The following is a 109502-nucleotide window of genomic DNA, read 5'->3' on the forward strand; positions in this document are numbered from 1 at the left end:
AGGTGCTGGAGGCCGTCTTCCGCGCTCGAATCCTTGTTCAGTCGGACGATTACCGACCACTTGCCAGTCCAGAAGCCGAGTCCGTTCAGGATGTGGGTGGGTTCCCTCACCACTGTGCAGAACCGCTTCAGGAGCGTGGTGATGTCTTTGCCGGGGGTGTGTGGGTTCCGCATTGAGACCGTCACCCGCCTTTCCTCTCTTTGGACAGGGCAGTTGCCCACAAAGCGAGAGAAAGGGGATTCAGGCCTCGCCGCTTTCACCATCTCCCAGTACCTTCTGCAGATGTTGATCGAAGCGAAGGTCACGAAGAACATCCCGGTCATGAAGGCCTGGATGCTGATGGTCTCCGGCTTAGCGAAGCCCTGGTCCAGGAGCATCTTCTGGCAGAACACTTCTTCCGTCATGTCCGGCACTCTCCCGTCCACCTCCTTCAGCTTCAGGGCCACCGTCTGCTTCATCCAGGGCTCCAGGGTTGGAGCAGCCTGGTTCGGCTTCCTGGTGGCCTGTTGGCTTGAGGAGGCTTCAGGAGGAGATGTCCTGGCCTGGGTCGGCTCACCTGGTCCATCAGCCTTCTTCTTCTGGGTGGCAGGGTTGCTGGTTGAGGCCATGGCTTCTTCCAGCTGTTCCTGTCGCTTGGGGAGGATCTTCGATAGCTCTTTCCCGAAGGGGGCGGAGCTATGCAAATCTTCTCCTTGCTGGCCGAGGTTCTTCCACGAAATTTCTTCCGCAGCGGTTCCTCGTCGAGCTTCTTCTTCTGCGGCCGAGCTTCTTCGAAGATCCCCTTCAGCAGCGGCTCTTCTCCGAAGTTCTCCTTCTTCTTCCCGGCAGCGATCTCCCGGAGCTTCTTCCCCGATGGCGGCTTCTCCCTTCTGGATCGTCGTCTTCGCTGGTTCTTCTCCGCAGTTCGTCGCCGGCTTCGTCTGGAACGCTCTTGGATCGCTAAGCTAGTGTTTATAGCCCCCAGTGGTTCTCCGAGCTATCTATCCTTACAAGGACTGATAAGAACAGATACTACACTTGATCTTAGCCAAAAGGCCGAGAAGCGATAACCCGAATGGGCCGGCCGTTGACCGAGCCTGTCCCATACTGCTGTTCACCCCTTGCAGCGATTGATTCAGCCTACTCCTAGGCAATTCCATGGGGCCCTGCAGGCTCACACACATTTACAGCTACTAAGCGGGAGGGAGGTGAATAAAGGCCGGAGAGGAAGCCAGACAGGATTTGCTTCTTTTGCTTGCACCACAATGCAGTGCTGAAAGAGGAGGAATCTACATAAAAACGCCTTCCTGGCAACGCCCAAATGCCCTGCTGCCATGCAGATAAACACTGGCAGCGGCAGCAAGTGCATGCCCACAGCCACCCCTTGTTCCTTCACACCTTGTATCAGCTTTAATCCAGTCCAGTCCGGTGCTGCCTGCTGAGCAGCACTGACCAACACTGCCTGGGCCCAGGCTTTTATCTATCTCTGAGGCAGGCCCCATTATGATGTCAGAAAGCTGGCTCTGGAATCCTGAGGGCTCCACTATGACACGTGCAAAGTTCCGTCTGAACTTTATATAAGACGGTGCGGCTCAGTCAGTCACTCAGTGTTGCCTGAGAGGGCAACACTGCAACAGCCGGCCGCCAGGCTGTCTTTTTTTTGCACAGCTAGTTGCCTCCAGGAGGCCACAAGAGGGAGACAAGGGACTGCAAAATGGAAAATAGGCATCCACCAACTTTACAGACAACTTGTTCTCCTTGCTCCTACAACCTCCATCCTTGCACAGTTTGTTATTTTATTCTTCTAGGTAACATAGTAACAAATCCAAATTGCTGCTCTCTTTGTAGGCAAGCAAGGGTTTGTTGCAACTGCAATTCTTACTTCTTCTTGGAAATGTTGGGACGGCAGTACATTCCATCACATCCATCTAGTGTACACAGGTAGGTCCATTGTGGCGGGTAGGCGGCTGGCTGCTTTAATGGCTGTTTGCTGTTCCCCTACTCCACTCCACTAGTTGACTGTGTTGCTGCATCAATCAGTGGCTGGCTCAGGTGCAGCTCTTTAACTTACCTAGGAGGGAGGGCGGAGAGAAGACAAGGAAGGTGAATGAGCTGTTCCAATGTGAAATGCCGGAAACACAGACACAGACACAGACACACACACACACACACACACACACACACACACACACACACACACACACACACACACACACACACACACACACACACACACACACACACACACACACACACACACACACACACACACACACACACACACACACACACACACACACACACACACACACACACACACACACACACACACACACACACACACACAACAAGAGGTGGCAATGTATTAATTAATTGCATTTAATAAATGAGCTCATTATCACACATGACTGTACAAATGCATTGTCCAACAGGTGTTGAAATAATGGGATTAAAAGGGGAGATCCCATCAGAAAGACAAAAACAATAGCAAACACAAATAGCACTTTTGGAATCTGATTTTAGTCAACACATAAGGGAAGGGTGCACCGGTCCTGGAAATACTGCAATACCAGGTCAATGCGTGGAGTGGACAGAGCAAGCTCTATTTCCATCTCCCTGTTCTAAAAATCCATTTAATATATGGTCCCCAGATAGGGGACGTATCAGATATTAAACTGATAAGAACAGATTTTTTTTTTCAGTTGGCTACCCCCTCGCGGGGGTGTCAATGATTTATTACTTAAAATTCAAAAACATTTACAATAAATTACAGCTTTTTTACAATGAATTACAGTAATAAAATCAATTTACATAAAACCACATAAAAGGGGACATGGTGGCAAATTCTTATATATTGGAGTTCCATTCTTTTACAAACCATTTATTTGAAAGGGTGGCATTTCTTTTTTTATCTAATAAATAATAAATGTACATCTCGCTAAAACAAAGACCTAAAACATCGTCAACAGATAAAACATCGTGCTTAAAAATCAGGATGTTCCTGGCCTTCCACAGAGCTTCTTTTACGCAGTTCATCGTCTTCCATGCAATAGTCTTTTGGTTCGCGGTTGGGCATCCAAAGAGTCCATATAAAATCATTTCGTAACTCAAGTCCTTTAGGTCTGCCATCTTCTTCATTAGAGGGAATATCTTTATCCAAATATGTTTAGTAAAATCGCAACTCCAAAAAATATGACGCACGGTCTCCTCAGCCTGGCAGCCTTCCCTCGGACAGATAGCAGACCTCGTGAATCCTCTCCTGAATTGGAATGCCCGGCATGGAAGACATTGATGAACGCAGCTCCAGGCCAGGTCCATCTGTGTATTAAAAAGATAAAACACATTAACCATTTTGAAGATAAAAGCACAGCGTTCATTATTAAAATTTTCAATATTAGTGACGACTTCATTTCCTCTTATGTCTTTTATAAGTTTCTTACTGTTTATCATGTCATTAAAATTTTTCCCTTTAAAATTAAACAAGGCCACTATTTTCTCTAAAATCACGTAATTTGCTGGTAGATTAAAAGCATAAGGTGAGGTTAAAACAATTTCAAACCACCCCATCCTTCGCATAAAAAACCCAGTATTAAAACGTAGAAAATAAGACCAATGATGTTGTTTAAAAAGAGAATTAAGACAGAAACAAAAGTACTTGATTAAAAGAAACCTATTAAAATCTGGAAAGTCTTTGCCACCCTTTGGTTTGATTTTCATTACCGTCTCACGTTTAAGTTTCTCCATTCTGGAACTCCAAAAGAAGGTAAAACAAGCTTTAGTAATTTTTCTTAATAAAACCGTGGGAGGAGGGAAAACCATGCTTAAGTATAAAAGCAAAGGTAAAATTATCATTTTAATTATTAAAATTTTTCCCTCCATGGTAAGCTTCCTCATGTTCCACATGCATATTTTTTGATTTACCTTCTGCGCCACCATGTCCCAACTGATAAAACCATTGTCGTACTCACTGAAGGAGACACCTAAAATTTTAATATTATCAGACACAGGAACCGGTATATCTCTAAGAGCCATGCTTCCTATGTTTAAAATATTACTCTTGCTGAAGTTTACCTTAAAACCGGAAGCACAGCAATAAAACTCGATTTGCCTAAGGGTTCTCTGAAGCGACAGGGCGTCCCTACATAAAACCGCCACATCATCCATGTACCCCACTGCTTTGGCCTCTACGCCGCCTCCCCCGGGCAGGGGGACTCCACGGATACACTTATCGCGGCGAATTGCGCATAACAGAGGCTCCAATGCACATATAAAAAGCAGTGGGGACAAGGGACACCCCTGCTTCACCCCAGAGTTTAAAATTATGTCCTGTGTCTTAAAACCATTCACTAAAATTTTGCTGGTGCATTCTCTGTAAAAGGCTTTAATAGATAATAAAAAACCTTCAGGTATACCCATACGTTCTAAAACCTTAAAAAGATAAAAATGAGAGACACGGTCGAACGCCTTCTCAAAGTCTATAGATAAAATGGCTAGTTTACCTTTTCTAGACCTCGTGTCCTCAATCACGTCTTTTATTAGGTTTAAATTATCCCAGATGCTGCGGCCTGGCACCCCACACACCTGGTCAGAGTGTATAATGTGGGGTATTATGGCTTTTAATCTATTTGCACATATTTTAGCCATAATTTTATAGTCGCTATTTAGAAGGGTTATTGGTCTCCAATTCTTTAAAACTGCGATGTCACCCGTCTTATACAGCAGGGAGACCTCACCCTTCCGCCAGGACTTAGGCAGCATCTTGGAATTAAAAACATCAGAAAAAAGGTTAAAAAGATCCTCTTTTAAAATGTCATAAAATTTTACATAAAACTCACTGGGTATACCGTCCGGTCCGGGAACTTTCCCTGTTTTAAAACTTTTGACAGTTTCTAAAACCTCCTGCTCCGTCAGCTCCTGTAATAAAAAATTCTGGGAGACAGGGTCTAAAACAGTAGTAATCTCCTTCAGTGAGTCACGCATAAAATTATGATCCACAGTCTTAACATTAAAAAGGTCAGTGTAAAACTCATGAACTTTACTTAAAAGACCCTGTACATCTGACACCCCTTCTATATTTTTGATAATTGCCTTTTTGTTATTTATTTTCTTAAAAAAGTACCTGGAGCAGGTCTCGTTCTCCTCCACATGTTGTATTTTTGAACGGAATATAATCTCTTTACCTTTCTGCTCCAGGCACTGGGCTATCTCCTTTTTCAAATTGGTGATGTCATCTTTAACGTCTATGTCATGATCTTGCATTTTGTACAGGGTCTGCAGACGGGTATTGAGAATTTTAAAAAAAGCGTATTTCTCTTTGGCTTTCGCCACGCTTTTCTTAATAAAAAAATCTTTAATTTTCTTTTTCATTTTCTCCCACCATGCACTGATGGGAGTACGTGTATCTCTTACCCGCCTGCTTTCTTGGTAAAATTCAATAAAATCTGCTAAAACCTGTGGATCGTCTAAAAGGGAAACATTCATCTTCCAGGACTTTTTACATACAATATTATTAAGATCATGCTTTACTTTAAAAGATAAAAGCCTGTGATCTGAAAACACATTGGTTAAAACTTCACAATTAAAAGGCAGTAAATTTTCAGAACAAAAGATAAAATCAATCCTGGAGCTACAGGTGGCGTTGCTCCAGGTAACGCCGGCTTCCTCTGGACTGCTCCTGTTACATTCTTTGTATATGTCTTTTAATTTAAAATCAGTCACGATATCCTTGAGCAGTCCAGAGGTCTTGTCATAGTTCCTACTTGTACTGTTGGTAAGCCGGCGTTCTCCTCTCAGGATACAATTAAAATCACCTGCGAGGATAAAAGGCTCAGATGTGTTGATAAAAAGCGGTAAAATCTCCAGCATCCTCGCTCTTTCGTTCTTTTCTGGTGATCCGTAAAAATTTAAAAACTGCCACTTTACACCATCAATAAAAGCTTTAACCATTAAAATACGTCCTGGTAAGATTTCTTGAATAAAATCAATTAAAACGTTTCCCTTAAAAAGAATGGCGACCCCTGCTGATCTGGACTCGTTGGATCCAGACCAGACGGATGGACCATACTTCCAATCCTTTTTGTAATTTTCATATCTCATTGTATGGGGAATGCCGCACTCCTGCAGGAAAAATACAGAGGCTGCCAGGCAAGATAAAAAATTGAAGAGAGCAACCCTTCTCACTTTTGACTTGGCGCCCCTCACGTTGAGGGAGATTCCCATGAGCTCAGACATCGTGGAGAGTAAAAGCAAAATTCTGATTTTAAAATAATAAATAATAGGCGTACTTAAAATCAGATTGCTCCTCCACCAGCAATACCCGAAACCTCACTTGAACTCATGGCCCCGCCCTCATCCGACTCAACTGAAAAGAGGGACGAGGCAGGAGAAGAACTACTGTCGCTGAGAGCTGAGCCAGCAACACTCACCTCGTACACGGGGAGCCCAGACTCGCACAGCCTCACCTGGGTCTCTCTCGGTTGACCGACTGGGTCCATGTCTGGTGGGTCCCCCAAGGGCCCCGCCTCTCCCCCCTGGGCCCGTGAAGGCCGGTCTAGAGGGGGAGGTTGTGCGCATGGCGGGGTGTCCGATAATACGGAGGGAGCAGTGCCCGTCCTCCTCACCAGTGCAGGCGAGGAGGGGGTCCCAGGAGGAGCCACATCTTTCCGCACGGACGTATCCATCTGCTCCTCCCCTGTCTCCCTCCTACTGGCACGTTCTTGCTTCCCCTTTTTACGGGGACCCACCTGTACCCAGTCTTCTCCTTCCGAGTCGGTCTCTAGAGACCCAGGATTAGGAGCAGGCCCGGCACCGCCTGAGCAACCAGCCGTCTGGGATGCCACAGGTTCATCGATGGCCTGCTCCTTTTCTGCCTTCCTCTTGGCCTGCCGTTTTTCCTTCGCGCTGGGCTCATTTTTATCCCCTGAGGTCGCTGGCTGAGAGGCACCTGTTTTGGCTTCGGCTGGCCGTACCCTTGAAGCCCAGGTACCTCTCTGCTCTTTCGCCGCAACAGCTTGCTCTCCTCCTTGAGGACGGGACTGCTCTGCTGGTGGAGCACGTGGGGGCACCTCGGGTTGCTCATCTTCTTCGCCTCGGTACCTATGTGGACAAGCATAATAAAGATGACCAGTTTTTTGACAAAAGTTGCATTTTTTCTCTTCTGTACATTCCCTCATTGTGTGTTGTTTACTTCCACAGTTCCTGCAGGTGACATCGCAGTTAAAACTGGTATGTCCATAGGTACCGCAGGCCCTGCAGAAGTTTGGCATTCCTGAGAAATAGAGGTCGCCATTCACATTCCCAAGTTTAAAACGAGCAGGTGGTAGCTTCGTTTCTTGGGTGGAGGGGTCCTTTATTAGCGTAACAATAAATTTCCATTTGACGGTCCACACACCGCACTCGTTCATAACTCTCCCCAGCAGCTTAACGTTCTTAAAGTATGCAGCAAGAAACGCCGCCACTTCCTGATCTTTCACGTATGGGGAATACATTTTAATCACTACGAGTTTGGTTACTTCAAAAGCGTGTTCAATTACCTGGACTCCCAAGGCCATGAGTTCACCTTGTTGCCTCTCAGCTTTTCCCATGGCATCACGGAGGATTCCTTCTCCCATAAAGGTCACGTCGTACACTCCACGCCTTGGGTAGTCCTGGATCGCCAAAATCTCGTTCTTGTGGACCGCCAACCGCTTTTCCAAAATATCGTGGACAAGGAACTTGAGACCACGAGGACCGCCTCCACCCTCTGCCAAGATAAATCTTGCAGTATTCCTCAACCGGGCGTATACCGGCACCGCATCAGGTCCGCCTGCCATTTGCGTGGCCAGGTCGGTACCGCACAGCTTGCGCTGCGCCCTTTGGCTTTAAGGAGACACACCAAAGGGCTGGGGGGGGGGGTCGCAACTCGTTGCTCAGGACTAAGCCTCTCTCCCAAATAGCAGCACGGGGGTGAAGTCCAGGCGAACCTGGACGATCCCCCGAGGCCGAGAGAGAGGGTACCTGAGCACCTTCTGACTAAAAACCTCCTGTATAAATACACTTGGTCTTAGCCAAAAGGCCGAGAAGCGATAACCCGAATGGGCCGGCCGTTGACCGAGCCTGTCCCATACTGCTGTTCACCCCTTGCAGCGATTGATTCAGCCTACTCCTAGGCAATTCCATGGGGCCCTGCAGGCTCACACACATTTACAGCTACTAAGCGGGAGGGAGGTGAATAAAGGCCGGAGAGGAAGCCAGACAGGATTTGCTTCTTTTGCTTGCACCACAATGCAGTGCTGAAAGAGGAGGAATCTACATAAAAACGCCTTCCTGGCAACGCCCAAATGCCCTGCTGCCATGCAGATAAACACTGGCAGCGGCAGCAAGTGCATGCCCACAGCCACCCCTTGTTCCTTCACACCTTGTATCAGCTTTAATCCAGTCCAGTCCGGTGCTGCCTGCTGAGCAGCACTGACCAACACTGCCTGGGCCCAGGCTTTTATCTATCTCTGAGGCAGGCCCCATTATGATGTCAGAAAGCTGGCTCTGGAATCCTGAGGGCTCCACTATGACACGTGCAAAGTTCCGTCTGAACTTTATATAAGACGGTGCGGCTCAGTCAGTCACTCAGTGTTGCCTGAGAGGGCAACACTGCAACAGCCGGCCGCCAGGCTGTCTTTTTTTTGCACAGCTAGTTGCCTCCAGGAGGCCACAAGAGGGAGACAAGGGACTGCAAAATGGAAAATAGGCATCCACCAACTTTACAGACAACTTGTTCTCCTTGCTCCTACAACCTCCATCCTTGCACAGTTTGTTATTTTATTCTTCTAGGTAACATAGTAACAAATCCAAATTGCTGCTCTCTTTGTAGGCAAGCAAGGGTTTGTTGCAACTGCAATTCTTACTTCTTCTTGGAAATGTTGGGACGGCAGTACATTCCATCACATCCATCTAGTGTACACAGGTAGGTCCATTGTGGCGGGTAGGCGGCTGGCTGCTTTAATGGCTGTTTGCTGTTCCCCTACTCCACTCCACTCCACTAGTTGACTGTGTTGCTGCATCAATCAGTGGCTGGCTCAGGTGCAGCTCTTTAACTTACCTAGGAGGGAGGGCGGAGAGAAGACAAGGAAGGTGAATGAGCTGTTCCAATGTGAAATGCCGGAAACACAGAAGACACACACACACACACACACACACACACACACACACACACACACACACACACACACACACACACACACACACACACACACACACACACACACACACACACACACACACACACACACACACACACACACACACACACACACACACACACACACACACACACACACACACACACACACACACACACACACACACACACACACACACACACACAACAAGAGGTGGCAATGTATTAATTAATTGCATTTAATAAATGAGCTCATTATCACACATGACTGTACAAATGCATTGTCCAACAGGTGTTGAAATAATGGGATTAAAAGGGGAGATCCCATCAGAAAGACAAAAACAATAGCAAACACAAATAGCACTTTTGGAATCTGATTTTAGTCAACACATAAGGGAAGGGTGCACCGGTCCTGGAAATACTGCAATACCAGGTCAATGCGTGGAGTGGACAGAGCAAGCTCTATTTCCATCTCCCTGTTCTAAAAATCCATTTAATATATGGTCCCCAGATAGGGGACGTATCAGATATTAAACTGATAAGAACAGATTTTTTTTTTTTTTTTTTTTTTTTTTTTTTTTTTTTTATTAAACCATTCAGGTTTTTTTGAATAAAACCGAGAACTGTAGTTGTTCAAACCACCTCTCTATTTTTCAAAAAATCTCATCACTCTGGTTCATTATTTTATTTTTCCATCAAATACAAGATAAATCAAACAAATTCCTCAAACTAAATACCTCCATTTCAACATTCGCCATATCCCTTCCGCATCCATACCTCTTTCTAGATCCCATTTATAATAAAAATACAATTTAGCCAATACCATACTAACCACATCCTCCATCTCAAATACTTCTCTTTTATACACATTCAAATTCCTCGTATTCCACAATACTTCTTTCACACAAGTCAGAAAAATCCACAACACTCTATCCTTTTCACTACCCAAACTACACAAACCAAACAAGACAATTTCATACGTCAAAACCTTCAAACCAGTCAATTCTTCACACAACCCACTCAACTTTTTCCAAACATCCTTTGCATGCTTACACGACCAAAACACATGACTCACATCCTCATCATCCCCACAACCTTCTCTCGGACACCTTTCAGATGCAACCAAACCTCTTCTTTTCTGAACACTCCTTACAGGCAACACTCCATGTACCGACATCCATAACAAATCTTTCTGCTTATTTGACACATCATACGTAACAATCTTCTTCCACACAGACTTAGACTCCTTCGAATTCAAACCATTTACAGAACACATCACATTATTCATACACATACTTCTCACAACATTCTTTTCACTCAGAAATCTCTCCATTCTTACATCCTCTAGCTGGAATTTTTTGATAAATTTTTCTACATACAAATACCACCCTGTGCACTGAAAAGCAATTGGTTTACATAAATTCCGTTTTTCCCACCTTAAACGCTGAATCACCGTTCCAGCTAAATACTTCGACATTCTAGAAGCCTTGGATTCTTTAAATAAAAGCTCAACAAAAAAACGTACACAATTAATTCCAATGAAAATCTCCAAATTTGGGAAATCCAAGCCTCCATTACGTCTGCTTTTCATTAGAATTTCTCTCCTTGCCTTCTCAATCCCGCTCCCCCATAAAAAAAGGAACAAAACTCTATTCACTTTTTTTAACATAGCAACAGCAGGAGGAAAAACCAAAGCAACATATAAAATCATAGGTAGAATAATGCTTTTGACAATTAAAACCTTCCCCGAAAAAGAAAGATCCCTCATTCTCCACATTTCCAACTTTCTCACAATCCTACCACCTAACTCATCCCAACTTTCTCTCCCTTTCAACTCATCATCAAACACAATACCCAAAATTTTCACACCATTCACCTGTTCCATATCAGGATCACTCACCCGTTCATTACTGAAGAAAAATTTAAATTTGCTCTTACCCCAATTTATTTTAAAAGCAGACGCAATACAAAACATATTTACAATCAACTTCACTCTGGACATATCATACACTGAATCACACAATACACAAATATCATCCATATATCCCAAAGCTTTCACACGCTTTCCATCACACCCGGGCACCACCAAACCTTTCACAACCTTATCATTTCTAATCATTTGCAACAATGGTTCAATCGCACAAATAAAAAGGATGGGAGACAACGGACAACCCTGTCGCACACCAGACATAATACTAAATGATTCTGAAAAAAACCCATTCACCTGCACACAACTCTTTGCATTCGCGTATAATTTCTTCAACAAACTCACAAACTGAACCGGAAAACCCATTCTCTCTAACACTTTGAACAAAAACACATGCGCCACACGATCAAACGCTTTCTCAAAATCTAACGCACACACAATCACCTTCTTATTCCGACCCTTACAATCCTCAAGCATGTCCCGCACCAACGCCACATTCTCATGCAATTTCCTTTTCGGTACCGCACATACCTGATCCTCATCAATCACACACCCAATAACATTCCTCATACGATTCGCAATCAGCTTGGCAAAAATTTTATAATCCGTATTAAGCAAAGTAATTGGTCGCCAGTTTTCTAACCGTCTCTTATCTCCTTTTTTATGCAACAAAACTACCATACCCTTCTTCATCACATCACACATATTCATCCCAGAAAACAACACTCTCATAACATCTATAACATCCTTCCCAATTATATCCCAATATTTCCCATAGAACTCAGCTGGTATTCCATCGATCCCTGGAGACTTATTTTTAGCCATACTTCCCACCACATCCTTTACTTCACCATCCATAATCTCACCAAGCAAAGACTCATATTCACTTTCAGGAACAAAATTACCCACAATATCCAAAAACTCCTCATCATCACCCAGATCACACTTCTTCAAATCATACAGTTGTTTATAAAAATCAGACACCACATCAATCACATCCTTACCAAACACCTCTTTATCATCCTTATCCAATAACACATTCATTCCACTTTTCCCACCACACATTTTTTTAAAGAAAAATCTAGTGCACTTCTCGTGATTATCTCTAACCTCCACCTTAGATCTAAATATTATTTCTTTCCCTTTCTCTCGGAACCACTCCTTAATATCTTTTTTTGTTTTTTCCAAATCGTGTCTTACATCCATACCCAAATTTTTACATTGTTGAAGGAACGTCATCCGCATATTAAAGCGTGAATATTCTAATCTTTTCCTTCTCGCTCTTCTATACCCTATCTGTCTAAAGAAACCACCAATCTTTTTTTTCACCCATACCCACCATTCACACACATTAGAGAAAGAACTTTTCTTCCTAACCCAAAACCCATATTTTTTCCCAAACCTAGTTTTCACCCTTTCATCACTCAGAAAACTAACATTCATCTTCCATAACCCTCTACCATAAAAGAAATTATTTATAACAAAAACCCCCAACAAACACTCGTGATCTGAAAACCACACTCTCTCCTGCGCATAATCTACACATTTCATTGCTGAAATAGAAAAAAAGAAAAAGTCCAGACGAGAATCTGTTCTTCCGTCATCGGCATGGTAAGTAAATGGACCTGGTTTCCTGGTGACAGCGTCCTGCAAAGCAAAGTCCTGCAAAATTTTATTCCACAAAACTCCAGTGACATCCACATTAGACTCTGTGGACCCAGCTCGGGCCTGCTTCTCCAGGATACAGTTAATGTCACCAACAATAATTACAGGAACTTTACCATGAAGAAAAAATTTTAAAGAATCAAAAAGTGCCAACCTATCAGTTTTCACAGCATGGCCATAGATATTAATTAGCCTAAACTGCCACCCCTTATAGGATAGTAACACACAGACACATCTTCCTTCCTGTATAATTTGAGTCTGTTTGATGACAAACTCATTATTTTTAAAAAGAATACCAATTCCATCATTCCTATTTGTGGAAGAAAAAGACCAAATTGCTTCCCCAAACTTCCATTCTTCTTTCCTAGGCATTTTTGACAAACCACATTCTTGTACGCAAACAATGTCACTGCCCTTAGAGGCCAAAAAGTCCAGGACTGCAGCACGCTTGTGAGCAGAGGAGAACACCCGTACATTTTGTGAGACAATTTTTAATCTCAAAGACATGCGGGCATAGTATTGTTAGTGCAATGGAAAACCATGGAAAAAACCAGAACATATCACGTCCCAGGGAAATACATCGCTCTTTCCAAATTTGCCACATTGACTTCACTGAGGAAACCTTCCCCAGGAGAGCTGGGTACTTCTGAGGCCACCTCAGATGACTTAGGGCTAGAACTGGAGTCACTATCCAGCAAAGAAAAAGGATTTGCATGAGCAGAATCTTCCAATAAGCCTATCTTAAGTCTCTTCACCGCCTTTCCAGACTTCCCCCTTTTTGAGACAACTTTATGGAAGATTTCCGCACTAGTGGCACTAGGCATCCTGGCCTCCTTCTCGTCCTCCTCCGATATTGACCACTCCACTTTTGCTGAATCGTCCATTTTTGACTCTGGGCTAGAAAAGGACAAAATTTGCATACTTGCACCGTTATCAGGGTATGCACACCCACTAGGTGGCGCTGTGTCTTTACCTTCCATAGGTATAACCCCAGGTGTCTCATCAACAGTTGGCTCTGCAGGAGGGACCACACCCAACTCCATGCTGTCAGTATGTGAGGTTAGAACCTCTCCTAATCCAGCTTTCCCAGGGTCCTGAGAAGCAGCCACAGAAACATTGCCAGCTGGCTCTGAAATTACCTCAGAAGAGGCAGCAAGGGAACTTGTTGTTCTCACCTGTCTGCCCCATGTTCTTCTCTCTTGTCCTAAGAAAGGAAACACCTTTGGACATTTCCTACAGGTATGACCAGGCAAACCACAAATATCACACCTGGATGGGGAAATACATGCACTAGCCTCATGTCCTGTTTCCTTGCAATTTCTGCAAACTTTGCCTTTGCATGCATCTTTGGTATGCCCGTAGGAAAAACATGATCTACAAAAGCATGGCATATCTTGGTAGTACAGATATCCCTTATTCCCACCAATGGAAAAATTAGCAGGAGGATTCATCACTCCTCCAATACAGCTGGAGTCAGGTTTCAGCCTGACCCAGTACTTGATATCACCATTAAAGACTCCCCATAGGTTCTTCTGCTCCACACCACCTCTAACATGGGTACAGTAATGAGCTAAAAAAGCCCTGACCAGCCTTCTATCCAAAAATGGGTTATACATATGAATTGTTATACATTTCTCCACTGTAGAAAAAAGAGGTTGCACTTCAATGGATGTTAATGCCTCATGCATGTGTTTTTCCTTTAGCAACTGAAAAACGTTTAAACAGTAGGCGGCCTCAAAAAAGGATACATCATATGTAGCAATATTGCTGAAAGCTTGGATACAGAATACCTCTACCAACTTAACTCCAGCCAGGTCCAGAAGGATGTTCTCAATGATATGTCCAGTATCAACTTCGTCTCTCCTCTGCTCATTCACCACGAAACGGATAGTGTTACGCACAGCTGCCATCTTGAAATGGAATGCCCAACGGCACGATGATCGCTCCCAAAAACGTCGGATAGGACTCCACGAAAGACCGAACCCCCGGCCCAGACCAGGCAATAAACCTGATCTGAGCCAAAAGGCCGAGAAGCGATAACCCGAATGGGCCGGCCGTTGACCGAGCCTGCCTAATACTGCTGTTCACCCCTTGCAGCGATTGATTCAGCCTACTCCTAGGCAATTCCATGGGGCCCTGCAGGCTCACACACATTTACAGCTACTAAGCGGGAGGGAGGTGAATAAAGGCCGGAGAGGAAGCTACACAGGATTTGCTTCTTTTGCTTGCACCACAATGCAGTGCTGAAAGAGGAGGAATCTACATAAAAACGCCTTCCTGGCAACGCCCAAATGCCCTCCTGCCATGCAGATAAACACTGGCAGCGGCAGCAAGTGCATGCCCACAGCCACCCCTTGTTCCTTCACACCTTGTATCAGCTGTAATCCAGTCCAGTCCGGTGCTGCCTGCTGAGCAGCACTGACCAACACTGCCTGGGCCCAGGCTTTTATCTATCTCTGAGGCAGGCCCCATTATGATGTCAGAAAGCTGGCTCTGGAATCCTGAGGGCTCCACTATGACACGTGCAAAGTTCCGTCTGAACTTTATATAAGACGGTGAGGCTCAGTCAGTCACTCAGTGTTGCCTGAGAGGGCAACACTGCAACAGCCGGCCGCCAGGCTGTCTTTTTTTTGCACATTTATTTGCCTCCAGGAGGCCACAAGAGGGAGACAAGGGACTGCAAAATGGAAAATAAGCATCCACCAACTTTACAGACAACTTCTCTTTGCTCCTACAACCTCCATCCTTGCACAGTTTGTTATTCTTCTAGGTAACATAGTAACAAATCCAAATTGCTGCTCTCTTTGTAGGCAAGCAAGGCTTTGTTGCAACTGCAATTCTTACTTCTTCTTGAAATGTAGGGACGACAGTACATTCCATCACATCCATGTAGTGTACACAGGTAGGTCCATTGTGGCGGGCAGGCAGGCAGGCAGGCGGGCGGGCGGGCGGCTTTAATGGCTGTTTGCTGTTCCCCTACTCCACTCCGCTATTTGACTGTGGTGCTGCATCAATCAGTGGCTGGCTCAGGTGCAGCTCTTTAACCTACCTAGGAGGGAGGGCGGAGAGAAGACAAGGAAGGTGAATGAGCTGTTCCAATGTGAAATGCCGGAAACACAGAAACACAGAAGACACACACACAACAAGAGGTGGCAATGTATTAATTAATTGCATTTAATAAATGAGCTCATTATCACACATGACTGTACAAATGCATTGTCCAACAGGTGTTGAAATAATGGGATTAAAAGGGGAGATCCCATCAGAAAGACAAAAACAATAGCAAACACAAATAGCACTTTTGGAATCTGATTTTAGTCAACACATAAGGGAAGGGTGCACCGGTCCTGGAAATACTGCAATACCAGGTCAATGCGTGGAGTGGACAGAGCAAGCTCTATTTCCATCTCCCTGTTCTAAAAATCCATTTAATATATGGTCCCCAGATAGGGGACGTATCAGATATTAAACTGATAAGAACAGATTTTTTGATTGAAAAATGCTTTATTGACAATCAATCGTCATCATACAAACATTACTGCGACGCAGCGCAAGCCATGAAGCAGCAAATAATAAATAATAACAGTCGTCAAACATAACATGACAGTATAATACACAGTACAGGCTAGCCTATGCTATACATTACACCACATGCTACACTAACATTCTTGCATTCACTAAAGCCAAACAACAAAGCATTACAGACAAGTGATGGGATAGGGGAGTGGGTAGGAGGGGATAGGGAAGGGGGAAATCACAGGCCCGAAGCTTTATTGAAAGACAACACACAAGAAGGGAGAGTGGGGGGAAGGGGAGTATCAGTCCTCTTCCTCATCGACGTCCGGGCTGTCCCAGGTGGAATAGTCTCTGAGCAGGCTGTGGATCAGCCTGCGGCAGTCCTGGACGGACACACTCTCTCTCCGCAAAATCAGACGGTTCCTGGCAAACCATATAGCGTCCTTAAAGCAGTTCATAAGGCGCCAGGCTTCCTGGATTGCTCCATCCGTGGTATTCCCAGGAAATAGTCCATAAAGTACCGAGCGGTACGACAGTCTGTTCCTGGGTACTGAGTCCTTGAGTTCATGTTCCAAGGCTTTCAACAGACCCTGTGCAAAGGGGCACTGCCAGAAAATGTGCAAAGATGTTTCCTCCGTGAAGGGGCACCTGGGGCAGTACCGGGTCTTGCACAGGTTGCGGGCATGCATGAATGACCTGAGAGGCAGTCCTCCCTGGATGGCCATCCATGAAATGTCCTTGTGCCCGTTGGTCAACCTGCCAGATGACACGTTAGTCCAAACAGTCTCCAACGTGTCGGCATGAAGCCCTGGAACAGACTCCAGTGAGTCCTTTGCTCTGATGTGCTTGTGGATCGTCTTAGGTTTCCACAAGTCGGGCTTAAGACCCTCCAGTTGATGCTCCCTCACGAACCGGACGACATCTCCGTAGAACCAGGGAGCGTGCCAGTTGTAAGGGAAGGAGCTGTCCCACTTGTCCCAGCCAAAACCTCGCCAGAGGGGAAGGAGGAAGTAGCGGGACATGGCCTTGCCCGCAGAGCCGTTTGCTGTCCTCAGAGTCCTACGAACACAGTCACATACAAAAGCGATCCGCAGCAGAGTGGGAATGTCGGGTATACCCTTCCCACCTTTGCGGGGCTCCTTGTACATAACAGTCCGCTTTACTCTGTCCATTTTCGAGCCCCAGATGAAGCGAAACACAGTCCTGGTAATGGCCCTCGAGACGGTGGCAAGAGGGGGCCATGCCTGTGCAGTGTATTGTAGCACAGGCAAGACTTCGTTACGCAGGACCATTGCTTTGCCCTCAATAGTGAGTTGTCTGAGGCTCCACAGTCCGATCCTTTGGTTGACTTTGGCCAAGCGTTCTTCCCACGACTTTAGGGCTGCACCTTCCTTACCGAACCAGACTCCCAGAATTTTGATGAAGTCCGGCTTGATAGTAAACGGGAGGGAGGCAGGAGAAGGCAGGTACCACTTTCCGAAGAGCATGGCTTCCGACTTCCCGCAGTTGACTTTTGCCCCTGAAGCGCGTCCGAACTCCTCACAGGTCTGGACGAGTGCAGTCACCGAACTCTGGTCAGCGCAGAAGACGGTCACGTCGTCCATGTACAGCGAGCATTTGACCTCGAAGTGTCCTGGACCTGGTGCGGTGATCCCTCTGATCTCTCCATTCTGCCGGATAGCCTCTGCGAAGAGCTCTATAACACAAACAAAAAGGAGAGGTGAAAGAGGACAGCCTTGTCTAACCCCCGACGATACAGGAAAGGGGTCAGTCTTCCAGCCGTTCACCAGCACCGAGCTGTAAATGTCGCAATACATCAGGTTAACATACAAACAGAACAACCTGCCAAGCCGCAGCCTACGCAGAGCCTTACCCATGAATTCGTGAGAGACCCGGTCAAAAGCCTTCTCCTGATCCAGACTGACCAGGGCCGCGTGTGTACGGCGGCTTTGCATGTAATGCACCGTGTCCCTCACCAGGGCAAGACTGTCGGCCACCCTACGGCCAGGAATGCCGCAGGTTTGGTCCGATCCGATGATCTGTCCGATGACAACCTTCAGTCTGTTGGCCAATACTTTGGCGAGGATCTTGTAGTCCACGTTCAGGAGAGAGATGGGACGCCAGTTTTTCAGGTCACATCTCTCCCCCTTCCGCTTATACAAGATCGTGATCATGCCTTCTCTCAAGGACGGTGGCATTCTACCCTCCACCACCATCTCCTCATAGAGCTCCAGCAGGTCCGGACTGATCAAGTCCCCCAGCGCTACATAGAGCTCTGCTGGGAGACCATCACTGCCCGGGGTCCTGCCGGGTCTGAAGGATTTAGCGGCAGAGAGCAGTTCCTCCACCGTCAGGGGTACATCCATAGCCTCCGTACCTGCAGGATCAAGATGATTAGTGATACCTGACAGGAATTTATCGGCGGCTTCGGGGTCAGTGGTTTTCCGGGAGTAGAGGCTTCGGTAGTAGTCTGTGACGACTCCCATCACCTCCTTCTTCCCAGAATGCATGTTTCCGGTCTCATCTCGAAGTTCCTTCAGGGGCGTGTGGCCGGCATGGAGTTTCCTGAAAAAGAACGAGTTACATTTCTCACCCTTCTCCAGGTTCTCCACCTTGGAACGAAAGACAATTCGCTTGGATTCCTCCTCAAAGTGCCTTTTCAGGCCCTTTTTGGCTTCCTCCAGCTCCTTCCTGACGTCCCAGCCGCATTGAAGGAGGTCTTGCAGGGATCGCAGCTGACGCTGCATCTCTCTGAAGTCTCTCTTCCTCTCACACGCCTGTTGACGACTTTTTGCCTGAAAGAAACAACGAAATTCAACTTTAACATATTCCCACCAGTCACAGGTTTTGTCAAAGAAAACTTTATCATTCCTCCAAACAATATAGGCGTCTCTAAGTTCCGCCAGTACCTCCTCTCTTTCCAGCAGGGCACAATTCAGCTTCCAGGAGCCAGGGCCGGGAGGAAAACCGTGGCCGATGGCACCCTGGAAGAGAATGGCCCTGTGGTCAGAGAAGAAGCAGGGGACCATGGAGTGCCCATGCTGCTTGACTGCCCGGGAGGTGAACACAAAGTCAATCCGAGAACGAAGTGAGCCATCGGGTCGGCTCCATGAATAGTTCACAGAGCCAATCCCCATGGAGCCCACAACGTCCTGCAAGGATGCTTCGGTTACCATCTCGATAAGCAGTTTGGAACTGACATCCAGTTTGATTGAAGTGCCGGAACTTCGTCCATCCTCTTCGATGGGGCAGTTGAAGTCCCCGGCCATCACCACTGCCCTAGTGGTGGCGAGCTGGGTCCGCAGGGTCTGGAATAGTTCCAGGCGCTCAGCCTTCATAGGGGGAGCGTACACGTTGATGAGCCTAATCGGCTCTCCTGCCCAGGAACCGTCTACGACCAACAAGCGGCCGCAGGCGAGCTCCTGGACAGAGTCAACAGTAAATACGCTTCCCCTAATCAGGATGGCAACCCCTGCAGACTTACAGTCGCCCCCACCAGACCAGTAGGACGGGCCATGGGTCCACTGCCTGGCCAGATGATGGTATGACCTGGAAGAGGGGAGAGTACATTCCTGCAGCATAAATACATCACTCGACTGCTTGGAAAGAAAAGTTAGCACCATCTGACATCTAGTCCTATCTCTAACACTCCTCACATTGAGGCTAAAGATGTTAAGTTTAGCAGCCATGGGGGAGAATAAAGAAGGTTAGTGCAAACGATACACCTTAGTTACCAGTCCGGTCGGGCGGATCCTCCTCTCCTGGCGGGTCCGAAAGATCCAGCAGGCCCTCTGACAAAAACTGTTCCAGGATTGTAGCCACCTGGATGTCTGTTGTGAAGTCGATGACCTCAGGTTCAGACACGAGTTCCTCCACCATCTGCTCCATTTCCTCCTGCTGCGCAAGGGAATCTTCGCAGATTTCCACGACTTGTCGCTTTGAGGACTCAGCAGCTGGGCTGTCCCTCACCTTTCTCTTCCTCTGGATGGCACCTGAGGAGACAAGAGGGGGAAAATCCTCCAGGGAGAGGACTCCAGCAGCTGGAGGGGAAGATGTTAGTGCTGCTGGAGCTGGGGAGAAGGGAGGCTGGGTTGGGAGGGGTGCAGGTGACAGGACCACTGAGATGGGTGGGTAGGAGAAGGTGAGAGCCTCAGTGGGGGTGACAGGGGTTGGGGACGGGGGGGTGGGGAGGGCCGGGCGAGGGAGGGTGGGAAGGGTAGGGCGAGGGGGGGCCGGGAGACGGGGGGGAGGGACTGTCGTCTTCTTACCATCCTTCTTATTCCCGGTCTTCTGCGCCGCTGGAGCTCTGGCTGGGGCGGGGTTCCCTCTGGCCGGAGCTTTCGCCGCTACAGTTGCCCAGGATCGATCCCTCTTCGGGCAGTCCTTGTAGGAGTGGGCTGCTTGTCCGCAGAGGTTGCACATTGTCCGTTTCGGGCAGTCTTTGGTCTCGTGTCCTGTTACCCGGCAGTTCTTGCAGGCGTCCTCCTTGCAGTCCTTCACCGAATGACCCTTCTTGCTGCATCTCCTGCAGATCTGCGGCATGTCCGGGTAGTAGATGAGGCCGTAGGAGTTGCCCAGCGAGAATGACTGGGGCAGGTGTTGGAGGCCGTCTTCCGCGCTGGAATCCTTGTTCAGTCGGACGATTACCGACCACTTGCCAGTCCAGAAGCCGAGTCCGTTCAGGATGTGGGTGGGTTCCCTCACCACTGTGCAGAACCGCTTCAGGAGCGTGGTGATGTCTTTGCCGGGGGTGTGTGGGTTCCGCATTGAGACCGTCACCCGCCTTTCCTCTCTTTGGACAGGGCAGTTGCCCACAAAGCGAGAGAAAGGGGATTCAGGCCTCGCCGCTTTCACCATCTCCCAGTACCTTCTGCAGATGTTGATCGAAGCGAAGGTCACGAAGAACATCCCGGTCATGAAGGCCTGGATGCTGATGGTCTCCGGCTTAGCGAAGCCCTGGTCCAGGAGCATCTTCTGGCAGAACACTTCTTCCGTCATGTCCGGCACTCTCCCGTCCACCTCCTTCAGCTTCAGGGCCACCGTCTGCTTCATCCAGGGCTCCAGGGTTGGAGCAGCCTGGTTCGGCTTCCTGGTGGCCTGTTCGCTTGAGGAGGCTTCAGGAGGAGATGTCCTGGCCTGGACCGGCTCACCTGGTCCATCAGCCTTCTTCTTCTGGGTGGCAGGGTTGCTGGTTGAGGCCATGGCTTCTTCCAGCTGTTCCTGTCGCTTGGGGAGGGTCTTCGATAGCTCTTTCCCGAAGGGGGGCGGAGCTATGCAAATCTTCTCCTTGCTGGCCGAGGTTCTTCCACGAAATTTCTTCCGCAGCGGTTCCTCGTCGAGCTTCTTCTGCGGCCGAGCTTCTTCAAAGATCCCCTTCAGCAGCGGCTCTTCTCCGAAGGTCTCTGTCGCAGTTCTCCTTCTTCCCGGCAGCGATCTCCCGGAGCTTCTTCCCCGATGGCGGCTTCTCCCTTCTGGATCGTCGTCTTCGCTGGTTCTTCTCCGCAGTTCGTCGCCGGCTTCGTCTGGAACGCTCTTGGATCGCTAAGCTAGTGTTTATAGCCCCCAGTGGTTCTCCGAGCTATCTATCCTTACAAGGACTGATAAGAACAGATTTTTTTGATTGAAAATTGCTTTATTGACAATCAATCGTCATCATACAAACATTACTGCGACGCAGCGCAAGCCATGAAGCAGCAAATAATAAATAATAACAGTCGTCAAACATAACATGACAGTATAATACACAGTACAGGCTAGCCTATGCTATACATTACACCACATGCTACACTAACATTCTTGCATTCACTAAAGCCAAACAACAAAGCATTACAGACAAGTGATGGGATAGGGGAGTGGGTAGGAGGGGATAGGGAAGGGGGAAATCACAGGCCCGAAGCTTTATTGAAAGACAACACACAAGAAGGGAGAGTGGGGGGAAGGGGGGTATCAGTCCTCTTCCTCATCGACGTCCGGGCTGTCCCAGGTGGAATAGTCTCTGAGCAGGCTGTGGATCAGCCTGCGGCAGTCCTGGACGGACACACTCTCTCTCCGCAAAATCAGACGGTTCCTGGCAAACCATATAGCGTCCTTAAAGCAGTTCATAAGGCGCCAGGCTTCCTGGATTGCTCCATCCGTGGTATTCCCAGGAAATAGTCCATAAAGTACCGAGCGGTACGACAGTCTGTTCCTGGGTACTGAGTCCTTGAGTTCATGTTCCAAGGCTTTCAACAGACCCTGTGCAAAGGGGCACTGCCAGAAAATGTGCAAAGATGTTTCCTCCGTGAAGGGGCACCTGGGGCAGTACCGGGTCTTGCACAGGTTGCGGGCATGCATGAATGACCTAAGAGGCAGTCCTCCCTGGATGGCCATCCATGAAATGTCCTTGTGCCCGTTGGTCAACCTGCCAGATGACACGTTAGTCCAAACAGTCTCCAACGTGTCGGCATGAAGCCCTGGAACAGACTCCAGTGAGTCCTTTGCTCTGATGTGCTTGTGGATCGTCTTAGGTTTCCACAAGTCGGGCTTAAGACCCTCCAGTTGATGCTCCCTCACAAACCGGACGACATCTCCGTAGAACCAGGGAGCGTGCCAGTTGTAAGGGAAGGAGCTGTCCCACTTGTCCCAGCCAAAACCTCGCCAGAGGGGAAGGAGGAAGTAGCGGGACATGGCCTTGCCCGCAGAGCCGTTTGCTGTCCTCAGAGTCCTACGAACACAGTCACATGCAAAAGCGATCCGCAGCAGAGTGGGAATGTCGGGTATACCCTTCCCACCTTTGCGGGGCTCCTTGTACATAACAGTCCGCTTTACTCTGTCCATTTTCGAGCCCCAGATGAAGCGAAACACAGTCCTGGTAATGGCCCTCGAGACGGTGGCAAGAGGGGGCCATGCCTGTGCAGTGTATTGTAGCACAGGCAAGACTTCGTTACGCAGGACCATTGCTTTGCCCTCAATAGTGAGTTGTCTGAGGCTCCACAGTCCGATCCTTTGGTTGACTTTGGCCAAGCGTTCTTCCCACGACTTTAGGGCTGCACCTTCCTTACCGAACCAGACTCCCAGAATTTTGATGAAGTCCGGCTTGATAGTAAACGGGAAGGAGGCAGGAGAAGGCAGGTACCACTTTCCGAAGAGCATGGCTTCCGACTTCCCGCAGTTGACTTTTGCCCCTGAAGCGCGTCCGAACTCCTCGCAGGTCTGGACGAGTGCAGTCACCGAACTCTGGTCAGCGCAGAAGACGGTCACGTCGTCCATGTACAGCGAGCATTTGACCTCGAAGTGTCCTGGACCTGGTGCGGTGATCCCTCTGATCTCTCCATTCTGCCGGATAGCCTCTGCGAAGAGCTCTATAACACAAACAAAAAGGAGAGGTGAAAGAGGACAGCCTTGTCTAACCCCCGACGATACAGGAAAGGGGTCAGTCTTCCAGCCGTTCACCAGCACCGAGCTGTAAATGTCGCAATACATCAGGTTAACATACAAACAGAACAACCTGCCAAGCCGCAGCCTACGCAGAGCCTTACCCATGAATTCGTGAGAGACCCGGTCAAAAGCCTTCTCCTGATCCAGACTGACCAGGGCCGCGTGTGTACGGCGGCTTTGCATGTAATGCACCGTGTCCCTCACCAGGGCAAGACTGTCGGCCACCCTACGGCCAGGAATGCCGCAGGTTTGGTCCGATCCGATGATCTGTCCGATGACAACCTTCAGTCTGTTGGCCAATACTTTGGCGAGGATCTTGTAGTCCACGTTCAGGAGAGAGATGGGACGCCAGTTTTTCAGGTCACATCTCTCCCCCTTCCGCTTATACAAGATCGTGATCATGCCTTCTCTCAAGGACGGTGGCATTCTACCCTCCACCACCATCTCCTCATAGAGCTCCAGCAGGTCCGGACAGATCAAGTCCCCCAGCGCTACATAGAGCTCTGCTGGGAGACCATCACTGCCCGGGGTCCTGCCGGGTCTGAAGGATTTAGCGGCAGAGAGCAGTTCCTCCACCGTCAGGGGTACATCCATAGCCTCCGTACCTGCAGGATCAAAGTGATTAGTGATACCTGACAGGAATTTATCGGCGGCTTCGGGGTCAGTGGTTTTCCGGGAGTAGAGGCTTCGGTAGTAGTCTGTGACGACTCCCATCACCTCCTTCTTCCCAGAATGCATGTTTCCGGTCTCATCTCGGAGTTCCTTCAGGGGCGTGTGGCCGGCATGGAGTTTCCTGAAAAAGAACGAGTTACATTTCTCACCCTTCTCCAGGTTCTCCACCTTGGAACGAAAGACAATTCGCTTGGATTCCTCCTCAAAGTGCCTTTTCAGGCCCTTTTTGGCTTCCTCCAGCTCCTTCCTGACGTCCCAGCCGCATTGAAGGAGGTCTTGCAGGGATCGCAGCTGACGCTGCATCTCTCTGAAGTCTCTCTTCCTCTCACACGCCTGTTGACGACTTTTTGCCTGAAAGAAACAACGAAATTCAACTTTAACATATTCCCACCAGTTACAGGTTTTGTCAAAGAAAACTTTATCATTCCTCCAAACAATATAGGCGTCTCTAAGTTCCGCCAGTACCTCCTCTCTTTCCAGCAGGGCACAATTCAGCTTCCAGGAGCCAGGGCCGGGAGGAAAACCGTGGCCGATGGCACCCTGGAAGAGAATGGCCCTGTGGTCAGAGAAGAAGCAGGGGACCATGGAGTGCCCATGCTGCTTGACTGCCCGGGAGGTGAACACAAAGTCAATCCGAGAACGAAGTGAGCCATCGGGTCGGCTCCATGAATAGTTCACAGAGCCGATCCCCATGGAGCCCACAACGTCCTGCAAGGATGCTTCGGTTACCATCTCGATAAGCAGTTTGGAACTGACATCCAGCTTGATTGAAGTGCCGGAACTTCGTCCATCCTCTTCGATGGGGCAGTTGAAGTCCCCGGCCATCACCACTGCCCTAGTGGTGGCGAGCTGGGTCCGCAGGGTCTGGAATAGTTCCAGGCGCTCAGCCTTCATAGGGGGAGCGTACACGTTGATGAGCCTAATCGGCTCTCCCGCCCAGGAACCGTCTACGACCAACAAGCGGCCGCAGACGAGCTCCTGGACAGAGTCAACAGTAAATACGCTTCCCCTAATCAGGATGGCAACCCCTGCAGACTTACAGTCGCCCCCACCAGACCAGTAGGACGGGCCATGGGTCCACTGCCTGGCCAGATGATGGTATGACCTGGAAGAGGGGAGAGTACATTCCTGCAGCATAAATACATCACTCGACTGCTTGGAAAGAAAAGTTAGCACCATCTGACATCTAGTCCTATCTCTAACACTCCTCACATTGAGGCTAAAGATGTTAAGTTTAGCAGCCATGGGGGAGAATAAAGAAGGTTAGTGCAAACGATACACCTTAGTTACCAGTCCGGTCGGGCGGATCCTCCTCTCTGGAGCCTGGCGGGTCCGGAAGATCCAGCAGGCCCTCTGACAAAAATTGTTCCAGGATTGTAGCCACCTGGATGTCTGTTGTGAAGTCGATGACCTCAGGTTCAGACACGAGTTCCTCCACCATCTGCTCCATTTCCTCCTGCTGCGCAAGGGAATCTTCGCAGATTTCCACGACTTGTCGCTTTGAGGACTCAGCAGCTGGGCTGTCCCTCACCTTTCTCTTCCTCTGGATGGCACCTGAGGAGACAAGAGGGGGAAAATCCTCCAGGGAGAGGACTCCAGCAGCTGGAGGGGAAGATGTTAGTGCTGCTGGAGCTGGGGAGAAGGGAGGCTGGGTTGGGAGAGGTGCAGGTGACAGGACCACTGAGATGGGTGGGTAGGAGAAGGTGAGAGCCTCAGTGGGGGTGACAGGGGTTGGGGACGGGGGGGTGGGGAGGGCCGGGCGAGGGAGGGTGGGAAGGGTAGGGCGAGGGAGGGCCGGGAGAGGGGGGGGAGGGACTGTCGTCTTCTTACCATCCTTCTTTTTCCCGGTCTTCTGTGCCGCTGGAGCTCTGGCTGGGGCGGGGTTCCCTCTGGCTGGAGCTTTTGCTGCTACAGTTGCCCAGGATCGATCCCTCTTCGGGCAGTCCTTGTAAGAGTGGGCTGCTTGTCCGCAGAGGTTGCACATTGTCCGTTTCGGGCAGTCTTTGGTCTCGTGTCCTGTTACCCGGCAGTTCTTGCAGGCGTCCTCCTTGCAGTCCTTCACCGAATGACCCTTCTTGCTGCATCTCCTGCAGATCTGCGGCATGTCCGGGTAATAGATGAGGCCGTAGGAGTTGCCCAGCGAGAATGACTGGGGCAGGTGCTGGAGGCCGTCTTCCGCGCTCGAATCCTTGTTCAGTCGGACGATTACCGACCACTTGCCAGTCCAGAAGCCGAGTCCGTTCAGGATGTGGGTGGGTTCCCTCACCACTGTGCAGAACCGCTTCAGGAGCGTGGTGATGTCTTTGCCGGGGGTGTGTGGGTTCCGCATTGAGACCGTCACCCGCCTTTCCTCTCTTTGGACAGGGCAGTTGCCCACAAAGCGAGAGAAAGGGGATTCAGGCCTCGCCGCTTTCACCATCTCCCAGTACCTTCTGCAGATGTTGATCGAAGCGAAGGTCACGAAGAACATCCCGGTCATGAAGGCCTGGATGCTGATGGTCTCCGGCTTAGCGAAGCCCTGGTCCAGGAGCATCTTCTGGCAGAACACTTCTTCCGTCATGTCCGGCACTCTCCCGTCCACCTCCTTCAGCTTCAGGGCCACCGTCTGCTTCATCCAGGGCTCCAGGGTTGGAGCAGCCTGGTTCGGCTTCCTGGTGGCCTGTTCGCCTGAGGAGGCTTCAGGAGGAGATGTCCTGGCCTGGGCCGGCTCACCTGGTCCATCAGCCTTCTTCTTCTGGGTGGCAGGGTTGCTGGTTGAGGCCATGGCTTCTTCCAGCTGTTCCTGTCGCTTGGGGAGGATCTTCGATAGCTCTTTCCCGAAGGGGGCGGAGCTATGCAAATCTTCTCCTTGCTGGCCGAGGTTCTTCCACAAAATTTCTTCCGCAGCGGTTCCTCGTCGAGCTTCTTCTTCTGCGGCCGAGCTTCTTCGAAGATCCCCTTCAGCAGCGGCTCTTCTCCGAAGTTCTCCTTCTTCTTCCCGGCAGCGATCTCCCGGAGCTTCTTCCCCGATGGCGGCTTCTCCCTTCTGGATCGTCGTCTTCGCTGGTTCTTCTCCGCAGTTCGTCGCCGGCTTCGTCTGGAACGCTCTTGGATCGCTAAGCTAGTGTTTATAGCCCCCAGTGGTTCTCCGAGCTATCTATCCTTACAAGGACTGATAAGAACAGATTTTTTGATTGAAAATTGCTTTATTGACAATCAATCGTCATCATACAAACATTACTGCGACGCAGCGCAAGCCATGAAGCAGCAAATAATAAATAATAACAGTCGTCAAACATAACATGACAGTATAATACACAGTACAGGCTAGCCTATGCTATACATTACACCACATGATACACTAACATTCTTGCATTCACTAAAGCCAAACAACAAAGCATTACAGACAAGTGATGGGATAGGGGAGTGGGTAGGAGGGGATAGGGAAGGGGGAAATCACAGGCCCGAAGCTTTATTGAAAGACAACACACAAGAAGGGAGAGTGGGGGGAAGGGGGGTATCAGTCCTCTTCCTCATCGACGTCCGGGCTGTCCCAGGTGGAATAGTCTCTGAGCAGGCTGTGGATCAGCCTGCGGCAGTCCTGGACGGACACACTCTCTCTCCGCAAAATCAGACGGTTCCTGGCAAACCATATAGCGTCCTTAAAGCAGTTCATAAGGCGCCAGGCTTCCTGGATTGCTCCATCCGTGGTATTCCCAGGAAATAGTCCATAAAGTACCGAGCGGTACGACAGTCTGTTCCTGGGTACTGAGTCCTTGAGTTCATGTTCCAAGGCTTTCAACAGACCCTGTGCAAAGGGGCACTGCCAGAAAATGTGCAAAGATGTTTCCTCCGTGAAGGGGCACCTGGGGCAGTACCGGGTCTTGCACAGGTTGCGGGCATGCATGAATGACCTAAGAGGCAGTCCTCCCTGGATGGCCATCCATGAAATGTCCTTGTGCCCGTTGGTCAACCTGCCAGATGACACGTTAGTCCAAACAGTCTCCAACGTGTCGGCATGAAGCCCTGGAACAGACTCCAGTGAGTCCTTTGCTCTGATGTGCTTGTGGATCGTCTTAGGTTTCCACAAGTCGGGCTTAAGACCCTCCAGTTGATGCTCCCTCACAAACCGGACGACATCTCCGTAGAACCAGGGAGCGTGCCAGTTGTAAGGGAAGGAGCTGTCCCACTTGTCCCAGCCAAAACCTCGCCAGAGGGGAAGGAGGAAGTAGCGGGACATGGCCTTGCCCGCAGAGCCGTTTGCTGTCCTCAGAGTCCTACGAACACAGTCACATGCAAAAGCGATCCGCAGCAGAGTGGGAATGTCGGGTATACCCTTCCCACCTTTGCGGGGCTCCTTGTACATAACAGTCCGCTTTACTCTGTCCATTTTCGAGCCCCAGATGAAGCGAAACACAGTCCTGGTAATGGCCCTCGAGACGGTGGCAAGAGGGGGCCATGCCTGTGCAGTGTATTGTAGCACAGGCAAGACTTCGTTACGCAGGACCATTGCTTTGCCCTCAATAGTGAGTTGTCTGAGGCTCCACAGTCCGATCCTTTGGTTGACTTTGGCCAAGCGTTCTTCCCACGACTTTAGGGCTGCACCTTCCTTACCGAACCAGACTCCCAGAATTTTGATGAAGTCCGGCTTGATAGTAAACGGGAAGGAGGCAGGAGAAGGCAGGTACCACTTTCCGAAGAGCATGGCTTCCGACTTCCCGCAGTTGACTTTTGCCCCTGAAGCGCGTCCGAACTCCTCGCAGGTCTGGACGAGTGCAGTCACCGAACTCTGGTCAGCGCAGAAGACGGTCACGTCGTCCATGTACAGCGAGCATTTGACCTCGAAGTGTCCTGGACCTGGTGCGGTGATCCCTCTGATCTCTCCATTCTGCCGGATAGCCTCTGCGAAGAGCTCTATAACACAAACAAAAAGGAGAGGTGAAAGAGGACAGCCTTGTCTAACCCCCGACGATACAGGAAAGGGGTCAGTCTTCCAGCCGTTCACCAGCACCGAGCTGTAAATGTCGCAATACATCAGGTTAACATACAAACAGAACAACCTGCCAAGCCGCAGCCTACGCAGAGCCTTACCCATGAATTCGTGAGAGACCCGGTCAAAAGCCTTCTCCTGATCCAGACTGACCAGGGCCGCGTGTGTACGGCGGCTTTGCATGTAATGCACCGTGTCCCTCACCAGGGCAAGACTGTCGGCCACCCTACGGCCAGGAATGCCGCAGGTTTGGTCCGATCCGATGATCTGTCCGATGACAACCTTCAGTCTGTTGGCCAATACTTTGGCGAGGATCTTGTAGTCCACGTTCAGGAGAGAGATGGGACGCCAGTTTTTCAGGTCACATCTCTCCCCCTTCCGCTTATACAAGATCGTGATCATGCCTTCTCTCAAGGACGGTGGCATTCTACCCTCCACCACCATCTCCTCATAGAGCTCCAGCAGGTCCGGACAGATCAAGTCCCCCAGCGCTACATAGAGCTCTGCTGGGAGACCATCACTGCCCGGGGTCCTGCCGGGTCTGAAGGATTTAGCGGCAGAGAGCAGTTCCTCCACCGTCAGGGGTACATCCATAGCCTCCGTACCTGCAGGATCAAAGTGATTAGTGATACCTGACAGGAATTTATCGGCGGCTTCGGGGTCAGTGGTTTTCCGGGAGTAGAGGCTTCGGTAGTAGTCTGTGACGACTCCCATCACCTCCTTCTTCCCAGAATGCATGTTTCCGGTCTCATCTCGGAGTTCCTTCAGGGGCGTGTGGCCGGCATGGAGTTTCCTGAAAAAGAACGAGTTACATTTCTCACCCTTCTCCAGGTTCTCCACCTTGGAACGAAAGACAATTCGCTTGGATTCCTCCTCAAAGTGCCTTTTCAGGCCCTTTTTGGCTTCCTCCAGCTCCTTCCTGACGTCCCAGCCGCATTGAAGGAGGTCTTGCAGGGATCGCAGCTGACGCTGCATCTCTCTGAAGTCTCTCTTCCTCTCACACGCCTGTTGACGACTTTTTGCCTGAAAGAAACAACGAAATTCAACTTTAACATATTCCCACCAGTTACAGGTTTTGTCAAAGAAAACTTTATCATTCCTCCAAACAATATAGGCGTCTCTAAGTTCCGCCAGTACCTCCTCTCTTTCCAGCAGGGCACAATTCAGCTTCCAGGAGCCAGGGCCGGGAGGAAAACCGTGGCCGATGGCACCCTGGAAGAGAATGGCCCTGTGGTCAGAGAAGAAGCAGGGGACCATGGAGTGCCCATGCTGCTTGACTGCCCGGGAGGTGAACACAAAGTCAATCCGAGAACGAAGTGAGCCATCGGGTCGGCTCCATGAATAGTTCACAGAGCCGATCCCCATGGAGCCCACAACGTCCTGCAAGGATGCTTCGGTTACCATCTCGATAAGCAGTTTGGAACTGACATCCAGCTTGATTGAAGTGCCGGAACTTCGTCCATCCTCTTCGATGGGGCAGTTGAAGTCCCCGGCCATCACCACTGCCCTAGTGGTGGCGAGCTGGGTCCGCAGGGTCTGGAATAGTTCCAGGCGCTCAGCCTTCATAGGGGGAGCGTACACGTTGATGAGCCTAATCGGCTCTCCCGCCCAGGAACCGTCTACGACCAACAAGCGGCCGCAGACGAGCTCCTGGACAGAGTCAACAGTAAATACGCTTCCCCTAATCAGGATGGCAACCCCTGCAGACTTACAGTCGCCCCCACCAGACCAGTAGGACGGGCCATGGGTCCACTGCCTGGCCAGATGATGGTATGACCTGGAAGAGGGGAGAGTACATTCCTGCAGCATAAATACATCACTCGACTGCTTGGAAAGAAAAGTTAGCACCATCTGACATCTAGTCCTATCTCTAACACTCCTCACATTGAGGCTAAAGATGTTAAGTTTAGCAGCCATGGGGGAGAATAAAGAAGGTTAGTGCAAACGATACACCTTAGTTACCAGTCCGGTCGGGCGGATCCTCCTCTCTGGAGCCTGGCGGGTCCGGAAGATCCAGCAGGCCCTCTGACAAAAATTGTTCCAGGATTGTAGCCACCTGGATGTCTGTTGTGAAGTCGATGACCTCAGGTTCAGACACGAGTTCCTCCACCATCTGCTCCATTTCCTCCTGCTGCGCAAGGGAATCTTCGCAGATTTCCACGACTTGTCGCTTTGAGGACTCAGCAGCTGGGCTGTCCCTCACCTTTCTCTTCCTCTGGATGGCACCTGAGGAGACAAGAGGGGGAAAATCCTCCAGGGAGAGGACTCCAGCAGCTGGAGGGGAAGATGTTAGTGCTGCTGGAGCTGGGGAGAAGGGAGGCTGGGTTGGGAGAGGTGCAGGTGACAGGACCACTGAGATGGGTGGGTAGGAGAAGGTGAGAGCCTCAGTGGGGGTGACAGGGGTTGGGGACGGGGGGGTGGGGAGGGCCGGGCGAGGGAGGGTGGGAAGGGTAGGGCGAGGGAGGGCCGGGAGAGGGGGGGGAGGGACTGTCGTCTTCTTACCATCCTTCTTTTTCCCGGTCTTCTGTGCCGCTGGAGCTCTGGCTGGGGCGGGGTTCCCTCTGGCTGGAGCTTTTGCTGCTACAGTTGCCCAGGATCGATCCCTCTTCGGGCAGTCCTTGTAAGAGTGGGCTGCTTGTCCGCAGAGGTTGCACATTGTCCGTTTCGGGCAGTCTTTGGTCTCGTGTCCTGTTACCCGGCAGTTCTTGCAGGCGTCCTCCTTGCAGTCCTTCACCGAATGACCCTTCTTGCTGCATCTCCTGCAGATCTGCGGCATGTCCGGGTAATAGATGAGGCCGTAGGAGTTGCCCAGCGAGAATGACTGGGGCAGGTGCTGGAGGCCGTCTTCCGCGCTCGAATCCTTGTTCAGTCGGACGATTACCGACCACTTGCCAGTCCAGAAGCCGAGTCCGTTCAGGATGTGGGTGGGTTCCCTCACCACTGTGCAGAACCGCTTCAGGAGCGTGGTGATGTCTTTGCCGGGGGTGTGTGGGTTCCGCATTGAGACCGTCACCCGCCTTTCCTCTCTTTGGACAGGGCAGTTGCCCACAAAGCGAGAGAAAGGGGATTCAGGCCTCGCCGCTTTCACCATCTCCCAGTACCTTCTGCAGATGTTGATCGAAGCGAAGGTCACGAAGAACATCCCGGTCATGAAGGCCTGGATGCTGATGGTCTCCGGCTTAGCGAAGCCCTGGTCCAGGAGCATCTTCTGGCAGAACACTTCTTCCGTCATGTCCGGCACTCTCCCGTCCACCTCCTTCAGCTTCAGGGCCACCGTCTGCTTCATCCAGGGCTCCAGGGTTGGAGCAGCCTGGTTCGGCTTCCTGGTGGCCTGTTCGCCTGAGGAGGCTTCAGGAGGAGATGTCCTGGCCTGGGCCGGCTCACCTGGTCCATCAGCCTTCTTCTTCTGGGTGGCAGGGTTGCTGGTTGAGGCCATGGCTTCTTCCAGCTGTTCCTGTCGCTTGGGGAGGATCTTCGATAGCTCTTTCCCGAAGGGGGCGGAGCTATGCAAATCTTCTCCTTGCTGGCCGAGGTTCTTCCACAAAATTTCTTCCGCAGCGGTTCCTCGTCGAGCTTCTTCTTCTGCGGCCGAGCTTCTTCGAAGATCCCCTTCAGCAGCGGCTCTTCTCCGAAGTTCTCCTTCTTCTTCCCGGCAGCGATCTCCCGGAGCTTCTTCCCCGATGGCGGCTTCTCCCTTCTGGATCGTCGTCTTCGCTGGTTCTTCTCCGCAGTTCGTCGCCGGCTTCGTCTGGAACGCTCTTGGATCGCTAAGCTAGTGTTTATAGCCCCCAGTGGTTCTCCGAGCTATCTATCCTTACAAGGACTGATAAGAACAGATACTACACTTGATCTTAGCCAAAAGGCCGAGAAGCGATAACCCGAATGGGCCGGCCGTTGACCGAGCCTGCCTAATACTGCTGTTCACCCCTTGCAGCGATTGATTCAGCCTACTCCTAGGCAATTCCATGGGGCCCTGCAGGCTCACACACATTTACAGCTACTAAGCGGGAGGGAGGTGAATAAAGGCCGGAGAGGAAGCTACACAGGATTTGCTTCTTTTGCTTGCACCACAATGCAGTGCTGAAAGAGGAGGAATCTACATAAAAACGCCTTCCTGGCAACGCCCAAATGCCCTCCTGCCATGCAGATAAACACTGGCAGCGGCAGCAAGTGCATGCCCACAGCCACCCCTTGTTCCTTCACACCTTGTATCAGCTGTAATCCAGTCCAGTCCGGTGCTGCCTGCTGAGCAGCACTGACCAACACTGCCTGGGCCCAGGCTTTTATCTATCTCTGAGGCAGGCCCCATTATGATGTCAGAAAGCTGGCTCTGGAATCCTGAGGGCTCCACTATGACACGTGCAAAGTTCCGTCTGAACTTTATATAAGACGGTGAGGCTCAGTCAGTCACTCAGTGTTGCCTGAGAGGGCAACACTGCAACAGCCGGCCGCCAGGCTGTCTTTTTTTTGCACATTTATTTGCCTCCAGGAGGCCACAAGAGGGAGACAAGGGACTGCAAAATGGAAAATAAGCATCCACCAACTTTACAGACAACTTCTCTTTGCTCCTACAACCTCCATCCTTGCACAGTTTGTTATTCTTCTAGGTAACATAGTAACAAATCCAAATTGCTGCTCTCTTTGTAGGCAAGCAAGGCTTTGTTGCAACTGCAATTCTTACTTCTTCTTGAAATGTAGGGACGACAGTACATTCCATCACATCCATGTAGTGTACACAGGTAGGTCCATTGTGGCGGGCAGGCAGGCAGGCGGGCGGGCGGGCGGCTTTAATGGCTGTTTGCTGTTCCCCTACTCCACTCCGCTATTTGACTGTGGTGCTGCATCAATCAGTGGCTGGCTCAGGTGCAGCTCTTTAACCTACCTAGGAGGGAGGGCGGAGAGAAGACAAGGAAGGTGAATGAGCTGTTCCAATGTGAAATGCCGGAAACACAGAAACACAGAAGACACACACACAACAAGAGGTGGCAATGTATTAATTAATTGCATTTAATAAATGAGCTCATTATCACACATGACTGTACAAATGCATTGTCCAACAGGTGTTGAAATAATGGGATTAAAAGGGGAGATCCCATCAGAAAGACAAAAACAATAGCAAACACAAATAGCACTTTTGGAATCTGATTTTAGTCAACACATAAGGGAAGGGTGCACCGGTCCTGGAAATACTGCAATACCAGGTCAATGCGTGGAGTGGACAGAGCAAGCTCTATTTCCATCTCCCTGTTCTAAAAATCCATTTAATATATGGTCCCCAGATAGGGGACGTATCAGATATTAAACTGATAAGAACAGATTTTTTTTTTTTTTTTTTTTTTTTTTTTTTTTTTTTTATACCATTCAGTTCAACTTAAAGCAACAGTACAACGCAAGAACCATTTTGCATCTTTAAGGCATAAGTTGCCTTAGTCATACATCATCATGGTAATACTTTATTCCGATCAAAAAGAAACATAATAAAACAAGGGACAACATTTGAAACAGAGATAGAAAACAACAATTAACTGTATTTCACTAACCTTCTCCATTTCTTAAATTTCCAAACTCCCTCTGCGTCTATGCCACCACCACACTGACTATCCCAGCGATAAACCACATATAATCTAGACAATATCATCCTCACACAATCATTAATTGGTACCCACTTATGCTTGAAAATACCTAAATTGCGCACATCCCACAAGCTCTCCATTATACACACCATAATCAACCATAATATCCTATCACTTGCCCTATTACATGCACCTATAGCGAACATTGCGACCTTCCAATCCATAAAACTTACCCCAGCCAATTCCTTACACAAACCACCCATTCTTCTCCAAACCTCATAAGCATAATCACAGTCCCAAAAGAGATGTCTTACAGTCTCACACGAACCACACCCAACTCTTGGACAAACCTCAAATCTAACTAACATCCTCCTCCTCTGCACATCTCTAACAGGCAAAATATCATGCATCGCCATCCACACTATGTCTTTTTGCCTATTTGACATACCTGTCACACTTAACTTCTTCCAAACATTCACAACATCCTGTCCTCTCAAACCCACAATATTACAGACAACCTCATTCACACACAACCTTTTTGACACAGCCTTCTTATTCTTAAACTCACCCATTGGAACTGCAATCAAATCATGCTTCCTAATAAATTTTTCAATCAGAATATACCATACAGGACATACATACGCAACAGGCACAGTAGCATCTCTCTTAACCCAATCTAACCCATAAAGCATCCAACCCGCCATATACCTAACCATATACGCGCTCTTACTTCCTTTTCCCAAAAGAACCACCACCATTTTAATATAATTAAGCCCAAGAAAAACCTCAACATGTGGAAAACCCAAACCCCCATTCTCACAAGACTTATACACAAATTCACGCTTCAGTTTCTCCATTCGGCTTCCCCAAAAAAAAGTAAAAACCATTTTCTCTAACTTCTTAATCTTCCTACTGGCGGTTGGAAAAACACAAGCCACAAAGACCAGAATTGGCAGAATAACCGATTTTATTATTAATACCTTCCCCGATAGGGTCAGGTCCCTAAGCCTCCAAAAATTTAACTTCCTCTCAATTCTCAAGCCGCATTCATCCCAACTCTCATTCCCTCTTAAATCATCATTAAACTGAATCCCCAACACTTTCACTGCACCCACTTCATTTCGCACCCCTCCCATTCTTACTCCCCTGTCCCCAAAACACTTGAATACACACTTACCCCAATTCACTTTAAAAGCAGATGCACCACAGAAGAAATCCAACCATAATTTAACTCTATTCAGCCCAGCCATACAATCACTCACAACCACCACATCATCCATATAACCCAAAATTTTAACACATTTACCCCCACTCCCTGGGATCAGAAAACCTCTCATTACCTTATCTCTTCTTACTAAACACATCAGAACTTCAATTACACAAATAAACAAAACAGGGGACATAGGGCACCCCTGTCTAACCCCAGATTCTACACATACTTTTGAACTTAAATTACCATTCACCAAAACTTCACTTGACACATCCCTGTACAAACACTTCACACCTTCCAAAAACCTAGTGGAGAAACCCATCCTAGCAAGTACCGCAAACATAAACCCGTGCGACACCCTATCGAAAGCCTTTTCAAAATCCAATGCAAGCATCATACACTTCTGTTTCCTACTCATACAGTCACCAATCAAATCTCTCAACAAAACCAAATTATCAGTCATACTTCTACCTGGCACAGCACACACTTGCTCCTCCCCTACAATTTTACCTACCACCTCACGCATACGATTAGCCAAGATTTTACTAAAACATTTATAATCTGCATTCAATAATGAAATTGGCCTCCAATTACCCAAACACTTCTTGTCTCCTTTCTTGTAGATCAAAACAATCACACCTTCTTTCATAGACTCACACAAAACCCCTTTATCCCATATATTCTTACACACTTCCAGCAAGTCTACCCCTATTACCTCCCACATCTTTACGTAGAATTCCACCGGAATACCATCTTTACCAGGAGTTTTATTTTTCCCCGCACTCATTATCACATTCTTCACTTCTTCAAGAGTTATCTCTTCATTCAACCCCACGCAGTCATCCTCACCAAGGACACTTTCCAAACCACCCAAAACCTCATTCATCAAACCATTATCAATCCATTTTTTCCCATACAACTCTGAATAGTATGATTCCACCACTTTTACCACATCTACACCCTCCATACACTCACCTTTCTCATTAACAACTTCATTCATATCTTCTTTCTTACCACACATTTTTTTGAAAAAAAATCTTGTACATTTTTCATTTTTATCTAGATATTCCACTTTTGATCTAAAAATGATTTCTTTACCTTTTCTTTCCAAAACCTGCTTTAACTCCTTTCTGGCCTCTTCCAACAAATCACTCATATCAATCCCATTTTCACCCATCTTACGTAACCATTCTATCCTAACATTCAGATCTTTATACTGATTACGTAGTCTAGTAGCTTGTTTATGTCCCCATCTTACAAAAAAATTTTTAATCTGCACTTTCACCCAATCCCACCACTTAAGCACATCTTTAAAACTATTTTTCTCCCTTTTCCACACAGCATACTTACACTTAAACTCATCCATCACTTCCACATCCTCTAATAATCTACTATTCAACTTCCATACACCCCTCCCAAAACTAAATTTACAATTACCTTCCATCCATACTTGCAAACATACATGATCCGAAAATGGTACCTCACTTTGAACAAAAGTCTTACAAACTAGATTCTTGGATACACATATACGGTCAATCCTAGACTCAACCCCTCCTCTGTCTGATTTATACGTTGGTGGTGGTGGCTTACCCAAATGCATTTCTGCCGTATCTAGAAAAGAAAAGTCAGACATTAATTGATTTAACTTTTTCCCGGTCACATCCAGGCCCTCTCCATCAAAGGAGCAATTGAAATCTCCTACAAAAATTGTAGGTATCCTCCCAGGTAGGAAAATGCTCAGCTTTTCTAACAAAGCCAGCCTACTCGCCCTGTCTGTAGGGCAATACGTATTTATCACCCTGACCCTAAATCCCCTACAACACACTACTGCAATCAGACATCGACCTATTTCAACCACTGTGTAACTCTCCAAGTTTATACCCTTATTCCCCAGTAGTATCCCTACACCATCATTTTTATTAAACGAAGACCCTGACCAAACACATTGCCCATAGGGCCAATCCCCCTCCCCCGGTGGTTCAGATATGCCACATTCCTGCAGGCAAGAAATTTCTGCTCCAAGATTCCTGACATGATCCAAAACTAAAGCACGTCTAGACTTAGATGCTATTTGTCTGACATTTATGGATATGACATTAAATGTAGTTTTGGAGCCCATATCTTGATCTTTTTACGAACGTAACCACCGATACCCCACTGTCTGATCAGCCTACGCCTCCTGGAGGCTGGCAACCGGACACGAAGACAGCTTTTTCTGCGTCCTCCCCTAAAAAAGGAAAATCCTCAGAGAAATGAGAGATAGGGTAAATTCCCCTGTCTGGGCTGGCTCCATCCTCACTCAAGGGTGACAGCATAGTACGTAGTCTTTTGGAAGACGACCCTTCTCCCTCCTCCTCAGCAGATCTCACAAGAGAAGATGGAAAGTCTCCTTGGCCACCTCCGCCATCTTGTTCTATGTAAATTCCTTCCCAGGACAAGACCGGAGTCCTGGAGAGAGAAGCATCTATCTCACCATCCCCCCTCAAACCAGTCAAGTCATCAGAGGGGTGAGGCAGGTCTCCTTCCAACAAAGCCACTTCCATTTCTTCAGCCACCGTTTTGCTAGCATGAGTTAGCTCAGTGAGAGATTCAGCAGGCTCCCCAGGAGGTGATGGCCCAGCAGGCCCTCTGGGAGGCGTCGGCTCAGCAGGCTCCTTAGGCGTCGGCTCCTGAATTCCCTGGACAACAGAGCTTAGAACCACATTAGATGTACTGCCACTGGCTTCACCTGCTACTACCTCCGCCATAGTCCTCACCCTCTTATTTTTTGCACGCATTGGGCAGTTTTTAAATGCATGTCCCACTGTACTACACATGTTGCACACAATAGGATTCTTACAGTCTTTAGCCAGATGACCATCCTGGTTGCATTTGTTGCATGTAACCCCTTCCTGTGTGCAGTCTTCATAAGTATGCCCATACGTTTTACACTTCCTGCAAAACACAGGAGGCTGGGGGAAAAATAAATAACCTTTATCACGGCCAATTGCAAAATTTCTGGGAGGGTATTTAACCCCCAATGGTCCTGCAGGGTCCTCTTCAAAGCGCACAAAAAACTTATGTTTTCCAGTCCATATAGACTCAGTGTTTAGAACCTGGTGGGAATAACTTGCATAGGAGCAGTACTTCCTTAGAAAAGAAAGAATGTCCTCCACCAACACATGAGGATTGTACATAAGCACAACCAATGGCACATCATTGTTACACAGCACAGTGAAGACAAGTCCATCCAGCTCAGTATTTTGCAGGTTTGCCTTGATTGTCGCATACAAATTGTAACAAGCATTGAGACTGTTGAGAACAAGAGTAAAACGGTTACCTCTAGGGTCCTGAAGGCATAGAATGTCGCTCCTGCTGACATTGAGGGTCTTGAAGAGGATGTCTTGCACCAGATGCTTCAATGAAAACAGATCTCTTTTATCCAAGGGTACGTCGATACCGAAAGCGTTCTTGATCCGGGTTTCCCCGATCCCAGCGTAGCGGAGCCTAGCTCCCATGATCGCTCTACTAATGATCACTCAGCCTACCCCCTAATAGCAGCAGATGGCTTAAGCCACCGAGGTGGCGATGCCAAAAGGCCAAGGGCATGACATGCTGATCACCTAATGACACGAGATCGTGCCAAAAGGCCGAGAAGCGATAACCCGAATGGGCCGGCCGTTGACCGAGCCTGCCTAATACTGCTGTTCACCCCTTGCAGCGATTGATTCAGCCTACTCCTAGGCAATTCCATGGGGCCCTGCAGGCTCACACACATTTACAGCTACTAAGCGGGAGGGAGGTGAATAAAGGCCGGAGAGGAAGCTACACAGGATTTGCTTCTTTTGCTTGCACCACAATGCAGTGCTGAAAGAGGAGGAATCTACATAAAAACGCCTTCCTGGCAACGCCCAAATGCCCTCCTGCCATGCAGATAAACACTGGCAGCGGCAGCAAGTGCATGCCCACAGCCACCCCTTGTTCCTTCACACCTTGTATCAGCTGTAATCCAGTCCAGTCCGGTGCTGCCTGCTGAGCAGCACTGACCAACACTGCCTGGGCCCAGGCTTTTATCTATCTCTGAGGCAGGCCCCATTATGATGTCAGAAAGCTGGCTCTGGAATCCTGAGGGCTCCACTATGACACGTGCAAAGTTCCGTCTGAACTTTATATAAGACGGTGAGGCTCAGTCAGTCACTCAGTGTTGCCTGAGAGGGCAACACTGCAACAGCCGGCCGCCAGGCTGTCTTTTTTTTGCACATTTATTTGCCTCCAGGAGGCCACAAGAGGGAGACAAGGGACTGCAAAATGGAAAATAAGCATCCACCAACTTTACAGACAACTTCTCTTTGCTCCTACAACCTCCATCCTTGCACAGTTTGTTATTCTTCTAGGTAACATAGTAACAAATCCAAATTGCTGCTCTCTTTGTAGGCAAGCAAGGCTTTGTTGCAACTGCAATTCTTACTTCTTCTTGAAATGTAGGGACGACAGTACATTCCATCACATCCATGTAGTGTACACAGGTAGGTCCATTGTGGCGGGCAGGCAGGCAGGCAGGCGGGCGGGCGGGCGGCTTTAATGGCTGTTTGCTGTTCCCCTACTCCACTCCGCTATTTGACTGTGGTGCTGCATCAATCAGTGGCTGGCTCAGGTGCAGCTCTTTAACCTACCTAGGAGGGAGGGCGGAGAGAAGACAAGGAAGGTGAATGAGCTGTTCCAATGTGAAATGCCGGAAACACAGAAACACAGAAGACACACACACAACAAGAGGTGGCAATGTATTAATTAATTGCATTTAATAAATGAGCTCATTATCACACATGACTGTACAAATGCATTGTCCAACAGGTGTTGAAATAATGGGATTAAAAGGGGAGATCCCATCAGAAAGACAAAAACAATAGCAAACACAAATAGCACTTTTGGAATCTGATTTTAGTCAACACATAAGGGAAGGGTGCACCGGTCCTGGAAATACTGCAATACCAGGTCAATGCGTGGAGTGGACAGAGCAAGCTCTATTTCCATCTCCCTGTTCTAAAAATCCATTTAATATATGGTCCCCAGATAGGGGACGTATCAGATATTAAACTGATAAGAACAGATAAGGTTTCAACAAAGTTTTTTATTGGCAAAAATAATATATTTTACAGACTTTTTTTTAAAATTGAAACCACAAGATAAAATCAACAGCATAATACATGAATATTCATACATTTAAATGAATACAAAAGTAATAATAATAAGACCATTAATACAGATGTTATAATAAAAGTACAGAACAATAGCAGGATAAAATTTATACAGGGCATAAAAGACATAAAAGAATAAAACCATTTTTATTTACAATGTTATGGTATTCCACATTTGCAAACACCACATGGATGTTGCTTCTTTTACCCCTAGCTGCTTTTTGTCCCTAAGATAATAAATATACATTTCACTTAGGGCATATTTCACACAATTTTTAACGTCAATAAAATCATGTTTAAAAAGCAGAATGTTCCTAACCTTCCAAATGGCATTCTTAAAACAGTTTAAAATGATCCAACAGACCATTTGCTGTTTAAAACTTGGGCAGTTAAAAAGACCATAAAACACGTATTCAAATTTAAGATCTTTAAGACCGCAGGCCCATTTCAGCAATGGGCCTACCTTCCTCCAAACCTCCTGTGCATATGGGCAGTTCCAAAACAGGTGCATTATCGTCTCGTCGTCACCACACCTGTCTCTCGGGCACTTGGCTCTCGCCACCAGTCCTCGCCTATGCTGGAATTCACGAGTAGGGAGGCACTGGTGAACGATTGCCCAGGCAAGGTCCTTGTGCACATTTGCCATAAATTTCCCGAAAACGTTCCGCCACACCACCTTGGACCTTGCCTGTGAGAAATTTGAAACTGCCAGTGTATCCTCCTGCCGCCTACAGGAGAGTGACACTTTTTTCTGGTCCCCCAATATGTCAGGCTCCAATTCTTGGAGACCTAGGAGCCTGACAGTTTTTTCGAGCACCGCATATTGTTTTGGGGGACACAGAAGCACAGGAGAATTCAAAGGGACACGAAACCATCGTTTAAAAATCATGCCCGTAGCGTACTTTAAAAAGTAGCTAAAAATACCATCAGAATTATACATTTTAAAACAGAAGCAAAAGTATTTAATGTAAAAGAAGTTAAAAAGGTTAGGAACATCTCTCCCGCCATTGTCCTTACATCTGTACATAAAATCACGTTTTAGTTTTTCCATTTTGGAACCCCATAAAAACATAAAACAGATCCTGGTCACTTTTTAATATATAAAATTGTTGGAGGGAAAACCATAGCTACATAAAGCATTATGGGTAATAAAACAGATTTAATTATTAAAACTTTTCCCTCCATGGTGAGATTTCTCAAATTCCACATTAAAACCTTTTTTTCCATTTTGGCAATTACTGAATCCCAATTGGGTCTCCCATCGTTTTCTTGATTAAAAACAATTCCTAAAATTTTTATCTGATCCTGCTGCATGTTAACTCCTGGTGTCACAGAGGAATCCCATACACCAGTATAAAAACAGTCACACTTATCAACGTTTAATTTAAAACCAGAGGCTTCACAAAAAAAACCGGTGTTCCTCAATGCCCGTCTCATAGAAGCGGCGTCTGGGCATAGGACGGTGGCGTCATCCATATAGCCTAGGATTTTTACCTGGTTCCCCCTTCCTCCAGGTATGGGCACGCCTCTGATGACTTTATCATCTCTTATTAGGGTGAACAGAGGTTCTATGGCACAAATAAAAAGGAGCGGAGACAACGGGCACCCCTGTTTCACCCCTGATAAAAGAGGAACACCTTTAGTTAAAAATCCGTTGATAGAAATTTGGCTAAAACAGGATCGATATAAAAGCTTAATACGTGTTAAAATAATTTCAGGAACAGCCATCTTTTTAAGAACCATAAAAAGATATTCATGGGAGACCCGGTCAAAAGCCTTCTCGAAATCTAAGGATAAAATAGCAAGGCTTTGACCCCTTTCTTTAAAATACCAAATGATGTCACGTAAAATATTCAGGGACTCAGTAATTGACCTCCCAGGTACCCCACATACCTGGTTTGGATGGATTAATTTATGAATAAAAGGTTTAAAACGGATTGTTATTAGTTTAGCTAAAATTTTACAATCAACGTTTAAAAGAGTAATAGGGCGCCAGTTTTTTAACTGGTCCCTCTCACCTTTTTTAAAAATTAAGGACACAATCCCCCTCCTCCAGGAAGGGGGCAGCTCTTCAGTAATAAAAACTTCCTTATACAATAAAAACATGTCATTCTTTAAAATTTCCCAAAAAGCATGATAAAATTCGATGGGCAGACCATCTTCCCCAGGAGCTTTCCCATTAGAAAAACTTTTAAAAGCAAATAAAAGTTCCTCCAAGGTAATATTACGGGATAAAACTTCCTGGTCTAAAATATCTAGCTTGGCATCAAGGGAATTAAGAACATGTTCTAAAAAGGAAGGATCAATATTTTTCTTGTTAAAAAGAGATTGGTAGAAATTAAAAGCAGAATTTAAAATGCCGACCATAGTGGTTTCTCCTTCAAGGTTTAAAATGACATCTCGTTTATCCATTACCTTTTTGAAGAAGAACCGGGAACACTTCTCGCCATCCTCGAGGTGCTTTAAATGTGAATTAAAAATTATTTGTTTCCCTTTCTCTTCTATGGCATATTTTATTTCAGCTTTAAGATTTAAGATATCATCATCAACATCCATACCAATCTCCTTCAATTTAAAAAGTACATGTAAACGTTTATTAAGAACATAAAACCATTGTTTTTTCTCTTTTGCTTTCTTCTTACCTGCTCGAATAAAAAAAGCTCTGATTTTGGGTTTAATGCCCTCCCACCAGTGTAGCATAGGCTGACTGGGCGCTCTATGGGACTGCCAACACTGGTAGGTCCGCACAAACTCCTCTTTAATGATGGGGTCCTCCAGGAGTGTGGTGTTTAGTCTCCAGGGACCCCTACAAGCTTTTTGCTCTCCCTCTAGCTCCAGGTGCACTGAAAGGAGCTTGTGATCAGATAAAATATTTGTTAAAAGCAAACATTTTTTGGGAATAAAACTATTAGAAGTGAAAATAAAATCAATTCTGGAGCTCACTCTTCCATTGGACCAGGTGGGGCCTGGGTCCGCAGGCAAGAGTTCCCTCCAGCAATCTTTCAATTTAAAATCACCAATAAAATTCTTGAGCAGGTAAGAAGTACGGTCAATTTTTCGATTAAAATCCCCACCCTGGCGGTGTTCTCCATCTCGCACACAGTTAAAATCACCACCCACCAGCAGGGGGGTAGACCCAACACAAAACAATGGTAAAATCTCTAATAGTTCTGCCCTCTCCTGTTTGGTAGGAGGGGCATAAACGTTTAAAACACGAATTAAAGTTCCATTAAAAAGCAAATGTATTAAAATAGCTCTGCCGGGCATGATTTCAGTCACTGTTTGGATGGAGATAAAACGACCTCGGCAGAGCAATCCAACCCCCGCAGAGCGACAGTCATTTCCACCAGACCAGACTGAGGGGCCTAGTTTCCAGTCCATCTTTAAATCTTGATATTCCAAGTCATTAGGGATTCCACATTCTTGAAGCAGGCAAAGGTCAAAGTCCACAGTCTCTAAAAATGAAAATAAAGCAGTCCTGCGGACAGGGCTCTTTAGGGACCTCACATTTAGTGAGGCGACTTTGATAGGAACCAACATAGTCTTAGTTGAGGTCAGGGTCCGAACCAGAAGAGTCGTACTCGGAGATCAGCTGCGAGTCTGGACCCCCTTTTTGAGGGGTCAATAAATCTTGGATGTTGGTAGGGTCAGAGCCAGATACGTGGGCGGCTCCAACCCCCACACTGCTCTCATCCGAACTCCGATAGGCAGCTTTCCTCCGAACTCCGGACTCCTCTTCCTCTCGCTGTCTCTTTGCAGAATGGCTCCTATCCATCTCCTCGAAGTCGCTCTCACCCATCTCTGGCCCCTGGCTGAAGATATCGCTGATGTCCTTCCTGGGCAGCTGCACAGGGGCCTGTGAGGTCCCATCGCTCTTGGCAACCTTTGCCTGCTTACGGGGAGCCTTCATCGCAAGCCCCTCCACAACCGCAGTGGAGGAACTTTGCTCCGACCCCCCCGTTGACCGGAAATGGTCAAAACGAGGCTCCAATCCAGCATATTTTAGGGTTTTCTTAATGGAGCCCTCGTCTGACACAGAGTGTCTCCGCTCCATGCCCACACTCTTGGGACAGGCGTCAGGTCCTACTGCAGAACCTACGGAGCCACGACGCCTGTCGCTAACCACTGCCTCAACAGGGTCCACTGCAGGCGGAGCAGAGGACCTGTTTGCAGAGGTGCCGGTCAACTTATGTCCAGCAGAGTCAGAATTCCTCCTGCTCTGCCTGGACCCGGTGGAATCCCTATGGCCGTCCCTCGAGGCTGACATCGGTGGGCCCCCCGATGGAGCTGTGAAGGACTTTGGCCTGGACCCCTCAGTCGTCAATGCTCGTTTTGGGGCATTACCAGCGGCGTCTGCACATGTTGCAAACTGCCGCTCTGGCCCTGGTCTGGGTGGCCCAGATTTCGCTCTGCGGGGGCAATCTTTAAAAGCATGCCCAGTCATGCCGCACAGATTGCACAACACCTCGGAACTGCATTTTGCCGCTACGTGTCCAACCTGGCCACACCTGTTACACTGCACCACATGGGGCCGGTCACAATGTTCTCTGGTGTGGCCATATCTCAAGCAGTTCCGGCAGGCTATTGGCATCTGGGGGTAAAATAGGAATCCTCGATTCTTCCCAATGGCAAAGTTCTGGGGTGGGTGATGTAAGCCTCCAATGCCATTGGGATCCTGGCGGAACTTCACCCAATATTTTCTTTTGCCATTCCAGAAGCTCTGGGTGTTCAAGATTTTATGTGAGAAGCGGACCTCCCTGCAGTAACGACTGAGGAAGGTTTCAATGTCACACTCTGAGACAAATGGACTGAACATGCACATCACGAGCGGGACTTCTTCCTCCCCGTAGAGGAATAAAAAGTTCAGTCCATTTAGCCGCTCCTCACTCTGGTCCGCATCAGACAATCTTTTGTGCATGTTGTCGCAACATGCCGCGGCCGTAAAGGATACGGTGTACCGACCGCGGCTTTCCTGGTCGTTGAGACACAGGATGTCCGCCCGCTTGAGCCCCAGGAAGTCCAGCAGAATCACCTCCACAATGAAGCGAAGGTTCTTCCGCTGGCGATGGCCTTCTTCCACCTCGATGCGGACGGACTGGCGCAACCGGGTGTCCCCGGATGCAAATCCAAATGTATATGGCATTTTCAGTGCCTGGGGGCTAAGCCTGTCCCTTATAGCAGCAAGGGCTCAGATTCCACAATTAAGTGGAACCCTCCCCCAAGGCCAAGGATTAGGGTACCCCAGACACCTACGAAGCCCGATAAACGCCCTCGGAACGCTCTTAGAAAAACGCCTCAAGGCCGGTTGACCTCTTGGGTAAGGCGCGATCGCAACTCGTTGTCCGGGGGCTAAGCCCACTCCCCAAATAGCAGCAAGGGGGTGAAGTCTCTCTGTGAAAAGAGACGATCCCCCAAGGCCAAGGAGCAGGGTACCCCGGACACCTCCCAACAAAACCAGATGCAGAAATACTACACCTGATCTTGCCAAAAGGCCGAGAAGCGATAACCCGAATGGGCCGGCCGTTGACCGAGCCTGCCTAATACTGCTGTTCACCCCTTGCAGCGATTGATTCAGCCTACTCCTAGGCAATTCCATGGGGCCCTGCAGGCTCACACACATTTACAGCTACTAAGCGGGAGGGAGGTGAATAAAGGCCGGAGAGGAAGCTACACAGGATTTGCTTCTTTTGCTTGCACCACAATGCAGTGCTGAAAGAGGAGGAATCTACATAAAAACGCCTTCCTGGCAACGCCCAAATGCCCTCCTGCCATGCAGATAAACACTGGCAGCGGCAGCAAGTGCATGCCCACAGCCACCCCTTGTTCCTTCACACCTTGTATCAGCTGTAATCCAGTCCAGTCCGGTGCTGCCTGCTGAGCAGCACTGACCAACACTGCCTGGGCCCAGGCTTTTATCTATCTCTGAGGCAGGCCCCATTATGATGTCAGAAAGCTGGCTCTGGAATCCTGAGGGCTCCACTATGACACGTGCAAAGTTCCGTCTGAACTTTATATAAGACGGTGAGGCTCAGTCAGTCACTCAGTGTTGCCTGAGAGGGCAACACTGCAACAGCCGGCCGCCAGGCTGTCTTTTTTTTGCACATTTATTTGCCTCCAGGAGGCCACAAGAGGGAGACAAGGGACTGCAAAATGGAAAATAAGCATCCACCAACTTTACAGACAACTTCTCTTTGCTCCTACAACCTCCATCCTTGCACAGTTTGTTATTCTTCTAGGTAACATAGTAACAAATCCAAATTGCTGCTCTCTTTGTAGGCAAGCAAGGCTTTGTTGCAACTGCAATTCTTACTTCTTCTTGAAATGTAGGGACGACAGTACATTCCATCACATCCATGTAGTGTACACAGGTAGGTCCATTGTGGCGGGCAGGCAGGCAGGCGGGCGGGCGGGCGGCTTTAATGGCTGTTTGCTGTTCCCCTACTCCACTCCGCTATTTGACTGTGGTGCTGCATCAATCAGTGGCTGGCTCAGGTGCAGCTCTTTAACCTACCTAGGAGGGAGGGCGGAGAGAAGACAAGGAAGGTGAATGAGCTGTTCCAATGTGAAATGCCGGAAACACAGAAACACAGAAGACACACACACAACAAGAGGTGGCAATGTATTAATTAATTGCATTTAATAAATGAGCTCATTATCACACATGACTGTACAAATGCATTGTCCAACAGGTGTTGAAATAATGGGATTAAAAGGGGAGATCCCATCAGAAAGACAAAAACAATAGCAAACACAAATAGCACTTTTGGAATCTGATTTTAGTCAACACATAAGGGAAGGGTGCACCGGTCCTGGAAATACTGCAATACCAGGTCAATGCGTGGAGTGGACAGAGCAAGCTCTATTTCCATCTCCCTGTTCTAAAAATCCATTTAATATATGGTCCCCAGATAGGGGACGTATCAGATATTAAACTGATAAGAACAGATTTTTTTTTTTTTTTTTTTTTGAAAGCCCGAGTCGTGCTTTCTATCACCCAAGTGCATAAAAAGTGCAGAGGTGCCACACAAAAAGTGCACAAGGATGCGGTCTATCGCAGCCCTTCTCTTAAAAGAGAGAGGCCCCGCATAACCATTCCCTGACCCTCCAAACCATAGGCCTAGAGGATCAAGGATCGATGGTCCCCCCTCGCCGAAGCTTAGGGAGACCCAAACACACTCCTAGGCTTCTACCTGGGCTGCCACCCCAGTGTCCACCTAGGAGCCTGCATCCTAGTTGCACCTCCCCTCCGAAGAAGGGAGGCCGGGTTGCAGGGGAAAAAGGAACCAGAAGGCCACACATTTTCCCCCTAGACCTCAGGAGGGTCCCAAAAGGGCACCGCATCCCAAAATCCTTGTGACAAACGTGACAAACACACAGTGAAAAACAAAATTAAATAAGTGGATGTGCGCTGTGATACAGCCTGGACATCCGCCAGGTATAAAAAAATTCCTCATCTCCCAGCCAGAAGGCCGGGAGAATAAAGGTGTGTGCTCATATAGCGTGAAAGAGAGTGCGTGCAAGTGTGCCTTCACTCAGTGGGATCCCACCCCCAGTGAGTTAGGGCACCCCAGGGTCACCAGCCCTGGGGCACATAGCAACTCGGGCTTCCAAACTACCCGGCCTAATGACCTCGATCCGGCGGTCGCCTGGTCACCTACAAATGGTACCTTTAAACCAAATGCGTACACCAGAGCGATGACCGTTGTGGTTCCCTGCCCTCACCTCGGCGTTCTGTCATCCCCCTACGATGGCCCACGTACCACCGGCAGGGATGATTACTAACCTCAGCTTGAGCAGATACTACACTTGATCTTAGCCAAAAGGCCGAGAAGCGATAACCCGAATGGGCCGGCCGTTGACCGAGCCTGCCTAATACTGCTGTTCACCCCTTGCAGCGATTGATTCAGCCTACTCCTAGGCAATTCCATGGGGCCCTGCAGGCTCACACACATTTACAGCTACTAAGCGGGAGGGAGGTGAATAAAGGCCGGAGAGGAAGCTACACAGGATTTGCTTCTTTTGCTTGCACCACAATGCAGTGCTGAAAGAGGAGGAATCTACATAAAAACGCCTTCCTGGCAACGCCCAAATGCCCTCCTGCCATGCAGATAAACACTGGCAGCGGCAGCAAGTGCATGCCCACAGCCACCCCTTGTTCCTTCACACCTTGTATCAGCTGTAATCCAGTCCAGTCCGGTGCTGCCTGCTGAGCAGCACTGACCAACACTGCCTGGGCCCAGGCTTTTATCTATCTCTGAGGCAGGCCCCATTATGATGTCAGAAAGCTGGCTCTGGAATCCTGAGGGCTCCACTATGACACGTGCAAAGTTCCGTCTGAACTTTATATAAGACGGTGAGGCTCAGTCAGTCACTCAGTGTTGCCTGAGAGGGCAACACTGCAACAGCCGGCCGCCAGGCTGTCTTTTTTTTGCACATTTATTTGCCTCCAGGAGGCCACAAGAGGGAGACAAGGGACTGCAAAATGGAAAATAAGCATCCACCAACTTTACAGACAACTTCTCTTTGCTCCTACAACCTCCATCCTTGCACAGTTTGTTATTCTTCTAGGTAACATAGTAACAAATCCAAATTGCTGCTCTCTTTGTAGGCAAGCAAGGCTTTGTTGCAACTGCAATTCTTACTTCTTCTTGAAATGTAGGGACGACAGTACATTCCATCACATCCATGTAGTGTACACAGGTAGGTCCATTGTGGCGGGCAGGCAGGCAGGCAGGCGGGCGGGCGGGCGGCTTTAATGGCTGTTTGCTGTTCCCCTACTCCACTCCGCTATTTGACTGTGGTGCTGCATCAATCAGTGGCTGGCTCAGGTGCAGCTCTTTAACCTACCTAGGAGGGAGGGCGGAGAGAAGACAAGGAAGGTGAATGAGCTGTTCCAATGTGAAATGCCGGAAACACAGAAACACAGAAGACACACACACAACAAGAGGTGGCAATGTATTAATTAATTGCATTTAATAAATGAGCTCATTATCACACATGACTGTACAAATGCATTGTCCAACAGGTGTTGAAATAATGGGATTAAAAGGGGAGATCCCATCAGAAAGACAAAAACAATAGCAAACACAAATAGCACTTTTGGAATCTGATTTTAGTCAACACATAAGGGAAGGGTGCACCGGTCCTGGAAATACTGCAATACCAGGTCAATGCGTGGAGTGGACAGAGCAAGCTCTATTTCCATCTCCCTGTTCTAAAAATCCATTTAATATATGGTCCCCAGATAGGGGACGTATCAGATATTAAACTGATAAGAACAGATTTTTTTGATTGAAAAATGCTTTATTGACAATCAATCGTCATCATACAAACATTACTGCGACGCAGCGCAAGCCATGAAGCAGCAAATAATAAATAATAACAGTCGTCAAACATAACATGACAGTATAATACACAGTACAGGCTAGCCTATGCTATACATTACACCACATGCTACACTAACATTCTTGCATTCACTAAAGCCAAACAACAAAGCATTACAGACAAGTGATGGGATAGGGGAGTGGGTAGGAGGGGATAGGGAAGGGGGAAATCACAGGCCCGAAGCTTTATTGAAAGACAACACACAAGAAGGGAGAGTGGGGGGAAGGGGAGTATCAGTCCTCTTCCTCATCGACGTCCGGGCTGTCCCAGGTGGAATAGTCTCTGAGCAGGCTGTGGATCAGCCTGCGGCAGTCCTGGACGGACACACTCTCTCTCCGCAAAATCAGACGGTTCCTGGCGAACCATATAGCGTCCTTAAAGCAGTTCATAAGGCGCCAGGCTTCCTGGATTGCTCCATCCGTGGTATTCCCAGGAAATAGTCCATAAAGTACCGAGCGGTACGACAGTCTGTTCCTGGGTACTGAGTCCTTGAGTTCATGTTCCAAGGCTTTCAACAGACCCTGTGCAAAGGGGCACTGCCAGAAAATGTGCAAAGATGTTTCCTCCGTGAAGGGGCACCTGGGGCAGTACCGGGTCTTGCACAGGTTGCGGGCATGCATGAATGACCTAAGAGGCAGTCCTCCCTGGATGGCCATCCATGAAATGTCCTTGTGCCCGTTGGTCAACCTGCCAGATGACACGTTAGTCCAAACAGTCTCCAACGTGTCGGCATGAAGCCCTGGAACAGACTCCAGTGAGTCCTTTGCTCTGATGTGCTTGTGGATCGTCTTAGGTTTCCACAAGTCGGGCTTAAGACCCTCCAGTTGATGCTCCCTCACAAACCGGACGACATCTCCGTAGAACCAGGGAGCGTGCCAGTTGTAAGGGAAGGAGCTGTCCCACTTGTCCCAGCCAAAACCTCGCCAGAGGGGAAGGAGGAAGTAGCGGGACATGGCCTTGCCCGCAGAGCCGTTTGCTGTCCTCAGAGTCCTACGAACACAGTCACATACAAAAGCGATCCGCAGCAGAGTGGGAATGTCGGGTATACCCTTCCCACCTTTGCGGGGCTCCTTGTACATAACAGTCCGCTTTACTCTGTCCATTTTCGAGCCCCAGATGAAGCGAAACACAGTCCTGGTAATGGCCCTCGAGACGGTGGCAAGAGGGGGCCATGCCTGTGCAGTGTATTGTAGCACAGGCAAGACTTCGTTACGCAGGACCATTGCTTTGCCCTCAATAGTGAGTTGTCTGAGGCTCCACAGTCCGATCCTTTGGTTGACTTTGGCCAAGCGTTCTTCCCACGACTTTAGGGCTGCACCTTCCTTACCGAACCAGACTCCCAGAATTTTGATGAAGTCCGGCTTGATAGTAAACGGGAAGGAGGCAGGAGAAGGCAGGTACCACTTTCCGAAGAGCATGGCTTCCGACTTCCCGCAGTTGACTTTTGCCCCTGAAGCGCGTCCGAACTCCTCACAGGTCTGGACGAGTGCAGTCACCGAACTCTGGTCAGCGCAGAAGACGGTCACGTCGTCCATGTACAGCGAGCATTTGACCTCGAAGTGTCCTGGACCTGGTGCGGTGATCCCTCTGATCTCTCCATTCTGCCGGATAGCCTCTGCGAAGAGCTCTATAACACAAACAAAAAGGAGAGGTGAAAGAGGACAGCCTTGTCTAACCCCCGACGATACAGGAAAGGGGTCAGTCTTCCAGCCGTTCACCAGCACCGAGCTGTAAATGTCGCAATACATCAGGTTAACATACAAACAGAACAACCTGCCAAGCCGCAGCCTACGCAGAGCCTTACCCATGAATTCGTGAGAGACCCGGTCAAAAGCCTTCTCCTGATCCAGACTGACCAGGGCCGCGTGTGTACGGCGGCTTTGCATGTAATGCACCGTGTCCCTCACCAGGGCAAGACTGTCGGCCACCCTACGGCCAGGAATGCCGCAGGTTTGGTCCGATCCGATGATCTGTCCGATGACAACCTTCAGTCTGTTGGCCAATACTTTGGCGAGGATCTTGTAGTCCACGTTCAGGAGAGAGATGGGACGCCAGTTTTTCAGGTCACATCTCTCCCCCTTCCGCTTATACAAGATCGTGATCATGCCTTCTCTCAAGGACGGTGGCATTCTACCCTCCACCACCATCTCCTCATAGAGCTCCAGCAGGTCCGGACTGATCAAGTCCCCCAGCGCTACATAGAGCTCTGCTGGGAGACCATCACTGCCCGGGGTCCTGCCGGGTCTGAAGGATTTAGCGGCAGAGAGCAGTTCCTCCACCGTCAGGGGTACATCCATAGCCTCCGTACCTGCAGGATCAAGATGATTAGTGATACCTGACAGGAATTTATCGGCGGCTTCGGGGTCAGTGGTTTTCCGGGAGTAGAGGCTTCGGTAGTAGTCTGTGACGACTCCCATCACCTCCTTCTTCCCAGAATGCATGTTTCCGGTCTCATCTCGAAGTTCCTTCAGGGGCGTGTGGCCGGCATGGAGTTTCCTGAAAAAGAACGAGTTACATTTCTCACCCTTCTCCAGGTTCTCCACCTTGGAACGAAAGACAATTCGCTTGGATTCCTCCTCAAAGTGCCTTTTCAGGCCCTTTTTGGCTTCCTCCAGCTCCTTCCTGACGTCCCAGCCGCATTGAAGGAGGTCTTGCAGGGATCGCAGCTGACGCTGCATCTCTCTGAAGTCTCTCTTCCTCTCACACGCCTGTTGACGACTTTTTGCCTGAAAGAAACAACGAAATTCAACTTTAACATATTCCCACCAGTCACAGGTTTTGTCAAAGAAGACTTTATCATTCCTCCAAACAATATAGGCGTCTCTAAGTTCCGCCAGTACCTCCTCTCTTTCCAGCAGGGCACAATTCAGCTTCCAGGAGCCAGGGCCGGGAGGAAAACCGTGGCCGATGGCACCCTGGAAGAGAATGGCCCTGTGGTCAGAGAAGAAGCAGGGGACCATGGAGTGCCCATGCTGCTTGACTGCCCGGGAGGTGAACACAAAGTCAATCCGAGAACGAAGTGAGCCATCGGGTCGGCTCCATGAATAGTTCACAGAGCCAATCCCCATGGAGCCCACAACGTCCTGCAAGGATGCTTCGGTTACCATCTCGATAAGCAGTTTGGAACTGACATCCAGTTTGATTGAAGTGCCGGAACTTCGTCCATCCTCTTCGATGGGGCAGTTGAAGTCCCCGGCCATCACCACTGCCCTAGTGGTGGCGAGCCGGGTCCGCAGGGTCTGGAATAGTTCCAGGCGCTCAGCCTTCATAGGGGGAGCGTACACGTTGATGAGCCTAATCGGCTCTCCTGCCCAGGAACCGTCTACGACCAACAAGCGGCCGCAGGCGAGCTCCTGGACAGAGTCAACAGTAAATACGCCTCCCCTAATCAGGATGGCAACCCCTGCAGACTTACAGTCGCCCCCACCAGACCAGTAGGACGGGCCATGGGTCCACTGCCTGGCCAGATGATGGTATGACCTGGAAGAGGGGAGAGTACATTCCTGCAGCATAAATACATCACTCGACTGCTTGGAAAGAAAAGTTAGCACCATCTGACATCTAGTCCTATCTCTAACACTCCTCACATTGAGGCTAAAGATGTTAAGTTTAGCAGCCATGGGGGAGAATAAAGAAGGTCAGTGCAAACGATACACCTTAGTTACCAGTCCGGTCGGGCGGATCCTCCTCTCCTGGCGGGTCCGAAAGATCCAGCAGGCCCTCTGACAAAAATTGTTCCAGGATTGTAGCCACCTGGATGTCTGTTGTGAAGTCGATGACCTCAGGTTCAGACACGAGTTCCTCCACCATCTGCTCCATTTCCTCCTGCTGCGCAAGGGAATCTTCGCAGATTTCTACGACTTGTCGCTTTGAGGACTCAGCAGCTGGGCTGTCCCTCACCTTTCTCTTCCTCTGGATGGCACCTGAGGAGACAAGAGGGGGAAAATCCTCCAGGGAGAGGACTCCAGCAGCTGGAGGGGAAGATGTTAGTGCTGCTGGAGCTGGGGAGAAGGGAGGCTGGGTTGGGAGAGGTGCAGGTGACAGGACCACTGAGATGGGTGGGTAGGAGAAGGTGAGAGCCTCAGTGGGGGTGACAGGGGTTGGGGACGGGGGGGTGGGGAGGGCCGGGCGAGGGAGGGTGGGAAGGGTAGGGCGAGGGAGGGCCGGGAGACGGGGGGGAGGGACTGTCGTCTTCTTACCATCCTTCTTATTCCCGGTCTTCTGCGCCGCTGGAGCTCTGGTTGGGGCGGGGTTCCCTCTGGCCGGAGCTTTCGCCGCTACAGTTGCCCAGGATCGATCCCTCTTCGGGCAGTCCTTGTAGGAGTGGGCTGCTTGTCCGCAGAGGTTGCACATTGTCCGTTTCGGGCAGTCTTTGGTCTCGTGTCCTGTTACCCGGCAGTTCTTGCAGGCGTCCTCCTTGCAGTCCTTCACCGAATGACCCTTCTTGCTGCATCTCCTGCAGATCTGCGGCATGTCCGGGTAGTAGATGAGGCCGTAGGAGTTGCCCAGCGAGAATGACTGGGGCAGGTGCTGGAGGCCGTCTTCCGCGCTCGAATCCTTGTTCAGTCGGACGATTACCGACCACTTGCCAGTCCAGAAGCCGAGTCCGTTCAGGATGTGGGTGGGTTCCCTCACCACTGTGCAGAACCGCTTCAGGAGCGTGGTGATGTCTTTGCCGGGGGTGTGTGGGTTCCGCATTGAGACCGTCACCCGCCTTTCCTCTCTTTGGACAGGGCAGTTGCCCACAAAGCGAGAGAAAGGGGATTCAGGCCTCGCCGCTTTCACCATCTCCCAGTACCTTCTGCAGATGTTGATCGAAGCGAAGGTCACGAAGAACATCCCGGTCATGAAGGCCTGGATGCTGATGGTCTCCGGCTTAGCGAAGCCCTGGTCCAGGAGCATCTTCTGGCAGAACACTTCTTCCGTCATGTCCGGCACTCTCCCGTCCACCTCCTTCAGCTTCAGGGCCACCGTCTGCTTCATCCAGGGCTCCAGGGTTGGAGCAGCCTGGTTCGGCTTCCTGGTGGCCTGTTGGCTTGAGGAGGCTTCAGGAGGAGATGTCCTGGCCTGGGTCGGCTCACCTGGTCCATCAGCCTTCTTCTTCTGGGTGGCAGGGTTGCTGGTTGAGGCCATGGCTTCTTCCAGCTGTTCCTGTCGCTTGGGGAGGATCTTCGATAGCTCTTTCCCGAAGGGGGCGGAGCTATGCAAATCTTCTCCTTGCTGGCCGAGGTTCTTCCACGAAATTTCTTCCGCAGCGGTTCCTCGTCGAGCTTCTTCTTCTGCGGCCGAGCTTCTTCGAAGATCCCCTTCAGCAGCGGCTCTTCTCCGAAGTTCTCCTTCTTCTTCCCGGCAGCGATCTCCCGGAGCTTCTTCCCCGATGGCGGCTTCTCCCTTCTGGATCGTCGTCTTCGGTGGTTCTTCTCCGCAGTTCGTCGCCGGCTTCGTCTGGAACGCTCTTGGATCGCTGAGCTAGTGTTTATAGCCCCCAGTGGTTCTCCGAGCTATCTATCCTTACAAGGACTGATAAGAACAGATACTACACTTGATCTTAGCCAAAAGGCCGAGAAGCGATAACCCGAATGGGCCGGCCGTTGACCGAGCCTGCCTAATACTGCTGTTCACCCCTTGCAGCGATTGATTCAGCCTACTCCTAGGCAATTCCATGGGGCCCTGCAGGCTCACACACATTTACAGCTACTAAGCGGGAGGGAGGTGAATAAAGGCCGGAGAGGAAGCTACACAGGATTTGCTTCTTTTGCTTGCACCACAATGCAGTGCTGAAAGAGGAGGAATCTACATAAAAACGCCTTCCTGGCAACGCCCAAATGCCCTCCTGCCATGCAGATAAACACTGGCAGCGGCAGCAAGTGCATGCCCACAGCCACCCCTTGTTCCTTCACACCTTGTATCAGCTGTAATCCAGTCCAGTCCGGTGCTGCCTGCTGAGCAGCACTGACCAACACTGCCTGGGCCCAGGCTTTTATCTATCTCTGAGGCAGGCCCCATTATGATGTCAGAAAGCTGGCTCTGGAATCCTGAGGGCTCCACTATGACACGTGCAAAGTTCCGTCTGAACTTTATATAAGACGGTGAGGCTCAGTCAGTCACTCAGTGTTGCCTGAGAGGGCAACACTGCAACAGCCGGCCGCCAGGCTGTCTTTTTTTTGCACATTTATTTGCCTCCAGGAGGCCACAAGAGGGAGACAAGGGACTGCAAAATGGAAAATAAGCATCCACCAACTTTACAGACAACTTCTCTTTGCTCCTACAACCTCCATCCTTGCACAGTTTGTTATTCTTCTAGGTAACATAGTAACAAATCCAAATTGCTGCTCTCTTTGTAGGCAAGCAAGGCTTTGTTGCAACTGCAATTCTTACTTCTTCTTGAAATGTAGGGACGACAGTACATTCCATCACATCCATGTAGTGTACACAGGTAGGTCCATTGTGGCGGGCAGGCAGGCAGGCAGGCGGGCGGGCGGGCGGCTTTAATGGCTGTTTGCTGTTCCCCTACTCCACTCCGCTATTTGACTGTGGTGCTGCATCAATCAGTGGCTGGCTCAGGTGCAGCTCTTTAACCTACCTAGGAGGGAGGGCGGAGAGAAGACAAGGAAGGTGAATGAGCTGTTCCAATGTGAAATGCCGGAAACACAGAAACACAGAAGACACACACACAACAAGAGGTGGCAATGTATTAATTAATTGCATTTAATAAATGAGCTCATTATCACACATGACTGTACAAATGCATTGTCCAACAGGTGTTGAAATAATGGGATTAAAAGGGGAGATCCCATCAGAAAGACAAAAACAATAGCAAACACAAATAGCACTTTTGGAATCTGATTTTAGTCAACACATAAGGGAAGGGTGCACCGGTCCTGGAAATACTGCAATACCAGGTCAATGCGTGGAGTGGACAGAGCAAGCTCTATTTCCATCTCCCTGTTCTAAAAATCCATTTAATATATGGTCCCCAGATAGGGGACGTATCAGATATTAAACTGATAAGAACAGATAAGGTTTCAACAAAGTTTTTTATTGGCAAAAATATTATATTTTACAGACTTTTTTTTTAAAATTGAAACCACAAGATAAAATCAATGGCATAATACATAAATATTCATACATTTAAATGAATACAAAAGTAATAATAATAAGACCAGTAATACAGATGTTATAATAAAAGTACAGAACAATAGCAGGATAAAATTTATACAGGGCATAAAAGACATAAAAGAATAAAACCATTTTTATTTACAATGTTATGGTATTCCACATTTGCAAACACCACATGGATGTTGCTTCTTTTACCCCTAGCTGCTTTTTGTCCCTAAGATAATAAATGTACATTTCACTTAGGGCATATTTGACACAATTTTTAACATCAATAAAATCATGTTTAAAAAGCAGAATGTTCCTAACCTTCCAGATGGCATTCTTAAAACAGTTTAAAATGATCCAACAGACCATTTGCTGTTTAAAACTTGGGCAGTTAAAAAGACCATAAAACACGTATTCAAATTTAAGATCTTTAAGACCGCAGGCCCATTTCAACAATGGGCCTACCTTCCTCCAAACCTCCTGTGCATATGGGCAGTTCCAAAACAGGTGCATTACCGTCTCGTCGTCACCACACCTGTCTCTCGGGCACTTGGCTCTCGCCACCAGTCCTCGCCTATGCTGGAATTCACGGGTAGGGAGGCACTGGTGAACGATTGCCCAGGCAAGGTCCTTGTGCACATTTGCCATAAATTTCCCGAAAACGTTCCGCCACACCACCTTGGACCTTGCCTGTGAGAAATTTGAAACTGCCAGTGTATCCTCCTGCCGCCTACAGGAGAGTGACACTTTTTTCTGGTCCCCCAATATGTCAGGCTCCAATTCTTGGAGACCTAGGAGCCTGACAGTTTTTTCGAGCACCGCATATTGTTTTGGGGGACACAGAAGCACAGGAGAATTCAAAGGGACACGAAACCATCGTTTAAAAATCATGCCCGTAGCGTACTTTAAAAAGTAGCTAAAAATACCATCAGAATTATACATTTTAAAACAGAAGCAAAAGTATTTAATGTAAAAGAAGTTAAAAAGGTTAGGAACATCTCTCCCGCCATTGTCCTTACATCTGTACATAAAATCACGTTTTAGTTTTTCCATTTTGGAACCCCATAAAAACATAAAACAGATCCTGGTCACTTTTTTAATATATAAAATTGTTGGAGGGAAAACCATAGCTACATAAAGCATTATGGGTAATAAAACAGATTTAATTATTAAAACTTTTCCCTCCATGGTGAGATTTCTCAAATTCCACATTAAAACCTTTTTTTCCATTTTGGCAATTACTGAATCCCAATTGGGTCTCCCATCGTTTTCTTGATTAAAAACAATTCCTAAAATTTTTATCTGATCCTGCTGCATGTTAACTCCTGGTGTCACAGAGGAATCCCATACACCAGTATAAAAACAGTCACATTTATCAACGTTTAATTTAAAACCAGAGGCTTCACAAAAAAAGCCGGTGTTCCTCAATGCCCTTCTCATAGAAGCGGCGTCTGGGCATAGGATGGTGGCGTCATCCATATAGCCTAGGATTTTTACCTGGTTCCCCCTTCCTCCAGGTATGGGCACGCCTCTGATGACTTTATCATCTCTTATTAGGGTGAACAGAGGTTCAATGGCACAAATAAAAAGGAGCGGAGACAACGGGCACCCCTGTTTCACCCCTGATAAAAGAGGAACACCTTTAGTTAAAAATCCGTTGATAGAAATTTGGCTAAAACAGGATCGATATAAAAGCTTAATACGTGTTAAAATAATTTCAGGAACAGCCATCTTTTTAAGAACCATAAAAAGATATTCATGGGAGACCCGGTCAAAAGCCTTCTCGAAATCTAAGGATAAAATAGCAAGGCTTTGACCCCTTTCTTTAAAATACCAAATGATGTCACGTAAAATATTCAGGGACTCAGTAATTGACCTCCCAGGTACCCCACATACCTGGTTTGGATGGATTAATTTATGAATAAAAGGTTTAAAACGGATTGTTATTAGTTTAGCTAAAATTTTACAATCAACGTTTAAAAGAGTAATAGGGCGCCAGTTTTTTAACTGGTCCTTCTCACCTTTTTTAAAAATTAAGGACACAATCCCCCTCCTCCAGGAAGGGGGCAGCTCTTCAGTAATAAAAACTTCCTTATACAATAAAAACATGTCATTCTTTAAAATTTCCCAAAAAGCATGATAAAATTCGATGGGCAGACCATCTTCCCCAGGAGCTTTCCCATTAGAAAAACTTTTAAAAGCAAATAAAAGTTCCTCCAAGGTAATATTACGGGATAAAACTTCCTGGTCTAAAATATCTAGCTTGGCATCAAGGGAATTAAGAACATGTTCTAAAAAGGAAGGATCAATATTTTTCTTGTTAAAAAGAGATTGGTAGAAATTAAAAGCAGAATTTAAAATGCCGACCATAGTGGTTTCTCCTTCAAGGTTTAAAATGACATCTCGTTTATCCATTACCTTTTTGAAGAAGAACCGGGAACACTTCTCGCCATCCTCGAGGTACTTTACATGTGAATTAAAAATTATTTGTTTCCCTTTCTCTTCTATGGCATGTTTTATTTCAGCTTTAAGATTTAAAATATCATCATCAACATCCATACCAATCTCCTTCAATTTAAAAAGTACATGTAAACGTTTATTAAGAACATAAAACCATTGTTTTTTCTCTTTTGCTTTCTTCTTACCTGCTCGAATAAAAAAAGCTCTGATTTTGGGTTTAATGCCCTCCCACCAGTGTAGCATAGGCTGACTGGGCGCTCTATGGGACTGCCAACACTGGTAGGTCCGCACAAACTCCTCTTTAATGATGGGGTCCTCCAGGAGTGTGGTGTTTAGTCTCCAGGGACCCCTACAAGCTTTTTGCTCTCCCTCTAGCTCCAGGTGCACCGAAAGGAGCTTGTGATCAGATAAAATATTTGTTAAAAGCAAACATTTTTTGGGAATAAAACTATTAGAAGTGAAAATAAAATCAATTCTGGAGCTCACTCTTCCATTGGACCAGGTGGGGCCTGGGTCCGCAGGCAAGAGTTCCCTCCAGCAATCTTTCAATTTAAAATCACCAATAAAATTCTTGAGCAGGTAAGAAGTACGGTCAATTTTTCGATTAAAATCCCCACCCTGCCGGTGTTCTCCATCACGTACACAGTTAAAATCACCACCCACCAGCAGGGGGGTAGACCCAACACAAAACAATGGTAAAATCTCTAATAGTTCTGCCCTCTCCTGTTTGGTAGGAGGGGCATAAACGTTTAAAACACGAATTAAAATTCCATTAAAAAGCAAATGTATTAAAATAGCTCTGCCGGGCATGATTTCAGTCACTGTTTGGATGGAGATAAAACGACCTCGGCAGAGCAATCCAACCCCCGCAGAGCGACAGTCATTTCCACCAGACCAGACTGAGGGGCCTAGTTTCCAGTCCATCTTTAAATCTTGATATTCCAAGTCATTAGGGATTCCACATTCTTGAAGCAGGCAAAGGTCAAAGTCCACAGTCTCTAAAAATGAAAATAAAGCAGTCCTGCGGACAGGGCTCTTTAGGGACCTCACATTTAGTGAGGCGACTTTGATAGGAACCAACATAGTCTTAGTTGAGGTCAGAGTCCGAACCAGAAGAGTCGTACTCGGAGATCAGCTGCGAGTCTGGACCCCCTTTTTGAGGGGTCAATAAATCTTGGATGTTGGTAGGGTCAGAGCCAGATACGTGGGCGGCTCCAACCCCCACACTGCTCTCATCCGAACTCCGATAGGCAGCTTTCCTCCGAACTCCGGACTCCTCTTCCTCTCGCTGTCTCTTTGCAGAATGGCTCCTATCCATCTCCTCGAAGTCGCTCTCACCCATCTCTGGCCCCTGGCTGAAGATATCGCTGATGTCCTTACTGGGCAGCTGCACAGGGGCCTGTGAGGTCCCATCACTCTTGGCAACCTTTGCCTGCTTACGGGGAGCCTTCATCGCAAGCCCCTCCACAACCGCAGTGGAGGAACTTTGCTCCGACCCCCCCGTTGACCGGTAATGGTCAAAACGAGGCTCCAATCCAGCATATTTTAGGGTTTTCTTAATGGAGCCCTCGTCTGACACAGAGTGTCTCCGCTCCATGCCCACACTCTTGGGACAGGCGTCAGGTCCTACTGCAGAACCTACGGAGCCACGACGCCTGTCGCTAACCACTGCCTCAACAGGGTCCACTGCAGGCGGAGCAGAGGACCTGTTTGCAGAGGTGCCGGTCAACTTATGTCCAGCAGAGTCAGAATTCCTCCTGCTCTGCCTGGACCCGGTGGAATCCCTATGGCCGTCCCTCGAGGCTGACATCGGTGGGCCCCCCGATGGAGCTGTGAAGGACTTTGGCCTGGACCCCTCAGTCGTCAATGCTCGTTTTGGGGCATTACCAGCGGCGTCTGCACATGTTGCAAACTGCCGCTCTGGCCCTGGTCTGGGTGGCCCAGATTTCGCTCTGCGGGGGCAATCTTTAAAAGCATGCCCAGTCATGCCGCACAGATTGCACAACACCTCGGAACTGCATTTTGCCGCCACGTGTCCAACCTGGCCACACCTGTTACACTGCACCACATGGGGCCGGTCACAATGTTCTCTGGTGTGGCCATATCTCAAGCAGTTCCGGCAGGCTATTGGCATCTGGGGGTAAAATAAGAATCCTCGATTCTTCCCAATGGCAAAGTTCTGGGGTGGGTGATGTAAGCCTCCAATGCCATTGGGATCCTGGCGGAACTTCACCCAATATTTCCTTTTGCCGTTCCAGAAGCTCTGGGTGTTCAAGATTTTGTGTGAGAAGCGGACCTCCCTGCAGTAACGACTGAGGAAGGTTTCAATGTCACACTCTGAGACAAATGGACTGAACATGCACATCACGAGCGGGACTTCTTCCTCCCCGTAGAGGAATAAAAAGTTCAGTCCATTTAGCCGCTCCTCACTCTGGTCCGCATCAGACAATCTTTTGTGCATGTTGTCGCAACATGCCGCGGCCGTAAAGGATATGGTGTACCGACCGCGGCTTTCCTGGTCATTGAGACACAGGATGTCCGCCCGCTTGAGCCCCAGGAAGTCCAGCAGAATCACCTCCACAATGAAGCGAAGGTTCTTCCGCTGGCGATGGCCTTCTTCCACCTCGATGCGGACGGACTGGCGCAACCGGGTGTCCCCGGATGCAAATCCAAATGTAAATGGCATTTTCAGTGCCTGGGGGCTAAGCCTGTCCCTTATAGCAGCAAGGGCTCAGATTCCACAATTAAGTGGAACCCTCCCCCAAGGCCAAGGATTAGGGTACCCCAGACACCTACGAAGCCCGATAAACGCCCTCGGAACGCTCTTAGAAAAACGCCTCAAGGCCGGTTGACCTCTTGGGTAAGGCGCGATCGCAACTCGTTGTCCGGGGGCTAAGCCCACTCCCCAAATAGCAGCAAGGGGGTGAAGTCTCTCTGTGAAAAGAGACGATCCCCCAAGGCCAAGGAGCAGGGTACCCCGGACACCTCCCAACAAAACCAGATGCAGAAATACTACACCTGATCTTGCCAAAAGGCCGAGAAGCGATAACCCGAATGGGCCGGCCGTTGACCGAGCCTGCCTAATACTGCTGTTCACCCCTTGCAGCGATTGATTCAGCCTACTCCTAGGCAATTCCATGGGGCCCTGCAGGCTCACACACATTTACAGCTACTAAGCGGGAGGGAGGTGAATAAAGGCCGGAGAGGAAGCTACACAGGATTTGCTTCTTTTGCTTGCACCACAATGCAGTGCTGAAAGAGGAGGAATCTACATAAAAACGCCTTCCTGGCAACGCCCAAATGCCCTCCTGCCATGCAGATAAACACTGGCAGCGGCAGCAAGTGCATGCCCACAGCCACCCCTTGTTCCTTCACACCTTGTATCAGCTGTAATCCAGTCCAGTCCGGTGCTGCCTGCTGAGCAGCACTGACCAACACTGCCTGGGCCCAGGCTTTTATCTATCTCTGAGGCAGGCCCCATTATGATGTCAGAAAGCTGGCTCTGGAATCCTGAGGGCTCCACTATGACACGTGCAAAGTTCCGTCTGAACTTTATATAAGACGGTGAGGCTCAGTCAGTCACTCAGTGTTGCCTGAGAGGGCAACACTGCAACAGCCGGCCGCCAGGCTGTCTTTTTTTTGCACATTTATTTGCCTCCAGGAGGCCACAAGAGGGAGACAAGGGACTGCAAAATGGAAAATAAGCATCCACCAACTTTACAGACAACTTCTCTTTGCTCCTACAACCTCCATCCTTGCACAGTTTGTTATTCTTCTAGGTAACATAGTAACAAATCCAAATTGCTGCTCTCTTTGTAGGCAAGCAAGGCTTTGTTGCAACTGCAATTCTTACTTCTTCTTGAAATGTAGGGACGACAGTACATTCCATCACATCCATGTAGTGTACACAGGTAGGTCCATTGTGGCGGGCAGGCAGGCAGGCAGGCGGGCGGGCGGGCGGCTTTAATGGCTGTTTGCTGTTCCCCTACTCCACTCCGCTATTTGACTGTGGTGCTGCATCAATCAGTGGCTGGCTCAGGTGCAGCTCTTTAACCTACCTAGGAGGGAGGGCGGAGAGAAGACAAGGAAGGTGAATGAGCTGTTCCAATGTGAAATGCCGGAAACACAGAAACACAGAAGACACACACACAACAAGAGGTGGCAATGTATTAATTAATTGCATTTAATAAATGAGCTCATTATCACACATGACTGTACAAATGCATTGTCCAACAGGTGTTGAAATAATGGGATTAAAAGGGGAGATCCCATCAGAAAGACAAAAACAATAGCAAACACAAATAGCACTTTTGGAATCTGATTTTAGTCAACACATAAGGGAAGGGTGCACCGGTCCTGGAAATACTGCAATACCAGGTCAATGCGTGGAGTGGACAGAGCAAGCTCTATTTCCATCTCCCTGTTCTAAAAATCCATTTAATATATGGTCCCCAGATAGGGGACGTATCAGATATTAAACTGATAAGAACAGATTTTTTTTTTTTTTTTTTTTTGAAAGCCCGAGTCGTGCTTTCTATCACCCAAGTGCATAAAAAGTGCAGAGGTGCCACACAAAAAGTGCACAAGGATGCGGTCTATCGCAGCCCTTCTCTTAAAAGAGAGAGGCCCCGCATAACCATTCCCTGACCCTCCAAACCATAGGCCTAGAGGATCAAGGATCGATGGTCCCCCCTCGCCGAAGCTTAGGGAGACCCAAACACACTCCTAGGCTTCTACCTGGGCTGCCACCCCAGTGTCCACCTAGGAGCCTGCATCCTAGTTGCACCTCCCCTCCGAAGAAGGGAGGCCGGGTTGCAGGGGAAAAAGGAACCAGAAGGCCACACATTTTCCCCCTAGACCTCAGGAGGGTCCCAAAAGGGCACCGCATCCCAAAATCCTTGTGACAAACGTGACAAACACACAGTGAAAAACAAAATTAAATAAGTGGATGTGCGCTGTGATACAGCCTGGACATCCGCCAGGTATAAAAAAATTCCTCATCTCCCAGCCAGAAGGCCGGGAGAATAAAGGTGTGTGCTCATATAGCGTGAAAGAGAGTGCGTGCAAGTGTGCCTTCACTCAGTGGGATCCCACCCCCAGTGAGTTAGGGCACCCCAGGGTCACCAGCCCTGGGGCACATAGCAACTCGGGCTTCCAAACTACCCGGCCTAATGACCTCGATCCGGCGGTCGCCTGGTCACCTACAAATGGTACCTTTAAACCAAATGCGTACACCAGAGCGATGACCGTTGTGGTTCCCTGCCCTCACCTCGGCGTTCTGTCATCCCCCTACGATGGCCCACGTACCACCGGCAGGGATGATTACTAACCTCAGCTTGAGCAGATACTACACTTGATCTTAGCCAAAAGGCCGAGAAGCGATAACCCGAATGGGCCGGCCGTTGACCGAGCCTGCCTAATACTGCTGTTCACCCCTTGCAGCGATTGATTCAGCCTACTCCTAGGCAATTCCATGGGGCCCTGCAGGCTCACACACATTTACAGCTACTAAGCGGGAGGGAGGTGAATAAAGGCCGGAGAGGAAGCTACACAGGATTTGCTTCTTTTGCTTGCACCACAATGCAGTGCTGAAAGAGGAGGAATCTACATAAAAACGCCTTCCTGGCAACGCCCAAATGCCCTCCTGCCATGCAGATAAACACTGGCAGCGGCAGCAAGTGCATGCCCACAGCCACCCCTTGTTCCTTCACACCTTGTATCAGCTGTAATCCAGTCCAGTCCGGTGCTGCCTGCTGAGCAGCACTGACCAACACTGCCTGGGCCCAGGCTTTTATCTATCTCTGAGGCAGGCCCCATTATGATGTCAGAAAGCTGGCTCTGGAATCCTGAGGGCTCCACTATGACACGTGCAAAGTTCCGTCTGAACTTTATATAAGACGGTGAGGCTCAGTCAGTCACTCAGTGTTGCCTGAGAGGGCAACACTGCAACAGCCGGCCGCCAGGCTGTCTTTTTTTTGCACATTTATTTGCCTCCAGGAGGCCACAAGAGGGAGACAAGGGACTGCAAAATGGAAAATAAGCATCCACCAACTTTACAGACAACTTCTCTTTGCTCCTACAACCTCCATCCTTGCACAGTTTGTTATTCTTCTAGGTAACATAGTAACAAATCCAAATTGCTGCTCTCTTTGTAGGCAAGCAAGGCTTTGTTGCAACTGCAATTCTTACTTCTTCTTGAAATGTAGGGACGACAGTACATTCCATCACATCCATGTAGTGTACACAGGTAGGTCCATTGTGGCGGGCAGGCAGGCAGGCAGGCGGGCGGGCGGGCGGCTTTAATGGCTGTTTGCTGTTCCCCTACTCCACTCCGCTATTTGACTGTGGTGCTGCATCAATCAGTGGCTGGCTCAGGTGCAGCTCTTTAACCTACCTAGGAGGGAGGGCGGAGAGAAGACAAGGAAGGTGAATGAGCTGTTCCAATGTGAAATGCCGGAAACACAGAAACACAGAAGACACACACACAACAAGAGGTGGCAATGTATTAATTAATTGCATTTAATAAATGAGCTCATTATCACACATGACTGTACAAATGCATTGTCCAACAGGTGTTGAAATAATGGGATTAAAAGGGGAGATCCCATCAGAAAGACAAAAACAATAGCAAACACAAATAGCACTTTTGGAATCTGATTTTAGTCAACACATAAGGGAAGGGTGCACCGGTCCTGGAAATACTGCAATACCAGGTCAATGCGTGGAGTGGACAGAGCAAGCTCTATTTCCATCTCCCTGTTCTAAAAATCCATTTAATATATGGTCCCCAGATAGGGGACGTATCAGATATTAAACTGATAAGAACAGATTTTTTTTTTTTTATTGAAAGCCCGAGCCGTGCTTTCTATCACCCAAGTGCATAAAAAGTGCAGAGGTGCCACACAAAAAGTGCACAAGGATGCGGTCTATCGCAGCCCTTCTCTTAAAAGAGAGAGGCCCCGCATAACCATTCCCTGACCCTCCAAACCATAGGCCTAGAGGATCAAGGATCGATGGTCCCCCCTCGCCGAAGCTTAGGGAGACCCAAACACACTCCTAGGCTTCTACCTGGGCTGCCACCCCAGTGTCCACCTAGGAGCCTGCATCCTAGTTGCACCTCCCCTCCGAAGAAGGGAGGCCGGGTTGCAGGGGAAAAAGGAACCAGAAGGCCACACATTTTCCCCCTAGACCTCAGGAGGGTCCCAAAAGGGCACCGCATCCCAAAATCCTTGTGACAAACGTGACAAACACACAGTGAAAAACAAAATTAAATAAGTGGATGTGCGCTGTGATACAGCCTGGACATCCGCCAGGTATATAAAAATTCCTCATCTCCCAGCCAGAAGGCCGGGAGAATAAAGGTGTGTGCTTAAAAGTGTGAAAGAAGAGTGCGTGCAAGTGTGCCTTCACTCAGTGGGATCCCACCCCCAGTGAGTTAGGGCACCCCAGGGTCACCAGCCCTGGGGCACATAGCAACTCGGGCTTTCAAACTACCCGACCTCCTGACCTCGATCCGGCGGTCGCCTGGTCACCTACAAATGGTACCTTTAAACCAAATGCGTACACCAGAGCGATGACCGTTGTGGTTCCCTGCCCTCACCTCGGCGTTCTGTCATCCCCCTACGATGGCCCACGTACCACCGGCAGGGATGATTACTAACCTCAGCTTGAGCAGGTACTACACTTGATCTTAGCCAAAAGGCCGAGAAGCGATAACCCGAATGGGCCGGCCGTTGACCGAGCCTGCCTAATACTGCTGTTCACCCCTTGCAGCGATTGATTCAGCCTACTCCTAGGCAATTCCATGGGGCCCTGCAGGCTCACACACATTTACAGCTACTAAGCGGGAGGGAGGTGAATAAAGGCCGGAGAGGAAGCTACACAGGATTTGCTTCTTTTGCTTGCACCACAATGCAGTGCTGAAAGAGGAGGAATCTACATAAAAACGCCTTCCTGGCAACGCCCAAATGCCCTCCTGCCATGCAGATAAACACTGGCAGCGGCAGCAAGTGCATGCCCACAGCCACCCCTTGTTCCTTCACACCTTGTATCAGCTGTAATCCAGTCCAGTCCGGTGCTGCCTGCTGAGCAGCACTGACCAACACTGCCTGGGCCCAGGCTTTTATCTATCTCTGAGGCAGGCCCCATTATGATGTCAGAAAGCTGGCTCTGGAATCCTGAGGGCTCCACTATGACACGTGCAAAGTTCCGTCTGAACTTTATATAAGACGGTGAGGCTCAGTCAGTCACTCAGTGTTGCCTGAGAGGGCAACACTGCAACAGCCGGCCGCCAGGCTGTCTTTTTTTTGCACATTTATTTGCCTCCAGGAGGCCACAAGAGGGAGACAAGGGACTGCAAAATGGAAAATAAGCATCCACCAACTTTACAGACAACTTCTCTTTGCTCCTACAACCTCCATCCTTGCACAGTTTGTTATTCTTCTAGGTAACATAGTAACAAATCCAAATTGCTGCTCTCTTTGTAGGCAAGCAAGGCTTTGTTGCAACTGCAATTCTTACTTCTTCTTGAAATGTAGGGACGACAGTACATTCCATCACATCCATGTAGTGTACACAGGTAGGTCCATTGTGGCGGGCAGGCAGGCAGGCAGGCAGGCGGGCGGGCGGGCGGCTTTAATGGCTGTTTGCTGTTCCCCTACTCCACTCCGCTATTTGACTGTGGTGCTGCATCAATCAGTGGCTGGCTCAGGTGCAGCTCTTTAACCTACCTAGGAGGGAGGGCGGAGAGAAGACAAGGAAGGTGAATGAGCTGTTCCAATGTGAAATGCCGGAAACACAGAAACACAGAAGACACACACACAACAAGAGGTGGCAATGTATTAATTAATTGCATTTAATAAATGAGCTCATTATCACACATGACTGTACAAATGCATTGTCCAACAGGTGTTGAAATAATGGGATTAAAAGGGGAGATCCCATCAGAAAGACAAAAACAATAGCAAACACAAATAGCACTTTTGGAATCTGATTTTAGTCAACACATAAGGGAAGGGTGCACCGGTCCTGGAAATACTGCAATACCAGGTCAATGCGTGGAGTGGACAGAGCAAGCTCTATTTCCATCTCCCTGTTCTAAAAATCCATTTAATATATGGTCCCCAGATAGGGGACGTATCAGATATGAAACTGATAAGAACAGATTTTTTTTTTTTTTTTTTTTTTTTTTTTTTTTTATTAAACCATTCAGGTTTTTTTGAATAAAACCGAGAACTGTAGTTGTTCAAACCACCTCTCTATTTTTCAAAAAATCTCATCACTCTGGTTCATTATTTTATTTTTCCATCAAATACAAGATAAGTCAAACAAAATTCCTCAAACTAAATACCTCCATTTTAACATTCGCCATATCCCTTCCGCATCCATACCTTTTTCTAGATCCCATTTATAATAAAAATACAATTTAGCCAATACCATACTAACCACATCCTCCATCTCAAATACTTCTCTTTTATACACATTCAAATTCCTCGTATTCCACAATACCTCTTTCACACAAGTCAAAAAAATCCACAACACTCTATCCTTTTCACTACCCAAACTACACAAACCAAACAAGACAATTTCATACGTCAAACTCTTCAAACCAGTCAATTCTTCGCACAACCCACTCAACTTTTTCCAAACATCCTTTGCATGCTTACACGACCAAAACACATGACTCACATCCTCATCATCCCCACAACCTTCTCTCGGACACCTTTCAGATGCAACCAAACCTCTTCTTTTCTGCACACTCCTTACAGGCAACACTCCATGTACCGACATCCATAACAAATCTTTCTGCTTATTTGACACATCATACGTAACAATCTTCTTCCACACAGACTTAGACTCCATCGAATTCAAACCATTTACAGAACACATCACATTATTCATACACATACTTCTCACAACATTCTTTTCGCTCAAAAATCTCTCCATTCTTACATCCTCTAGCTGGAACTTTTTAATAAATTTTTCAACATACAAATACCACCCTGTGCACTGAAAAGCAATTGGTTTACATAAATTACGTTTTTCCCACCTTAGACGCTGAATCACCGTTCCAGCTAGATACTTCGACATTCTGGAAGCCTTGGATTCTTTAAATAAAAGCTCTACAAAAAACCGTACACAATTAATTCCAATGAAGATCTCCAAATTTGGGAAATCAAGGCCTCCATTTCGTCTGCTTTTCATTAGAATTTCTCTCTTTGCCTTCTCAATCCCGCTCCCCCATAAAAAAAGGAACAAAACTCTATTCACTTTTTTTAACATATCAACAGCAGGAGGAAAAACCAGAGCAACATATAAAATCATAGGTAGAATAATACTTTTGACAATTAAAACCTTCCCCGAAAAAGAAAGATCCCTCATTCTCCACATTTCCAACTTTCTCACAATCCTACCACCTAACTCATCCCAACTTTCTCTCCCTTTCAACTCATCATCAAACACAATACCCAAAATTTTCACACCATCCACCTGTTCCATATCAGAATCACTCACTCGCTCATTACTGAAAAAAAATTTAAATTTGCTCTTACCCCAATTTATTTTAAAAGCAGACGCAATACAAAACATGTTTACAATCAACTTCACTCTGGACATATCATACACTGAATCACACAATACACAAATATCATCCATATATCCCAAAGCTTTCACACGTTTTCCATCACACCCGGGCACCACCAAACCTTTCACAACCTTATCATTTCTAATCATTTGCAACAATGGTTCAATCGCACAAATAAATAGGATGGGAGACAACGGACAACCCTGTCGCACACCAGACATAATACTAAATGATTCGGAAAAAAACCCATTCACCTGCACACAACTCTTTGCATTCGCGTATAAATTCTTCAACAAACTCACGAACTGAACCGGAAAACCCATTCTCTCTAACACTTTAAACAAAAACACATGCGCCACACGATCAAACGCTTTCTCAAAATCTAACGCACACACAATCACCTTCTTATTCCGACCCTTACAATCCTCAAGCATATCCCGCACCAACGCCATATTCTCATGCAATTTCCTTTTTGGTACCGCACATACCTGATCCTCATCAATCACACACCCAATCACATTTCTCATACGATTCGCAATCAGCTTGGCAAAAATTTTATAATCCGTATTCAGCAAAGTAATTGGTCGCCAGTTTTCTAAACGCCTCTTATCTCCTTTTTTATGCAACAGAACTACCATACCCTTCTTCATCACATCACACATATTCGTCCCAGAAAACAACACTCTCATAACATCTATAACATCCTTCCCAATTATGTCCCAATATTTCCCATAGAACTCAGCTGGTATTCCATCGATCCCTGGAGACTTATTTTTAGCCATACTTCCCACCACATCCTTTATTTCACCATCCATAATCTCACCAAGCAAAGACTCACATTCACTTTCAGGAACAAAATTACACACAATATCCAGAAACTCCTCATCATCACCCAAATCACACTTCTTCACATCATACAGTTGTTTATAAAAATCAGACACCACATCAATCACATCCTTACCAAACACCTCTTTATCATCCTTATCCAGTAACACATTCATTCCACTTTTTCCACCACACATTTTTTTAAAGAAAAATCTAGTACATTTCTCGTGATTATCTCTAACCTCCACCTTAGACCTAAATATTATTTCTTTCCCTTTTTCTCGGAACCACTCCTTAATATCTTTTTTTGTTTTTTCCAAATCGTGTCTTACATCCATACCCAAATTTTTACATTGATGAAGGAACGTCATCCGCATGTTAAAGCGTGAATATTGCAATCTTTTCCTTCTCGCTCTTCTATATCCTATCTGTCTAAAAAACCCACCAATCTTTTTTTTCACCCATACCCACCATTCACACACATTAGAGAAAGAACTTTTCTTTCTAGCCCAAAAACCATATTTTTCCCCAAACCTAGTTTTTACCCTTTCATCACACAGAAAACTGACATTCATCTTCCATACCCCTCTACCATAAAAGAAATTATTTATAACAAAAACCCCCAACAAACACTCGTGATCTGAAAACCACACTCTCTCCTGCGTATAATCTACACATTTCATTGCAGAGGTAGAAAAAAAGAAAAAATCCAGACGAGAATCCGTTCTTCCGTCATCGGCATGATAGGTAAATGGACCTGGTTTCCTGGTGACAGCGTCCTGCAAAGCAAAGTCCTGCAAAATTTTATTCCACAAAACTCCAGTGACATCCACATTAGACTCTGTGGACCCAGCTCGGGCCTGCTTCTCCAGGATACAGTTAATGTCACCAACAATAATGACAGGAACTTTACCGTGTAGAAAAAATTTTAAACTATCAAAAAGTGCCAACCTATCAGTTTTCACAGCATGGCCATAGATATTGATTAGCCTAAACTGCCACCCCTTATAGGCTAGTAACACGCAGACACATCTTCCTTCCTGTATAATTTGAGTCTGTTTGATGACAAACTCATTATTTTTGAAGAGGATACCAATTCCATCATTCCTATTTGTGGAAGAAAAAGACCAAATTGCTTCCCCAAACTTCCATTCTTCTTTCCTGGGCATTTTTGATAAACCACATTCTTGTACGCAAACAATGTCACTGCCCTTAGAGGCCAAAAAGTCCAGGACTGCAGCACGCTTGTGAGCAGAGGAGAACACCCGTACATTTTGTGAGACAATTTTTAATCTCAAAGACATGCGGGCATAGTATGGTTAGTGCAATGGAAAGCCATGAAAAACCAGAACATATCACGTCCCAGGGAAATACATCGCTCTTTCCAGATTCGCCACATTGACTTCACTGAGGAAACCTTCCCCAGGAGAGCTGGGTACTTCTGAGGCCACCTCAGATGACTTAGGGCTAGAACTAGAGTCACTGTCCAACAATGAGAAAGGATTTGCATGAGCCGAATCTTCCAACAAGCCTATCTTCAGTCTCTTCACCGCTTTTCCAGACTTCCCCCTTTTTGAGACAACTTTATGGAAGATTTCCGCACTAGTGGCACTAGGCATCCTGGCCTCCTTCTCGTCCTCCTCCGATATTGACCACTCCACTTTAGCTGAGTCTTCCATTTTTGACTCTGGGCTAGAAAAAGACAAAATTTGCATACTTGCACCATCATCAGGGGAAGCACACCCAATAGGTGGCGCTGTGTCTTCACCTTCCATAGGTATAACCCCAGGTGCTTCATCAACACTTTGCTCTGCAGGAGGGACCACACCCAACTCCATGCTGTTAGTATGTGAGGTTAGAACCTCTCCTAATACAGCTTTCCCTGGGTCCTGACAAGCAGACACAGAAACACTGCCAGCAGGCTCTGAAATTTCCTCAGAAGAGGCAGCAAGGGAACTTGTTGTTCTCACCTGTCTGCCCCATGTTCTTCTCTCTTGTCCTAAGAAAGGAAACACCTTTGGACATTTCCTACAGGTATGGCCAGGCAAACCACAAATATCACACCTGGATGGGGAAATACATGCACTAGCCTCATGTCCGGTTTCCTTGCAATTTCTGCAAACCTTGCCTTTACATGCATCTTTGGTATGCCCGTAGGAAAAACATGATCTGCAAAAGCATGGCATATCTTGGTAATACAGATACCCCTTATTACCACCAATTGAAAAATTAGCAGGAGGATTCATCACTCCTCCAATACAGCTGGAGTCAGGTTTCAGCCTGACCCAGTACTTGATATCACCATTGAAAACTCCCCATAGATTCTTCTGCTCCACACCACCTCTAACATGGGTACAGTAGTGAGCTAAAAAGGCCCTGACCAGCCTTCTATCCAGAAATGGGTTATACATGTGGATGGTAATACATTTCTCCACTGCTGAAAAAAGAGGTTGCACTTCAATAGATGTTAAAGCCTCATGCATGTGTTTCTCCTTGAGCAACTGAAAAACATTTAGACAGTAGGCGGCCTCAAAAAAGGATACATCATACGTAGCAATATTGCTGAAAGCTTGGATACAGAATACCTCTACCAACTTAACTCCAGCCAGGTCCAGAAGGATGTTCTCAATGATGTGCCCAGTATCCACTTCGTCTCTCCTCTGCTCTTTTACCACAAAACGAATAGTATTCCGCACTGCTGCCATCTTGATATGGAATGCCCAACGGCACGGTGATCGCTCCCAAAAACGTCGGAGAGGACTCCACGAAAGACCGAACCCCCGGCCCAGACCAGGCAATAAACCTGATCTGAGCCAAAAGGCCGAGAAGCGATAACCCGAATGGGCCGGCCGTTGACCGAGCCTGCCTAATACTGCTGTTCACCCCTTGCAGCGATTGATTCAGCCTACTCCTAGGCAATTCCATGGGGCCCTGCAGGCTCACACACATTTACAGCTACTAAGCGGGAGGGAGGTGAATAAAGGCCGGAGAGGAAGCTACACAGGATTTGCTTCTTTTGCTTGCACCACAATGCAGTGCTGAAAGAGGAGGAATCTACATAAAAACGCCTTCCTGGCAACGCCCAAATGCCCTCCTGCCATGCAGATAAACACTGGCAGCGGCAGCAAGTGCATGCCCACAGCCACCCCTTGTTCCTTCACACCTTGTATCAGCTGTAATCCAGTCCAGTGCTGCCTGCTGAGCAGCACTGACCAACACTGCCTGGGCCCAGGCTTTTATCTATCTCTGAGGCAGGCCCCATTATGATGTCAGAAAGCTGGCTCTGGAATCCTGAGGGCTCCACTATGACACGTGCAAAGTTCCGTCTGAACTTTATATAAGACGGTGAGGCTCAGTCAGTCACTCAGTGTTGCCTGAGAGGGCAACACTGCAACAGCCGGCCGCCAGGCTGTCTTTTTTTTGCACATTTATTTGCCTCCAGGAGGCCACAAGAGGGAGACAAGGGACTGCAAAATGGAAAATAAGCATCCACCAACTTTACAGACAACTTCTCTTTGCTCCTACAACCTCCATCCTTGCACAGTTTGTTATTCTTCTAGGTAACATAGTAACAAATCCAAATTGCTGCTCTCTTTGTAGGCAAGCAAGGCTTTGTTGCAACTGCAATTCTTACTTCTTCTTGAAATGTAGGGACGACAGTACATTCCATCACATCCATGTAGTGTACACAGGTAGGTCCATTGTGGCGGGCAGGCAGGCAGGCAGGCAGGCGGGCGGGCGGGCGGCTTTAATGGCTGTTTGCTGTTCCCCTACTCCACTCCGCTATTTGACTGTGGTGCTGCATCAATCAGTGGCTGGCTCAGGTGCAGCTCTTTAACCTACCTAGGAGGGAGGGCGGAGAGAAGACAAGGAAGGTGAATGAGCTGTTCCAATGTGAAATGCCGGAAACACAGAAACACAGAAGACACACACACAACAAGAGGTGGCAATGTATTAATTAATTGCATTTAATAAATGAGCTCATTATCACACATGACTGTACAAATGCATTGTCCAACAGGTGTTGAAATAATGGGATTAAAAGGGGAGATCCCATCAGAAAGACAAAAACAATAGCAAACACAAATAGCACTTTTGGAATCTGATTTTAGTCAACACATAAGGGAAGGGTGCACCGGTCCTGGAAATACTGCAATACCAGGTCAATGCGTGGAGTGGACAGAGCAAGCTCTATTTCCATCTCCCTGTTCTAAAAATCCATTTAATATATGGTCCCCAGATAGGGGACGTATCAGATATTAAACTGATAAGAACAGATTTTTTTTTTTTTTTTTTTTTTTTTAGCCCGAGTCGTGCTTTCTATCACCCAAGTGCATAAAAAGTGCAGAGGTGCCACACAAAAAGTGCACAAGGATGCGGTCTATCGCAGCCCTTCTCTTAAAAGAGAGAGGCCCCGCATAACCATTCCCTGACCCTCCAAACCATAGGCCTAGAGGATCAAGGATCGATGGTCCCCCCTCGCCGAAGCTTAGGGAGACCCAAACACACTCCTAGGCTTCTACCTGGGCTGCCACCCCAGTGTCCACCTAGGAGCCTGCATCCTAGTTGCACCTCCCCTCCGAAGAAGGGAGGCCGGGTTGCAGGGGAAAAAGGAACCAGAAGGCCACACATTTTCCCCCTAGACCTCAGGAGGGTCCCAAAAGGGCACCGCATCCCAAAATCCTTGTGACAAACGTGACAAACACACAGTGAAAAACAAAATTAAATAAGTGGATGTGCGCTGTGATACAGCCTGGACATCCGCCAGGTATAAAAAAAATTCCTCATCTCCCAGCCAGAAGGCCGGGAGAATAAAGGTGTGTGCTCATATAGCGTGAAAGAGAGTGCGTGCAAGTGTGCCTTCACTCAGTGGGATCCCACCCCCAGTGAGTTAGGGCACCCCAGGGTCACCAGCCCTGGGGCACATAGCAACTCGGGCTTTCAAACTACCCGACCTCCTGACCTCGATCCGGCGGTCGCCTGGTCACCTACAAATGGTACCTTTAAACCAAATGCGTACACCAGAGCGATGACCGTTGTGGTTCCCTGCCCTCACCTCGGCGTTCTGTCATCCCCCTACGATGGCCCACGTACCACCGGCAGGGATGATTACTAACCTCAGCTTGAGCAGGTTTTTTTTTTTTTTTTTTTTTTTTTTTTGAAAGCCCGAGTCGTGCTTTCTATCACCCAAGTGCATAAAAAGTGCAGAGGTGCCACACAAAAAGTGCACAAGGATGCGGTCTATCGCAGCCCTTCTCTTAAAAGAGAGAGGCCCCGCATAACCATTCCTCGACCCTCCAAGCCTTAGGCCTAGAGGATCAAGGATCGATGATCCCCCTTCGCCGAAGCTTAGGGAGACCCAACAACACTCCAAGGCTTCTACCTGGGCTGCCACCCCAGTGTCCACCTTGGAGCCTGCATCTAAGGTGCACCTCCCCTCCGAAGAAGGGAGGCCGGGTTGCAGGGGAAAAAGGAACCAGAAGGCCACACATTTTCCCCCTAGACCTCAGGAGGGTCCCAAAAGGGCACCGCATCCCAAAATCCTTGTGACAAAACGTGACAAACACACAGTGAAAAACAAAATTAAATAAGTGGATGTGCGCTGTGATACAGCCTGGACATCCGCCAGGTATAAAAAATTCCTCATCTCCCAGCCAGAAGGCCGGGAGAATAAAGGTGTGTGCTTAAAAGTGTGAAAGAAGAGTGCGTGCAAATGTGCCTTTGCTCAGTGGGATCCCACCCCCAGTGAGTTAGGGCACCCCAGGGTCACCAGCCCTGGGGCACATAGCAACTCGGGCTTTCATACTACCCGACCTCCTGACCTCGATCCGGCGGTCGCCTGGTCACCTACAAATGGTACCTTTAAACCAAATGCGTACACCAGAGCGATGACCGTTGTGGTTCCCTGCCCTCACCTCGGCGTTCTGTCATCCCCCTACGATGGCCGCTGTACCACCGGCAGGGATGATTACTAACCTCAGCTTGAGCAGGTACTACACTTGATCTTAGCCAAAAGGCCGAGAAGCGATAACCCGAATGGGCCGGCCGTTGACCGAGCCTGCCTAATACTGCTGTTCACCCCTTGCAGCGATTGATTCAGCCTACTCCTAGGCAATTCCATGGGGCCCTGCAGGCTCACACACATTTACAGCTACTAAGCGGGAGGGAGGTGAATAAAGGCCGGAGAGGAAGCTACACAGGATTTGCTTCTTTTGCTTGCACCACAATGCAGTGCTGAAAGAGGAGGAATCTACATAAAAACGCCTTCCTGGCAACGCCCAAATGCCCTCCTGCCATGCAGATAAACACTGGCAGCGGCAGCAAGTGCATGCCCACAGCCACCCCTTGTTCCTTCACACCTTGTATCAGCTGTAATCCAGTCCAGTCCGGTGCTGCCTGCTGAGCAGCACTGACCAACACTGCCTGGGCCCAGGCTTTTATCTATCTCTGAGGCAGGCCCCATTATGATGTCAGAAAGCTGGCTCTGGAATCCTGAGGGCTCCACTATGACACGTGCAAAGTTCCGTCTGAACTTTATATAAGACGGTGAGGCTCAGTCAGTCACTCAGTGTTGCCTGAGAGGGCAACACTGCAACAGCCGGCCGCCAGGCTGTCTTTTTTTTGCACATTTATTTGCCTCCAGGAGGCCACAAGAGGGAGACAAGGGACTGCAAAATGGAAAATAAGCATCCACCAACTTTACAGACAACTTCTCTTTGCTCCTACAACCTCCATCCTTGCACAGTTTGTTATTCTTCTAGGTAACATAGTAACAAATCCAAATTGCTGCTCTCTTTGTAGGCAAGCAAGGCTTTGTTGCAACTGCAATTCTTACTTCTTCTTGAAATGTAGGGACGACAGTACATTCCATCACATCCATGTAGTGTACACAGGTAGGTCCATTGTGGCGGGCAGGCAGGCAGGCAGGCAGGCGGGCGGGCGGGCGGCTTTAATGGCTGTTTGCTGTTCCCCTACTCCACTCCGCTATTTGACTGTGGTGCTGCATCAATCAGTGGCTGGCTCAGGTGCAGCTCTTTAACCTACCTAGGAGGGAGGGCGGAGAGAAGACAAGGAAGGTGAATGAGCTGTTCCAATGTGAAATGCCGGAAACACAGAAACACAGAAGACACACACACAACAAGAGGTGGCAATGTATTAATTAATTGCATTTAATAAATGAGCTCATTATCACACATGACTGTACAAATGCATTGTCCAACAGGTGTTGAAATAATGGGATTAAAAGGGGAGATCCCATCAGAAAGACAAAAACAATAGCAAACACAAATAGCACTTTTGGAATCTGATTTTAGTCAACACATAAGGGAAGGGTGCACCGGTCCTGGAAATACTGCAATACCAGGTCAATGCGTGGAGTGGACAGAGCAAGCTCTATTTCCATCTCCCTGTTCTAAAAATCCATTTAATATATGGTCCCCAGATAGGGGACGTATCAGATATTAAACTGATAAGAACAGATTTTTTCTTTTTTTTCATTCAGATCACGTCTTAAAAATCATAAAATTCAAAATAAAAAAGACTTAGATCATCACAATGAAAACTGAAAACGTATAATTAACTTTTGTTTTCCTCTTTCCTTTTTTCCTTTTAAGAAATCAAAAAAACATTCCTTTTTTAACAGCAATAGTTCCTAACATATCCACTAAATGTTCCTGCAAATCATTACCATCCCATTCACAGTTTACAATGCACGCTAACCACGTTGGCACACCATACCGTTCAAGAAACCCTGGTAAATTTTCTCTTACACAGAGCCGCACCCTTCTCCGCATTTTTTCAAAATTAATTTTACTACGTAACTGCTCTACTTCTTCCAGTAACCTGTCTCTTTCTGCTCTTTCCTCTTCTGAAATGACACTTTTTTTCTTTCTCTCTGCTTTTTTCCTTTTTTTCTCATCACTTTGCCCACTTCCTTCCAATTTCTGAAGCTTTCCTTCTTCCAAACTAACTTCCGCTTCCTTTCTTTTGACTATCTTCTTATTTTCCTCTTGTACCTCACGTTTGCTTTTCTTTGGGCATGATTTGAATATGTGCCCCTCCTCTCCACACATATTACATACTTTCCCTTTCTGACATTCATTATACTTATGCCCCTCTTGCAGACATTTTGTACACATTACTTTCTCACACGTTTCTCTCTCATGACCATAATCTTTACAATTCAAACAAAACATATCCATTCCCAAAAAAAATAAATTTCCACATGCACTTCCAATCTTAAACCGCGCTGGAGGAAACAATAGGTTTCTAGATTCACCAATTCTCACAAATTTACAAAGAAATTTCCATTTCCCAGTCCAAAATCCAAAGGGGTTAAACACTTTCCCCTTTCCCACCACCTCCTCACAAAACTTAGTGAGAAATGACTTAATGTCCTCTTCCTCCACGTAAGGCGAAAACATCTTTACGACCACCAACTTCTTGTTTGGCACAAAATGTGGTGTTACCTTCACACCCACAAGTCTTGGGTCCCTTTTACCTTCCTTCAAGCGTTCCAAAAAATCTGAATAAATTTCTTCTGTAGCGAAGGTAACGTCAAAGCACCCTCTCCTCGGATAGTCCATCACCGCCAAAATGCACGATCTCTCCAGCTGAAAGAAATCCAACAAAAGGACCTTCGTGATGTACTCCAAATCCTTCCTTTGCCTCTCAGATTCCTCCACGAAAAACCGGACCGCATTCCTGGTTCGCATATGTTCGGGAATTTCCTCCATCCTGCTCCAAAAGAATTCCAGCAATCTCCAAAGAAATACCTTCAGTACCGGAGTACCAGGCAGGTGATCGCTCCCCGTTGCCCTGGACTAATCCTCCTCCCCAATAGCAGCAGAGGGGTGAAGTCTCTCCTAAGAGAAACGATCCCCCCAGGCCAAGGAAAAGGGTACCAGGGCACCTCCTGACCAAGAAACAAGGCAATACCCTAAAGTACTACACTTGATCTTAGCCAAAAGGCCGAGAAGCGATAACCCGAATGGGCCGGCCGTTGACCGAGCCTGCCTAATACTGCTGTTCACCCCTTGCAGCGATTGATTCAGCCTACTCCTAGGCAATTCCATGGGGCCCTGCAGGCTCACACACATTTACAGCTACTAAGCGGGAGGGAGGTGAATAAAGGCCGGAGAGGAAGCTACACAGGATTTGCTTCTTTTGCTTGCACCACAATGCAGTGCTGAAAGAGGAGGAATCTACATAAAAACGCCTTCCTGGCAACGCCCAAATGCCCTCCTGCCATGCAGATAAACACTGGCAGCGGCAGCAAGTGCATGCCCACAGCCACCCCTTGTTCCTTCACACCTTGTATCAGCTGTAATCCAGTCCAGTCCGGTGCTGCCTGCTGAGCAGCACTGACCAACACTGCCTGGGCCCAGGCTTTTATCTATCTCTGAGGCAGGCCCCATTATGATGTCAGAAAGCTGGCTCTGGAATCCTGAGGGCTCCACTATGACACGTGCAAAGTTCCGTCTGAACTTTATATAAGACGGTGAGGCTCAGTCAGTCACTCAGTGTTGCCTGAGAGGGCAACACTGCAACAGCCGGCCGCCAGGCTGTCTTTTTTTTGCACATTTATTTGCCTCCAGGAGGCCACAAGAGGGAGACAAGGGACTGCAAAATGGAAAATAAGCATCCACCAACTTTACAGACAACTTCTCTTTGCTCCTACAACCTCCATCCTTGCACAGTTTGTTATTCTTCTAGGTAACATAGTAACAAATCCAAATTGCTGCTCTCTTTGTAGGCAAGCAAGGCTTTGTTGCAACTGCAATTCTTACTTCTTCTTGAAATGTAGGGACGACAGTACATTCCATCACATCCATGTAGTGTACACAGGTAGGTCCATTGTGGCGGGCAGGCAGGCAGGCAGGCAGGCGGGCGGGCGGGCGGCTTTAATGGCTGTTTGCTGTTCCCCTACTCCACTCCGCTATTTGACTGTGGTGCTGCATCAATCAGTGGCTGGCTCAGGTGCAGCTCTTTAACCTACCTAGGAGGGAGGGCGGAGAGAAGACAAGGAAGGTGAATGAGCTGTTCCAATGTGAAATGCCGGAAACACAGAAACACAGAAGACACACACACAACAAGAGGTGGCAATGTATTAATTAATTGCATTTAATAAATGAGCTCATTATCACACATGACTGTACAAATGCATTGTCCAACAGGTGTTGAAATAATGGGATTAAAAGGGGAGATCCCATCAGAAAGACAAAAACAATAGCAAACACAAATAGCACTTTTGGAATCTGATTTTAGTCAACACATAAGGGAAGGGTGCACCGGTCCTGGAAATACTGCAATACCAGGTCAATGCGTGGAGTGGACAGAGCAAGCTCTATTTCCATCTCCCTGTTCTAAAAATCCATTTAATATATGGTCCCCAGATAGGGGACGTATCAGATATTAAACTGATAAGAACAGATTTTTTTTTTTTTTTACAAAAGTTTTTATTGATCAATTGAAACAAAATACAAGTACAATATACATCATAATACAATCAGAACAATGTCAGTGTCATACAATCGTTTCAGTTCACACAAGTAATGTACAAAATAATCACACCCAATGTTTCCATTTCTTAACCTTCCAGATCCCCTCAGAATCTGACCCAGAACGTTTACAATCAAGCTTGTACATAAAATACAATCTACTGAGAAACAATTTAATACAGTCATCAACAGACATTTTGTCTTTTTTATAAACCAGAATATTTCGTGAGTCCCATAAAGTTTCACGCAGGGCAATAGTAAACATCCACACTAGTCTGTGTTGCACAGACATTGTAAGGCCTACCCCATAAAGTAACATGCTGACAGAGGCAGAAGAGATGCCAGTAAGTTCTAAAAACAAACGCTTTAACTTAGCAATGACCTGTTTGGCATAGGGACAACCATAAAGCAAGTGAAATACGGTTTCTATGTCACCGCAATTTTCCCTCGGACACTGTTCAGATGGCGCCATATCTCTGCGTTTTAAGAACGCCTTTGTTGGAAGAGCCTCATGAAAGGATAACCATGTCACCTCCCTTTGTTTGGGTGACACTGGCAAAGCACTGACCATTTTCCATGCATTTTTAGCCTGAGAGCTAGACAGGTCAGCTATGTTCGTTACAATTTCATCCTTCCGGTACCATTTCAGAATATGAATTTTACTGGTGCTTAATAATCCCAAGGATTCTAGATTATATTTATTCTTGAAATATTGTAGTGCAAAGTAAAAAGGAGGCGCAACAAAGGCCCAAGGTTTGGTTCTATCTAACGGTAACCAACCCCATTTATGAAACATCCAGCCACCCAAATATCGGATCATGTGACCGGCCCATCTTTTAGATAGTACTAACTTGTGTATTAATAACCAGTAGTGCATGTGAGATAGAAAAGCAATGTCAGGAAAATGTAGACCACCGTTAATGGGTAATTTCAGACATTTGACACGAGCAACTTTCTCAGCTTTTGACCCCCATAGAAAGATACACAATATTCTGGTCATTTGCTGTATCCACCTGCTGGAGGGAGTGAAAACACAGGTGAGATAAAAAATCATGGGCAAGATGACTGCCTTTATTATGAGCACCTTCCCAAAAAGAGACATTTGCCTGGTCTTATAGAAGTTCAGCTTCTGTGTTACTCTTTCACCCAACTTCTGAAAGGATTGGCTACCTTTTAACGCCTGATCATAATGAACCCCCAGAATAGTCAGTCCCTGTGGGTCATGGGGCACCTGTGTGTCTTGTACAGGTGTGACAGCCGCAAACGTTGAGTATTTGCATTTATCCCAGTTTACAGACATGGCAGACACATTACAGAAAATACGTAAATGTAATTTTGCTCTATTCAAGTCCGCTTGGGATGTGTTAACCAACACCACATCATCCATATAGGCCAGTAATTTTACTGCCTCACCTTGAGACCCTGGGAGAAAGAAACCTTTTATTATTTTATCTTTAATAACAGACTGAATAAAAGTTTCCATGACACTTATGAAAAGTACTGGCGACAAAGGGCACCCCTGTCGCACCCCAGAAGAAACCGTGAAAGGGTCGCCTAGGGAACCATTAACCTGAACACAGCTAGTAACCTCCGAATACATACTTTGAATGACTCGCAGCATCTGTGCAGGGATACCAAAAGCACGTAAAACAGAAAATAAAAATTGATGTGAAACTGTGTCATACGCTTTTTGCAGATCAATGGAAGTAAGAACCAATAGCGAACGATTAGACAGAGACGTATGAATAATATCCCTAACCAGCAAAAGGTTTTCATGAATACGCCTACCAGGCACTGCACATGTCTGAGCAGGCCCGATAAGATCTGGTAACACAGCGCTAAGTCTGGATGTGAGAATTTTCGCCACCACCTTATAATCAACATTGAGTAATGTAATAGGGCGCCAGTTTTTGACATCCCTACGGTCACCCTTCTTATACAATAAAGTAATCACTCCATTCTTCATAGAAGCAGATAATTCCCCTGTAGAAATAATCAAGTGAATGATTTGGACAAAAACTATTTTGATGATGTCCCAAAAGGTAATATAAAATTCCTTAGATAATCCATCTAAACCTGGAGTCTTATTATTCTGCATGGACTTTAAGGTATTCAGAACTTCTTCCTCCGTCACAGGTGCCACTAAGGAGGGGACAGCGGTATCATGGACCTGCTTATCAAGGACAGAACAATAGTCATCAATTTCTTCACTTGAAGCAGCATCACGATTAGAATACAATGCAGAGTAAAAGTTAGATATAACAGGTCCCACACCTGGGCCCTGCACCTCATTGCCTTGGTCATCTAAAACAGTTTTGAACACAGAATGAACACGAACAGATTTTTTAAAGAAATACCTGGTGCAGCACTCATTTTCCTCCATATGCTGCACCTTAGCACGAAACATAATGCTTTTACCCCGTCGGGCAAGGGTGTCATTGAAAGCCTGTTTGGCAGTTTGTAATTCGTCAGAAACATCAATCCCTTCTCTTTGTAATTTCCCCAAAACCACAAGGTTGTTGATTAGTTTGGTATATTGCCTTCTATGCTGCTTGGCCAAACTTCTGCCGTAACGCTGGAAGAAGGAGGCAACATTTACTTTTATCCAATCCCACCACAACAGAGGTGAGGCGAAGGAGGTTTCCTTTGAAACCCATACATTAAATTGCATTTCAAACAATTTATGAACATCGGGTTCCCCTAAAAGTAAGTTGTTGAGTTTCCAAAACCCCTTGCCTTGCACAATGGCACCTTGTAAGGACACATCACATAATAAACCCACATGGTCAGAAAAACCAACATTAACAATGGAAAATTGCATAACTGTAAAATGAGATGTGCAAAACATAAAGTCAATGCGTGATTTCACCTTGCCATGATCAGCATAGTAGGTGTAAATAGGGTCAGAGTGATGTGGAACAGCACAAATGTCCTTTAAGGAGAAATCCTGTAAGATAGAATTTAGCAAAGTTCCAGTGCTGTCCAGTTTACAGTTATTTGTAGTACCACAGCGCCCTCTAGTGTCAATGATACTATTGAAATCTCCTGCAAGTACAGTTGGTAAAGTACCTGGCAGGAAAACCTTTAAATTATGAAAAAATTCTAAACGGTCAGCCTTGTTTGCAGGGGCATAAACATTAAATAATCGAAAAGGAGTCCCGGACAAGTCCATGTCGAGTTGCTGAAGCCGACCTGGTATTAAAACAGTATGATGGAAACAGTTTATCACAGAAGATTTGAGAAGAACCCCGACTCCAGTATTTCTAGTTAAGTCTGAAGGAGCCCAGTAAGCTGGCCCAGCTTGCCACTCCAAATTAGAGGGCATAACATTTAAAGCACATTCCTGGAGGCAAATCAGGTCCACAGGCTGAGTACGTAAAAAGTCTAAAACAGCAGCCCGTCTGTTTGTCGAGGCAATACCCCTGACATTTAGGGAAAGCACCCGTAACATTAGAATAAACTATATACAGTTAAAAAGTACTAAACCAGTCAAGGAGGGCCTTCGGAAAAGCCACATACCTCCTGTAGAAGTTGAACGCCAACGGAGTCCAGAAATTCGGAAGACGGGGAAATTAGAGGCGGGTCCTGGTGATGCGGAAGAGCCGTGTCCTCTTCAGAAGAGCAGGATAAGGCACTGTAGCGGTTGGGACTGGCAATGGAGTCCATCATCTTTTTCTTTGGAGGGCCTGCTCCGTCCTTACCAGGCTTGCGACGGGCCTTCACAACAGAGAAAACAGATCGATCTAGATCCTGATGGGGAGTAGGTGATATCACAGACCCAGAGGTAGTGGGTGCAGAGAGGTCCATACCCGCCGGCTCTGTATCCGCCCATACGATGGTCATGCCACTTTCCTCTGTGTCGGACTGGAAAGAAGAAAGGAACTCTTCAATCTCTGTAGCAGATGATGCGGTGTGCTGTGGCGAGGGAGCCTCAACCCTTGGAGCAGGGGAGACCTCAGCCGGCTTCTGCAGCTCTGTAACCTGGCTCAACGAAGAAGAAGCTGGAACAGCATCCGTCTGGGAAACAGCAGGCAAGTCCTTCAGAGAATCTGATGTAGAAGCTGGCACCAGGCCAGGACAATTCAGAGGCGGCAAGAGGGTCAGAGCCTGGGCCATAGGTAGCTCATTTGCGGGTGCCTCAGGCTCTGCCTCTGCCAGCTGGACCTCCAGGAAGATGGGCCCTCGTCCCGATCGGGCGGCATCAGCGTAGCTACGATTCGTCATCATTCCTCTGGGGCAGGCTCGCACCAAATGTTCTTTGGAGCCACACAGGTCACAGGTGCGAGGTTGGGAACAGTGCCCAGCATCATGGCTCGCGCTTCCACAGTTCCGGCAGCAGCGACCAGTCGGGCAGGACTCCTTGGTGTGCCCGAAGTTGAGACACTGCCTGCAGTACTTGGGCTGGCCTGGGTAGACCAGATATCCTCTGTTTCCTCCAAGGGAGAAGGAGGCAGGAGGGTGACAAACTCCACCGATTCCCTCAGGGTCTGGACGAAATCTCACCCAGAAACGAAGCTTGCCGTTGGGGATCCCGAAGACGTTCCTCAGCTTGTTGCCTCCTCTGACGCTGCTACAGTATCGCTGCAGGAAGGCCACCACATGCGCCAGCTCCGTGAAGGGGTTGAAGAGGTGGAGGGTAATCGGCTTCTCATCCATCTGGAACAGCGGTATCAAGAGGAAATCCGTCAGCTCCGGCTCAGTTAGCAGCTTTTTGCTTTTTTCAAAGACAGTCAGGCATTGTCCGTTTGTCTCAAAAGAGACATCGAAAAAGCCTTGGGCAGCACTGTCTTGAAGGCAGAAAATGTCAGTCGCTCTGAGTTTCAGCATCCTGAAAAGGACGGTCTGAACGAAAGGTCCAAGCTCATATCTTCGGTTGCAGTCTGGCTTTACCAGGAAGCGGATGGTATTTCGGATCCCCTGAGCCTCCATATCACCAGCCAGTGAAGTTCGATCCACTATCTTAGCCAAAAGGCCGAGAAGCGATAACCCGAATGGGCCGGCCGTTGACCGAGCCTGCCTAATACTGCTGTTCACCCCTTGCAGCGATTGATTCAGCCTACTCCTAGGCAATTCCATGGGGCCCTGCAGGCTCACACACATTTACAGCTACTAAGCGGGAGGGAGGTGAATAAAGGCCGGAGAGGAAGCTACACAGGATTTGCTTCTTTTGCTTGCACCACAATGCAGTGCTGAAAGAGGAGGAATCTACATAAAAACGCCTTCCTGGCAACGCCCAAATGCCCTCCTGCCATGCAGATAAACACTGGCAGCGGCAGCAAGTGCATGCCCACAGCCACCCCTTGTTCCTTCACACCTTGTATCAGCTGTAATCCAGTCCAGTCCGGTGCTGCCTGCTGAGCAGCACTGACCAACACTGCCTGGGCCCAGGCTTTTATCTATCTCTGAGGCAGGCCCCATTATGATGTCAGAAAGCTGGCTCTGGAATCCTGAGGGCTCCACTATGACACGTGCAAAGTTCCGTCTGAACTTTATATAAGACGGTGAGGCTCAGTCAGTCACTCAGTGTTGCCTGAGAGGGCAACACTGCAACAGCCGGCCGCCAGGCTGTCTTTTTTTTGCACATTTATTTGCCTCCAGGAGGCCACAAGAGGGAGACAAGGGACTGCAAAATGGAAAATAAGCATCCACCAACTTTACAGACAACTTCTCTTTGCTCCTACAACCTCCATCCTTGCACAGTTTGTTATTCTTCTAGGTAACATAGTAACAAATCCAAATTGCTGCTCTCTTTGTAGGCAAGCAAGGCTTTGTTGCAACTGCAATTCTTACTTCTTCTTGAAATGTAGGGACGACAGTACATTCCATCACATCCATGTAGTGTACACAGGTAGGTCCATTGTGGCGGGCAGGCAGGCAGGCAGGCAGGCGGGCGGGCGGGCGGCTTTAATGGCTGTTTGCTGTTCCCCTACTCCACTCCGCTATTTGACTGTGGTGCTGCATCAATCAGTGGCTGGCTCAGGTGCAGCTCTTTAACCTACCTAGGAGGGAGGGCGGAGAGAAGACAAGGAAGGTGAATGAGCTGTTCCAATGTGAAATGCCGGAAACACAGAAACACAGAAGACACACACACAACAAGAGGTGGCAATGTATTAATTAATTGCATTTAATAAATGAGCTCATTATCACACATGACTGTACAAATGCATTGTCCAACAGGTGTTGAAATAATGGGATTAAAAGGGGAGATCCCATCAGAAAGACAAAAACAATAGCAAACACAAATAGCACTTTTGGAATCTGATTTTAGTCAACACATAAGGGAAGGGTGCACCGGTCCTGGAAATACTGCAATACCAGGTCAATGCGTGGAGTGGACAGAGCAAGCTCTATTTCCATCTCCCTGTTCTAAAAATCCATTTAATATATGGTCCCCAGATAGGGGACGTATCAGATATTAAACTGATAAGAACAGATTTTTTTTTTTTTTTTTTTTTTTTTTTATTAAACCATTCAGGTTTTTTTGAATAAAACCGAGAACTGTAGTTGTTCAAACCACCTCTCTATTTTTCAAAAAATCTCATCACTCTGGTTCATTATTTTATTTTTCCATCAAATACAAGATAAATCAAACAAAATTCCTCAAACTAAATACCTCCATTTTAACATTCGCCATATCCCTTCCGCATCCATACCTCTTTCTAGATCCCATTTATAATAAAAATACAATTTAGCCAATACCATACTAACCACATCCTCCATCTCAAATACTTCTCTTTTATACACATTCAAATTCCTCGTATTCCACAATACTTCTTTCACACAAGTCAGAAAAATCCACAACACTCTATCCTTTTCACTACCCAAACTACACAAACCAAACAAGACAATTTCATACGTCAAAACCTTCAAACCAGTCAATTCTTCACACAACCCACTCAACTTTTTCCAAACATCCTTTGCATGTTTACACGACCAAAACACATGACTCACATCCTCATCATCCCCACAACCTTCTCTCGGACACCTTTCAGACGCAACCAAACCTCTTCTTTTCTGAACACTCCTTACAGGCAACACTCCATGTACCGACATCCATAACAAATCTTTCTGCTTATTTGACACATCATACGTAACAATCTTCTTCCACACAGACTTAGACTCCATCGAATTCAAACCATTTACAGAACACATCACATTATTCATACACATACTTCTCACAACATTCTTTTCTCTCAAAAATCTCTCCATTCTTACATCCTCTAGCTGGAACTTTTTGATAAATTTTTCTACATACAAATACCACCCCGTGCACTGGAAAGCAATTGGTTTACATAAATTTCTTTTTTCCCAACTTAGACGCTGAATCACCGTTCCAGCTAGATACTTAGACATTCTGGAAGCCTTGGATTCCTTAAATAAAAGCTCTACAAAAAAACGTACACAATTAATTCCAATGAAAATCTCCAAATTTGGGAAATCAAGGCCTCCATTACGTCTGCTTTTCATTAGAATTTCTCTCCTTGCCTTCTCAATCCCGCTCCCCCATAGAAAAAGGAACAAAACTCTATTCACTTTTTTTAACATAGCAACAGCAGGAGGAAAAACCAGAGCAACATATAAAATCATAGGTAGAATAATACTTTTGACAATTAAAACCTTCCCCGAAAAAGAAAGATCCCTCATTCTCCACATTTCCAACTTTCTCACAATCCTACCACCTAACTCATCCCAACTTTCTTTCCCTTTCAGCTCATCATCAAACACAATACCCAAAATTTTCACACCATTCACCTGTTCCATATCAGAATCACACACTCGCTCATTACTGAAAAAAATTTTAAATTTGCTCTTACCCCAATTTATTTTAAAAGCAGACGCAATACAAAACATATTTACAATCAACTTCACTCTGGACATATCATACACTGAATCACACAATACACAAATATCATCCATATATCCCAAAGCTTTCACACGCTTTCCATCACACCCGGGCACCACCAAACCTTTCACAACCTTATCATTTCTAATCATTTGCAACAATGGTTCAATCGCACAAATAAAAAGGATGGGAGACAACGGACAACCCTGTCGCACACCAGACATAATACTAAATGATTCTGAAAAAAACCCATTCACCTGCACACAACTCTTTGCATTCGCGTATAATTTCTTCAACAAACTCACAAACTGAACCGGAAAACCCATTCTCTCTAACACTTTGAACAAAAACACATGCGCCACACGATCAAACGCTTTCTCAAAATCTAACGCACACACAATCACCTTCTTATTCCGACCCTTACAATCCTCAAGCATGTCCCGCACCAACGCCACGTTCTCATGCAATTTCCTTTTCGGTACCGCACATACCTGATCCTCATCAATTACACACCCAATCACATCTCTCATACGATTCGCAATCAGCTTGGCAAAAATTTTATAATCCGTATTCAGCAAAGTAATTGGTCGCCAGTTTTCTAACCGTCTCTTATCTCCTTTTTTATGCAACAGAACTACCATACCCTTCTTCATCACATCACACATATTCGTCCCAGAAAACAACACTCTCATAACATCAATAACATCCTTCCCAATTATATCCCAATATTTCCCATAGAAATCAGCTGGTATTCCATCGATCCCTGGAGACTTATTTTTGGCCATACTTCCCACCACATCCTTTACTTCACCATCCATAATCTCACCAAGCAAAAGCTCACATTCACTTTCAGGAACAAAATTACACACAATATCCAAAAACTCATCATCGTCACCCAGATCACACTTCTTCACATCATACAGTTGTTTATAAAAATCAGACACCACATCAATCACATCCTTACCAAACACCTCTTTATCATCCTTATCCAATAACACATTCATACCACTTTTCCCACCACACATTTTTTTAAAGAAAAATCTAGTGCACTTCTCGTGATTATCTCTAACCTCCACCTTAGACCTAAATATTATTTCTTTCCCTTTCTCTCGGAACCACTCCTTAATATCTTTTTTTGTTTTTTCTAAATCGTGTCTTACATCCATACCCAAATTTTTACATTGATGAAGGAACGTCATCCTCATATTAAAGCGTGAATATTGCAATCTTTTCCTTCTCGCTCTTCTATATCCTATCTGTCTAAAAAACCCACCAATCTTTTTTTTCACCCATACCCACCATTCACACACATTAGAGAAAGAACTTTTCTTCCTAACCCAAAACCCATATTTTTTCCCAAACCTAGTTTTTACCCTTTCATCACTCAGAAAACTGACATTCATCTTCCATACCCCTCTACCATAAAAGAAATTATTTATAACAAAAACCCCCAACAAACACTCGTGATCTGAAAACCACACTCTCTCCTGCGCATAATCGACACATTTCATTGCTGAAGTAGAAAAAAAGAAAAAGTCCAGACGAGAATCCGTTCTTCCGTCATCGGCATGGTAAGTAAATGGACCTGGTTTCCTGGTGACAGCGTCCTGCAAAGCAAAGTCCTGCAAAATTTTATTCCACAAACTTCCGGTAGCGTCCACATTAGACTCTGTGGATCCAGCTCGGGCCTGCTTCTCCAGGATACAGTTAATATCACCGACAATAATAACAGGAACTTTACCATGTAGAAAAAATTTTAAACTATCAAAAAGTGCCAACCTATCAGTTTTCACAGCATGGCCATAGATATTGATAAGCCTAAACTGCCATCCCTTATAGGATAGTAACACACAGACACATCTTCCTTCCTGAATGATTTGAGTCTGTTTGATGACAAACTCATTATTTTTGAAGAGAATACCAATTCCATCATTCCTATTTGTGGAAGAAAAGGACCAAATTGCTTCCCCAAACTTCCATTCTTCTTTCCTAGGCATTTTTGATAAACCACATTCTTGTACGCAAACAATGTCACTGCCCTTAGAGGCCAAAAAGTCCAGGACTGCAGCACGCTTGTGAGCAGAGGAGAACACCCGTACATTTTGAGAGACAATCTTTAATCTCAAAGACATGCGGGCATAGTATGGTTAGTGGAAAAGAAAGCCATGAGAAAACCAGAACATATCACGTCCCAGGGAAATACATAGCTCTTTCCAGATTCGCCACATTGGCTTCACTGAGGAAACCTTCCCCAGGAGAGCTGGGTACTTCTGAGGCCACCTCAGATGACTTAGGGCTACAACTAGAGTCACTGTCCAGCAATGAGAAAGGATTTGCATGAGCAGAATCTTCCAACAAACCTATCTTCAGTCTCTTCACCGCCTTTCCAGACTTCCCCCTTTTTGAGACAACTTTGTGGAAAATTTCCGCACTAGTGGCACTAGGCATCCTGGCCTCCTTCTCGTCCTCCTCCGATATTGACCACTCCACTTTAGCTGAGTCTTCCGTTTTTGACTCTGGGCTAGAGAAAGACAAAATTTGCATACTTGCACCATTATCAGGGTATGCACACCCACTAGGTGGCGCTGTGTCTTCACCTTCCATAGGTATAACCACAGGTGTCTCATCAACAGTTGGCTCTGCAGGAGGGACCACACCCAACTCCATGCTATCAGTATGTGAGGTTAGAACCTCTCCAAATCCAGCTTTCCCAGGGTCCTGAGAAGCAGCCACAGAAACACTGCCAGCAGGCTCTGAAATTACATCAGAAGAGGCAGCAAGGGAACCTGTTGTTCTCACCTGTCTGCCCCATGTCCTTCTCTCTTGCCCTAAGAAGGGAAACACCTTTGGGCATTTTCTACAGGTATGACCAGGCAAACCACAAATGTCACACCTGGATGGGGAAATACATGCACTAGCCTCATGTCCTGTTTCTTTACAATTCCTGCATACCTTGCCTTTGCATGCATCTTTGGTATGCCCGTAGGAAAAACATGATCTACAAAAGCATGGCATATCTTGGTAGTAAAGATATCCCTTATTACCACCAATTGAAAAATTAGCAGGAGGATTCATCACTCCTCCAATACAGCTGGAGTCAGGTTTCAGCCTGACCCAGTACTTGATATCACCATTGAAAACTCCCCATAGATTCTTCTGCTCCACACCACCTCTAACATGGGTACAGTAGTGAGCTAAAAAGGCCCTAACCAGCCTTCTATCCAGAAATGGGTTATACATGTGGATTGTGATACATTTCTCCACTGCTGAAAAAAGAGGTTGCACTTCAATAGATGTTAAAGCCTCATGCATGTGTTTCTCCTTGAGCAACTGAAAAACATTTAGACAGTAGGCGGCCTCAAAAAAGGATACGTCATACGTAGCAATATTACTGAAAGCTTGGATACAGAATACCTCTACCAACTTAACTCCAGCCAGGTCCAGAAGGATGTTCTCAATGATGTGCCCAGTATCCACTTCGTCTCTCCTCTGCTCATTTACCACAAAACGAATAGTATTCCGCACAGCTGCCATCTTGATATGGAATGCCCAACGGCACGGTGATCGCTCCCAAAAACGTCGGAGAGGACTCCACGAAAGACCGAACCCCCGGCCCAGACCAGGCAATAAACCTGATCTGAGCCAAAAGGCCGAGAAGCGATAACCCGAATGGGCCGGCCGTTGACCGAGCCTGCCTAATACTGCTGTTCACCCCTTGCAGCGATTGATTCAGCCTACTCCTAGGCAATTCCATGGGGCCCTGCAGGCTCACACACATTTACAGCTACTAAGCGGGAGGGAGGTGAATAAAGGCCGGAGAGGAAGCTACACAGGATTTGCTTCTTTTGCTTGCACCACAATGCAGTGCTGAAAGAGGAGGAATCTACATAAAAACGCCTTCCTGGCAACGCCCAAATGCCCTCCTGCCATGCAGATAAACACTGGCAGCGGCAGCAAGTGCATGCCCACAGCCACCCCTTGTTCCTTCACACCTTGTATCAGCTGTAATCCAGTCCAGTCCGGTGCTGCCTGCTGAGCAGCACTGACCAACACTGCCTGGGCCCAGGCTTTTATCTATCTCTGAGGCAGGCCCCATTATGATGTCAGAAAGCTGGCTCTGGAATCCTGAGGGCTCCACTATGACACGTGCAAAGTTCCGTCTGAACTTTATATAAGACGGTGAGGCTCAGTCAGTCACTCAGTGTTGCCTGAGAGGGCAACACTGCAACAGCCGGCCGCCAGGCTGTCTTTTTTTTGCACATTTATTTGCCTCCAGGAGGCCACAAGAGGGAGACAAGGGACTGCAAAATGGAAAATAAGCATCCACCAACTTTACAGACAACTTCTCTTTGCTCCTACAACCTCCATCCTTGCACAGTTTGTTATTCTTCTAGGTAACATAGTAACAAATCCAAATTGCTGCTCTCTTTGTAGGCAAGCAAGGCTTTGTTGCAACTGCAATTCTTACTTCTTCTTGAAATGTAGGGACGACAGTACATTCCATCACATCCATGTAGTGTACACAGGTAGGTCCATTGTGGCGGGCAGGCAGGCAGGCAGGCAGGCGGGCGGGCGGGCGGCTTTAATGGCTGTTTGCTGTTCCCCTACTCCACTCCGCTATTTGACTGTGGTGCTGCATCAATCAGTGGCTGGCTCAGGTGCAGCTCTTTAACCTACCTAGGAGGGAGGGCGGAGAGAAGACAAGGAAGGTGAATGAGCTGTTCCAATGTGAAATGCCGGAAACACAGAAACACAGAAGACACACACACAACAAGAGGTGGCAATGTATTAATTAATTGCATTTAATAAATGAGCTCATTATCACACATGACTGTACAAATGCATTGTCCAACAGGTGTTGAAATAATGGGATTAAAAGGGGAGATCCCATCAGAAAGACAAAAACAATAGCAAACACAAATAGCACTTTTGGAATCTGATTTTAGTCAACACATAAGGGAAGGGTGCACCGGTCCTGGAAATACTGCAATACCAGGTCAATGCGTGGAGTGGACAGAGCAAGCTCTATTTCCATCTCCCTGTTCTAAAAATCCATTTAATATATGGTCCCCAGATAGGGGACGTATCAGATATTAAACTGATAAGAACAGATTTTTGATTGAAAAATGCTTTATTGACAATCAATCGTCATCATACAAACATTACTGCGACGCAGCGCAAGCCATGAAGCAGCAAATAATAAATAATAACAGTCGTCAAACATAACATGACAGTATAATACACAGTACAGGCTAGCCTATGCTATACATTACACCACATGCTACACTAACATTCTTGCATTCACTAAAGCCAAACAACAAAGCATTACAGACAAGTGATGGGATAGGGGAGTGGGTAGGAGGGGATAGGGAAGGGGGAAATCACAGGCCCGAAGCTTTATTGAAAGACAACACACAAGAAGGGAGAGTGGGGGGAAGGGGAGTATCAGTCCTCTTCCTCATCGACGTCCGGGCTGTCCCAGGTGGAATAGTCTCTGAGCAGGCTGTGGATCAGCCTGCGGCAGTCCTGGACGGACACACTCTCTCTCCGCAAAATCAGACGGTTCCTGGCAAACCATATAGCGTCCTTAAAGCAGTTCATAAGGCGCCAGGCTTCCTGGATTGCTCCATCCGTGGTATTCCCAGGAAATAGTCCATAAAGTACCGAGCGGTACGACAGTCTGTTCCTGGGTACTGAGTCCTTGAGTTCATGTTCCAAGGCTTTCAACAGACCCTGTGCAAAGGGGCACTGCCAGAAAATGTGCAAAGATGTTTCCTCCGTGAAGGGGCACCTGGGGCAGTACCGGGTCTTGCACAGGTTGCGGGCATGCATGAATGACCTAAGAGGCAGTCCTCCCTGGATGGCCATCCATGAAATGTCCTTGTGCCCGTTGGTCAACCTGCCAGATGACACGTTAGTCCAAACAGTCTCCAACGTGTCGGCATGAAGCCCTGGAACAGACTCCAGTGAGTCCTTTGCTCTGATGTGCTTGTGGATCGTCTTAGGTTTCCACAAGTCGGGCTTAAGACCCTCCAGTTGATGCTCCCTCACGAACCGGACGACATCTCCGTAGAACCAGGGAGCGTGCCAGTTGTAAGGGAAGGAGCTGTCCCACTTGTCCCAGCCAAAACCTCGCCAGAGGGGAAGGAGGAAGTAGCGGGACATGGCCTTGCCCGCAGAGCCGTTTGCTGTCCTCAGAGTCCTACGAACACAGTCACATACAAAAGCGATCCGCAGCAGAGTGGGAATGTCGGGTATACCCTTCCCACCTTTGCGGGGCTCCTTGTACATAACAGTCCGCTTTACTCTGTCCATTTTCGAGCCCCAGATGAAGCGAAACACAGTCCTGGTAATGGCCCTCGAGACGGTGGCAAGAGGGGGCCATGCCTGTGCAGTGTATTGTAGCACAGGCAAGACTTCGTTACGCAGGACCATTGCTTTGCCCTCAATAGTGAGTTGTCTGAGGCTCCACAGTCCGATCCTTTGGTTGACTTTGGCCAAGCGTTCTTCCCACGACTTTAGGGCTGCACCTTCCTTACCGAACCAGACTCCCAGAATTTTGATGAAGTCCGGCTTGATAGTAAACGGGAAGGAGGCAGGAGAAGGCAGGTACCACTTTCCGAAGAGCATGGCTTCCGACTTCCCGCAGTTGACTTTTGCCCCTGAAGCGCGTCCGAACTCCTCACAGGTCTGGACGAGTGCAGTCACCGAACTCTGGTCAGCGCAGAAGACGGTCACGTCGTCCATGTACAGCGAGCATTTGACCTCGAAGTGTCCTGGACCTGGTGCGGTGATCCCTCTGATCTCTCCATTCTGCCGGATAGCCTCTGCGGAGAGCTCTATAACACAAACAAAAAGGAGAGGTGAAAGAGGACAGCCTTGTCTAACCCCCGACGATACAGGAAAGGGGTCAGTCTTCCAGCCGTTCACCAGCACCGAGCTGTAAATGTCGCAATACATCAGGTTAACATACAAACAGAACAACCTGCCAAGCCGCAGCCTACGCAGAGCCTTACCCATGAATTCGTGAGAGACCCGGTCAAAAGCCTTCTCCTGATCCAGACTGACCAGGGCCGCGTGTGTACGGCGGCTTTGCATGTAATGCACCGTGTCCCTCACCAGGGCAAGACTGTCGGCCACCCTACGGCCAGGAATGCCGCAGGTTTGGTCCGATCCGATGATCTGTCCGATGACAACCTTCAGTCTGTTGGCCAATACTTTGGCGAGGATCTTGTAGTCCACGTTCAGGAGAGAGATGGGACGCCAGTTTTTCAGGTCACATCTCTCCCCCTTCCGCTTATACAAGATCGTGATCATGCCTTCTCTCAAGGACGGTGGCATTCTACCCTCCACCACCATCTCCTCATAGAGCTCCAGCAGGTCCGGACTGATCAAGTCCCCCAGCGCTACATAGAGCTCTGCTGGGAGACCATCACTGCCCGGGGTCCTGCCGGGTCTGAAGGATTTAGCGGCAGAGAGCAGTTCCTCCACCGTCAGGGGTACATCCATAGCCTCCGTACCTGCAGGATCAAGATGATTAGTGATACCTGACAGGAATTTATCGGCGGCTTCGGGGTCAGTGGTTTTCCGGGAGTAGAGGCTTCGGTAGTAGTCTGTGACGACTCCCATCACCTCCTTCTTCCCAGAATGCATGTTTCCGGTCTCATCTCGAAGTTCCTTCAGGGGCGTGTGGCCGGCATGGAGTTTCCTGAAAAAGAACGAGTTACATTTCTCACCCTTCTCCAGGTTCTCCACCTTGGAACGAAAGACAATTCGCTTGGATTCCTCCTCAAAGTGCCTTTTCAGGCCCTTTTTGGCTTCCTCCAGCTCCTTCCTGACGTCCCAGCCGCATTGAAGGAGGTCTTGCAGGGATCGCAGCTGACGCTGCATCTCTCTGAAGTCTCTCTTCCTCTCACACGCCTGTTGACGACTTTTTGCCTGAAAGAAACAACGAAATTCAACTTTAACATATTCCCACCAGTCACAGGTTTTGTCAAAGAAAACTTTATCATTCCTCCAAACAATATAGGCGTCTCTAAGTTCCGCCAGTACCTCCTCTCTTTCCAGCAGGGCACAATTCAGCTTCCAGGAGCCAGGGCCGGGAGGAAAACCGTGGCCGATGGCACCCTGGAAGAGAATGGCCCTGTGGTCAGAGAAGAAGCAGGGGACCATGGAGTGCCCATGCTGCTTGACTGCCCGGGAGGTGAACACAAAGTCAATCCGAGAACGAAGTGAGCCATCGGGTCGGCTCCATGAATAGTTCACAGAGCCAATCCCCATGGAGCCCACAACGTCCTGCAAGGATGCTTCGGTTACCATCTCGATAAGCAGTTTGGAACTGACATCCAGTTTGATTGAAGTGCCGGAACTTCGTCCATCCTCTTCGATGGGGCAGTTGAAGTCCCCGGCCATCACCACTGCCCTAGTGGTGGCGAGCTGGGTCCGCAGGGTCTGGAATAGTTCCAGGCGCTCAGCCTTCATAGGGGGAGCGTACACGTTGATGAGCCTAATCGGCTCTCCTGCCCAGGAACCGTCTACGACCAACAAGCGGCCGCAGGCGAGCTCCTGGACAGAGTCAACAGTAAATACGCTTCCCCTAATCAGGATGGCAACCCCTGCAGACTTACAGTCGCCCCCACCAGACCAGTAGGACGGGCCATGGGTCCACTGCCTGGCCAGATGATGGTATGACCTGGAAGAGGGGAGAGTACATTCCTGCAGCATAAATACATCACTCGACTGCTTGGAAAGAAAAGTTAGCACCATCTGACATCTAGTCCTATCTCTAACACTCCTCACACTGAGGCTAAAGATGTTAAGTTTAGCAGCCATGGGGGAGAATAAAGAAGGTTAGTGCAAACGATACACCTTAGTTACCAGTCCGGTCGGGCGGATCCTCCTCTCCTGGCGGGTCCGAAAGATCCAGCAGGCCCTCTGACAAAAATTGTTCCAGGATTGTAGCCACCTGGATGTCTGTTGTGAAGTCGATGACCTCAGGTTCAGACACGAGTTCCTCCACCATCTGCTCCATTTCCTCCTGCTGCGCAAGGGAATCTTCGCAGATTTCCACGACTTGTCGCTTTGAGGACTCAGCAGCTGGGCTGTCCCTCACCTTTCTCTTCCTCTGGATGGCACCTGAGGAGACAAGAGGGGGAAAATCCTCCAGGGAGAGGACTCCAGCAGCTGGAGGGGAAGATGTTAGTGCTGCTGGAGCTGGGGAGAAGGGAGGCTGGGTTGGGAGAGGTGCAGGTGACAGGACCACTGAGATGGGTGGGTAGGAGAAGGTGAGAGCCTCAGTGGGGGTGACAGGGGTTGGGGACGGGGGGGTGGGGAGGGCCGGGCGAGGGAGGGTGGGAAGGGTAGGGCGAGGGAGGGCCGGGAGACGGGGGGGAGGGACTGTCGTCTTCTTACCATCCTTCTTATTCCCGGTCTTCTGCGCCGCTGGAGCTCTGGCTGGGGCGGGGTTCCCTCTGGCCGGAGCTTTCGCCGCTACAGTTGCCCAGGATCGATCCCTCTTCGGGCAGTCCTTGTAGGAGTGGGCTGCTTGTCCGCAGAGGTTGCACATTGTCCGTTTCGGGCAGTCTTTGGTCTCGTGTCCTGTTACCCGGCAGTTCTTGCAGGCGTCCTCCTTGCAGTCCTTCACCGAATGACCCTTCTTGCTGCATCTCCTGCAGATCTGCGGCATGTCCGGGTAGTAGATGAGGCCGTAGGAGTTGCCCAGCGAGAATGACTGGGGCAGGTGTTGGAGGCCGTCTTCCGCGCTGGAATCCTTGTTCAGTCGGACGATTACCGACCACTTGCCAGTCCAGAAGCCGAGTCCGTTCAGGATGTGGGTGGGTTCCCTCACCACTGTGCAGAACCGCTTCAGGAGCGTGGTGATGTCTTTGCCGGGGGTGTGTGGGTTCCGCATTGAGACCGTCACCCGCCTTTCCTCTCTTTGGACAGGGCAGTTGCCCACAAAGCGAGAGAAAGGGGATTCAGGCCTCGCCGCTTTCACCATCTCCCAGTACCTTCTGCAGATGTTGATCGAAGCGAAGGTCACGAAGAACATCCCGGTCATGAAGGCCTGGATGCTGATGGTCTCCGGCTTAGCGAAGCCCTGGTCCAGGAGCATCTTCTGGCAGAACACTTCTTCCGTCATGTCCGGCACTCTCCCGTCCACCTCCTTCAGCTTCAGGGCCACCGTCTGCTTCATCCAGGGCTCCAGGGTTGGAGCAGCCTGGTTCGGCTTCCTGGTGGCCTGTTGGCTTGAGGAGGCTTCAGGAGGAGATGTCCTGGCCTGGGCCGGCTCACCTGGTCCATCAGCCTTCTCCTTCTGGGTGGCAGGGTTGCTGGTTGAGGCCATGGCTTCTTCCAGCTGTTCCTGTCGCTTGGGGAGGATCTTCGATAGCTCTTTCCCAAAGGGGGCGGAGCTATGCAAATCTTCTCCTTGCTGGCCGAGGTTCTTCCACGAAATTTCTTCCGCAGCGGTTCCTCGTCGAGCTTCTTCTGCGGCCGAGCTTCTTCAAAGATCCCCTTCAGCAGCGGCTCTTCTCCGAAGGTCTCTGTCGCAGTTCTCCTTCTTCTTCCCGGCAGCGATCACCCGGAGCTTCTTCCCCGATGGCGGCTTCTCCCTTCTGGATCGTCGTCTTCGCTGGTTCTTCTCCGCAGTTCGTCGCCGGCTTCGTCTGGAACGCTCTTGGATCGCTAAGCTAGTGTTTATAGCCCCCAGTGGTTCTCCGAGCTATCTATCCTTACAAGGACTGATAAGAACAGATTTTTTGATTGAAAAATGCTTTATTGACAATCAATCGTCATCATACAAACATTACTGCGACGCAGCGCAAGCCATGAAGCAGCAAATAATAAATAATAACAGTCGTCAAACATAACATGACAGTATAATACACAGTACAGGCTAGCCTATGCTATACATTACACCACATGCTACACTAACATTCTTGCATTCACTAAAGCCAAACAACAAAGCATTACAGACAAGTGATGGGATAGGGGAGTGGGTAGGAGGGGATAGGGAAGGGGGAAATCACAGGCCCGAAGCTTTATTGAAAGACAACACACAAGAAGGGAGAGTGGGGGGAAGGGGAGTATCAGTCCTCTTCCTCATCGACGTCCGGGCTGTCCCAGGTGGAATAGTCTCTGAGCAGGCTGTGGATCAGCCTGCGGCAGTCCTGGACGGACACACTCTCTCTCCGCAAAATCAGACGGTTCCTGGCAAACCATATAGCGTCCTTAAAGCAGTTCATAAGGCGCCAGGCTTCCTGGATTGCTCCATCCGTGGTATTCCCAGGAAATAGTCCATAAAGTACCGAGCGGTACGACAGTCTGTTCCTGGGTACTGAGTCCTTGAGTTCATGTTCCAAGGCTTTCAACAGACCCTGTGCAAAGGGGCACTGCCAGAAAATGTGCAAAGATGTTTCCTCCGTGAAGGGGCACCTGGGGCAGTACCGGGTCTTGCACAGGTTGCGGGCATGCATGAATGACCTAAGAGGCAGTCCTCCCTGGATGGCCATCCATGAAATGTCCTTGTGCCCGTTGGTCAACCTGCCAGATGACACGTTAGTCCAAACAGTCTCCAACGTGTCGGCATGAAGCCCTGGAACAGACTCCAGTGAGTCCTTTGCTCTGATGTGCTTGTGGATCGTCTTAGGTTTCCACAAGTCGGGCTTAAGACCCTCCAGTTGATGCTCCCTCACGAACCGGACGACATCTCCGTAGAACCAGGGAGCGTGCCAGTTGTAAGGGAAGGAGCTGTCCCACTTGTCCCAGCCAAAACCTCGCCAGAGGGGAAGGAGGAAGTAGCGGGACATGGCCTTGCCCGCAGAGCCGTTTGCTGTCCTCAGAGTCCTACGAACACAGTCACATACAAAAGCGATCCGCAGCAGAGTGGGAATGTCGGGTATACCCTTCCCACCTTTGCGGGGCTCCTTGTACATAACAGTCCGCTTTACTCTGTCCATTTTCGAGCCCCAGATGAAGCGAAACACAGTCCTGGTAATGGCCCTCGAGACGGTGGCAAGAGGGGGCCATGCCTGTGCAGTGTATTGTAGCACAGGCAAGACTTCGTTACGCAGGACCATTGCTTTGCCCTCAATAGTGAGTTGTCTGAGGCTCCACAGTCCGATCCTTTGGTTGACTTTGGCCAAGCGTTCTTCCCACGACTTTAGGGCTGCACCTTCCTTACCGAACCAGACTCCCAGAATTTTGATGAAGTCCGGCTTGATAGTAAACGGGAAGGAGGCAGGAGAAGGCAGGTACCACTTTCCGAAGAGCATGGCTTCCGACTTCCCGCAGTTGACTTTTGCCCCTGAAGCGCGTCCGAACTCCTCACAGGTCTGGACGAGTGCAGTCACCGAACTCTGGTCAGCGCAGAAGACGGTCACGTCGTCCATGTACAGCGAGCATTTGACCTCGAAGTGTCCTGGACCTGGTGCGGTGATCCCTCTGATCTCTCCATTCTGCCGGATAGCCTCTGCGAAGAGCTCTATAACACAAACAAAAAGGAGAGGTGAAAGAGGACAGCCTTGTCTAACCCCCGACGATACAGGAAAGGGGTCAGTCTTCCAGCCGTTCACCAGCACCGAGCTGTAAATGTCGCAATACATCAGGTTAACATACAAACAGAACAACCTGCCAAGCCGCAGCCTACGCAGAGCCTTACCCATGAATTCGTGAGAGACCCGGTCAAAAGCCTTCTCCTGATCCAGACTGACCAGGGCCGCGTGTGTACGGCGGCTTTGCATGTAATGCACCGTGTCCCTCACCAGGGCAAGACTGTCGGCCACCCTACGGCCAGGAATGCCGCAGGTTTGGTCCGATCCGATGATCTGTCCGATGACAACCTTCAGTCTGTTGGCCAATACTTTGGCGAGGATCTTGTAGTCCACGTTCAGGAGAGAGATGGGACGCCAGTTTTTCAGGTCACATCTCTCCCCTTTCCGCTTATACAAGATCGTGATCATGCCTTCTCTCAAGGACGGTGGCATTCTACCCTCCACCACCATCTCCTCATAGAGCTCCAGCAGGTCCGGACTGATCAAGTCCCCCAGCGCTACATAGAGCTCTGCTGGGAGACCATCACTGCCCGGGGTCCTGCCGGGTCTGAAGGATTTAGCGGCAGAGAGCAGTTCCTCCACCGTCAGGGGTACATCCATAGCCTCCGTACCTGCAGGATCAAGATGATTAGTGATACCTGACAGGAATTTATCGGCGGCTTCGGGGTCAGTGGTTTTCCGGGAGTAGAGGCTTCGGTAGTAGTCTGTGACGACTCCCATCACCTCCTTCTTCCCAGAATGCATGTTTCCGGTCTCATCTCGAAGTTCCTTCAGGGGCGTGTGGCCGGCATGGAGTTTCCTGAAAAAGAACGAGTTACATTTCTCACCCTTCTCCAGGTTCTCCACCTTGGAACGAAAGACAATTCGCTTGGATTCCTCCTCAAAGTGCCTTTTCAGGCCCTTTTTGGCTTCCTCCAGCTCCTTCCTGACGTCCCAGCCGCATTGAAGGAGGTCTTGCAGGGATCGCAGCTGACGCTGCATCTCTCTGAAGTCTCTCTTCCTCTCACACGCCTGTTGACGACTTTTTGCCTGAAAGAAACAACGAAATTCAACTTTAACATATTCCCACCAGTCACAGGTTTTGTCAAAGAAAACTTTATCATTCCTCCAAACAATATAGGCGTCTCTAAGTTCCGCCAGTACCTCCTCTCTTTCCAGCAGGGCACAATTCAGCTTCCAGGAGCCAGGGCCGGGAGGAAAACCGTGGCCGATGGCACCCTGGAAGAGAATGGCCCTGTGGTCAGAGAAGAAGCAGGGGACCATGGAGTGCCCATGCTGCTTGACTGCCCGGGAGGTGAACACAAAGTCAATCCGAGAACGAAGTGAGCCATCGGGTCGGCTCCATGAATAGTTCACAGAGCCAATCCCCATGGAGCCCACAACGTCCTGCAAGGATGCTTCGGTTACCATCTCGATAAGCAGTTTGGAACTGACATCCAGTTTGATTGAAGTGCCGGAACTTCGTCCATCCTCTTCGATGGGGCAGTTGAAGTCCCCGGCCATCACCACTGCCCTAGTGGTGGCGAGCTGGGTCCGCAGGGTCTGGAATAGTTCCAGGCGCTCAGCCTTCATAGGGGGAGCGTACACGTTGATGAGCCTAATCGGCTCTCCTGCCCAGGAACCGTCTACGACCAACAAGCGGCCGCAGGCGAGCTCCTGGACAGAGTCAACAGTAAATACGCTTCCCCTAATCAGGATGGCAACCCCTGCAGACTTACAGTCGCCCCCACCAGACCAGTAGGACGGGCCATGGGTCCACTGCCTGGCCAGATGATGGTATGACCTGGAAGAGGGGAGAGTACATTCCTGCAGCATAAATACATCACTCGACTGCTTGGAAAGAAAAGTTAGCACCATCTGACATCTAGTCCTATCTCTAACACTCCTCACATTGAGGCTAAAGATGTTAAGTTCAGCAGCCATGGGGGAGAATAAAGAAGGTTAGTGCAAACGATACACCTTAGTTACCAGTCCGGTCGGGCGGATCCTCCTCTCCTGGCGGGTCCGAAAGATCCAGCAGGCCCTCTGACAAAAATTGTTCCAGGATTGTAGCCACCTGGATGTCTGTTGTGAAGTCGATGACCTCAGGTTCAGACACGAGTTCCTCCACCATCTGCTCCATTTCCTCCTGCTGCGCAAGGGAATCTTCGCAGATTTCCACGACTTGTCGCTTTGAGGACTCAGCAGCTGGGCTGTCCCTCACCTTTCTCTTCCTCTGGATGGCACCTGAGGAGACAAGAGGGGGAAAATCCTCCAGGGAGAGGACTCCAGCAGCTGGAGGGGAAGATGTTAGTGCTGCTGGAGCTGGGGAGAAGGGAGGCTGGGTTGGGAGAGGTGCAGGTGACAGGACCACTGAGATGGGTGGGTAGGAGAAGGTGAGAGCCTCAGTGGGGGTGACAGGGGTTGGGGACGGGGGGGTGGGGAGGGCCGGGCGAGGGAGGGTGGGAAGGGTAGGGCGAGGGAGGGCCGGGAGACGGGGGGGAGGGACTGTCGTCTTCTTACCATCCTTCTTATTCCCGGTCTTCTGCGCCGCTGGAGCTCTGGCTGGGGCGGGGTTCCCTCTGGCCGGAGCTTTCGCCGCTACAGTTGCCCAGGATCGATCCCTCTTCGGGCAGTCCTTGTAGGAGTGGGCTGCTTGTCCGCAGAGGTTGCACATTGTCCGTTTCGGGCAGTCTTTGGTCTCGTGTCCTGTTACCCGGCAGTTCTTGCAGGCGTCCTCCTTGCAGTCCTTCACCGAATGACCCTTCTTGCTGCATCTCCTGCAGATCTGCGGCATGTCCGGGTAGTAGATGAGGCCGTAGGAGTTGCCCAGCGAGAATGACTGGGGCAGGTGTTGGAGGCCGTCTTCCGCGCTGGAATCCTTGTTCAGTCGGACGATTACCGACCACTTGCCAGTCCAGAAGCCGAGTCCGTTCAGGATGTGGGTGGGTTCCCTCACCACTGTGCAGAACCGCTTCAGGAGCGTGGTGATGTCTTTGCCGGGGGTGTGTGGGTTCCGCATTGAGACCGTCACCCGCCTTTCCTCTCTTTGGACAGGGCAGTTGCCCACAAAGCGAGAGAAAGGGGATTCAGGCCTCGCCGCTTTCACCATCTCCCAGTACCTTCTGCAGATGTTGATCGAAGCGAAGGTCACGAAGAACATCCCGGTCATGAAGGCCTGGATGCTGATGGTCTCCGGCTTAGCGAAGCCCTGGTCCAGGAGCATCTTCTGGCAGAACACTTCTTCCGTCATGTCCGGCACTCTCCCGTCCACCTCCTTCAGCTTCAGGGCCACCGTCTGCTTCATCCAGGGCTCCAGGGTTGGAGCAGCCTGGTTCGGCTTCCTGGTGGCCTGTTGGCTTGAGGAGGCTTCAGGAGGAGATGTCCTGGCCTGGGCCGGCTCACCTGGTCCATCAGCCTTCTTCTTCTGGGTGGCAGGGTTGCTGGTTGAGGCCATGGCTTCTTCCAGCTGTTCCTGTCGCTTGGGGAGGATCTTCGATAGCTCTTTCCCGAAGGGGGCGGAGCTATGCAAATCTTCTCCTTGCTGGCCGAGGTTCTTCCACGAAATTTCTTCCGCAGCGGTTCCTCGTCGAGCTTCTTCTGCGGCCGAGCTTCTTCAAAGATCCCCTTCAGCAGCGGCTCTTCTCCGAAGGTCTCTGTCGCAGTTCTCCTTCTTCTTCCCGGCAGCGATCTCCCGGAGCTTCTTCCTCGATGGCGGCTTCTCCCTTCTGGATCGTCGTCTTCGCTGGTTCTTCTCCGCAGTTCGTCGCCGGCTTCGTCTGGAACGCTCTTGGATCGCTAAGCTAGTGTTTATAGCCCCCAGTGGTTCTCCGAGCTATCTATCCTTACAAGGACTGATAAGAACAGATTTTTTGATTGAAAATTGCTTTATTGACAATCAATCGTCATCATACAAACATTACTGCGACGCAGCGCAAGCCATGAAGCAGTAAATAATAAATAATAACAGTCGTCAAACATAACATGACAGTATAATACACAGTACAGGCTAGCCTATGCTATACATTACACCACATGCTACACTAACATTCTTGCATTCACTAAAGCCAAACAACAAAGCATTACAGACAAGTGATGGGATAGGGGAGTGGGTAGGAGGGGATAGGGAAGGGGGAAATCACAGGCCCGAAGCTTTATTGAAAGACAACACACAAGAAGGGAGAGTGGGGGGAAGGGGAGTATCAGTCCTCTTCCTCATCGACGTCCGGGCTGTCCCAGGTGGAATAGTCTCTGAGCAGGCTGTGGATCAGCCTGCGGCAGTCCTGGACGGACACACTCTCTCTCCGCAAAATCAGACGGTTCCTGGCAAACCATATAGCGTCCTTAAAGCAGTTCATAAGGCGCCAGGCTTCCTGGATTGCTCCATCCGTGGTATTCCCAGGAAATAGTCCATAAAGTACCGAGCGGTACGACAGTCTGTTCCTGGGTACTGAGTCCTTGAGTTCATGTTCCAAGGCTTTCAACAGACCCTGTGCAAAGGGGCACTGCCAGAAAATGTGCAAAGATGTTTCCTCCGTGAAGGGGCACCTGGGGCAGTACCGGGTCTTGCACAGGTTGCGGGCATGCATGAATGACCTAAGAGGCAGTCCTCCCTGGATGGCCATCCATGAAATGTCCTTGTGCCCGTTGGTCAACCTGCCAGATGACACGTTAGTCCAAACAGTCTCCAACGTGTCGGCATGAAGCCCTGGAACAGACTCCAGTGAGTCCTTTGCTCTGATGTGCTTGTGGATCGTCTTAGGTTTCCACAAGTCGGGCTTAAGACCCTCCAGTTGATGCTCCCTCACGAACCGGACGACATCTCCGTAGAACCAGGGAGCGTGCCAGTTGTAAGGGAAGGAGCTGTCCCACTTGTCCCAGCCAAAACCTCGCCAGAGGGGAAGGAGGAAGTAGCGGGACATGGCCTTGCCCGCAGAGCCGTTTGCTGTCCTCAGAGTCCTACGAACACAGTCACATACAAAAGCGATCCGCAGCAGAGTGGGAATGTCGGGTATACCCTTCCCACCTTTGCGGGGCTCCTTGTACATAACAGTCCGCTTTACTCTGTCCATTTTCGAGCCCCAGATGAAGCGAAACACAGTCCTGGTAATGGCCCTCGAGACGGTGGCAAGAGGGGGCCATGCCTGTGCAGTGTATTGTAGCACAGGCAAGACTTCGTTACGCAGGACCATTGCTTTGCCCTCAATAGTGAGTTGTCTGAGGCTCCACAGTCCGATCCTTTGGTTGACTTTGGCCAAGCGTTCTTCCCACGACTTTAGGGCTGCACCTTCCTTACCGAACCAGACTCCCAGAATTTTGATGAAGTCCGGCTTGATAGTAAACGGGAAGGAGGCAGGAGAAGGCAGGTACCACTTTCCGAAGAGCATGGCTTCCGACTTCCCGCAGTTGACTTTTGCCCCTGAAGCGCGTCCGAACTCCTCACAGGTCTGGACGAGTGCAGTCACCGAACTCTGGTCAGCGCAGAAGACGGTCACGTCGTCCATGTACAGCGAGCATTTGACCTCGAAGTGTCCTGGACCTGGTGCGGTGATCCCTCTGATCTCTCCATTCTGCCGGATAGCCTCTGCGAAGAGCTCTATAACACAAACAAAAAGGAGAGGTGAAAGAGGACAGCCTTGTCTAACCCCCGACGATACAGGAAAGGGGTCAGTCTTCCAGCCGTTCACCAGCACCGAGCTGTAAATGTCGCAATACATCAGGTTAACATACAAACAGAACAACCTGCCAAGCCGCAGCCTACGCAGAGCCTTACCCATGAATTCGTGAGAGACCCGGTCAAAAGCCTTCTCCTGATCCAGACTGACCAGGGCCGCGTGTGTACGGCGGCTTTGCATGTAATGCACCGTGTCCCTCACCAGGGCAAGACTGTCGGCCACCCTACGGCCAGGAATGCCGCAGGTTTGGTCCGATCCGATGATCTGTCCGATGACAACCTTCAGTCTGTTGGCCAATACTTTGGCGAGGATCTTGTAGTCCACGTTCAGGAGAGAGATGGGACGCCAGTTTTTCAGGTCACATCTCTCCCCCTTCCGCTTATACAAGATCGTGATCATGCCTTCTCTCAAGGACGGTGGCATTCTACCCTCCACCACCATCTCCTCATAGAGCTCCAGCAGGTCCGGACTGATCAAGTCCCCCAGCGCTACATAGAGCTCTGCTGGGAGACCATCACTGCCCGGGGTCCTGCCGGGTCTGAAGGATTTAGCGGCAGAGAGCAGTTCCTCCACCGTCAGGGGTACATCCATAGCCTCCGTACCTGCAGGATCAAGATGATTAGTGATACCTGACAGGAATTTATCGGCGGCTTCGGGGTCAGTGGTTTTCCGGGAGTAGAGGCTTCGGTAGTAGTCTGTGACGACTCCCATCACCTCCTTCTTCCCAGAATGCATGTTTCCGGTCTCATCTCGAAGTTCCTTCAGGGGCGTGTGGCCGGCATGGAGTTTCCTGAAAAAGAACGAGTTACATTTCTCACCCTTCTCCAGGTTCTCCACCTTGGAACGAAAGACAATTCGCTTGGATTCCTCCTCAAAGTGCCTTTTCAGGCCCTTTTTGGCTTCCTCCAGCTCCTTCCTGACGTCCCAGCCGCATTGAAGGAGGTCTTGCAGGGATCGCAGCTGACGCTGCATCTCTCTGAAGTCTCTCTTCCTCTCACACGCCTGTTGACGACTTTTTGCCTGAAAGAAACAACGAAATTCAACTTTAACATATTCCCACCAGTCACAGGTTTTGTCAAAGAAAACTTTATCATTCCTCCAAACAATATAGGCGTCTCTAAGTTCCGCCAGTACCTCCTCTCTTTCCAGCAGGGCACAATTCAGCTTCCAGGAGCCAGGGCCGGGAGGAAAACCGTGGCCGATGGCACCCTGGAAGAGAATGGCCCTGTGGTCAGAGAAGAAGCAGGGGACCATGGAGTGCCCATGCCGCTTGACTGCCCGGGAGGTGAACACAAAGTCAATCCGAGAACGAAGTGAGCCATCGGGTCGGCTCCATGAATAGTTC

The 109502-nt window shown here is 48.4% G+C and overlaps 8 non-coding genes and 16 pseudogenes across 8 annotated transcripts; all 24 read right to left on the bottom strand.

Annotated features, from left to right (window-relative positions):
* Positions 1 to 945: 945 nt before the first annotated feature.
* On the bottom strand, positions 946 to 1047 carry LOC142654519 (U2 spliceosomal RNA; annotated as a pseudogene).
* Positions 1048 to 2515: 1468 nt separating this feature from the next.
* Positions 2516 to 2712, bottom strand: LOC142654254 (U2 spliceosomal RNA). Its single transcript, XR_012848955.1, has one exon. It is a non-coding gene; the product is annotated as a U2 spliceosomal RNA (small nuclear RNA).
* A 6814-nt stretch (positions 2713 to 9526) lies between these two features.
* Positions 9527 to 9726, bottom strand: LOC142654308 (U2 spliceosomal RNA). The gene has a single exon (XR_012848991.1). It is a non-coding gene; the product is annotated as a U2 spliceosomal RNA (small nuclear RNA).
* Positions 9727 to 16053: 6327 nt separating this feature from the next.
* Positions 16054 to 16228, bottom strand: LOC142653755 (U2 spliceosomal RNA; annotated as a pseudogene).
* Positions 16229 to 33068: 16840 nt separating this feature from the next.
* LOC142654521 (U2 spliceosomal RNA) lies at positions 33069 to 33170 on the bottom strand (annotated as a pseudogene).
* A 1289-nt stretch (positions 33171 to 34459) lies between these two features.
* Positions 34460 to 34676, bottom strand: LOC142654292 (U2 spliceosomal RNA; annotated as a pseudogene).
* A 6336-nt stretch (positions 34677 to 41012) lies between these two features.
* On the bottom strand, positions 41013 to 41204 carry LOC142653965 (U2 spliceosomal RNA). The gene has a single exon (XR_012848800.1). It is a non-coding gene; the product is annotated as a U2 spliceosomal RNA (small nuclear RNA).
* A 6841-nt stretch (positions 41205 to 48045) lies between these two features.
* On the bottom strand, positions 48046 to 48230 carry LOC142654252 (U2 spliceosomal RNA). Its single transcript, XR_012848953.1, has one exon. It is a non-coding gene; the product is annotated as a U2 spliceosomal RNA (small nuclear RNA).
* A 788-nt stretch (positions 48231 to 49018) lies between these two features.
* LOC142654582 (U2 spliceosomal RNA) lies at positions 49019 to 49088 on the bottom strand (annotated as a pseudogene).
* A 1293-nt stretch (positions 49089 to 50381) lies between these two features.
* LOC142653765 (U2 spliceosomal RNA) lies at positions 50382 to 50557 on the bottom strand (annotated as a pseudogene).
* Positions 50558 to 56106: 5549 nt separating this feature from the next.
* LOC142654483 (U2 spliceosomal RNA) lies at positions 56107 to 56208 on the bottom strand (annotated as a pseudogene).
* Positions 56209 to 57501: 1293 nt separating this feature from the next.
* On the bottom strand, positions 57502 to 57693 carry LOC142653980 (U2 spliceosomal RNA). Its single transcript, XR_012848813.1, has one exon. It is a non-coding gene; the product is annotated as a U2 spliceosomal RNA (small nuclear RNA).
* Positions 57694 to 64540: 6847 nt separating this feature from the next.
* LOC142654253 (U2 spliceosomal RNA) lies at positions 64541 to 64725 on the bottom strand. Its single transcript, XR_012848954.1, has one exon. It is a non-coding gene; the product is annotated as a U2 spliceosomal RNA (small nuclear RNA).
* A 788-nt stretch (positions 64726 to 65513) lies between these two features.
* Positions 65514 to 65583, bottom strand: LOC142654583 (U2 spliceosomal RNA; annotated as a pseudogene).
* A 1293-nt stretch (positions 65584 to 66876) lies between these two features.
* Positions 66877 to 67056, bottom strand: LOC142654167 (U2 spliceosomal RNA; annotated as a pseudogene).
* A 788-nt stretch (positions 67057 to 67844) lies between these two features.
* On the bottom strand, positions 67845 to 67914 carry LOC142654704 (U2 spliceosomal RNA; annotated as a pseudogene).
* Positions 67915 to 69211: 1297 nt separating this feature from the next.
* LOC142654349 (U2 spliceosomal RNA) lies at positions 69212 to 69407 on the bottom strand. The gene has a single exon (XR_012849009.1). It is a non-coding gene; the product is annotated as a U2 spliceosomal RNA (small nuclear RNA).
* A 6325-nt stretch (positions 69408 to 75732) lies between these two features.
* Positions 75733 to 75954, bottom strand: LOC142654146 (U2 spliceosomal RNA; annotated as a pseudogene).
* Positions 75955 to 77566: 1612 nt separating this feature from the next.
* On the bottom strand, positions 77567 to 77636 carry LOC142654651 (U2 spliceosomal RNA; annotated as a pseudogene).
* A 1297-nt stretch (positions 77637 to 78933) lies between these two features.
* LOC142654011 (U2 spliceosomal RNA) lies at positions 78934 to 79127 on the bottom strand. Its single transcript, XR_012848827.1, has one exon. It is a non-coding gene; the product is annotated as a U2 spliceosomal RNA (small nuclear RNA).
* Positions 79128 to 80478: 1351 nt separating this feature from the next.
* Positions 80479 to 80589, bottom strand: LOC142654644 (U2 spliceosomal RNA; annotated as a pseudogene).
* A 1297-nt stretch (positions 80590 to 81886) lies between these two features.
* Positions 81887 to 82065, bottom strand: LOC142653867 (U2 spliceosomal RNA; annotated as a pseudogene).
* Positions 82066 to 88387: 6322 nt separating this feature from the next.
* Positions 88388 to 88602, bottom strand: LOC142654150 (U2 spliceosomal RNA; annotated as a pseudogene).
* Positions 88603 to 94908: 6306 nt separating this feature from the next.
* On the bottom strand, positions 94909 to 95082 carry LOC142653779 (U2 spliceosomal RNA; annotated as a pseudogene).
* Between the last annotated feature and the right edge of the window lie 14420 nt (positions 95083 to 109502).

This window comes from Rhinoderma darwinii, chromosome 5 (assembly GCF_050947455.1).
Source record: "Rhinoderma darwinii isolate aRhiDar2 chromosome 5, aRhiDar2.hap1, whole genome shotgun sequence".
In the NCBI taxonomy this organism is placed as follows: Eukaryota; Metazoa; Chordata; class Amphibia; order Anura; family Rhinodermatidae; genus Rhinoderma; species Rhinoderma darwinii.